This window comes from Pelobates fuscus, chromosome 5 (assembly GCF_036172605.1).
Source record: "Pelobates fuscus isolate aPelFus1 chromosome 5, aPelFus1.pri, whole genome shotgun sequence".
NCBI classification, from domain to species: Eukaryota; Metazoa; Chordata; class Amphibia; order Anura; family Pelobatidae; genus Pelobates; species Pelobates fuscus.
In genome coordinates, this window is record NC_086321.1 from 87298809 (window position 1) to 87420704 (window position 121896).

The 121896-nt window shown below is 42.0% G+C and overlaps 1 protein-coding gene across 1 annotated transcript; it reads right to left on the reverse strand.

Moving 5' to 3' along the window:
* Nucleotides 1–56447: 56447 nt before the first annotated feature.
* On the reverse strand, nt 56448–121600 carry IL6ST (interleukin 6 cytokine family signal transducer). The gene is made up of 16 exons (XM_063454039.1): nt 121404–121600; nt 91083–91145; nt 84579–84881; nt 83059–83179; nt 80511–80680; nt 79091–79248; nt 77404–77563; nt 76962–77044; nt 75677–75893; nt 75040–75228; nt 65281–65382; nt 64470–64616; nt 63991–64131; nt 62453–62549; nt 59184–59265; nt 56448–58407 (listed from the first exon to the last, which is right to left on the reverse strand). The coding sequence occupies exons 2-16, from the start codon at nt 91129–91131 to the stop codon at nt 57787–57789; spliced, it is 2640 nt and encodes an 879-aa protein (XP_063310109.1). The 5' UTR covers nt 91132–91145; nt 121404–121600; the 3' UTR covers nt 56448–57786.
* Between the last annotated feature and the right edge of the window lie 296 nt (nt 121601–121896).

Here is a 121896-nt window from a genome sequence, read left to right on the forward strand (position 1 = left end):
CAACTAAGGGCATACTATGCAGCACCATGAGCTTGACATAAATGCGTCTAATGATGCGCTCACTCAATGCTTTCTAAGGACTGTCTCCTAGCACTCACTGGTCCACTTGTCTCCTTACCTTCTTACTAGCAGGCAGAAGTTCCTGGTATATAGTCTGAGACAGATAAAGGGTTTATGTAGTGAGTGTAGATGAATGGGGACATGCCACAGTGTTAGAGAGACCAACGTCTGCATTACCTAAACTAATTTTATTGTCAGCCAGTCCACACAAGTTTTGTTCCCATACATCCCTCTTAAGCTTCCAAACTTAAAGGGACACTATAGTCAGCAGAACAACTACAGCTTATTGTATTTGTTCTGGTTAGTAGAATAATTCCATTCAGGCCTTTTGCAGTAAACACTGTCTTTTCAGAGAAAATAACTCCACTGGCCACTCCTTAGATGGCTGCTAGAGGTGCTTCCTGGGGCAGTACTGCCTAGTGTGCAGCACTGCTATTCAGTGTCTCCACCCTCGGCATGCAGACACTGAACTTTCCTCATAGAGATGCATTGATTCAATTTATCTTTATGTGGAGATGCTGATTGGCCAGGGCTATGACTTTTGCTGGCTCTGCCCCGATCTGCCTAGTTGACAGTCTCAGACAATCCTATGGGGAAGTATTGTAATTTGCTCAGACCACCACTTCTGATGATGTCAGCAGACAGTCAGTTCAGAGGCAGAGCCAGCAGCTGCAGACTTGAATACAAGTTATATTTTACTATACTTAGGGAGGTAAGAAGGGGGCAGGGTGGTGGTTTTAACATAATAGGGTCAGAAATACATGATTGTGTTCCTGACCCTATAGTGCTACTTTAAGCAAGAGTATGTGAAGAATAGTTAAGGTTGCCACCTTTCTTGGAACAAAATACTAGCCTTAATCCTTTGTATAATCACAAGGAGTGACATCAGAGTGACATCTGTAAAATCACCAACAAACTACTCACAGTTTGATTCTGCTGTATAGATGGATTGCTCCCAGTGTCTCAGTCTCGCAAGTCACCCAGTGTCTCAGTGTCCCTATGTATCACAGTGTCAGTGTCCCCATGTTGCCCAGTCCCGTAGTCTCCCAGTGTCTCAGTGTCCCCATTTCTCCCAGTGTCTCAGTGTGTCCCCATGTCACTAGGACACTGAGCGACATGGGGACACTGAGACCTGGGGACACAGAGACCCGGGGACACTGGGAGACATGGGGACACAGACATTTAGGGAAACTGGGAGAAATGGGGACACAGACACTAGGGACACAGACACTGGGAGACATTGAAACATTTGGGGACACTAAGACACTAGGGACACAGAGACATGGGAACACAGACACTGGGAGACTATGGGACACTGGGAGACTAGGGGACACTGGGAGACTAGGGGACACTGGCTGGGAGACAGACACTTGGGGACACTGGGAGACATGGGGACAGTTGTGGACATAGACATGGTGACACTAGGCACACAGAGACATGGGACACAGACACTGGGAGACTTGGGGACACTGAGACACTAGCGACACTGGATGGGGGACACTGGGAGAAACAGCGTCCCCATGTGTCTCAGCATCCCCATGTGTCTCAGTGTCCCCAAGTGTCTCAGTGTCTGTGTCCCCATGTGTCCTAGTGTCTGTGTCCCCATGTGTCTCAGTGTCCCCATATGTTCCCTAGTGTCTCAGTGTCCACATGTGTCCCCTAGTGTCTCAGTGTCCACATGTGTCCCCTAGTGTCTCAGTGTCCACATGTGTCCCCTAGTGTCCCCATGTGTCCCTGCTGCCTTTCCCCCCCATCCCTCACTCATCTGAGCTGTCGAGCTGATGTCTGGACTCTGTGCTGTGTTGCTGGTCCCTACGGGTCAGTGAGTAGTACAGAGAAGCAGGGATATGCATAGACATAAAATACTAGACGCCGCATTGACTTGGATCGGTCACAGTGTGATCTGCAGCATAGACATGTCTATGATCTGCAGAGCAAGGTCCTCAAAGTAAACATGGTTAGTCTTAAAATCCACCTGGAGGGTGTATAGATCCAGTAGCATGATGTTTAATCCTGGGATATTAAATAAAATTAACTGACATTTGCTGCTTTAAGACCTCTGTGGTATTTACGTTATCGACTAAGTTTACTCAATACATTGAAATTATTTGAATTTCCTGATTGAAACTATGCGTTGCATTCGGATTTAGTTTTGCTAAAATTATAAGTTTAGTGAACTAACCCCACAATCTATCATCTTAATATACATGTTTTAAACTGGGACTGGATCTTTGTCTGATTTGTAATGTATTTACTTTTCACCTATTTTTAACTAATATGGATTTTGGAACTGTGCAAAATAAAATGTAGATATTTATTTATTTATTTATTTATTTATTATTGCCATTTATATAGCGCCAACAGATTCCGTAGCGCTTTACAATATTATGAGAGGGGGATTTAACTATAAATAGGACAGTTACAAATAAACTTACAGGAACAATAGGTTGAAGAGGACCCTGCTCAAACGAGCTTACATTCTATAGGAGGTGGGGTGTAAAACACATTAGGACAGGAATTTACAATCAAATAAGGTGGGCTGCCCTTTTGGAGAGGGCAAGAGACAGGTATGTGAGGTAAGGGTTAGTCTTGGAGGCCATAAGCTTTCCTAAAGAGATGGGTTTTAAGGCACTTCTTAAAAGATGCAAGACTAGGGGAGAGTCTGATGGCGGTAGGCAGGCTATTCCATAGGAAGGGAGCCGCCCGCGAGAAGTCCTGCAAGCGCGAGTTGGCCGTACGAGTGCGGACAACGGACAGGAGGTGGTCACGGGCAGAACGGAGAGACCGAGAAGGGACATACCTATGGATCTGTGAGGAGATATAAGAGGGGCTAGAGTTGTTCAGTGCTTTATAGGTGTGAGTTAGTACCTTGAATTGACTCCTATAGCATACAGGAAGCCAATGTAAGGACTGGCAGAGGGGTGAGGTGTGAGAGAAACGACTAGAGAGGAAAATCAATCTAGCAGCAGCATTCATTACGGACTGTAAGGGTGCAGTACGGCTATTGGGGAGACCAATCAGGAGAGGGTTACAATAATCCATGCGGGAAATTACTAGAGCATGGACAAGCTCCTTGGTAGTATCTGGTGCAAGAAAGGGGCGGATGCGGGCTATGTTTTTAAGATGGAATCTACAGGATTTGGCAACATGCTGGATGTGAGGCTCAAAGGTGAGACCAGAGTCAAGTATGACGCCAAGACAGCGCGCTTGCAAGGATGGACTGATGTTGGTACCACAAACTTGGAGGGAGAGCGAAAGAGGAGGATCAGTATTAGGAGGAGGAAAGACAAGGAGCTCAGTTTTTGAGAGATTGAGTTTCAGAAAGCGGGAGGACATCCAGTCAGAGATGGAAGAAAGGCAAGCAGTGACACGTTGCAGGACGGCAGGGGAGAGGTCCGGGGAGGAGAGATATAGCTGGGTGTCATCAGCGTACAGGTGGTAGTGAAATCCAAAAGAGGTAATAAGTTTGCCAAGAGAGGCAGTATAAAGAGAAAATAGAAGGGGACCAAGGACGGAGCCTTGGGGACCTCCAACTGAGACAGGGCAAGGGGAGGAGGTATCATTAGAAAAGGAGACACTGAATGAGCGTTGGGAGAGATAAGAGGAAAACCATGAGAGGACAGAGTCACAGAGACCAAGCGATTGAAGAGTTTGAAGAAGGAGAGCATGATCAACGGTGTCAAAGGCCGCTGAGAGGTCAAGAAGAATTAGTATGGAGTAGTGGCCTTTGGATTTAGCTGCGATTAGGTCGTTAGTAACTTTGATAAGGGCAGTCTCTGTAGAGTGGAGAGGGCGGAAGCCAGATTGAAGAGGGTCAAGGAGAGAGTTGGAATTGAGGAAATGAGACACACGGGTGAAGACAAGTCTTTCCAGAAGCTTTGAGGAAAAAGGGAGCAGGGATATGGGACGGTAGTTAGAGGGGGTGGATGGGTCGAGGGATGGTTTTTTTAGTATAGGTACTACAGTGGCATGTTTAAGGTCAGCAGGGACGATGCCAGAGGAGAGCGAGCAGTTGAAGATGTGTGTTAGAGAAGGCACGAGACAAGTGGAGAGAGATCTAATAAGGTGAGATGGGACAGGATCGAGCGGGCAAGTGGTGGGGCGAGAGGAGCAAAGAAGAGCAGCCACCTCTTGGTCAGTAGCTGGGGAGAATGTCTGAAGGGTAGGAAAGGCATGATCTATGTGTGATTGAGAAACAGAAAGGCAAGGAGGGGAGAATTCTTTCCTTAGCTGTTCAATCTTGTCAGTGAAGTAACATGCGAAGTTATCAGCAGTAAGGTTAGTTTTGGGGGTGGCCACAGCAGGGCGAAGAAGAGAATTAAAGGTGTGAAAGAGACGCCTGGGGTTGCGGGAACATGAACTAATGAGAGTGGAAAAATAGGACTGTTTGGCAAGGGCAAGGGCTGCACTGTATGAACACAATATGAATCTATAATGGAGAAAGTCTGATTGTGTACGAGACTTCCTCCAGGAGCGTTCAGCACAACGGGAGCATCTTTGCAGGTAGCGCGTTGATTTAGTATGCCATGGTTGGGGGCGGGTCCTCCTCGAGGTGCTTGTTTGGAGTGGCGCTGCAGTGTTCAAGGCAGATGTAAGAGTAGAGTTATATATGGAGATGGCCTGTGAAGGACAGGAGAGGGAAGGGATGGACAGCAGTTGTGAATCAATGTCAGCTGACAACTGTTGGAGATCAAGAGAATTAAGGTCCCTCCTGAGTTGAGGGGGGTTAGGCTGAGGTTTTTGGGTGAGGGGGTATGTGAGAGCAAATGATAAGAGGTGGTGATCAGAGAGTGGATATGGAGTGTTGCAGATATTAGATACTGTACATGCATAAGTGAAGATTAGGTCAAGGGTATTGCCAGCTACATGGGTGGGAGAATCTGCCCACTGCGATAGCCCGAGGGAGGAAGTCATGGAAAGTAGTTTGGTGGCTGCAGAGGTCAAAGGTGGGTTTATAGGAATATTGAAGTCCCCGAGAATTAGGGATGGAATGTTAGAAGAGAGGAAATAGGGTAGCCAGGCAGCAAAGTGGTCAAGGAAGAGAAGAGGGGAACCAGGGGGGCGGTAAATAACAGCAATGTTAGCAGAGAAGGGTTTGAAAAGGCGAATTGAGTGTATTTCAAATGATGGGAAAGAGAGAGAAGGGGGGGTGGGAAGAGGTTTAAAAGAGCAGTGAGGGGAGAGGAGAAACCCAACACCACCACCTTTACATTCAGAGTTTCTTGGGTTGTGGGTAAGTTGGAGACCACCGAAGGACAAAGATGCAGGGGTGGCAGTGTCAGAGGGGGAGAGCCAGGTTTCTGTTATGGCTAGTAAATCTATAGAACGAGAGATGAAGAAGTCATGGACAGCAGTGGATTTAGTTATATTGCAAACAGAGCGTGCGTTCCAGAGGGCAGTATTGAAGGAGGATTTAGAGGAACATGAGATGGGTATGAGATTAGTGTGGATCCTTGGGTTAGTATGTGTAATATTTACAACTCTTTATTATTGTCAGCTCTGTCTTTTGCCCTTTGAAGTCCGCATGGAGATAGCATAAAGAGAATAGGAGAACAAACAATCACATCACTATTTACTAAAGTGAGATTTGTCACTAAGGCAAAGTAAATAAAAAAAAATTAGGGACAGAAGTCCTAATATATAGACATATAATACCACACCGGGTGACCGTCCCAAAATGGCGCCCGCATTTCATGGCCCCCCGAGGTCAATGCGGCGTCTAGGTATTATATGTCTATGGGGATATGCTGTAACTTCCTATCCCTGCCTCCCTCCACACACAGTGACCCCTACTGGCCGGTGCTGGTATTGCAGAGTAATCTCTACTTATTCTGAGAAAAATACCTGCATTTGTATTGCCAGTATTACTGCAATACCGGCACGGCCAGGCAGTCTCAAATACCGTCTGTGCCAGTAAAATACCAGGCAGGTGGCAAACCTAAGAGTAGTGTGTGTGTAAAAAAAAAAAAAATGTAAAAAAAAAAATTTTTTTTTTTTTTTTTCAATGGGCCTATTCCATGGGCCTGGGCCTGGAGCTGCAGCTCCATCAGCCCCTATGTTAATCCGGCCCTGGATGTGTTGATCTAAAAAGAGCCCTACTTTAACTGTGGGAGTCATGTACTCAACAGAGAAGAAAAAAAAAAAAGGGTGAGGGAGTTTACCAACCAAACAATTTGTTCAGATGTCTGTCCCCAGAAAAGGACATTAAAACATTTAAAAAAAAAAAAAAACATCTTTAAGTTGTTTGAGGTAGATATAGCTGTAGTGAAAGAAGAGATTAATTACATTACAAAACAGGTTTATAAGGACACATTTGAGATTTGCCAATATGGTCTAATGTATTCGGCATCCATTTTTTTTAGTTTCATTTTTATTCAGCTCCTGTGGTCCTTTTTGCTGTTATGAAATGGATTATGATTCAGTGGATTTATGTACGGTTTCCAAGTTGCAATGTTTGTTTCACTTTTTTATTTTACATTTGTTTCACAACACAAGTGCTATATGTGCAAGTGCAATATTATTCACGGCCTATATTTGCTGTATTGAGGTTGTTAAAACACAAGTAAAAAATTAAGACGGGATGATCAAGATTGCATTTTTTTTTCACAAGTAGTATTATTTTTATCAGTTATATTGTCAACATAATTAACATCTCACATTGATTAAGCAATGATTTAAAATATGCAGAAAAGCCCATTTCTCCCCCAATTATCTTCTTCAGCAACATCAAGAAGGAATATTCCTATTCATGTATTTTACTTCTGAAGATATTAGCAATAATGTGTTTGGGTGGCAACTGTGATGTATGATTGATTTGATGTCCTGGTTATTATCCATGGCACCATATACTAATATACTATACTAATGGGTTAGCTCCTTCCATTATAGTCAACAGGTCAGGGAAATACAGGCTTCAGGATTTTAGCCACATTGAGCAGAAAGTTAAGATAAAAAAAAAAAAAAAAAAAATTGTAATGGGAAAGATGGGTCAAAGTATGATGGAGACAGTGACTGCACTGAGACCAGCACGCTCAGGTGACCCATTGGGTGGTCCATGCACTTAGGGCCACCCAATAGTGTTTTCAGGTACCCGGTCATTAACTGCCCCTGTGATATATCGGCTGTGCACATAGGAAGGGAGCACAGACTTCCAAATAATTTCAGAGATCACTATAGGAGTCCTACCTCTTCTAGCTGAACTCTTGTAGTTTGCCAGTTCATTCCTCTCTGGGATGTGGGGCCACCATCCTCCTTTTTAAATCCTACTTCAAATCTTGTTCCATCCTATTTTTTTTTTCTCTCCAACACTTTCTTAACTCCCATACCTCTATCCTCCTCAAATTATGTCTCTCTCTTACACAATTTTCCACTTTCCCTTTTTTGTTACAGCAAAGGTAGCCAAAAGTTACACCTGACAGTTAGCAAACCATTTTGGCAGGCTTTACATACATTATAGGATGTAACATTTATAGGTGTATTTACCTCATAGTGATGTAACATTTATATGTCTATATACATTATAGGCTGTAACATTATGACAGACTTCCATTTTCTATTGCTGTTTTGCCTTTTTTCCCCAGGAATGTTTGAACCGTATAAATGTTATAAAATATCAGTTTATCCATTACTGAGAGACAGAGTGGAAGCTTCCTCTTCTTTATATTTCTATTTCAAAGAAGGAGGTAAGATATTTCACTTTCTAATCTTGTATTCTTTGTAAGTGCTTTTAAGATAACACGCTCTGTGGGGTGGACGGTGGCAGACACTGTGACTTTGTTTTGTTCAATGTATATCGTCTTTTCATATTTCATCATTGTATATTCTTTCTTTAATAATTTCAGCACCTCAGCATGGCCCCATTGTAATTCCACAGAGTCCTTCTAAAACAGAAATTACATTGAAATGGGCGAGCATCCCAGTAGACGATAGGAATGGATTTATAAGAAACTTTACTATAGTTTATCAACCTTTGAATGGAATGGAATCTGGTAAGCTAGAGTTTCACAGCTGATAGCACCAACATATTGAGCACAAGTTTTAAAAGGGTAAGAAGGCCCTGCCCTTATATATCTGCCATCTCAAATCCTCATAGATTGTAAGCTCATATTGTTAGGTGTCTTCCCAGATGCACTTACTGCTGAGGTGATCTGATTAAGAATCTGGATTTCCCATTTTTAAGGCAGTGTTACCATTGCTAACCATCCAATAAATAGAAATCGTCACCTTCTTTAAGTTTAGCTTCATTAACAATGTTTCAGATGGGTTTAATACATTTTACCCTATGTTATTAACAAGTTTAACATGTTTTTTCACACATCAGATAAGCTCCCAATGGTCCCGATTATTGGCAGGAAAGTCACGATTTTCAGGTCCTGTACTCACTTAGTTCCATGGTGTCCTTTTTAGAAAAACGAGGGACCTGTACCCTACAAGTAAATATTATGGGCACTAGGACCCTGCACTAAAACTTAAGTGATTGGCAGGCAGCCTGACATGCCAGTAATTTGGGTGGACTTGATCCTTTATGGGTAGGTTTGGCCCCTCACTAGCTGCCCCCTTTGCAACTGAATCAGATACTGTGTACTGCTATTTTGAATAAGTAATGTTAATTTTTTTTGTTGGTCTTTGCAAATAAACAAAGTATAATGGAATAGATCTACAGCATTTGCTAACAAGTTCATGAAGACCTGAAATAGACAATTCGTTCAGAGCAGGAAAGAGGAAAATAAAAATAAAACACAGGCTTACTTCCTGGTTTTATAGCTACATGTTAAAAAAAATGGCTTTATAAAAACATGTCACCTCGAGGAGTTAAGTTGCCATTGGTATTGCCATCAATTCTTTTCTGGAGTTTGTTTAGGCTTTAAGTCAATTTCATCTGTGATGATCTTAAATTTACATCAGCAGAGACTATTTTCTAAAATATCAACCAGCACTAAAACATACAATTTCCCCACCAATATCACACTTAAAGGGACACTGTAGGCACCCAGACCACTTCAGCTAATTGAATTGGTCTGGGTGCTGTGACACTTTTGCACTTAGTGCTGCAATGTTAAACATTGCAGCTCCAGAGAACTGCAATGTTTACATTGCAGCTCTAAGTCTTCCCCCAGTGGCTGTCTACCAGACAGCCACTGGGGCGCTTCCGGAATCCAAAAGGACTTTTGGTCCATTATCTCCCAATATCCCCACGGACCTCCAGTGTCAGGTTTTCCCCATAGGAAAGCATTGAATAATGCTTTCCTATGGGAATGTCTAATGGGCGCTGCGCATTAGGTGTTCCCCACCGGCTGACATCGGCTTGGGAGGAGTGTGGGCGGAGCCTGACCCAGCGGCGAGGGACATCGGCGCTGGATTCAGGTAAGTGGCTGAAGGGGTTTTAACCCTTTCAGCCCCACAGGAGGGGGGGGACCTATTAAACCTATAGAGCCAGGAAAACCTCTTTGATTTCCTGGCACTATATTAAGGGATATTATAAGCCCCTCTGCATCCCTCTCCCCAGCGAATAAAGGGTTATTAACCACTTATTTACTTAACTTTTCCCAGTGCCAATGACCCCCGTTTACTCATTAGTTGTTATGTCAAGAGTAAATTGAGATGAAAAATGTAATAGCAAGTTTACTCTACTAGATAAAAAAAAGATGTTTCTCTCAACTGTGACACATCACCATTAACTCTTTAATGTTATTCCACAAGCCAATAACTGATACACATAAGTAGCCTGTTATCTCTAATAGACAGACAATTATCTCTGTTAATCAAATAGTGATTTTTACTTTCCTTTCTAGTGAAAAATCACTGTTCATTTAACAGAGAGAACTTAGGTTTATATACCTTTTACAGTTCATGATCTTGAGTCCTGGAGGGTATGTGGTAACAGAGACCTACATCTAACCTGACCTCCATGCTAACATAAACAATGATATCCGTCAGATATATGCCACATCACTTACATATGTTCCTTTCCTAGCTGTGACCGTGGACTGCAATATTCAGGAATATACTCTTCGGTCTTTGGAGCCAGGCACTCAGTATTCTGCATATGTTGTAGCAAGCACCCAGGTTGGAAGCACCAGTGGAAATCTTGTTCACTTTAGCACACTGAAATACAGTAAGTTCCACAAGACCTTGAACCATGAAATCACTATGCATTCGTTAACAATAATTCTTTACACAGATGTGTATTCTTAGATAAAGCGGCACTGTCACGCTGAACTTACCTTTCTTCTATTGTTTCCTCTCTCAGGATTTGTTCTTCTTTTCTTCCTGTTTGATCTAGTTTTCTTTAAAACATAACACAAAGTAGGGAATACTTTGTCTTATGCTTTACCTTCTTTGACCAAAGGAGCAGCTCCATTTCCTGTGTTCAAATACATTTTCCCACAATACTCACCCTTCCTCCATGTTCTCGCGAGGTCCCCTTTCACTATTCCCAAACGTCCTGTCATATAGATAGAGCTTTGACGAATTCACAGAATTGCATGCAAAATTAATGCATGTAATTTGTCCATTCATGTTCGAGTGAAATTCGGTAATTTAGTTTGGTTCTGAATTGAATTAGGAGAATCAAATTCAATTCTTGCTGCTGTATCTTTCAGCAGTTTAGTAGATTTCTCCCTAATTCCCACACAAATTTTGTCACTTAGGGCCCCCACCCATGAGAGGTAGGTTTCCCCTTTTTGTCACTTAATACACCCACCTGCAGCTCATGGGTGGGGGCCAGGGGTGTGATGCAACAGGTCCCCCCCATTTTGTCAATTTGGGCCACCACCCGCTGCTCATGGGTGGAGGGAGATAAAAGGTGCCTGCCCCCTTTTGTCACGTAGGGCCCCCACCCACTGCTCATGGGTGGGAGCCGGGAGGAGGCAATAGGTTCCCCCCCTTTTGTCACTTAGGGCCTCACTCACCACTTTAGGGTGAGGGGTGGGGGGCGGGCGGGGACCCTAGGTCCTGAGTTAAGTTGAATAATCCACGGTTTAGTAGACATATCTCTACTCACAGCATAGCGAGTAGGGCAAGAGGACGATTTTAATCTCCCTTATGTTAATATGGAGGTCATATTGGAGGTGGGGGGTTGTGAAGTGGCGGGGAGCTTCTATTTTTACATATTACAAAGAGGAAGCCGCGAGCCTGTAGCGCCCTCCTTGTAATACGCAAACGAACGGAAATTAAATTGAACTTCGGTTTTCATTCATTCTTTGTAATTTCCCGTACACATTTTGGACAATAGTGAATGTTCAAGTGTACAACTGGGCATGTGCAGGAATTTTACAGCGCTATCTGGTGTGGCCATATGATGTGTCCCACAGGGCCTTCATCTGAGATGGCAGTGCCTAGGACCAAGATATGGGCATGAAATAAAGAGTTTAAAATAAATAAAAGGCATTTGGGGGTGTCTACTGGGAAATCAAGAATGTGTCCTTGTATAAAACAAAAGCACCACAATGTGAGTACAAAGTAATGACCTCCCTCATGTCTAAATACAAGCCCACTAGCAAAAACAACAATAAAAAGACCTTCATAATAAACACACCTCACCCACGCTTTATTGTGAAGGTGACTACGGGATCAATGTTACAATTAAACTACAGAGCTAGTGACAATAGAAAGGCTGATAATAAGAGAAAGGGGATTCCAACTAAACTACAACACTAAAACATAGACAGAGGTGACCATCTTACCATTGTTCTTTTTAGAAGTGTGACGGCTCACATGATCCCCAATATAAGTAATAGGCAGTACACAGAGAACAGACAATTGGCAATAAAGTGTGAAACAAATCAATAAGTTATTACGTCTCCAAAAGTCTAAATATCCATCTTTAGAGAAACAAAGTAACAGCTAAACAACAGACAACATTCTCATTGAATAACCCTGGCACAATGAATCAAACTAGCTGGTATGAGGTGTCTGAAAGCCAATAATACTGAATTACCATGAGAATACAGGCAAGGAGAATGAGAAACAAACACATTTACTTTGGTTAGCAGGAGTAACACCCTGATAGCCTACTGCACCACCGTAACTCCCTCTGCAGCTAGCTAGTAAAGAGACCGGGTAAAAGGAAGCAATAAGCCAGATTGCTACATTGCTATATGTGAAAAATGTGAGAAACAAGTGACAAAACTGAGAAGGGAGTAAAATAACAAACAGCCGAACGTGTGTTTCGACATATTGATGACGTACTATTAAAATGGACTAGAACAAAGAACAGATTCTATGAATTTGTCCAAATACTGAAAGTCAACAGCAGCAATTAAAGACTGACTGCTTAAGTGGGGTCACTACAATCACCATCAATCAGGATGGTACAATCATGACCAGCCTATATGGGAAACTAACAGCAACCAATAATCTCCTAAACTGGAGTCACCATCCTCATTCCCTTAAAAAGGGCATTTCTGTTGGCCAGTACTTGAGACTGCAGCGTGATTGTTCTTAAATTGCAGACTTCAAGAGAGAAGACTAAAAGTGCACAGCAGTTTCAAGGAAAAAGGCTATTCAAACAGATGCTTAAAAAGGGCATATAAGAGAGGGGGTACTTACCCAAATACCGACCCTCATTCAGGATCAGGTGGCAGATACTTCAGACACCAAGTCACAGATTAGGTGTATAGGAAATATCTTACATGGGTTGGTTTGCAGTCAAATATATTCTTGAACGCTATTGGCTGCTTTTGAGTCAAGATGAACATTTGAGGATGCTTTGACCCCACAAATATCTATTACAGCTAGACAATGGCAATCTGCAGGACACCCTTGTTCCAAGCCACTTCCAACTAAAAGCCCCACCATCTACATGGCTTGGCTCCATGGTTTGCAACATTGCTGTACATATCAGTGCAGGAAGTACATACTTATATACTAGAAATTTAAAACCTTTTCAACCATTGGTCACTAACAGACATTTTGTACAAGGTTTTTCTTTAATTCCAACACATCTAGAGTTGTATACCTCCTAACCTGCAGCTGTGGGATGAAATATATGGTATACCTCCTAACCTGCAGCTATGGGATGAAATATATGGTATACCTCCTAACCTGCAGCTACGGGATGAAATATATGCTATACCTCTTAACCAGCAGCTACGGGATGAAATATATGGTATACCTCCTAACCTGCAGCTGTCGGATGAAATATATGGTATACCTCTTAACCTGCAGCTATGGGATGAAATATATGGTATACCTCCTAACCTGCAGCTATGGGATGAAATATATGGTATACCCTCTAACCTGCAGCTATGGGATGAAATATATGGTATACCTCCTAACCTGCAGCTATGGGATGAAATATATGGTATACCTCCTAACCTGCAGCTGTGGGATGAAATATATGGTATACCTCCTAACCTGCAGCTGTGGGATGAAATATATGGTATACCTCCTAACCTGCAGCTGTGGGATGAAATATATGGTATACCTCCTAACCTGCAGCTATGGGATGAAATATATGGTATACCTCCTAACCTGCAGCTATGGGATGAAATATATGGTATACCCTCTAACCTGCAGCTGTGGGATGAAATATATGGTATACCTCCTAACCTGCAGCTGTGGGATGAAATATATGGTATACCCTCTAACCTTCAGCTATGGGATGAAATATATGGTATACCTCCTAACCTGCAGCTGTGGGATGAAATATATGGTATACCTCCTAACCTGCAGCTGTGGGATGAAATATATGGTATACCTCCTAACCTGCAGCTGTGGGATGAAATATATGGTATACCTCCTAACCTGCAGCCGTGGGATGAAATATATGGTATACCTCCTAACCTGCAGCTGTGGGATGAAATATATGGTATACCTCCTAACCTGCAGCTGTGGGATGAAATATATGGTATACCTCCTAACCTGCAGCTGTGGGATGAAATATATGGTATACCTCCTAACCTGCAGCTGTGGGATGAAATATATGGTATACCTCCTAACCTGCAGCTGTGGGATGAAATATATGGTATACCTCCTAACCTGCAGCTGTGGGATGAAATATATGGTATACCTCCTAACCTGCAGCTGTGGGATGAAATATATGGTATACCTCCTAACCTGCAGCTGTGGGATGAAATATATGGTATACCTCCTAACCTGCAGCTGTGGGATGAAATATATGGTATACCTCCTAACCTGCAGCTGTGGGATGAAATATATGGTATACCTCCTAACCTGCAGCTGTGGGATGAAATATATGGTATACCTCCTAACCTGCAGCTATGGGATGAAATATATGGTATACCTCTTAACCTGCAGCTACGGGATGAAATATATGGTATACCTCCTAACCTGCAGCTGTGGGATGAAATATATGGTATACCTCTTAACCTGCAGCTATGGGATGAAATATATGGTATACCTCCTAACCTGCAGCTATGGGATGAAATATATGGTATACCCTCTAACCTGTAGCTGTGGGATGAAATATATGGTATACCTCCTAACCTGTAGCTGTGGGATGAAATATATGGCATACATCCTAACCTGCAGCTGTGGGATGAAATATATGGTATACCTCCTAACCTGCAGCTGTGGGATGAAATATATGGTATACCTCCTAACCTGCAGCTATGGGATGAAATATATGGTATACCTCCTAACCTGCAGCTATGGGATGAAATATATGGTATACCCTCTAACCTGCAGCTGTGGGATGAAATATATGGTATACCTCCTAACCTGCAGCTGTGGGATGAAATATATGGTATACCTCCTAACCTTCAGCTGTGGGATGAAATATATGGTATACCTCCTAACCTGCAGCTATGGGATGAAATATATGGTATACCTCCTAACCTGCAGCTGTGGGATGAAATATATGGTATACCTCCTAACCTGCAGCTATGGGATGAAATATATGGTATACCTCCTAACCTGCAGCTATGGGATGAAATATATGGTATACCCTCTAACCTGCAGCTGTGGGATGAAATATATGCTATACCTCCTAACCTGCAGCTGTGGGATGAAATATATGGTATACCTCCTAACCTGCAGCTGTGGGATGAAATATATGGTATACCTCCTAACCTGCAGCTGTAGGATGAAATATATGGTATACCTCCTAACCTGCAGCTGTGTGATGAAATATATGGTATACCTCCTAACCTGCAGCTATGGGATGAAATATATGGTATACCTCCTAACCTGCAGCTATGGGATGAAATATATGCTATACCTCCTAACCTGCAGCTATGGGTTGAAATATATGGTATACCACCTACCCTGCAGCTATGGGATGAAATATATGCTATACCTCCTAACCTGCAGCTATGGGATGAACTATATGGTATACCTCCTAACCTGCAGCTATGGGATGAAATATATGGTATACCTCCTAACCTGCAGCTATGGGATGAAATATATGCTATACCTCCTAACCTGCAGCTATGGGATGAAATATATGGTATACCTCCTAACCTGCAGCTGTGGGATGAAATATATGGTATACCTCCTAACCTGCAGCTGTGGGATGAAATATATGCTATACCTCCTAACCTGCAGCTATGGGATGAACTATATGGTATACCTCCTAACCTGCAGCTATGGGATGAAATATATGGTATATCTCCTAACATGCAGCTATGGGATGAAATATATGCTATACCTCCTAACCTGCAGCTATGGGATGAACTATATGGTATACCTCCTAACCTGCAGCTATGGGATGAAATATATGGTATACCTCCTAACCTGCAGCTATGGGATGAAATATATGCTATACTTCCTAACCTGCAGCTATGGGATGAACTATATGGTATACCTCCTAACCTGCAGCTATGGGATGAAATATATGGTATACCTCCTAACCTGCAGCTATGGGATGAACTATATGGTATACCTCCTAACCTGCAGCTATGGGATGAAATATATGGTATACCTCCTAACCTGCAGCTATGGGATGAAATATATGCTATACCTCCTAACCTGCAGCTATGGGATGAAATATATGGTATACCTCCTAACCTGCAGCTGTGGGATGAAATATATGGTATACCTCCTAACCTGCAGCTATGGGATGAAATATATGCTATACCTCCTAACCTGCAGCTATGGGATGAACTATATGGTATACCTCCTAACCTGCAGCTATGGGATGAAATATATGGTATATCTCCTAACATGCAGCTATGGGATGAAATATATGCTATACCTCCTAACCTGCAGCTATGGGATGAACTATATGGTATACCTCCTAACCTGCAGCTATGGGATGAAATATATGGTATATCTCCTAACATGCAGCTATGGGATGAAATATATGCTATACCTCCTAACCTGCAGCTATGGGATGAAATATATGGTATACCTCCTAACCTGCAGCTGTTGGATGAAATATATGGTATACCTCCTAACCTGCAGCTGTGGAATGAAATATATGGTATACCTCCTAACCTGCAGCTATGGGATGAAATATATGGTATACCTCCTAACCTGCAGCTATGGAATGAAATATATGGTATACCTCCTAACCTGCAGCTGTGGGATGAAATATATGGTATACCTCCTAACCTGCAGCTGTGGGATGAAATATATGGTATACCCATAGGCGTGCGCAGCCTATTGCATTAGGGTGTGCACCCTAAAGCACAAGCACACGCCGCATGTATGTGTATATATATATATATATATATATACATACACACACACATACATACACTGCTGTGTGTGTGTGTGTGTGTGTGTGCTGTTAGTGTGCTGTGTGAAGGTGGTGTGTGTAAGGGTGCTGCTGTGTGTGTGTATGTGTGAGGGTGCTGGTAGTGTGCTATGTGGGTGAGGGTGTTTGTGTGTGTGTGTTTGTGAGGGTGCTGTTTGTGTGTGAGGGTGTTTGTGTGTGTGTTTGTTAGGGTCCTGTTAGTGTGCTGTGTGTGTGAGGGTGCTGTTTGTGTGATGACTGTGTGAAGGTGCTGTGTGTGTGAGGGTGCTGTTTGTGTGATGTGTGTGGGTGTCGTGTATTTCTGAGGGTGTTGTTAGTGTGCTGTGTGTGAGGGTGTTGTGTGTTTGTAAAGGTGCTGTGTGTGTTTGTGAGGGTGCGGTTAGTGTACTGTGTGTGTGAGGGTGCTGTATGTGTGTGGGTGCTGTTTTGGTGCTGTGTGTGTGAGGGTGCTGTGTTTGTGCTTTTTGTGTGAGAGTGCTGTATGTCTGTAGGTGCTTTTTGTGTGTGGGTGCTGTATGTGTGTGTGTGTGCTGTATGTTTGGACAGATTGTGGAGGTGGGGGCAGATTAGTAAATACCCCCCCTCCCTTCTTATCTTATGTAGGGAGGGGGGATCCTTGCTGCCATGTGCCATCCCTGGTGGTCCAGTGGAGAGTGAACTCTAGCCTGCGGGGCTAGACTTAACTCTCGTGAGATCTGAGCGTTGCCGCGGCAATGCTCAGATCTCGCGAGAGGAACCTGGCGGAGCTGCTGTCTAGAGCTCCCCAGGTCCTCTCCTGCCTCCCTTCATGCTGCTGTGGGCCGGTGAGGTAGATCTTTGATCTCCCCGCCGGCCCATGGTGGCTTAGAGCACAGCCGACACTCAGCGCCGGTTCTGCGTGAGCCGAAAGGGGAGAATAAAGTCCTGGGGAATAAAGTGTGGGAACCAAGATTCCCACCCCCCCAAAAAAATAATATACACTCCAGTGTGTGTATGTATATGTGTGTGTGTGTGTATATATAATATATATATATTATATATACACACACACACACACACACACACTGACACGCATACTCAAACACACACACATACACTCACAGACACACGCACACTCATACATTCATAGACACACACACATTCACAGACACACATATTCACATACACACACACACACTCACACATACACACATTCACACACACACACTCACAGACACACACACACACACACATTCACACACACATTCACAGACACACACATTATTATTTTTTTTAATTAAAAAATGTCCACCCAGCCTCCCTACCTGGAGTGCTGGCGTGGACTTGTCCCTGGGGTCCAGTGGGTCGGGCGGCTCTCTCCATATCAGCCGCGGTGAGGGAGCTGTGTGCTCTCTGCTCCCTCTCGCCGCGCGGGCTGTCTGCTGTAGCTGGGAGCCGGAATATGACTGTGGCGAAACCAGCTTCGCCACTGTGAACTGGAGAGGCCTGGCTGCTAGCCTCCTGCCCTGCGACTACGGCCCATGGACATATTGCTCTATAAACACTATATTTGGGCATGTAATAATTTATATTGCTGCTACTGGCCCTTTAAAATCAGCGATGGACATATTGGGACTTTTGGGACTAATGTCCCTTTAAGACTTTGTAACATATCACAGTAATACTGTCTTAAATATTATGTAGGTATTTATGTGTTCAGTTAAACTGGGGATATGTAGAAATGTGTGTTTTATGTGTTAAATGTATCAGTATGTAATTTTATGTCTTTTACTGTCTTTTTGCAACCATGTGGTTAATGGAGTCTGACTCTAGTCCTAGATAATTGGATTACTTCTCCAATTATCTCCAGGGCAGAAGGGAGGAAGCCGGGATGCATTGTGGGGGATGTTTTACTTCTGTTTGAGCCAGATTGTGCCATGCTGCAAGCCAGGGCCCAAAATATACTTTTAGTAACTTTTAAACCCCTGTTCGGATTCATGCCATTTTTTAATATGTTGTTCCCCTGAATGGATTGATTGTGGATATGTATTTTTATTTGAATGTGATGTATGGTTTTAAAGTTATGAAAGTTGTGTAAAAGTATATTTTACTCTGTATGCATAATGGGATTATGTGTCACACTAAGGGGAGGGGATGTGTGGGAGGTAACATCTATGTCATTGGTTCTTTTATGCCTCCCCCTGGGTGTGGCCTGTATGTGTGAGTTGGAAATAAAAGCCAGACTGGGTGTCCCAGTCTAGAGTTCTTGCTTAACCCTCAAAGCGATGTGTCGTCTCGGTCTTTGGGGGAATGGGATTGTATGCTGACTGCCAAGAGTGTAAGCCGATGTCTGCTTTTCTTGTTCAGCTGTTCCAGTGTTCGTGTGGTTCCAGTCGGGAGAATGGTGTTTGCAGTAGCTGCCTGTGCATCTGGAAAGGGGATTATCGCCTGAACTGGGTTTTATCCTCTTGTAAGTGAAACGGTCCGTTACAATTGGTGGCAAGCGGCGGGATCGTTCCTACAACCAGAGGGACAGCTACAGACAACACTATTTCTGGATTACAAATTGAGGGCAACGCTAGTATCCGTACAGCGACCCTATCTACAAAGGAACTCAGAAAATGGAGAAGAAGCTTCAGGATGAAATGTCCAGTTACGTAGGCCTGTGGTCTGGAGTAGTCCCAGAGGAGCTCAGGTTGATGTACAGACAGAGGGCCAGAGCCGAATTGTGGGACAAAGCCATGGAAGAAGTACTGTATTCACGAGGGGAGCGGCGCCGCAGCAGAAGGCAGCAAATCCTGGCTAGAATGGCAGAGCGGATGCCCCTCCTGAGAAACCAGACCACAGGAAAGTGGGTGACTAGACTCGAGATTCTAGTATACGCAGAACTGGCGCTCGACAACGCGTACCAGGCGCTACAGTGGTACGCGGCTCAGTGTGTCCCCAGGATGGCAGAGTATGAGTTCCCAGAAGGCGGAGAATACACTGGCCCCGGTCTATTTTGGGATAATAGTGGTGACGAGGACTTTGGGGAAGATACCGACTATCGTTTTTGGGACCTGTACGGCATCCGAGAGAACATGCTGGGTCTCTTTGGCGCTATGGACCTCGAGGCAGACCTACGATATTTGGTCACCAAGGAATGGAACCTGGAGGGGGATTACCTGCGACTCATCAATGAGGCCTGGGAAGAGACAACCGGTCCTCCCGCCCAACAGCAACCAGCAGTACCCGAGGTAGCAGAGTTCCTAGACTGGTCCTGTGAGCAACCCCAGGGAGATGAAGGTGTCGTCCTTCCTCCCCAGCGGCAGTGTGTACCCCAGGGAAATGAAGGTGTCGTCCTTCCTCCCCAGCGGCAGGCTGAGTTACAGGGGGCAGAGGTTGTTGTTCCTGCCCCCCAGCAGAAAAGTGATGTGCCAGGAAGGCAGTGTGAAGTAAAGGGAGAGGAGAGCAGCGTCCTCCCTCCCCAGCGGCAGTGTGTGCCCCAGGGAGCCGAAGGTGCAGTCCTTCCTCCCCAGCGGCAGGCTGTGTTACAGGGGGCAGAGGTTGTTGTTCCTGCCCCCCAGCAGCAAAGTGATATGCCAAGAAGGCAGTGTGAAGTGAAGGGAGAGGAGAGCAGCGTCCTCCCTCCCCAGCGGCAGTGTGTGCCCCAGGGAGCAGAAGGTGCAGTCCTTCCTCCCCAGCGGCAGTGTGTGTCTCCGGGAGCTGATGGTGTCGTCCATCCTCCCCAGCGGCAGGCTGAGTTACAGGGGGCAGAGGTTGTTGTTCCTGCCCCCCAGCAACAAAGTGATGTGCCAGGAAGGCAGTGTGAAGTGAAGGGAGAGGAGAGCAGCGTCCTCCCTCCCCAGCGGCAGTGTGGACCCCAGGGAGATGAAGGTGTCGTCCTTCCTCCCCAGCGGCAGTGTGTACCTCAGGGAGCAGAAGGTGCAATCCTTCCTCCCCAGCGGCAGTGTGTACCCCAGGGAGCTGATGGTGTCGTCCTTCCTCCCCAGCGGCAGTGTGTACCCCAGGGAGCAGAAGGTGCCATCCTTTCTCCCCAGCGGCAGTTTGCCATCCAGAGAGAGGAACTTGTTACACCCTCTCTCCCACGGCAACCTAACCCACCAAGGGGAGATGTTAAGCCCCACAACTGTGCAGATGGGACCGTAGTCTCTGCACTTACAGCACAAGGGATAGGGACGGTCGGTCCTGTTCCCCAGCCTCAGTGTGATGGATCCAAAGGGGAGACAGTCGGTCTCCCCCTCCGGCAGTCGAGCTGTGCACCTAAAGGGGAGACAGCCAGTCTCCAGCAACCAGGCGCCCACCAGACTACTCCCGTGGTAGTGCTGGCAACAGGACAGAGTACCGCTGGTCTCTGCCCCCTCAGCAACCCACCAAGGCAGCCTACCCGTCTCCCACCCAGCAGTGGTGAAACACCAGAACTTGGACAAAATCCTTCCTCACCCAGATGTAGTAACCGGTTAGTGTGGGTGGGCTGCTCTGTTATTTCTGTTTTGTGGGTGGGTTGCTGGACTAACCAGGGCACTGACCGGCAGAAAGTCAGGTACCCTGTTAGTCTAATTGGCAAAGGGGAGAAATGTGGCGAAACCAGCTTCGCCACTGTGAACTGGAGAGGCCTGGCTGCTAGCCTCCTGCCCTGCGACTACGGCCCATGGACATATTGCTCTATAAACACTATATTTGGGCATGTAATAATTTATATTGCTGCTACTGGCCCTTTAAAATCAGCGATGGACATATTGGGACTTTTGGGACTAATGTCCCTTTAAGACTTTGTAACATATCACAGTAATACTGTCTTAAATATTATGTAGGTATTTATGTGTTCAGTTAAACTGGGGATATGTAGAAATGTGTGTTTTATGTGTTAAATGTATCAGTATGTAATTTTATGTCTTTTACTGTCTTTTTGCAACCATGTGGTTAATGGAGTCTGACTCTAGTCCTAGATAATTGGATTACTTCTCCAATTATCTCCAGGGCAGAAGGGAGGAAGCCGGGATGCATTGTGGGGGATGTTTTACTTCTGTTTGAGCCAGATTGTGCCATGCTGCAAGCCAGGGCCCAAAATATACTTTTAGTAACTTTTAAACCCCTGTTCGGATTCATGCCATTTTTTAATATGTTGTTCCCCTGAATGGATTGATTGTGGATATGTATTTTTATGTGAATGTGATGTATGGTTTTAAAGTTATGAAAGTTGTGTAAAAGTATATTTTACTCTGTATGCATAATGGGATTATGTGTCACACTAAGGGGAGGGGATGTGTGGGAGGTAACATCTATGTCATTGGTTCTTTTATGCCTCCCCCTGGGTGTGGCCTGTATGTGTGAGTTGGAAATAAAAGCCAGACTGGGTGTCCCAGTCTAGAGTTCTTGCTTAACCCTCAAAGCGATGTGTCGTCTCGGTCTTTGGGGGAATGGGATTGTATGCTGACTGCCAAGAGTGTAAGCCGATGTCTGCTTTTCTTGTTCAGCTGTTCCAGTGTTCGTGTGGTTCCAGTCGGGAGAATGGTGTTTGCAGTAGCTGCCTGTGCATCTGGAAAGGGGATTATCGCCTGAACTGGGTTTTATCCTCTTGTAAGTGAAACGGTCCGTTACAATGATGTCATATTCTGGCTCCCAGCTACTGCAGACAGCCCGCGCGGCGAGAGGGAGCAGAGAGCACACAGCTCCCTCGCCGCGGCTGATATGGAGAGAGCTGCCCGACCGGGGGGGTATTGGGGTCCATCACCTCTTGCCCCCCCTCCCCTCCATGACAGGGGGAGGAAGGGGGGCATTTGGGGCGCTGAGTGCCTGCAGGAACGGCGTTCCTGCTCAAAAAAAGTGCAGGAACTCCGTTCCTGCAGGACTCAATCCATAGGCGTGCCACGGGGATTAGGGTGTGCCCAGGCACACCCGGCACACCCCGTGCGCACGCCTATGGGTATACCCTCTAACCTGCAGCTGTGGGATGAAATATATGGTATACCTCCTAACATGCAGCTGTGGGATGAAATATATGGTATACCTCCTAACATGCAGTTGTGGAATGAAATATATGGGGCAGACATTTTGCCCTTTCAAAATAAAAATCCTGGAACATATGGATACTGTCAGTGGCTAGACACCTGAAGTCACAGCTCAGGGGTTCATCGGATGGAATATGGTTCTCTGGTATTGAATTGATCAAAATGGGACAAAGCCTGGTAGTTGGGTGGTCTAGGATTGTCTCCTGGTTGGCCTACCTAGAGATGGATTTCCTGCAATCATCTCCAGAGTAAAATTTCAATATGGAAATATCCAAGATAGGTTTATGGCACTATGACACAAAGTGTGAATGAATAAAAAAAAAATTAAATTTTTTTAAATCATGCTTTATGGGTTTAACACCTATGGTGCTTACAAGCAAGACGATTACATCATCCATGCAATCTATTTTTTTTTTTCCTGTTCCCACTTATTGTCTCAATATTACTAAAGCGCTGGGACTTTATTTAGCGTGCTGCAATAAAAGTGCATTTTTAATTTGGATTTGACTGCTAGCACATCATTTACAGCAATCTTGATGTGGCTTGTACTCACGTCTCCGGTTGCAGCACCAATAGTTTTGGGATACAAAATAGGCAATCTAAAAACAACTGACTTGCAGGTTATTTTACAGTTTGGCTAGAATTTGAAATTAACATTTTATGGTGATATTTACAATTTATTATTATTTAACAGATAAAGATGATATTGGCAGATATGGAGGAATGGGGCTAATCCTACTGCTCTTCCTGGTGTCTGGAATTATTTATGCACACAAAAAACACAAGTAAGTAAATGTTTTATGCCAATGTGTGATGTGCATAATGTCAGAGATATATGGGTATTCAGTAAACAGGAACAGGAAAAATGTTAAGTTATATTTCCAACCCAGGCATTTTAGCCTAGAATTTAGAATTCTTTGGTCAAAACACCTAGGGCTATCTGTAGAAAACAAGGTTGCAAGGCATTCTAAAGCTACACGTATCCCGTCCCTCCTTTCTGACTTCTTGCCTGTATTTTGAGTTGCTTTCTGTCTCCTAAAATTCCTACTAATAACAGAATGCCACATTATTTAAAAGGCACACTATAGTCAACATATAAAAGCAAGAAAGACAGGTCCCCTAGCCTTCTTTCTTGCTTTTATATTAGTTTGACATAAAAAATAAATAAATAAAAATTCGAGCCCTTTTTATCATCAAAACTTACCTCCGTACCAGCGCCGAGCTCCTCGTCAGGCACCACCCCCTTTTTCATCAAAATGACGAAATAGCAGGGCCCAATCAGATGCTTCTTTGAGAAGCATCATCGCTCTGTGGTGCGCATGCACGGCTTCGCGCTGCACTAATCAGGATGAACAATTATGAATGAGCTGAGTGCTCTACCGCACAGGTGAACGGTATGTGTGTTCGAGAGCTGACTGACAGCTCAGCTCGCTGTCTATGCCCGCCTACCTCCTAGGGCAACACTCCCAAGCCAAAAGTTTGTATGTAAACACTATATAGAGAGAGATGTCTATATATAGTATTTGTATACAAACACACACATTTTAAATAAATAGTGTTAAACATATATACACACACATCCTCTCTCTCTATTTCTCTCAAACTCACTCTCAATTCTTAATTCTTAAAATAAGTTTACCAACGGTTTGAAGTCAGTAGATCCTCCTGCCTTCTGCCGGTAAGCCAGAGCCCACGCTGTGCAGGAGATAGTTATCTCAAACACTGTCGGGGCTGATTACTGACAGGCACAGGAGGCACTGTAAACGCGCCTCCTGTGACTGTCAGCAATCAGTGCCGACAGTGCATTTACCCAAGCGTGAAGACGTCAAATGTGATGAATGCAAGTTAGGCAGCCTTGAACTCGGAAATTCCTCTGGTGGCCATCTGAGTGACGGCCACTGGAGGTATTCCTAGCTTCCAAGGTAAATACTGTATTTTCTCAGAAAATACAGTGTTTACATGAGAAAGGCTGCAGGGAGCTATAGTTCTCACCTGAACAACCTCATTAAGTTGAAGCTGTTCAGGTGACTATAGTGTCCCTTTAAAATAGGAAAAATGTAGGAAAACCGAATACAATCTAGAAGCAGTCCAAACGTGATCTGAACAGGTTACATTTCTACTTTCCTGCAGGAGCTATATATATTTTCATTATATAAAAAATAATTTTGCTGTCATGTTTAGATTACAGGTTCAAGGGTATTTCGACATTGAAAATAGCAAAATATTTTATAACGATGTTTCTATTGTTCTTTTACTGTAATGCAGGTTTGGGAACTTTTGTTGGCCAGATGTCCCAACTCCAGCAGAGAGCAGCATGGCTGATTGGCCTTCAGACTGCGCTCAGGTAACATGTACTGCATCCGCCGAAAGAGATAAAAAGAATAAATCACATTAGAAGTAATGTGATCGCAACAATAATACTGTTGATCTACAAAGCCGCTTAATTCCAGACCCTATAGTGCTAAACCCACCATTTAGGTGGCTTGGCCCCCCTTATCCACCCTATAAAAGTTTAAAACGCAACTTATTTCCAGCGCTGCGCGGGTCTGCCACTGCTGGCTCCACCCCCTTTGTGACATCATCAAAATGGCTGATTTTTAGCCAATCCAATGCTTTCCAATAGGGAAAGCATTGGATTGGCTAAAATCGGCACAGGAGCGGGGCTAAATGCCGTTTTGGCCAATCAGGACCTCCTCATAGAGATGCATTGAGCCAGGAAGCACCTCCAGTGGCCATCTAAGGAAGTCCACTTGGAGGTGTCCCTAGGGGCAATGTAAACACTGCCTTTTCTCTGAAAAAGGCAGTGTTTACATGAAAATGCCTGAAGGTAGCTATTATACTCACCAGAACAACTACCGTATATACTCGAGTATAAGTCCACCTGAATATAAGCTGAGGCCCCTAATTTTACCACAAAAAAATGGAAAAACTTATTGACTCGAGTATAAGCCTAGGGTGGGATATGCAGCAGCTACTGGTAAATTTCTGAATAAAATTAGATCCCAATAAAATTACATTAATTGAATATTTATTTACAGTGTATGTGTATAATGAATGCAGTGTGTGTGTGTGTTTGTGTAGTGTGTGTATATAATGAATGCAGTGTGTGTGTGTGTTTGTGTAGTGTGTGTATATAATGAATGCAGTGTGTTTGTGTGTAGTGTGTGTATAAAATGAATGAAGTGTGTATGTTTGTGTGTAGTGTGTGTATATAATGAATGCAGAGTGTGTGTTTGTATGAATGCAGTGTGTATATGATGCAGAGTGTGTAGTGTGTGTAAACTGGGTGGGGGGAGGGCCTTTTTGTTTTATTATTCTTTATTTTTGTTGTGCATATGTTAACAGATCTTCCTGCACTGTCGCAGTGAGCAGATGCAGGAATGCATAAAAGACATAATGAAACATGTTACATGTTATATAAAACTCTTTAAACTATTGATTTGTTCCATTTCAATGAATTGGCACATTTTTTAGTAAGGTTTGAATATGAGTGAGTTAGTTGCACACATGGTTAGTGAAGTAGCTTGAACATCGATTAATCATGTTTGACCTATGGGTACAATTATACATGATGGTCATTGTGTGCTATTACTATGTGTGTGGCTATGCGATAACGTTTGTGTGATGTATGCTTGTAAGTCTCGAGTGTCTATGAGGAAAAATAATCATGACGCTTGCCAGGCAGGCAGGCAGGCTTGTCATTTTAAGGTTAATAGGCAACAGGTGAACAGTGGGGATGTCTGATGCGTGTAGTGAGGCACTATACATATCTGATAAGCTTATTAACAGGATGTTAAACAGGTGAAAGCGATCAAACAGAATAAAATAAAACTTTTGGGAGCTATGTCGTTGGTTAGTCTCTGTTGGGGAGGCTGTAGTGTGGTATGGATAGCGTCCATTATAACAGAGGCTTTGGGCATGTATCCCCGCTGTTTCCCATGAGTTCTCTTTCATCCTATGCCCAGCGCATAGAAGGGTGTCTGGACAGGGGAGGATCCAGGGCATGCCACGGGACATGGCTGACGCCATACGGACCTACTATGCTGACCTATACACACTAGAACCACACAAGACAGACAGAGCGCTAGCAGATAAGAAAACACGAATAACACGATATTTAGAATCACGTATAGGCACACGCCTCACGCAAGAGGCAAGCGCGGAACTAGATGAACCAATCACAACACAGGAAGTAGCATGGGCCCTCAAAAAAGCCAAACAGGGCAAGAGCCCGGGACCAGATGGCCTCCCAATTAGATACTACAAAACTTACTCAGAGCTTCTCATCCCACACCTCCTGGCAGCCCTCAACGCGATTCGCGACGGGACGCAAATCCCAGCACAATCCCTGGAAGCAAACATCACCTTAATCCCTAAAGGGAAGGACCCTGAAATATGCGCCAATTACCGGCCAATATCCCTGCTCAACTGCGACCTGAAACTCTTCACCAAGATTCTCTCGCAGAGACTACAGACCTATCTCCCGGATTTGATACATGGGACCAAGTGGGGTTCACCCCGCAACGTGAAGCAAGGGATAACACGACCAGGGCACTTGCCTTGATCCACAACGCAATACAACCAGCAATACAGGCCTTCTCCTGCTCTCAACAGATGCGGAGAAGGCCTTCGACAGGATGGCCTGGGACTTCATGTTCCATGTGCTGGAAGAGCTGGGGTTGGGACCATTTATGATGGCTTGGATCAGAGCGCTATACTCCAGACCGATGGCGCGAGTCTGCATAAACGGAGCCTTCACCGACCCCTTCCCAATAAAAAATGGGATCAGACAGGGTTGCCCCCTCTCACCCCTCCTATTCGTACTAGCCCTGGAACCATTTTTGAACTCAATCCGAAGCAACCCACTCATACCGGGGCTGGAGATAGGGAAGAGGAAGCACTCCGTAGCAGCATATGCGGACGATTTACTATTCTTTGTCACCAAACCGGAAACCGCTATGCCGGCAATACTGAAGGAATTTGATGCATATGGAGAACTATCGAACTTCAAGATAAACTTCGCCAAATCCACAATACTCAACGTATCAATCCCGAAGCGCAAGGCAACGACACTGAGGCGGGAACTTCCATTCCAATGGTCAGACACCTCCTTGCGGTATCTGGGGGCGATGATCACGAAAGATCTCACCCAGCTATATGCAGCCAACTTTCAACCGCTGCTGAACACCATCCAGAAAGACCTAAAAGAATGGGAGCAGGTGTGGCTCTCGTGGTTCGGAAGGGTGGGGGTTCTTAAGATGAATATCTTGCCGCGGGTGTTGTACCTGTTCCAGGCCATCCCCAGTGCCGTCCCAGAGGCCTTCTTTGCCTCACTCAGAGGACCATGGCCCTCAGGTTCGCCTGGCAGAAATTAAAAGCGAGAATAAAACACGACGTACTCACACTACCAAAAGAAAAGGGAGGGCTAGCCCTCCCAGACTTTAAAGGGTACTATAATGCCTCGCACATTCAACGGATAGTAGAATGGACTAAACCAGGAGTGGCCAAACCGTGGAAGGACATAGAGGCAGCACAGGTGGGCAGACCCATCTCGATCCTCCCCTGGCTAGACCACCAACAGGGCAGACAACTGGCGGCCCCACATCCCCTTATCAAGGCTACTATGCAAGTGTGGCATAAGCTGGCCACACCACTGTCACTCACCACCACACCATCCCCATTACTCCCGCTGACTCACAACGAGACCTTCCCTCCAGGGAAGGAACTGAAGACGCTAACCCGCCTCCTGGGACATGGGGTCCCGAGACTTTACCACGCGACCACCAACGGCCAACTCAAGACCCTTGAGGAAATGGCAGGGAACTCAAACAACCCATTCATGCTACAGTCCAGATACCGTCAATTGCAAATGTTCACACAAACACTACTCCAAACACAAAACGCCACCAGACCACTGACGACATTTGAGGGAATCTGTATGGACCCCGACCCCCTAGCAAAAGGTCTCTCCACACTCTATGGCATGCTCATGCGGATGAGGAGACGGCCACCTCCGAGCTTCATGGGGAAATGGGAAGCAGCGTTAAACACAACCTTCACACCTGTCCAATGGGACAAGATGTGCACTCTCACCTCACCACCAAAGAACCCTGCAACATTCCTTATCCACCACACCACGACAAAGGCATCAATATATAAGAATCTCTCACGATTAGAATACTTAATGTGGCTAAAAGCCTCATCCCCATCTACTGGAAAAAACAGTCCGCACCATCAATGGGAACATGGTACCAACATGGTACCAACGCATGGAGGAACTCAGAGCACTAGAGGAGCTTTCCCTACGGGCAGAAGGGAAAGCACAGACATACCAGACGATATGGACACACTGGATCTTGACGACCGGACACCCGGACTTCCAAGACTTGCTACACTAACCTTACAAGCACGGACCTGACTGCTGACGGACTGGAAGAGACACGGCACTCTCCCCCCCTCTCCCCCCCTTCTCCCCTCCGGCCAGGTGTGGTGGGTGTTTGTAGGCCACTTCGAGCTGGCTTTACTGTGTGGCGCTTTCCCGCCTGTTTGTGTGCCAGCAGGGGACGTCTTCGCTTTCAGCACCATCTTTTAGGTCCCTTTGGGTGGAGGCCCGTGCGTCTGTGGTGGGGAGATGCTGGATTTTCATCCGGTGAGTGCACTGGGGCTTTGGTATGCCGCTCTTTATTAGCCAGGTGCGCCCAGAAGGCGTTGGATATGGCATCCAGCTTGGTCAGAGTGGGGTGCCATTCGAGGCAATAGTCGTTTCTGCATGCGGCATCCTCCATTGTATGGACCCGCTTGGCTGTATGGGCTGCCTGTGAGGTTGCGCTGCCTGGAGAGGTTGGACCGGGATCAACCCCACCGGTCCTAAGGGGGGGGGAGCAGGTAGTCCGTGGTTTGGTGCCTCCGGTGTAGGGGCGAGGGGAGCGGCCGCCCTCCCCCAGCTCTGTCCACCGCAGGCCGCGGCCTGCCACCATGGGTTCTCAATTGCGGGAAACACTCAAGTTTGGCATCGAGTGATTCACCAGGGTGCCCCCATCATGGGTAGCGTATTGTTTTAGGCATGAAGTCTGCGAGCATTTAAACTATAAACAGTCTGTGTGGCAGGAGCTTTTCCACCATGCGACTGTTCAGCTTGCAGGTCAAGCCCCGCCCCCCGGGGGGAGGGCATTTTTATTAAATATTTTTATTATATTATTTTAATATTTGTATTATTTTGTATTGAATTGTTTAATTTTATTTTTTAGTCCCCCCTCTATGCTTGTTACCTGGCCAGGGAGGGGGGCTATGTGAATCCCTGGTGGTCCAAATTAGGATATATTCCAAAACCAAAGAGCAACATATGATGCCCTATTGCTAAACAAATTGAGAGCTCAACTCACCTCGCAACTCTGTGTATCAAAGATGTATAGTGAGCCATCACTAGTGCCTACCATGGCCATTCTACCCTCTAAGCCCAACACAGCACAACTGGGAGAAAAAGGGACTTCCAATGATTTGCTGTGGGTATAAAATAATTCATGGGTATGGGCTGTGCAGGGGGGGGCGGAGCAAGCTCTTACTTACCTTTGTAGCAGCTCCGGTCAGCTCTGTTCAGCTCACAGTGTAAGTCTCGCGGACTGCGTGCCGCGCAGAGACTGCTGCGGGTGTCGCAAGATTTACACTGTGAGTTGAACGGGGGAGCTGAACAGAGTTGACCAGAGCTGCTACAAAGGTAAGAGCTTGCTCCGGCCCCCAACAGGACCACCGGGCTTGTAATGAGCCTGGCGGTCCTGGTCTGTATTATGGTAATGTAAGTTGCCATAATACAGACCTTGACTCGAGTATAAGCCGAGTGGGGCTTTTTCAGCACAAAAAATGTGCCGAAAAACTCTGCTTATACTCGAGTATATACGGTACATTAAGCTGTAGTTGTTCTGGTGACTATAGTGTCCCTTTAATTCAATATATTAAAAAAAAGAGCAGCAGATGGCTCAGAGAAGTGTTCTAATTATACACAGTAATATCGTTTTGCTCATTACCAGCTTTCCAGTAACCAGAAAGGTAAGTGGTTGCAAAGACAAAATATCTTATTTATTGCATATTGAAACAAACTAGGAAAACAATTATTCTTGACCCAGAATGGTAGTCTCCTTGGATCAAGAAGCTATTACCTCACCAATTAAAAATGATGTCCCTGTATATTATGTTTTTGCATGTATTTATCCGATTGTTTAACCCCTTAAGGACCAACCTTCTGTTATAAAATGGAATCATGACATGTCACACATGTCATGTGTCCTTAAGGGGTTAAACACTTGTATACACTCTGATAAAAGTGTTGCTACCCCCGTTTCTGTTTCTCTCCATGTTAATGGTGCTACCATCAGCTTCACCACGCAGGCTCGCTGCCTAGGTGTTTCTCTTTGACTCGGACCTCTCCTTGACCCCTCACGTCCAGTCGATCGCGAAATCCTGCCGCTTCCATCTTAAAAACATTGTGCGCATCTGCCCCTACTTAACGCCAGATGCGGTTAAGGTGCTGGTCCATGCCACTGTCCTCTCTCACCTTGTCTACTGTAATCCACTTCTCAGTGGTCTTATATGTTTCCAACTTGCCCCACTGCAGTCTATAATGAATGCAGCAGCTAGGCCCTGCATTGGCTTCCTGTAAGATATAGGGTCAATATAAAATTCTGGTTCTTGCTGTCAAATCTCTACATAGTGCTACTCCCACCTATCTATCCTCCCTAATACGCAAATATCTAGGCCCCTAAGCTCTGCCGAAGACCTGCATCTATCCTCTGTACGTACTTCCACCTCTGATTAGACATGTGCAATTCGTTTCGGTCCGAAGATGAATTCGGACAATTCCGACATTCGGGTACTTCCGAATTGCCGAATTGCCGAATTGCCGAGGTCCCGAAGTTCAGAAATTACCGAATTTCCGAAGTGTCGAAGTTCTGAAGTGTCAAAGTGCCGAAGTTCCGAAGCACAGTATTGCCTAAGTACTTATATACATACCCAGTGAAAGAAGAAGAATGTTACATTGTAAACAATTTTAAATAAAAAGTATACAAATATAGCCAGGATTCAGCTGTAAGCATTTGCAATACTTACAACAATCAAGTAACACACATTCATATAAAATGTAAGTTACTTGGCCAGTCAATGTAATGACAGGAATGAATAAGTAGATAACTTCCTAAGTCTTGAAGTGCCGAATTCCCGAAGTCCCGAATTGCGAAAATCACGAATTTCGGAATGCAGAGCCGAACCGAACCGAAAATTTTCCCCATGCACATGCCTACCTCTGATGCTTGCCTTCAAGACTGTTGGAGGGCTGCACCGTTCCTGTGGAACTCTTCCCTTTTCCGTTAGATGCTCACCTAATCTCCACTCCTTCAAAAAAAATCATTACAAACTCACTTTTTCACAAAAGCATATCAGTTAAACTGTTAATGGCTCCAAAACCCCACACTAAGTCTTCATTGAATACTATTCTACCAATCTACATCCCTTACCTTTTGTGTTACTTTACCCCACTCCCTCTAGCATGTAAGCTCATTGATCTGGGCCCTCAGCCACTCTGTTTCTGTGCGTCAGACTTGTCTGGTTTGTTAGTCCACCCATTGTAAAGTACTACGGAATTTGTTGGCGCTATATAAATATAATAAACTCACCCCTTGAGGCAGATAATTCCACATCCTTATTGTTCCTACGGTAAAAATTAAAATAATCTTTCTTCCAGTCTAAATGTATGACCTTGTGTCCTATGTATAGTCCTATTTATGAAACTATTTCCACAGAATGGTTTGTATTGGCCCCCGGATATATTTGTATAATGTTATAATATCCTCTGAGGCGCGTTTTTTTTTTTTTTTTTTAACACCAGAGGGGTTTACATTTGTTAAAGGGACACTATAGTCACCCAGACCACTTCAGCTCAATGATTACATAGAAGGGTTAATCCTACCTCTGGTGGCTGTCTTCCTCACAGCTGCTAGAGGCGCTTGTGCGACGTTGGATGCAAAATTCGCATCCAACGTGCAGAACGTCCATAGAAAAGCATAGAGAAATGCTTTCCTATGGACTGTTTTAATGCGCGTGCGGCTCTTGCCGCACATGTGCATTCCGCTCCACTCGGGAGCAGACGTCGGCGGGGAAGGAGAGGTCACCACCGCTGAGGGAGCTGGCGCTGGATTAAGGTAAGCTGCTGAAGGGGTTTTTAACCCCTTCAGTGCCAATGGAGAGGGGACCTGAGGGTGAGGGTCCCCCAAGGATGCTATACTATACTATAGTGATACTTTAACCTTTTTTCATTACTAGAATGCTCAATTTTGTTGCCCGTCTCTGCACTTTTTCTATTGCCATATAATCCTTCTTTAGAACAGGTGCCCAGAATTGCACAGCATATTCAAAGTGTGGTCTTATCAGTGTTTTATAAAGAGGCAAAATTACAAAACTAAAACAGCGACTTGGTCTTACCTTAAGGGCTGCAAAGATCTTTTATGGCCAAAGTTATTCTAGATCTTAATTCTGACCACAGTTCATTTCAAAGTGTGAGCTTGCAACTTACGCTCACTCCATACAAATATGCTATCTAGATTTAAAGGCAATAAACTTTTCCATTATGACGTGCTTAGCACAGAATCTATAAGCTGTAGGGGTTATGTTGCTTAAAGTTGACTTAAATTTTTTGTTTACAGACTAGCCCATTTTTGCTGAATATGACACACTCAGATGGTATCATCTATTCTGGAGAGATTTATGTTTTCGATACAACGTACTTCAATGAAAAAAACCTCAAAGCCATCTAGGCACCGAAAAGAAAACATTTCCATCTTATACCTGCAAGAGCAATGAACGGTAATATAGAACAGTTGTTTCACTTCAACAGCAGCAGCAGGAAGAGGATCTCAAAATACAGGTGTCATCTGCATTATTAAACATATTCAATCCTACCCCTGTACTTGGCTCACTGAAAACCAGTGTCCATGAGAACTTGGCTGCCACTGAGAAAGGATAACCCAGTGCCGACATTGCAATACTTCTTGGTTATTAATTATTTAAACTCAGATACGCACAAAACAAATCAATCAGTGAAAAATCATAGGATCATAGTGAGGTCTACTACAAATAACACTTCTTCAAAACGCACAAAACAATAGGAAAACTTCACAATGCATCTTGCAAACCATGTAGATAAAGTAGTTGTGGTTAAGAAAGTCTTCACTCCCTTTGCTGTCATATTATGACAGCCCTGATTGTCTCTGCTACTTTTTGAAACCCCACATGTTTTAGTTAGATTGCATCCACCTGTGTGTAATAAAGGTCACACGATATACCCTTGTTTCATAAAACCTCAGACACCTTAGCCAGTCAAAACAGTATTACCAAGTAATCATAGACTAAGTAAGGAGTGGTAAAACAAAATAAACTACATTTTTAAAAAATTCTGCATAATCTTACAAAACATCCTCTTCTATACAGTTCCCCCCATCTTTCACATGGATTTTAAGTACTGAAGATTGTTGCCAATTTCCAACAGTTCTCGGGTCCTTTTGACAAAGCAGGATAGTTTCTTACAGCAATCTTTTAACATGCCTGGTCAATTACCTTTAATTTGTCCCCAGGTGGATTTCAGTATATATTCTACAGTTGGTAACGTGTATTGAGAAGATGATGCAACGTGCATGATTTAAAGACAGAATTTAAAAAAAAAAAAAAAAAAAGTTTAGAACCACAAAAATATTTTTCTATTAGTTGAATGGCTCAATGGAGAAGTTTTCATCCTGAAAGAGAATCTAGTTATCGAATGAAAATAAAATAGATATTGTGCTAGTGCTTTCACACAGGCTCATATGTTCAGTGAGTTGTTAAGAAAATTACCACAGCATCAGTAGAAAGAGGGAAGTGCTCATGCCATTGTACAGGACACTGGTGAGACCTCACTTGGAGTATTGTACGCAGTACTGGAGACCGTATCTCCAGAAGGATATTGAAACTTAGGAGAGAGTTCAGAGAAGGGCTACTAAACTGGTTCATGGATTGCAGGATAAAACTTACCAGGAAAGGTTAAAGGAACTTAACATTATAGCTTGGAGGAAAGACGAGACAGGGGGGATATGATAGAAACATTTAAATACATAAAGGGAATCAACACAGTAAAGGAGGAGACTATATTTAAAAGAAGAAAGACTACCACAACAAGAGGACATAGTCTCATGTTAGAATGGCAAAGGTTTAAAAATAATATCAGGAAGTATTACTTTACTGAGAGGGTAGTGGATGTGATGTAGATTAATTTAGAAATAAACAAATATGTTTAAATGTCTATCTGTTCCTGTCCAAATCTGAGATGATTAAATTGCGTATACGCAGAAATTTAATGGCATCTGGTTAGAAAACGGGTATGCAGACCCTTTTAAAGGCAAAATGACATCATCATTGAATATCAGATAATAACAAATAAACATCATTAATTGGATTAAATGTTAAGTGACTATATCAGTGTCCACCCATCAATATTATTAATTGGCTCAGGGATTTGAGTGACTAGCTAGGTGTCCTCCCACCGGGAGGTGGTATTGTTCTGGACACGGGTGTGGACAGATGGCTCAAGCGCCATCTCTCCCAGCATGAGGCTTACTCGGTGGGAAGGGGGGCTTGAGCGTCATTTTGGGCAGTTAGTGATGTCAGACTCGTGGTCAGGTGCAAGGTTCTTTTTATGAATAGAACATTTCATTAGTACAGTGTTCTCATGGCCTTGGCTCTGGCCTTGGTTATACTTTGTTGCATGTTACAGGAGATTCAATAATTCCGGAGTCAGCTATGTCTTTTTAGAAAATACAGTCTCTATTCATTATACTAAATGCTGTTAGGAAATTCTGTCATGTAATGTAGATAAAATGGAGGGTCTGTCATAATGTGAGGTTATGTGAGATTAAAATGGAGTTAGTACAATAATTCAATACAGGTGCAATAAAGATTTTTAAATAATTCTACATCAGATGCATGGAATAGCCTTCCAGCTGAAGTGGTAGAGGTTAATACAGTGAAGGAGTTTAAGCATGCGTGGGATAGGCATAAGGCTATCTTAGACTTAAGATAAGGCCAGGGACTAATTTAAGTGTTTAGAAAATTGGGCAGACTAGATGGGCTGAATGGTTCTTATCTGCCGTCACATTATCTATCTATCTCTCTCTCTCTCTCTCTCTCTCTATATATATATATATATATATATAACGTTTATGTCATTTTACATAGCAATGTGGTGGGGGGGCGGGGCCTGACAGCCGAGCTAACCAGACATGCATGCAGAGAGCTCTGGCAAGAAGCAGCATTATATTGGCAAATATCTGCCCAAAACCTTGACTAAGCATTCTAACTTGGTATCACAGCGGTGCTGAACCAAGTGGAGATCCGTGGTCACACAGCTGATGCAAATCTGGAGAAAATAACCCACACTCCACGAATGAGGCCTACCATTGAAAGCGGCCTAGTGGCAGAGAGAGGCAGCCGATCTCCTACCATTGGGACCACAAACGGCAGAAGCTCTCCTGGTGACCCGCATCCCCCCCCTCTGGACCGGTGGGGGTTATCCCGGTCCCCGCTGGGGAAACTAATAGTCCTACACCCTGTAACTGCACATCCGGAAAGCCGACTGCATGTCGGGCCCAAGATGGCTGCCAAACACCATCCCCTGCAATCCCAGGAAAGTCTAGAGATAAGGGCATGGAGGGAACACTTCGAAGCCCAGTTTCATCACATATGCCGGGACTTTTGGAGGCGCATAGCGCATAAACACCACCAACCCCGTTATACACACCGCACGAGGAAAGGGAGCTGAAGTGGCGGCTCCTCAGCCCAAAGCACACACTGTAAAGCGACATTCTCGCCGATGGAACCCCAAAGCTCTGAACCGGGCAGAGGCACGACGCCACCCAACGCACAAGCTACCACCATCCAGGCACGTCTCTGCACGGCACTCACGGAGAAGCAGACTTCAAGCTGACATACCGCTGGGTCGGAAAACTTCTTCAGGGCACACTCGCTTACGGGCACCGAGATGGCCGGGAGGCCTGGCCCCAGCAACTGCACTCTGTGGCAAAAGGGTCGGGGAAGCACACGACCACACAAGCACCAAGGGCTGGCGGTGCTCCCTCCTTCGGGAAGATAGACTCAGGTTTCTCAGGTCTGGCGGGTTGCCATTAGTGGGCATCGGTTAAGCCGCCTCAGGCTATGGCTGCACGCCCTTTACTTTACAGCTTATCCTTAACGACCTGTTTGCCCGACACATGGCCTAGAGTTACCCATTGAAACCGGCAATTAGCCTCCAAGTCAGCCGACCTGCACAAATGTATTGTATAACGTGTTATTTAGCACCATTTGTCCCTAGCATCATGAGGGCTATCCCCGGTCACCGTAAATTTAAGTACCCAGCGGCAACCAAGCATCAGACCTCACCTAGCTAGCTTATTTTGTTACTTACCTATTCTAATTAATTAACAATCTTCATGTCTGTCGCTCTTACACTTGAACCTCCAGCCTTATTTTGCAGGCAGATGTGTATACTCCAGCATTCAATATACTGCAGTAGTCTCCTGCAAAGTAAACCTAACCCACACACATACTAAACTACTGTGCAGTTACTCTCCGCTAATGTTAAATGTTTTATTGAGCTTGTTAATACTTAAAAAAATGTGCACACACTCATGCCACTGTTAAGCCTGTATGACTATATGTGTATGCTGTTGTGTACCTACCTGCACAGCAAAAAATAATAATAAAAAAAAAAAAATGTGGTGGGGCATTACAAAAGGATTCTGCGCATTAAACAATTACAATTTGATAGCTGCTCTAATAACGCCTCAAGGCTCACCCAGAAAGCCTCCACAGACCGGAGAAACACTCACGGTGGACACAGAGAGCAATGGGGAAGCACTCCAGAAAACCCCGAGGGCAAACCACGGGTCACACCCACGATATCGGGCAGCTCTTGTCCCAAGCTGGCAGGCCCAAAATGGCGGGCGCGTACCACGACATGGGCCTGGAGTCACTCTCAGCATCAGACGACGAATATCTGGGAGACATACCGACCCAGATACCCCAGCGGAGGCAGCAGAATGCACCTCCGCAGCAACCAGACCACCAACTAGCCACTAAAGTCGACTTGTCCGGTATGGTGACAGACCTAAAGGCCTTTTTCGTGACTGAACTAGCGGGCCTCAAATCTGAGCTGAATACGCTCACGGGCCGCATACAAACGGCGGAGGACGGGGTCCAAGACCTGAAAGCCCAGCAAGAAGCTACGGCCACGCAAACGCTGAAACTAACAGCCATGTGTACACAGCTGAATACCCGAATGGGGCAGCTGGAGGATACAGCACGGCAAAGAAACCTCAAGGTGAGGGGGATCCCAAACTCCGTAACAGCGGAGGAACTACCGCACCTCATTAAGAGACTGCTTCAGGCCGCCCTACCACCTAAACAGGCCAAAAGCATAACCCTAGACAGCCTTTTTCGCATTCCGGGACATCCCAGAAACACACCTGATTTAGCAAGGGATGTTGTACTAAACTTCAAATCCCGCTCAGACAAGGACAGCTTTCTCGGAGCCGTCAGGGGCCGGACCCCGTTTGCATTTGAGGATATTTCCTTGAAATTTTATCAAGACCTCAGCCGCCAGACGTTACAATGGCGGGCATCCCTGAAGGACACCACGGCGCAACTGAGAGCAGCGGATATATCTTACAAATGGGGCTACCCACGGCTTCTCATAGCCACGCGTGATGGACACAACCACAGATTGACATCAACGGAGGAGGCTCCACAGTTTCTGCAGGCACTGGGCATCCGACAGAAAGCAGGAGCCGAGACAAGACCCCTACACAATATCGGAGGGAAGGGGGCCAGCGCAGCCCCAAGACACTTGAACCGACAGAGCAGCCGTCGGATAGTGAGATACCGCAGCCGAATCCACCAACCTGACGCTGATACATGTGGGGCAGTGATGGGCTTGGCTCCCGCATCTACGCATTGTTTCTTTTTCTTGCTTTGTTTGCCTTGGTTTATTTACTGTTTTTATAATTATTGCCTTATCGTGATAATCAGACGTAGTTACGTCACCATGCCACAATACTTGTGATGTCACTAGGTCCATGACGCTAAGGTCACACACTCCACACATCTACCTTGCGGAAGGTAAAACCCCCCCCCTCCAGACTCCGGGGTCAAGGAGCTATAAGACCATGCCACAAACCAATATTGCTTCTAGCCGCAATAGCACACACGTCCCTAGAGCTTGCCCCAAACCCTACTTCCAAGCAAAGGTGGACATGGACAGTTAACACAACCTTATAGGTTTTACCGGCCACCAAAAGCGGCACAGGCAAAGTTACACTACCTATCATACCATACCATGTTATATATTTTCTTCTAGCTCTTGTATTCATTAAGATAAATTTAAAAATTGTGCTACCGCCTACTACAGTTTGTTAAACTACTGTCATATTGTATTTTCATTTACGGTGCAAGCAGCTGTTGTTGTGACACTGCTTTTGTGTTTGAACTTGCACGTCAAAAATAAAGGATTTAAAAAAAACAAAAACAATTACAATTTGTGAACACAAATTTTATTTAGTAGTGAAAAAACATGGTCTGTAAAGTAATTAAAACAGATCTAACAAAAAGAATGAAGGCCACAGGGACACACAGATATACTCATCTGTACCAAGACAAACAGGTAATCGCCTTTGACCAACTAAAGACTCTAGCACCCCTGACAAACCATGACTTCTTCAGATACATTCAAATCCGAGATTTCGCACAAACCACAGAGGTCAGAACAGCAATAAACAAACGCAAAACCTTTTTCGAGCGCATGTGCCTTAAGGAACACATGCCAACGAAAATGATAACAACACTGTATAACCATATAGGGGAGGAGTCAGGAGAATGGGGTACATTAACCTACACAGACAGGTGGGAAACGGATCTGGGAGAGAAGCTAGAGGGGGAGGAGTGGCGAGACATATGGGAAGCAAGCTCCAAGATTTCCATATGCACCACCTTGCAGGAACAAATGTACAAAATCCTATTCCGGTGGTACACCACCCCGACAAAACAATGCCATATGGGATTGAGCCCATCAGACACATGCTGGAGACTATGTGGGGAAAAAGGCACTTACATCCACATGTGGTGGCAGTGCCCCAAGGTTAGACAATACTGGAAGGAGGTGACAGACCAAAACTCACGCATATTACAGAAACAACTGACCGCAGACCCATGGGCTTGCCTCCTGTCCAGACCGACCGAAGGGTTAGACAAACACAACCAAAAATTACTAAACTCACTGAACCTGGCAGCACGCAGGGCTTTGGCGCAACACTGGAATAAAATAGATACCCCACCTATCACACTTGTACAGATGAAAATCAGAGACAACTGTCTGATGGACAGGATGACAGCCCAAGTGCGAAACACCACCTCCACCTACCGAAAAGTTTGGGAACCATGGGAACAGTTTGACACATGATTCAGGGGAATTTACACACAATTGAGTGATATCAATGGAAAAGATAACAATGACGAGTCAAACAACCCTGTAATACACAAATATGTGACAAATGTTAACAAAGTTTATATTGTTTGTTAAATTCATGTTTTCACTAAATACAAAAAGGAAAATATGACGGTTACCATGACATAAACAATGGGCTTCTGCGTAAGCCAAACAAAGCATATGTACTATTGTGTAACTGTCTTCACCAAAATAAAGAATTGAAAGAAAAAAAAAAAAACAGATCTAACAAATTACTTTCAAACTTACTTAACTTTTGTGTTGAATCACTTGCTTAATCATTGTTAAAACCTATTTTCAGGGCATAAAGATATTTATGGTAATTCCGAGATTAGTAGCTTTTTATACCTCAAAGATAAAATTGTAACAGCAAACTCAGAGTATTTTACATACCTAAGAATACGTGACTTTCTCCTTAAGACATCTAAAGTTAGAGACTCATCTTTCGACAAAATACTCTTTTGGGCAGGCCCGGACTGGCCATCGGGCACACCGGGCAAATGCCCGGTGGGCCGCGGTGGCCATGGGCCGAGGCCAACAGGGAGATCACAGGATCTCCCCTGCCGGTCTATGCAGGGCCGGCACTATCCGAGCGCCGGCCCCGCTGTTTTCAATGATGGGCCTCACCGGCCCACATAGAGAATATTCCGGCCGCCAGCGGGGAGAGAGGGAGGGAGCCAGGAGAGGACCCGGCGGAGCTCTATCTTGCAGCTCCGCCGGGTTCCTCTCGCGAGATCTCGCGAGAGTGAATGAGAGTGAACTCTAGCCCGCAGGCAGGCTAGAGTTCACTCACCCACTGGACCACCAGGATAGTGCCTGAACCCCCCTACCAGATACCACAATGACGGTCCCCCCCTCCCAGGCTAAAAGGTAAGAAGGGAGGGGGGGGACATAATGCTTCCTTTTTTTATTTTTATCTACCCCCCAAACTCTCACACCCATCATCCATAGTACTTTGCACTCGGCAATCTCCAACACACATCACACACACCCATCACACACAGCACTCTCACACCCATCACACACAGCACTCTCACACCCATCATCCACAGCACTCTCACACCCATCATCCACAGCACTCTCACACACAGCACTCTCACACCCATCATCCACAGCTCTCACACTCAGCACTCTCACACTCAGCACTCTCACACTCATACACATACACATCACACTCAGCACTCTCACACACACACATCACACTCACACACGGCACTCTCACACACACATCACACTCAGCACTCTCACACACACATCACACTCAGCACTCTCACACACAGCACTCTCATACACACATCACACACACACATCACACACAGCACTCTCACACACATCATACACAGCACACACACAAATCACACACAGCACCCTCACACAAATCAATCACACACAGCACCCACCGCACCCTCACACACATCACACCTCACACACACATACTGCACCCCACACAGAACCCCCACGACACACTGCACCACACACATACACAATACTTCCAAACATATTTATATAATATATATACATATATATATATATATATATATATATATATAATATTCACACACACACACACTATAGCCTGTATGCACACTTTTGCTACATCCCCTATACACACATTCTCTACAGCCCCTAGCCACATATGCATTACATTACACCACAAACACAACACGACTAAAACCGACCTTATAACACAATACCACACCACAATCAGCTCACTCTGCACACACATAATGGCAGGCTCCAAACACATGCACAATACTCTTTCCTGGCATTTTTGTCTCCTGGTATCCATTTATAGAGACACCAGAGACAAGTTGCAAGGAAACACAGTGCAAGCATGTTATTAAATTTGCTTGCACTGTGCAGAACAAATACAGGGTTTTTTTCTCATACTAGAGCTCTTCAGCAGAGCTCTGCGCATGGTCTGCCCTGACCTGCACTTTGAGAGGGGGCGTGTTTGTCATTAATGATGACAAAACACACTCTTTCTGCCCCGCCCCCTTCTTAGTGGGCCGCTGTGATAAAAAAATGCCCGGGCCGAATTTTGTTCCCAGTCCGGCCCTGCTTTTGGGAGAATGATCGTAAAACCTCAACCTTTAGAAGAGCCTTGGATGTATTAAATCTGGGTATAAAACTTAACCCCTTAAAGGGAAACTCCAGTGCCAGGAAAACAATCCGTTTTCCTGGCACTGGAGGGTCCCTCTCCCTCCCACCCCCCAATACCCGGTTACTGAAGGGGTGAAAACCCCTTCAGTCACTTACCTCAGGCAGCGACATGTCCCACGTCGCTGCCTGCTCCTCCCCCGCCGCTCCACCTTCTGCCTACGTCGGCCGGTGGGCACGACTGATCCCGCCCACCGGCCGAGCAGTCCCAATGCGCCTGCGCATTGGCGCACCCCATAGGAAAGCATTGAAAATGAATTTCAATGCTTCCCTATGGGGAATAGAGCGACGCTGGAGGTCCTCACACAGTGTGAGGACGTCCAGCGACGCTCTAGCACAGATAATCTGTGCTAGGGACCAGGAAGTTCCCTCTAGTGGCTGTCTAGTAGACAGCCACTAGGGGAGGACTTAACCCTGCAAGGTAATTATTGCAGTTTATAAAAAACTGCAATAATTATACTTGCAGGGTTAAGGGTAGTGGGAGTTGGCACCCAGACCACTCCAATGAGCAGAAGTGGTCTGGGTGCCTGGAGTGTCCATTTAAGGACACATGACGGAAACATTCTGTCATGATTTCCTTTTATTCCAGAAGTTGTGTCCTTAAGGGGTTAACACTTATCAACCTCTTAAGGACTGGACTGTTTTTGCGATGTTGTACATTTGCGACCAGGCCTCTTTTTACACTTTTGTGGTGTTTGTGTTTAGCTGTAATTTTCCGCTCTCTCATTGACTGTTCCTATACAAATTATATATTGGTTTTTTTTAGTACAAAAAAGGCTTTCTTTACATACCATTATTTATATAATCTCATGTAATTTAATTAAAAAAAATAAATAAAAAATATGATGAAAAATTGAAAAAAAATGTTTTTTTACTTTTACTTGACAAATCATTTACTCATCTACAAAAGCGAATGAAAAAAACTGCTAAATAGATTCAAAATGTTGTCCTGAGTTTAAAAATACCCAGTGTTTACATGCTTTTTTGCAAGTTATAGGGCTATAAGTACAAGTAGGATATTGCGGTTTCAAAACACCATTTTTAAAATGTATCAATAATGTCATTGTAATACTATTATCTGTCAAATCTCTGAATAACACCCCACATGTACATTTTTTTTTTTAAGTAGACAACCCAGGGTATTCAATATGGGTTATGTCCAGTCTTTTTTAGTAGCCACTTAGTTGCAAACACTGGCCAAAATTAGCATTCATATTTGTTTGTGTGTGAAAAAAGTAAAAAACTAAATGGAACGCTAATTTTGGCCAGTGTTTGTGACTAAGTGGCTACTAAAAAGGACTGGACATACCCCATTTGCAATACCTTGGGTTGTCTTCTTTTGCAAATGGTATGCCATCATGGGGGTAATTCTCATTCCTGGGCTACCATACGCTCTCAAAGGCAACGTAACCAAACTGGCCATTTTCAATGTAAAAATATTTGACCCTGTAACTTTCAAAAATGCTATAAAACCTGCACATGAGGGGTACTGTTATACTTAGGAGACTTTGCTGAACACAAATATTAGTGTTTCAAAACAGGAAACTTATCACAACAATCATATCATCAGTAAAAGTGATGTTTGTGTGTGAAAAATACAAAAAAAGTCACTTTCACTGACAATATCATCGCTGTGATAGGTTTTACTATTGTGAATCACTAATATTTGTGTTCAGCGAAGTCTCCCGAGTAAAACAGTACCCCCCATGTACAGGTTTTAGGGTGTCATAGAAAGTTACAGGGTAAAATACAGTGCTAGCAAATTAAATTCTCTGGACTTTCGGCCTGGGTTGGCAGGCAGGTCCCTCAACTTGCAATCAATCAAATTACTTAATTATGTAAAAATATTGCATAAATACGCACATAGAATTTAAATATATAAGCAGATTTATATAATTATGTAATTTTGTATATGGACATATGTATATTTCATATTATTTATATATACATAGATATATATACAATTTCATTCGAAGTGTATTTTGATATATATTAATATCAAAATAAATTTAGAATAAAATTTCATAGATATATAATTTAAAAAAATATTTTGACATGTTTTTATTTAATTTAAATTACTTATTTGTATTTTATAATATATATACACACAATATATAATTATATATATACACACACGTGTGTAATTTATTTAGAAGTGTATTTTTATATTAATATATGTACATATTAATATAAAAAAATACACTTAGTATGACATACATACATACATACATATACACACACACATAATTTTTATTTATTTATTAACAGGCAGCACAGGCAGCCCTAATCCGCCATGGGGAGACTGTCTGGGCTGCAGGCAGTCTCCCCACACCGGGAGCACTGCCAATCGCCGCCGGGGGAACAACGGCGATCGGGTAAGTACATTACACCGTTAGGACAGTTTAGGACCGTCAGCGGTCGGCAACGCAAAAATGCTGATGACTGTCCTGAATCGTCCTCGGTCGTTAGGGGTTCAGTGGGAAATCGATCCGGGTAAATCTTTTTCATGCCAGGATTGGTTAAACTCATTTGTAGCACTGAGGAAATCAATACATTGTATAAATATACAAGAAACTTTCCTTAAACTAATACATTTGTAAATGTCAAACAAATACCACCGTCTCATTGCGTTGTAATAAAGATCCGGGCTCACTTAAAGGGACACTATAGTCACCTGAACAACTTTAGCTTAATGAAACAGTTTTGGTGTATAGAACATGCCCCTGCAGCCTCACTGCTCATTCCTCTGCCATTTAGGAGTTAAATCCCTTTGTTTATGAACCCTAGTCACACCTCCCTGCATGTGACTTGCACAGCCTTCTATAAACATTTCCTGTAAAGAGAGCCCTATTTAGGCTTTCTTTATTGCAAGTTCTGTTTAATTAAGATTTTCGTATCCCTTGCTATGTTAATAGCTTGCTAGACCCTGCAAGAGCCTCCTGTATGTGATTAAAGTTCAATTTAGAGATTGAGATACAATTATTTAAGGTAAATTACATCTGTTTGAAAGTGAAACCAGTTTTTTTTTTTCATGCAGGCTCTGTCAATCATAGTCAGGGGAGGTGTGGCTAGGGCTGCATAAACAGAAACAAATTGATTTAACTCCTAAATTACAGTGAATTAACCCCTTCAGGACGGAGTCAATAGTGCACGTTCTGATCAAAACAAAACGTAAACAAAAACTGGAATTTGCGCTATATGTCTGTTCACCCGTAGTTCCCCTCTTTCAAATTATATGCACCCACACTACTTATATATAATTTTGTTCAGGAAAAACAGGGCTTTAATTTATCATTAACTATTCATATATGGAACATAATTTATTATGAATAAAATTTTAAAAAAATGTGAGAAAATAAGATTTTTTTAAAATTTGCATTTCCGTCTGACATTTTAACTGTGAATGTCATAATACTGTTAAGTTTTACTGCAAAAAAATGAACATATTTGTAATCAGCGATGTGTCACGAGTACAACAGTACCCCCCATTAACAGGTTTTATGTTGTTTTGGAAAGTTACAGGGTCAAATATAGAACATTCCATTTTCAAATTGAAATTTTCCAGATTAGTAATGTTACCTTTGAGACGGTGTGGTAGCCAGGAATGAGAATTACCCCCATAATGGCATAGCATTTGAAAAAGTAGACAAGCCAAGGTATTGAAAGTGGGGTATGTTTAGTCTTTTTTTAGTAGCCACTTAGTCACAAACACTGGCCAAAGTTAGCGTTCATATTTGTTTTTGTGTGAAAAAAGCAAAAAACGAATATTTGGCCAGTGTTTGTGACTAAATGGCTACTAAGAAAGACTGGACATACCCCACTTGCAATACCTCGGGTTGTCTACTTTTGCAAATGGTATGCCATCATGGGGGTAATTCTCATTCCTGGGCTACCATACGCTCTCAAAGGCAACATAACCAATCTGGCAAATTTCAATGTAAAAAAAATTAAATGCATGCCTTATATGTGACTCTCTAACTTTCCAAAACACCATAAAACCTGTACATGGGGGGGTACTGTTATTCTCGGAAGACTTCATTAAACACAAATATTAGTGTTTTAACCCCTTCAGGACCGGCCTGTTTTTGCGATGTTTGTACGTTAAGGACCAGAGCTATTTTAACACTTTTGTGGTGTTTGTGTTTAGCTGTAATTTTCCGCTCTCTCATTTACTGTTCCCATACAAGTTATATATTGTTTTTTTCAGGACAAGAAGGGCTTTCTTTACATACCATTATTTGTATCATTTCATATCATTTACTTTAAAAAAAATAGTAAAATATGGTGAAAAAAAAACCAAAAAAACGTGTTTTTTGACTTCTACTTAAAAAATATTTTACTGATCTACAAAATCGAATGAAACAAACTGCTAAATAGATTAAACATTTTGTCCTTAGTTTAAAAACACCCAATGTTTACGTGTTTTTTTGCTTTTATTTGCAAGTTATAGGGCTATAAGTACAAGTAGGAAATTGCGGTTTCAAAATTTACATTTTTCAAATGTATCAATAGTGACATTGTAACACTGTTATGTCATAAATCTCCAAAAAACACCCCACATGTATATATTTTTCTTAAACTAGATAACCCAGGGTATTCATCTAAGAATATTTTGATACTTTCTATGCAGCCATTTTACCATAAACCTTTGTCAAACTTTGCATAGGTAGTTTATTTTTTTTATTTTTTTCACATAAATTGCAATTCAGGTATAAATTCACAGATTTTGTTAGGTGTCACTACCAAACAACACCCCAATATGTGTTCAGCAACATCTCCCGAGTACAGGGATACCCCCCATGTATAGGTGTATTGGGTTGCTTGGGGGCTAAAAGGCCACATTTTGCAGGTGCGCTTATCAGTTTCCCAGCTCGGAATTTTGACATGTAGTCAACCTGCATGCATGTCCTATTTGGGACATTTTTGAAGCCGGCCAATGTATTTTACCCCCATCAAACCATATATTTTTGAAAAGTAGACACCCTAGGGTATTTCACATGGTGGAATTTTTACACTTTCCATGCACTAATTCTACCACCAGGCTTTGTCAAACATTGAGTTAGTAATTTTTTTTCTGTTTTTTTCACACACATTGTACTTTAGGCATGAATTAACAGATCCTGTTATGTGTCACTGCCAAACAACACCCCAATATGTGTTCAGCAACATCTCCCGAGTACAGGGATACCCCCCATGTATAGGTGTTTTGGGTTGTTTGGGGGCTAAAAGGCCACATTTTGCAGGTGCGCATATCAGTTTCCCAGCTCGGAATTTTGACATGTAGTCAACCTGCATGCATGTCCTATTTGGGACATTTTTGAAGCCGGCCAATGTATTTTACCCCCATCAAACCATATATTTTTGAAAAGTAGACACCCTAGGGTATTTCACATGGTGGAATTTTTACACTTTCCATGCACTAATTCTACCACCAGGCTTTGTCAAACATTGAGTTAGTAATTTTTTTTCTGTTTTTTTCACACACATTGTACTTTAGGCATGAATTAACAGATCCTGTTATGTGTCACTACCAAACAACACCCTAATATGTGTTCAGCAACATCTCCCGAGTACAGGGATACCCCCCATGTATAGATGTATTGGGTTGCTTGGGGGCTAAAAGGCCACATTTTGCAGGTGCGCTTATCAGTTTCCCAGCTCGGAATTTTGACATGTAGTCAACCTGCATGCATGTCCTATTTGGGACATTTTTGAAGCCGGCCAATGTATTTTACCCCCATCAAACCATATATTTTTGAAAAGTAGACACCCTAGGGTATTTCACATGGTGGAATTTTTACACTTTCCATGCACTAATTCTACCACCAGGCTTTGTCAAACATTGAGTTAGTAATTTTTTTTCTGTTTTTTTCACACACATTGTACTTTAGGCATGAATTAACAGATCCTGTTATGTGTCACTGCCAAACAACACCCCAATATGTGTTCAGCAACATCTCCCGAGTACAGGGATACCCCCCATGTATAGATGTATTGGGTTGCTTGGGGGCTAAAAGGCCACATTTTGCAGGTGCGCTTATCAGTTTCCCAGCTCGGAATTTTGACATGTAGTCAACCTGCATGCATGTCCTATTTGGGACATTTTTGAAGCCGGCCAATGTATTTTACCCCCATCAAACCATATATTTTTGAAAAGTAGACACCCTAGGGTATTTCACATGGTGGAATTTTTACACTTTCCATGCACTAATTCTACCACCAGGCTTTGTCAAACATTGAGTTAGTAATTTTTTTTCTGTTTTTTTCACACACATTGTACTTTAGACATGAATTAACAGATCCTGTTATGTGTCACTGCCAAACAACACCCCAATATGTGTTCAGTAACATCTCCCGAGTACAGGGATACCCCCCATGTATAGGTGTTTTGGGTTGTTTGGGGGCTAAAAGGCCACATTTTGCAGGTGCGCATATCAGTTTCCCAGCTCGGAATTTTGACATGTAGTCAACCTGTCCCCTATTTGGGACATTTTTGAAGCCGGCCAATGTATTTTACCCCCATCAAACCATATATTTTTGAAAAGTAGACACCCTAGGGTATTTCACATGGTGGAATTTTTACACTTTCCATGCACTAATTCTACCACCAGGCTTTGTCAAACATTGAGTTAGTAAATTTTTTTCAGTTTTTTTCACACACTTTGTACTTTAGGCATGAATTATCAGATCCTGTTATGTGTCACTGCCAAACAACACCCCAATATGTGTTCAGCAAGATCTCCTGAATACAGTGATACCACCCATGCATAGGCTTGTCGGGTTCTTTGGGGGCTAAAAGGCCACGTTTGGCAGGTGCGCTTATCAGTTTCCCAACTTGGAATTTTGACATGTAATCAACCTGCGCCCATGTCCCATTTGAGCCAATGTATTTTACCCCCATCAAACCATATATTTTTGAAAAGTAGACAACCCAGGGCATTTTAAATTGTGGTATTTTAACACTTTTCATGCACTGAATTCTACCACCAGCCTTTGTCAAACTTTTGGATAGTAATCTTTTTTTGTTTCTTTGTCACACACATTGTACTTTAGGCATGAATTAACAGATCCTGTTATGTGTCACTGCCAAACACTGCCCAATATGTTCAGCAACATCTCTTGAGTACAGTGATACCCCCCATGTATATGGTTGCCGGGTTGTTTGGGGGCCAAAAGGCAACAATCAGAACTTGTACATGTCAGTTTTTCAACTTGATATATAGGTATGCTTGGTCTATCTTCAGTTTGACATATTTTTGTACCCCCCAGTTAATGTTACCATCATGCCAATATGTATAGTATATATTTTTATAAAGTAGACATCAAATGTTATAGAGGATGGGGTGTTTTGACTTCTTTCCCCCAACCATTTTGCCCCCCAAAGAAAGTGTAGTGGTATTTTCTTTATTCTGGTTTTTATGCACACGTCATCTGGTTTTGGACAGCTGGTTATGTGTTACTGCCAGAAAACTTGTTAGGCCAAATGTGCAGGTAGCAAATGTACATTTAGCAGCAATCTTTAAACTGACTCCTGCAAATAGAATCTAAATGGAGATTTGGGGGAAGGAAACTGACTAACAAAAAAATGGCTGCTTTCCAAAGAAACAGAAAATAAAATAAAAATTCAGGAACACTTCTTACAACTGTTCTGTGTGGTACAGCTTGAAACATGTTCCTACACAGAGTCCTGGTTTCGAAGGACAATCAGGACAGTGAAAAGGGGTGTCTGTCCTTTTCCCGTTTTTAAAACAGACCCGGCAACGTTTCTGGGGTTTTTTTTTTCTAGCAGTTGGCGGTAACTTAAAAATAAAATGTCTGGACTCAGCTTGCACCGTTGTTGGAACTTGTCCATCTCCATAAATTGTTAAAGAAATTATTTTCAATTGAAATTGGAGAAAGGTGATTTTCCCTGGATTATTTTTTTTAAAAAGTAAAAATGAGTTGTGGGTTGCTATTTGCATCAGATATATAGCCACCTTTTTATACCATGCTTTGGTTTTTCGTAAAATAAGATACGGCTGCATCAGCTGATCAGCCAAATCAACACCACCCATGTACTTATTATACGCCCTGATGCAAACCGGTTTGGACTCTACTCTGCCCCGGACAGAGACGTCGGACATGCGTTCGTCATGGATGGTGGTGAGCATGTGGACATCCTTCCTGTCCCTAAATTTTAGTGCAAGCACCTCAGCTTTCCGAAGTGCTTTACATTCGCCTTTTTTTAATTTTGCATCTATGAGAGATCGTGGAAAGTCTTTGGAATTTTTTCTGGCAGTGCCGCAGGCCAGTGTCTGTAAAGCATAAAGTGTTTTAAATAGACGGACACTACTATAAAAATTATCCACATAAAGGTGGTAACCTTTATTAAACAAGGGGTTTAGTAGGTCCCATACAAGTTTCCCACTTGTCCCCAGGGAGTCAGGACAGTCAGGAGGGTCCAGTTGACTATCTTTCCCCTCATATACACGAAAGGCAAATGTGTATCCGCTTTCGCTCTCACACAGTTTGTATAGTTTAATGCCATACCTAGAGCGCTTTGAGGGGATGTATTGTCTGAACCCTAATCTCCCTTTGTATTTCATTAGAGATTCATCTATGGATAAATTTTGTTGGGGGGTATAAACATCCGAAAATTTGTCCTGAAAATGGTCTAGCAGTGGGCGTATTTTATAAAGCCTATCGTATTGGGGGTGATCTCTAGGGTGACAGAGGGTATTGTCACTGAAATGTAAAAATCTCAGCAGTAACTCGTATCTGGCTCTAGGCATGGTTTGGGAGAATACTGAACTCGACATTATTGGGTTGGTGCTCCAGTATGAGCGAATCGATGGCTTTTTTATAATCCCCATGAGCATTGTAAGAGCCCAGAATTTTTTAAGCTCTGGGACATCTGTGGGATGCCAGTCATGCTCCATGGCTGTATAGCTACCTGGATTGTTGTCAATAAATTGGGTAGCATACAAGTTAGTCTGGGAAGCAATCTCCTCCCAGATGGTATCCCCTAAAAATAGTTCTACATACTGCATTGGGGAGAAGCCATCCACATTAAGATTAATGCCTGTGTTGGCACTAAAAGGGGGGACGTTGGGCTCGGCTAACTGTGGAGGTACCCAGTCCTCCTCCACATTTGGCATAGCAGAGGAAACACAGCTTCTTTCTTCAGCCGGCTCACACACAGATGACATGTCGTCTTGACTAGACATGTCAGAAAACTGACCTGGGTCAAAATCTGACGCAGTGTCAGTGGCGTCAGAGTCTGACGCCAAGAAGGCATATGCCTCCTGCAAGTTATACATACGCTGCATGTTTTACACACGACTAAAACAAATTACAAACACACAAAAAAATTTTTATACTTTTTTTTTTACTAAAACAGACTAAACAGCAATCCCTAAACTAACTCCTGTCACAAAAATCTAATGGAGATTTGGGGGAAGGAAACTGACAGACTAAGACAGACTAAGACAGACTAAGACAGACTAAGACAGACTAAGACAGACTAAGACAGACTAAGACAGACTAAGACAGACTAAGACAGACTAAGACAGACTAAGACAGACTAAGACAGACTAAGACAGACTAAGACAGACTAAGACAGACTAAGACAGACTAAGACAGACTAAGACAGACTAAGACAGACTAAGACAGACTAAGACAGACTAAGACAGACTAAGACAGACTAAGACAGATATTTTTAAAACAAATTTAACCCTTTAAGGGCAAAAAAAAAAAAAGAGACTACAAATGCACTGCTGAAACAGATCTGGCAGGGAAGGGGTTAAAATTGATTTTTAATTCACTGCTGATACTTTTTCCAACTCTCTGGAACACTCTGCTGCAACAAACTATCACGATCTCTGTCTCTCTCGCCTCACAAAACGCTACAGAGGAGAGAGGGGCAGAGATCACTGTCAAAGTGAGTGTTTGTAACACCCACTTTGACAGCAGCCAATTGTGAGCGATCGCGGATCGCTCACACACCGTAATTGGCTGTTACTATCTGCCTGGGATGTCTGGCAGATAGTAACATCATTGTACTGGCAAGAGCGATCTTTGATCGCTTCCTGCAGCCCGTTTTCCGCTATGACGGTTCAGGACCGTCAGCGGTCCAAACGCACGTTTTACCGCTGACGGTCCTGAACCGTCCGCGGTCCTGAAAGGGTTAAAACAGTAAAACATATTACAACAATAATATAGACCATAAAAGTGCAGTTCGCTTGTAAAAAATGCGAAAAACGTCACTTTTACTTAAAATATCATCGTTGTAATACAATTTACCAGTTTGAAACACTAATATTTGAGTTCAGCGAAGTCTCCCGAATAAAACAGTACCCCCTATGTACAGGTTTTATGGTGTCTTGGAGAGTTACAGGGTCAAATATAGTGCTTGCGAATTAAATTCTCTGCACTTTCTCCCTGTGTTGTCAGGCATGTCAATCAAATTTTAATTAATAAAATCACACAATTACGTTAAAAAATTATTTAAATATACACGTAGAATTTTAATATATATGCATTTATAGGTATTTAAATTCTACGTGTATACTAATGTAATCTTTTATGTAATTATATGTATTTATCTATATATATATTTGCAGTTATTTGTATTTTATATATAGATAGATATATATAGAACGTCATTCTAAGTGTATTTTGTTACCGATATATATATATATATTAATAACAAAATACAGTTAGAATGAAATTACATATGCATATATAATTTATATAAAATTTTGTTTCAACATTTTATTTATTTATTTTAAATATACGTATTTATATAAATCTATTATATATATATATATATACATATTATATATGCAACATCATTCTAAGTGTATTTTAATATTAATATATATACTTATATTAATATTAAAATACACTTTGTATGACGTTACATATATATATATAATATGTACCGTATATACTCGAGTATAAGCAGAGTTTTTCAGCACATTTTTTGCATTGCCATAATACAGACAGGGGCTGTGGGGGCTGTCAGAGCTGTAACTTACCTCTCCTGCAGCTCCTGTCAGCTCTCTCCTCCTCCGTTCAGCACCTCGGTCAGCTCCCAGTGTAAATCTCGCGAGAGCCGCAGTGGGAGCTGACAGAAGAGCTGACCGGACGGCGCGGAGGAGGAGAGAGCTGACAGGAGCTGCAGGAGAGGTAAGTTACAGCTCTGACAGGCTCCCTCTCCCCCCACTGAACTTCCAATGCCACTGGACCACCAGGGAAGGAGAGCCCCCCTCCCTGCCATATATCAAGCAGGGAGGGGGGACGAAAAAAAAATATAATAAAAAAAAAATAATTCAATTAAAAATAATAATAACAAATATAAAAAAATTAAAATAGTTAAAAAAAATAAAATTGCCCACCCCCCACCACACACACACTGCATTCTCATACAAACACGCTGCACTCATACGCACACACTGCATTCATTATACACACACTGTAAATAAATATTCAATTAATATATTTTTTTTAGGATCTAATTTTATTTAGAAATTTACCAGTAGCTGCTGCATTTCCCACCCTAGTCTTATACTCGAGTCAATAAGTTTTCCCAGTTTTGTGGGGTAAAATTAGGGGTCTCGGCTTATACTCGATTATATACGGTATATACGGTATATATATATATATATATATATATATATATAAATATATTTAATTTATTTTTACACATGTTTTATTTTATTTTTACTTTCCCACCAGCAGGGGGACTGTCTGATATTTCAGACAGTCCCCCTGCTGGCAGATCCATAGCCAGCTATAGGGGGCCATGTGATCGCTCTTTGAGAGCGATCACATGGCACCTGGGGGCCTCATTTGCCGGAGGGGGGCTGCCTGGGCTCTCAGGCAGCCCCCCAGAAGAGGATCGCGGCAGAGGTGAGTACACCTCACCTCCTGGGGCTGCAAGCCGTTACGACGTACCATGCCGTCGCAACGGCTTTAAAAGCCCATTTAATGCGGGACGGCATGGTACGTCGTAACGCCGTTAAGGGGTTAAGCAGTGAAATTGCAGAGAATGATCTATACACTAAAACCGCTTTATTTAGCTAAAGTAATTTAGGTGACTATAGTGTTCCTTTAAACATATTTGGTGGGACTGTACAGGTTTGGACACTCAAACTTGAAATTGTAAACTTTTTGCGGATTTAAAATTGAATATTAATTTATCCCCAGAAAGATTTTTATTCCATTTAGATATACAAAGATAATTTATCCATTTTGGCTTTTGTCCATACATGTTTTGATGGCTGTTAAACTTTTTATCGCCAGAAGTGGAGACAGGAGGAACCTCCCTACTTAACAGAGATTAAGGCCCAAATCCACCCTCAAGACCTAATGGAAACGGTGGTATACTTTAAAGATAATAATATTGCTATCTATAATAAGATATGAGGAAATTGGTTAGATTATTGCAAAGAATAAAAGCCCAACTTACAGTATACCAAACCCCAGCATAGTTGCACCTTTTTCCTAAACCATTAACAATCTTTAGTCGAAAGTGGTTCTGAGTTAAATTAATTTAGTAAAAGAAATATCGGTCTATGTTTTTTGTGCTAGGTATGTTGTATAGAGTATGTATTATTTACTTCTATAGATTTAACCTTGTATAAGCAACTCATTTGGGAATATATGGATATCATAGCTAGCAATATTTAAAGATTTCCATTTTGAGGAATATTAGTTGGGAATTAAATTACAATGTCTCAATAAGCTTTGTGACTTGTTGTAATGTGAATGTTGTTGTTGAATCCAAATGTTTAACTCTTGTAAAAAAATAAAAAATAAAACATTTTTTTTAAAATATATCATTGTTAAAATCTATTTGGTGGGCAAGTTGTCTGGATAAAAAAAAAACAAAAAAAAAAAAACCCACGTTGAATGATCTTTATATTTCCTTATTTCACCCAATGGCTCCTCTCTTAGCAGCGACATACTTTTTGTAGAAGCCACAAAATATTTAGATTTCAAAGAATGGCAATCAGATTGTGATTCCTTATTTGCCATTTTAGTAGAACTCCCACCAGCCAATGGTTAACTGAATGAAGGGAATTATTTCTACGCCCATTGAGTTAACTATAGCATAAACATTAAGATAAAATTAAAATAGCCCATTCATTTGAAATGACCTGATTAGATGTAATTAAAGAGGAAACTCAGTGTTTGCTGTTAATTATCATGATTAGCAGTGCAGAACCCAGACAACCCACAAAATGCCTCAATGACTTACAAAAGGGAATTCTTGAGTTTTTCATATGTTCACCATTTTGAACTGCTATCTTTAAAAAAAAAATATTTTTTTTTATAATAATAATCAAACCTTACTTTATGTGTGTACCATAATACAAATAACAGTTTTTGAAGGATGTATTAAAAAACACAACACGTTTCTAGTTCCAGGTCTGTTATTAATTACAACCCCAAAATTACAACCCCAAAATGAAACAAGTGGAATCATCCATTTATACCCAGCCTCTGCTGTTCCTTGCCCTTCTGACACATTCTAGAATGTTTAATTTACCCTTCCTATGGTGTTACTACACATCTCTCATACCAGCTTTTCCTTACAGCCCATTTATTGCTTTTGCCAACACTCAAGACACCAAAACCACTACAGATTGTTATAGTGGTTATGGTGCCAAAAGCTCTCTGGGGTCCACCAGTCTTCTCAACTGCCTTCGCCCAAGAGCCAGAATTTTCTCAGCAGGAACTGGCTACTTCTCCTGAACTAAGCCCAGCATTGTTGGGCTTAGCGCATTGGCCGATAGAGTTTAATGTAGTGGTTATGGCAGTTGGATTGTTCTTTTATGACCAGGACCATCTCCTTTATAAAAAAAAAAAAAAAAAGGACATTTTTGGTGGGAGCATTGGCAGGTGCCGAGCAGCCAGTCATTCATGCATCCATTAATGGGACCATGCAAATCTATGCTGTTTCCATCTTGTGCTTTCCACTTCTTGATATTAGCAGTTGATAATCACAATCAATATGTATATAAAAAAAGTGTAAAAAGTGTGAAAGAAATGCAAATTTAAATATTTATTAAATATATACAATTGTAATGCTTTGGAAAACTAATAAACATACTATATATAGTAAAAATGTGCAATTAAAATTGGCTGAAGATAAAATAAAGGATCTCTTGGCATACAATACTGATAATTTAGACGGGAACATTCCATTTTTATGGAACACTAGAATGCAGAGATGTCCAGCTTTGGCTAGAATTCCCATTTTATGATGCTTGGCTACAAATAATTACTTCATCTCATGGTTGCCTGGCAGGAAACGATGGGAAATATAGACCAACAGCTGGAGGGCAGAGTTCAGACACCCCTGCTATAATGCAGGGCACACAAGGCAGATACAGAACACCAGCCCATCCTAGTACAATATGAAGATAGAAAGCCTGAGATGTTTTTGAAAGTTCCAATAATGCCTTCAACAGACTGTGTGAATTTTTTTTTACATTTTAATAATTCTATTTAAAAAAACAAAAAACATACATAAAAAAAAAAAAATCAGTGCTTTTTTCTTTTTACATCTATCAATACTTAACAGATTGCGAGCACTGTATATTGTAATATGTCACAGACATGCTAGGTGTATGCACAATATTGTTTGCCCAGACGGTGCACACTTAATTGCATATTATGTTCTTTGTGCCAATAGATTCCATGCACTGTTTGTCTTACACAATTATACATCCATATCTGAAAACTGGGTTTGTATTAAGAATTGCTAAAACCACTTAAATCAGAAGATCTGAGTATGAGCACCCCCCGATTACCAAAATGTTGCTGTTGTTTTTCCTGTTACAGATGGGAATCTTTGACAAGACTAAATTTATTTTGGCATGTTTATCAGTCTGATCTATGTTGCATCTAGTTCAAGCAATCTGTAAGTCGCACATGCTGAAACATCGTGCATATTAAACTGACAGTTACAATGCCAAAGCAGATATATTTCACAGATATTTGTTTAAAACTATCATTAGCACTGGATAAGCCACCTTATTTTAAAATTTTATGAAATAATTACAGAGAGGTTATTTTGGTAATTTTGGCTACTTAACTATATTCAATTATATGTACACAATTCAAATGTTTAATGAATGCTTCTTGTATACAGTAAAATATATTTAATGAATTTGATGGACCAAATGGAGGATATTTGAAGCTTGCTGCTAATCTTCTCTATTTTTGTTTAAAAAAAATCTTTGGTTTCTGACAGCATAATACAAACAATACGGATTAGCAGCTCTTAAAATGGGGGACAGAAATGATACTGGATGTGTTCTGCCTAAAGCCACACAAACATGGCTTCAACAATATGCCAAAACGCAGCCTCAAATGTCAGTCTATTGGGGCATGTAGCCACCACGCCTCACAATTTGTGGCAAATAGCTTTTTAATCCTCCAATAACATGATCCACTTGTGAATCTGCTGACTGTTCTTCAGGACATTTAATGACTTCTTGAAGACCATTTTCTAGGCGACCCCCATCTATAGTCGAGGTCTCTAGTCTGCCTGTGACTTCTTCTGGACTGCAGTTCTGTTTAAAATATTGACTGGCAACCACTGGATGGTCTTCTCCCTCTACAGGCTGTTGGTCATCAGGTCTTTCTTCAGACTCCAAAAGTGGTTGCGTTGATTCGGATCTTGAAAATACATGTGGAATCACTGTTGTTGGCTGCTGGTCTCTATATCCACTAATGATAACAGAGGAATACTGCACAGTGCTGGATGTGGTTTGAGCAGATTCAACCCCATCACCATCAGATACACTCAGCTGAGGAGATGACATACACGAAGAACCCCCAATACCACTACTTAAGCCTTCAGATGTGTTCTTCTTCAGTGGATCCATGGGTTTTATATCCTGTTCATTGTATGAATTCTTTTCCTCCGATACTTCCACCACACTGACATCAGTAAAACTACCATCTTGGAACAGGCTATTTTTGGGGTTGAATTCATGCTGTAAAGAAGAGAAAAGGATTGCATGTTATGTTATAATGTAACTTAACATTCAGCACACTATGCCTGGGCTAATTAATATGGTGCACATTCTAAGCCCACATTAGGAGAATTCACTAAACAAGTTATAATAGACACCCACCTATGTCCATATATTTAGATGCATTTGGTGGAAGGCAGTGACACTGTGATAGTGCCAGGGGAACTGGACATTTACTGACATGATGACGATGTGGGAGGGGCAAGAATTGTTTCAGGTGACTGAATTGCCTCAGAAAAACAGGTCATCCCTCAGCATGGTATGGGCGTCAGGATCGTGTATGCACGCCTGTAACCATATTTCAACTCTTTGATCACCACATATAGGTGAGATAAAGGGGAAGGCCACAAAACCAACAACCACGTTCTATTATCAAGAAAATGGGCATCCTCATCTGCCCACCCATTCTATAATTAAAACAAGATTATTTTACCATCTTAAGTAAAGAGTAAGTGGCTGGGTACGCAGAATAATCATGGAATGCACGAACTGGAGGTCCTTGCAAAGGCTGCCAGAATAGCATTTATGTGATCGTTCAACGACATTCAGAAATAGCCCAGTGATTAGTATGTTAAAAAACACTTCTGGCAGGTGACATACAATGTATGTCACTATGGGGTAAAACATAGAGTTGATGCTACAAGGTAACATTGCCACATCAAAACAGGATTCTCCTGCAAGCTGTAGTCCTGGTTCATAGGGGAAAGAAAATTGTACATGTAAAGTTAATTTCTTACCCTACTTGGAGTTTGAGGAGACCACTTTGCAATGTTACTCTTTGAAGGATCTGGAACATTTGGCCAAATGTGTTTTTTAATCCTAGAATGCAAAATGAATAAGGGGGGAAAAAAAAGTGAAAATTGAAAATATATTTTACACAGCATATCTTAGAAGTGAAAAACGTTTTTTTAATACAAAAATAGGAAATGAATATCTATCTATCTATCTATCTATCTATCTTGCACTCAGGCTTCAGAAGTTTCCAAACCGGGTGCAATACCAGGGCTTAAACATCCAAATAGTAAAAGTAGTTGGCTGCACTCTCGGATTCCAATAACATAACTTTTACTCCAGCTTCCTAAAACAGATCAACGTTTCAGTCCACAAGACGGACTGAAACATTGATCTATTTTAGGAAGCTGGAATAAAAAAAGTTATAGATTATTGGAATCAGAGAGTGCAGCCAACTACTTTTACTATTTGGATGTTTAAGCCCTGGTATTGCACCTGGTTTGGCAACTTTTGAAGCCTGAGTGCAAGGCAGACACAGACACACACACTTAAAAGGTCTATGGAATGAAAATTCATCTCTTTCGAGTAGAACTTCATCCCTGGTTAGTGTGTCTTGGACTGTCCAGGTGTGTATGCAGTTGAGAGTACATGTTAGGCTTGGCAGGAAGCATAGTACTTGAACTTTTGAGCCCTGCAGTTCAATACAGCATTGCAGAGATAGGCAACCTTCGACATTCCAGATGTTGTCGACCACATCTCCCTTAATGCTTTGTCAGTATTATAATGGCTGTAACATCATTATGGGAGATGTAGTCCACAACATTTGGTGTGCTGAGGTTTACCTACCGCATGCTGTAAGGAATAGAAAAGTGCCACTGTGTGGTTACAACATTTGGAACAAGATATAAAAGTCAGGTATAGCTAGGATAAATTTGTGTGACTAATTTTAAAGGGCTGTAAATCTGAAGATAAAATGTGTGTTGCTTAGCAGAAAGCAGCTTGCTTGCACATAACGCAAAGTCTTGTAGCGGACCATAACCTCCCAAAATGACTGTAAATCGAAAATAATCACTCAATGTATCAGTGTTAGCCAGTATCTGTATTTTTTTATTTTTGGATGTTATAAATTAAGAGTGGTTTAGTAAAGCTAAAGAAGTTGGGACAATGGTTTACAATAAGCACTAGCGTCAAAGCATTTGAGTCCTCCATTGAATCTAGTTTCAGAATGTGTGGTGAATATGGTAAACTTTATAAAAACTCGGCCAGTGAAAGCAAGGTTTTTCAAACAATTGTGTGAAGACATGGGATCTGAATACACATCTGTTGTACTATTGCCACTCACGATGGCTCTCTCGTGGCAATGTTTTGTTCCGTACATATTGAATTACGGCAAGAAATCAACATTTTTCTTAAAGAAGAAAAACACAAGCATGCCAACCAGTTTGTGAAACTCGATTATTTGGTGAAACTAACATAAGTTAAATGCATTGAATCTCTCCCTGTCGGAAGGTAACATGCACATTTTTAAATTATCCAAGAAGATTTCAGCTTTCAAAAAAAGAAAAATTACAACTATGGAGAAGAAAAATGAAGACGGTGGCAAAGATTGCTTCCCATTGTTACAGCAGTTAGCATAATCTAAAATCTGTTGTTGAAGATCATCTATCACATATTATCCAGTTTTTCAAAAATACTTTCAAGAAGAGGAGATCGACAAATTTGCATGGATTCAAGACCCATTCAGAGCCAAAGCTCCATCTGAATTTTCTTCTGCGGAAGAAGAAAAGCTTATTGAGCTGTCTTGTGACAATAAGCTCAAGGTAAAATTTGGCAGCATGGCGCTTACTGACTTTTGGCATTCAGTAAAAGATGAATATCCACTGCTTAGTGGTAAAGCTCAGCAAATCTTAATTCCTTTTGCAACATCATATTTATGCGAAGCTGGGTTTTCGGCGGTCGCTGTGATAAAAAGCAAATACCGTGCAAAAATCAACGTGGAACAGGAAATGAGAGTGGTTGTATCCACTTTAACACCAAGAGTTGGAAAGATATGTAGTGAGCAACAGGCTCATCCGTCTCACTGATTATTTCCATCAAAAAATAGTTTGTGCTTACTTACAAATTAACTTATTGCTACATCTGGACATGTCTCCAATATGTTCTGGTTTCTCATTAGCGAGGAGCACGTTTTTCATCTTTATTATTTTCCTTTAACTCCACAACACCATGCTCAAGATCTACGCCATGCATGTGTTTTGTTTAAACGTTGTTTTTCTTTGATTTGCTTCCACGCATGTATTATCTCATTACTTTTATCTTTAGTGTTGTCAAGTCATGAAAATATAATCGTTACTAAAGCAATATTAGCTTGGATCATGTATCTGAAATTACCTTAGTTACTTGACCGTATTTTATTTTAAAATGTGGCTTGCATTATCTGTGACCTATTGTTTTAAATTAGTTGGTTTCTGGTCTACTGTACATTGTCATTTCTATACAAAAATCACTGTTTTAAAAGTGAGTTGCATGTCATTTTTTTTGCCTCACTAAAAAACTTTATTGACAAAAAAAAAAAGTTAGATTTTTGTGATGTTTTCTGTTGAAGCTTTCAAAATAAAAGATTTTTGCTGGTTCCTTACGATTTTATACATTTAAGTGTAAAAGGTATAATAACAGATAATGGTCGTGTTTGCAATCATCATACACCTTCCAGCATTTCACACTACTAAGGTGTCTTTAAAACTACAATAAATGTGTGCAGACATCCCGCTGTGTGAATAGGATACATGTTCTTGTTCCAATTTACATTTTACTTTTAAAATGTAATAAAAAGTCACTAAAATGTACTCAAAACAAGCTTGTCCTTGGCTATACCCCCACTCACACCCACAAAACTAAATGTTTCCTTCTTTACCCGTTTGAAAGTGGAGGTATGATAATACTTTAGTATTATTGATAGGCAGTGGGGCCTGTTAGTTATCGGGGCCCATGAGGCAGCAGGGCTACAAGAAGATGGGGGTCAGCAAGTAGGTAAGTAAACAAGAATGGAGCAGTTCGCATGTGGCATGCACAACTTTATCCCCCAGATTATCTGTATAGTGCCAGTATATACCGCACGACTGTACATACACAACCTAGCACTTTAGTTTTGACTTGGGGTGCCTTGGAAAACTATTGACACTAAAAAGTTTGGGAACCACTGGTCTAGTGAATAACCCTGATTATGGTTAAACAAAAACAAAACAATTCAGCTGTGGGATTAATGTATGCTTACAGGTCTCGTTTGCTGAAGCATGTAATGGCTCCAGCCAGCACGAATACTAGAAAGATGATACAAGAAGTCACCACAATGGCTTCGATTTCTCCATTGGCTAGTGAAAGGAAAAACAAAACGTGAAGACATTATATCCAGTTATCATACTTACATCAATAATTTGTTTTAACTTTTGTGTTAAACACATCCTTCAGAAAGGTCAATCATTTTAGACAGATATTAGAAATTACTATCCACATATTACTAGTTTATTTTGTACATATTTTCTTATTATTCTACTTTAACACAATGAGCCATTAAAACTAACCGAGGGCAACCGTAGCAAAATAACAAGGACCACACAATGTATTTATATAGTAAATTAGAATACCTCCAGTATCACCAAGCAGAGCACCATAAAACATGACCAATGTAGACGTGTGTTCCGTTAGGGTAAAGCCCAGAGAAAATAGAATTTCTCTCTGATAATACCGTATATACTCGAGTATAAGCCGAGTTTTTCAGCACATTTTTTGTGCTGAAAAACCCCAACTCGGCTTATACTCGAGTCAGAGTCTGTATTATGGCAATTTGCATTGCCATAATACAGACTGGGGGAGAGGGGGGCTGACAGAGCTGTAACTTACCTCTCCTGCAGCTCCTGTCAGCTCTCTCCTCCTCCGCGCCGTCCGTTCAGCACCTCGGTCAGCTCCCAGTGTAAATCTCGCGAGAGCCGCGGCTCTCGCGAGACTTACAGTGTGAGCTGATAGAGGAGCTGACCGGACGGCGCGGAGGAGAAGAGAGCTGACAGGAGCTGCAAGAAAGGTAAGTAACGCTCTCTGCAGCCCCCCCTCCCCCCCACTGAACTGCCAATGACACTGGACCACCAGGGAGTAAGAGCCCCCCTCCCTGGCCAGCTAGCAAGCAGGGAGGGGGGACGAAAAAATAAATAAAAAAATAATAATTAAATAAAAAATAAGAAGAAATAATGAAAAAAAAATATTAAAATAATTAAAAAAAATAATAATAAATAAAATAATAAAATTGCCCACCCCCCACCACTGCAACACACACACACACTACACTCATACACACACACACACACTGCACTCATACACACACACACACACTGCACTCATACACACACACACGCTGCACTCATACACACGCTGCACTCATACACACGCTGCACTCATACACACGCTGCACTCATTATACACACACTGTAAATAAATATTCAATTAATATATTTTTTTTAGGATCTAATTTTATTTAGAAATTTACCAGTAGCTTCTGCATTTCCCACCCTAGTCTTATACTCGAGTCAATAAGTTTTCCCAGTTTTTTGGGGTAAAATTAGGGGCCTCGGCTTATATTCGGGTCGGCTTATACTCGAGTATATACGGGTATATTGATTGCCTGTGGGGGATTTCAGTTATGATGGGTTTACTTTAAAGGTGATATGAATAGAACTAAAAATTTAAAATAAATCACGTTTATAGTACACCAAAGCAGATGAGAAACACACAGACACTTTCAACCTCCCACATGGAGCTCACCAAATCTGAGTGTTGTGAATGTAAATACAGCACCATCCCTTTGTCCACCTTCCGTATACGCAGTCATGCGGACAGAGTAAAGTGTATCACCCTCTAATTGCGAAAGGGTAAATTCTGAGTCAGACTGGTTTATTTTCAATGCTGAAAAAAAAAAAGAGGGAACATTGCAGATGTTATGTCACCTGGTCGAATTGTGCAATTCATTGCTTTTCACATTGTTCCTAAAAATGCACAGATATTCAAAATTTGGTTAAAATTTGGTTAATCAATGAAAGGCTTCATATCTACTCCACTTGCCATGAGTTGGAAGACATGAATGTTGCAGTTTTCACTCACAATAATGAATATTAAACAAAAGTCATCTGGAAATTGTGCTGCTGGGTCAGCACCAGGCAACTTAAGTCACACAACTTTCAAATATCCGATCTTTAAAACGGGGTTTTAAATAATATGTTGTAAAACCCCAGCACAATACTTACTAGTTTCATTCCCTTGGCTGGAGGCGTACGTCAGAGTGTAGTATTTTATGAACCCATTTCGTTTATCCAGAGGCACTGGACTCCACACCAAGATTGCGCTGTGTTTTTCTACATCCTTGGTCCGAACACTGGGACCTTCAGAAGGAGCTGCAAGCAATTGGTTACATTGTATAAATACAGCAAACCGATAAAAGTAAACAGTGCACAATAAGTGCACTATTATAGATTTAATTTAAGGATTTACTTCTAAATGTATATGTTACTGCACAATAAACCATCTTAAATGAGATCACTCTAAAAACGGATCTTGATATAAGGCTTAAAACCAACACTACAAGCAATGCCTCCGATATTAAAACACAAACTCCTTGGGGTCGTGCAGCTTATATTATCCAAGGACAATGTGATTTTTGGGAAATAGACTAGCACTCCTTCCTTCTTTCAATAGGTGGAAACTTCGTGCCTAAGTTCACTTTTACTTTTAATTCATGAAGCTGCACTTTACTCCCAATACATGGGATAATCTAAGGGGGGAGGGGAGAAATATATACATTTGGTAGTGCAATCTTTGCAGCCCATTTGCGATATTGCCTCTTTTTTTATTTTTGAACGTGTTTAAACTGTGAGCATGCAAAACTTTAAGAATAATGTAAAGGATAAGGAGAAAGCAGGTAATGTTAAAGGACATGGAATGCCTAAGGCAATTAAGGTTTTACCAAGGAAGGAAAGTAACAGACATCATGTGCATCACTTGCATTAAGCCAATAGGAACGTCTGATATATGAAGCATGAGACAATTACATTTACATACCTCCCTCCTTAAGATACGCCTCCGCGGATACATAACTGACACGGCCATCATTGTACAATGGGAAAACTTTGATCAAATAGCATTTAAAAGGTTCAAAGTCGCCTAACAAGAAAACAAAGATAATAGTTAGATAGGGGATTAACAGCAGGATGTACAGAATGAGATAAAAGATAAATATCAGTCAGCGGGAACTCCATAAAACTACAGCATCAGTCACTATACAGGAGATACTTTATGCTTTTATTTTTGTGTTTTCAATTGTATTTTTATTTGTAATCTGCCACCCTGCATGTTTATTTCCAGCGCTTCCTGTTATTCACTGAAGTCTGGTTACCACGCTGGCTATGGAGATACGCTTATGTTTATCTACTATCTTGTAAATGCAATGTTGTGCAATAAATTTGTAATTTTTTTTTTTTTTTTTTTTTTTAAATACCATCTGCACTTTACGCTTTCCTTTTTTCCCCACAATCCTGAGCCATCAAGAAGACTCCTCTGAAGACTATTCATCTACACTTCCTGAGCCTATTTGAAAGGGAGACATGCCTAATTATACATGTATCTAGTGAGTTCTCTACCACCCTCACCCTGCCACTTATATTAAAGATACTGCATCATATATATTTTTATTTATTTTGCAGAATATCTTGTATATATTTATCAGTAGGTTGTATATAACCTTTATTATTCACCTATTTAATCTCTCTCTATGTATATCTATCTAGAATTATATATATATATATATATAGAAGGCGTATGCCTGAAGTTGTGGGAGGGATTTTAAGCCTATTTAAACCCAGCAAACCCCTTACTTACCTGTCCTCGACGATTTCGGAAATTCCTCTTCCGGGTAGCGCAGACCTCTGACGTCATTTCCGCCTCGACACGAGTACACGTTCAGCATGTTCCAATCGTGAGTACTTTTCGGCAAACGCAAACTTTTTGGACGAAGCCACCAGACGTGATGGCAGATATTTCAATAGGACCAATCTATTCTTAGAAACTAGGCTCGCAGAATCAAATCATACCATGTGTTTAATTTCAGTCTGTTGCCGTGTCAGATCCGCCCTGTCGACAGGATGCTCATGTGGCTTAAAGACTTAGCAATTTGCCTCATCTATAGAATCTTTCACCTGACAGTCAAGTAATTTGTAGCTAAAGTAGGTAATCAAGTTCATATTTTCCTTAACCAAAGTAAAGCCTATGATTATATGGAGACTTCCACTTAGACAGAGTCTGGTAGTGAATGGTAGGTGTCAATGTTTGTTGAAGCATTCAAGTAGTTTCACGTTGTAAGCTAAATTACTGATTCACGGAGCTTTGTCTAGTCAATTAAAGTCACAGGTCTGGGTGCAATTGGGCAATACATTTGCAAATATCCCTAAGCACGCAACCTTCTTCTGACTCATTAGAAATTATCAACGTCAGCTTTTGTCTGCTTGAGCCATACGTATAATTTTCGTACATTCCGTCTCGGACTGCTTTCTTATGGATTTCGGCTTTTTACTGAAGCCCAGTCTATCCAATGCTAGTGTCAACTACAGCCATTGCATAATTAATCTTGTTTCATGGGTATGAACTTTAAGTTTTTTTTTTTTTTTTTTTTTTTTTTCATTTAAAATTATGTTTATTTACTTTGCGTGCAATTTTCTTATAAAACAATTAAAGAAACAATACAAAATGATGTCATGTTTAGGCATATGATAAGCTGCACTGAAGTATGTGATAATTTTATTGTTAAATGTAATTAAATTATTGGATTAACTAAAGTAGCACTAGAGAATTAGGAATGCAAACCTGTATTCCTATCACTATAGCGTTCCTTTTCTAATAATTCACCCCTATTGACATCTATCCTCCTTTCACATGGAGGAGATATGGCTTCCTGTGCTGATGGCCAATCCAATGCCCCCCACATCAAGTGCTGTGTGCATTCAAGGCTTTTAATAGGAAAGGATGTATTCCAGTGTTTTACTGGCCAAAGGATGTGTTTAACGCTTCAAAGTAAACATTGCTCTTTTTGCAGAACGGTTAAACATACAGGACCACTTCACTGAGCTGGGTAACCTGAGTACGCCTTTTACATAAGACATTTGTATAGATTTTTTTTTTTTTTTAATTCTTTATTTTTGCGTGCATATGATTCACAGACATTCTGTCAATGCCCCAACAGCAGTGACAAACAAGTGATTATTAGACATAGCGTAACATTTAGAAGGCATTTAAGTATGTAGCACACATTTTTTTTTGTGTAATGTAGATTTCAGGTGAGATCTAACTTGCACATTTGTTTATGTAGTGGTTCAGGATCTCCATAGGATTACTTAAGCGAGTATTGGGATGTATGTTTAACTGTTTGTACAAACCATCAGTAGAGTAGTGTAGTCTAGAGTTAATCGTATGTGTCAGGTTAGCATTGTGGTACATGAGGTGTAACTGCAGATTTACTTACTGACATTTTGTGGAGCGATAGGGTAGCAAGCTTAGCTAAGGTAAGTGTGCAGGTAAGGTACAACCAGGCAGAGTGGAGCGTACTAGGTTGTCAGCATTAGGCATAAAAAGAAAACTAATTTAATTCAAGCAGTCCGCAGCAGATGATATGTTCAGCGGTGACAGCAGCTGTGAAGTGGCGTAAGTCCTCGTGGAAAGTGGGCTACGGGCCCCTGGTATCGTGAGTCAGCCCATGCCCTGTGTCGGTGCAGTCGGGGTTGCCAGATCAGAATGCTAAGGGAGTCTCTGGGGACTTAGAGTTGGTACAGCAGACACCGAGGTGGGAAGTTGATGTGAGCCCTCTGCCGCCATTTCAGGGGTGCCTCTGTGTGGCTGCTGCAGGGCTGTTAGTCGACAGGCCTTGCTTTGCTCGTGCCGCTTGTTTATTTTCTTCCTAAATCTGCTGCTCCCATCACGCTGATGTCTTCCCCGCGTGGTTGTTCGTTTCGGTGAGCGGCTTGATTGCTCTTCTCTGGAGCCCCGTCGCGTAGGAGCTGGTGGAGCCGGTCTCAGCGGGGCCGCCATCTTAAGGGGTAGGCCTCTGGTGCGCTCCGTTGTCCATCCTCCATACCTCTCAGGCCCCTTGTAGTGGGGACCGGGATGACCCCCCCGGTCCAAGGGGGGGGGAAACGGGGCCGGCAGGCGTCTCAAGATGTCGGCTTGCGGTGTCCGGGAAGGGAGACAGGGCAGCGGCCGTCTACCCCGCATCCCACCCGAGTAGGCCGCGGCCCCCAAAGCCTCTTACCCCCTTCTGGGGTCCTGAAGCTCCCGATCTCGGGGTCCGCCACCCCGTCCACAGCCGTGGGCAGGTCTCCTGGGCTCTTTGCGAGTGTCCGGGCTGTGTTAGTAGCCTGAGAGGCCAGATTGCTCCAGAGCCTCTCCTGCATGCGACCGGTCAGCATGGCGGGCCGCCCCGCCCCCCCGAACTTTAAGTTTTTAAGGTTTTGTGCTTAAAAAAAAAAAAAAAAAAAAAAAAAAAACTCGTAATAGCACAGGTCTCTTTTCCAGGCTGCAAGTGGTGAATGCTCTGCCACCTGACGGCTAATTGGTGTGAGAGCTACTTCACTGTGGCGCTCATACACATAGGTTTGCACCAAAATATAAATCCCGGGGATGATACCCCGCTCCCCCTGCCCAAAGGTGACATCATGTATTTTGCATGACGGTTGCATTTTATATACAGTTTAATAGATTTTGAAACCTTATTCAATGGAACGGGAGACAGAATGAGACCGAGAAACCTGACATTGATTTACCAGTGTGGACAACAGAGTCCCATAAATACAGACATTTCTTCACGCACATGTCACCTGGATTACCCAAACTGTGCTCGGTAGTTTATTTGGCTAATGCAAACAATTGTTCACTATGAAATCCACATGCCTGAGCATATTTGACAGCTTTTGCATCAGGAAGGTTCCCTATTATAGGAGAGCTCAACAGTCATTTGTCACTGTCGTAACTTAACATGTTACACTGGATAACAAATAAACATTCTTCCTCTGAAACCAGCTTGATCATTGCATCCACTCTGCTACATGACTGTTTAGTGTTAGTCAGTCTATTTCGGTTTTTTTCAGACTTAAGGAAATAAATGGTCATTGACATACCTTGCTACAGTACGTAGGGTTCCCGTCTCAGTCTGGTTAGTAAGATTCCTTTCTAAGAAGGACGTGGATATAGATATTTCAGGCTAGCTCTCATTCATTACCGCTGCTCTAGTACCTGGTTTTATGCATTACATGATGGGTACAACAAGCACTCGTACATGGTTATTCGTCAGGTACACTTTTCATTATTTCTTGAAGCTTCATTAACCAGTTGATGTTCAGTCTATTTCATGGTATGCTTGTTTACGATATTTCCGTCCTAAATAAATAAACGGCTAGTATATAGGTATACTGCATAATGAATACCCAATGGCTACATGGCTAGGGATTTCACTCGATACGTGTATCTGTTCCCCTCTCTCTCTCTCGTTATGACAAGGTTCGCTTCATCCGTAAGTACGGCATTTTTATGTTAGTTGTGCGTTTCCTCTACCTAAGCTGCATTACAGACACATCATGTCATTACTATTCGCGTAAAAAAAAAAACTCGTATTACATAAGGCCACGATACGGCACCACGAGCCCCGAGGGCCATACATACAATCATACACACATTCTAGTTCATACGTCCTGACCATCTGGACCCCGACATGCTCACAGGGCACTCCAGTTTCGGTCAAGCGGTACGATCCTAACTCATTACCACCCACATTTCGTTCCACGGTATGTCCTCTTTCACTAACTGACCTTCCCTCTTAGTTAGCGACAGCTGGCTGTCAGGTACCTAGGTGTCCACTAGTTATTATTCCCAATGGCTTCTTTGCCATAGGTTAGTGGTCCCGCGAGGCCAACACCCATCCTCATGCTTTGAGGTACTACGCCCCTCGGGCCAATTCATAGCTAGCCGCCTCGCATCGTGGCATAGAGAGGGCCTCATCTGTCACTCCCATTCTATCTTATGTTTAACTTTCACCGAGAGGCCGACACCCCGCCACAACGTTCAGTGGCCACGCTACCCCCTCGCGCCAACGCATAGATAGAGCCTCTCAAGCCGCTTGGCAAATAGCAGGGCCTCACCTGTCACCAACCTAGAGTAATCGTTTCGCCGCATTGCGGCACTAGCTAGTCAGCCAGCACACACACACACACACTCACACTCGCTCTCCTAGTAAGCTGGGGGAGGGGCGGCATACTACAGACCCATCACGCATAATCACTATGTTTTATATCCAATAACCAAATCAGGTATCCTAGCGCTTTATTTCCCGCTTTAGTTTCGATTGTGGATTAAATACTCTCACAGTTCAAACAGTATGGCAGAACTATCATACAAGGCTAATCCTAAGCTTACGATACGTCATCACTTACGGGCTGAGGGTCTGCTAGATACTTAGATATTGCAGTACAAGATACCCAAACGTATATATTACCCCGACTTGTCTCTCGCTGGCGATCCTATCATACCACGTGCCCAGGTCAAGCTAGTAGAAACCGAGGCCAGCGGTTCATCCAACATTTTGTTTCAGGCATTTGTCTTACATATATTCAGTTAAAAACGTATGTTGGGTCTCACGTTACCTTTTACGTTTCGTGTTGTGCAGGTCAGGCCTTGTATTGGACCATCGTCAGCTCCGCAAGACACTTGCGTACATACAGCGACTACTTCCAGATTCATGTATTACAGATATACTATTTATTACATTGCAACCCATTGAGGGACGTTTTGTACGTTGAGTTCTAAATTACCACATGTTGACTCATACTATCACTTATTATCACGTCAACGTCAGATATACAAGCGATGCAGGATAAGCATTAGCAATTTATCTAAGTCCGGGTAAACAGAATTCCCACTGGTTTCATATCTGACATCGAGGCATCACTCTGCCTTCATTACGACCAAACGAATACCATTCAAATCCTTAAACAACTAATAGGGACTTGTCTGCACGCTTGAAATTCACAGGGTCCTCCATGCGCATTCGATTCATTCATCGCGCATTTAACGTTGCACTCGTTTCACTTTATTTAAGTTCAAGAAGTCCATCAGGACGTACTTTCAGTCATGCTACATATTTCGGTTAAGAAGTATCACCATAAGCATCATATAATACAAACATTTACGATCCCAAGCCTACCAAGCTACTATTATAGGGTACTTACTATTCAAACACATATCATCTTTAAATTCAAACTACAATCAAAGCTCCTTTCAGGTTCCTCTCTTGTGCCCACATTTCCCTACGGTGACTCACGGCTTGCGTTCTATTATTCGGTTCGCATCAACAGTTAACAGTTAGTTTAATTCAGTGCCTGTTACAGTCCTTTTTTGCTGTGGTTCATTGCAGTTAATCACAAGTGTAGGGTTAACGCCCATCCACTAGAGATTAACACCCTGCTGCGCATAGTTAGTACAAGTCCACATGGCCCAAATCATAGGTAGGGCCTCTCTCAAACACAGGGCTAATGGCACAACCTCAATTCTTATGGGATAGTCCTTATCTTCGCCTATTAGTTCCCGTTGGCTAGCAGCTCTACCACACGAGATATTAAATGGGCATATGAGTTTGCATAATTAAAACATATTACGTTTCCTCCCTCCTCACAGCATGCTACAAGAAATGGCTCCAGGTAACGTACTATCTTTATTTAACACTAACCCTGTCATCTCGAGTCTCCTGCAGTACCCCCCGCCTTAGCCACTTCCGGAGTCCTGAAGTCGGACCTTGCTTAAACGTAACGGTTAAGCTAAAAGAACACGCAGTCCAGAAATCCTCTACAGGTCTAAGAAGGTCTAATTCAAGCCTTAAGTATGAGTTTCCGCAGGTAAGTTTTGTCTACTAATACTAAGCAAACGTACTCTACCGCTTGCAATATGGGTAAGTATTGTATATGGTTCAAGATAATATGTGCGTTCCAATGTAAATGGTTGCTTGTACAATTTTTTGCCACATCTCTCAAACTATTCATGCTATACATTCGCTCATTGTTAATTAGTCTTGGCCTCAATCCAATTCCTTCTCGGGACATTCATTCCGTATTGGGGCCGCCACTGCAGCCTCAAGTTGTCAAGTTCCAACTCATGTTATGGACGGGATGGGACGCTAGAAATCCTCGGCAAGGCAATCGGTACATTCCAAATCCAGAGAAGGAAATCAGGCTCGCTTTCTATAATATGTCTAAATGATGTTGTTATGGTAAATAAATGTTACATACTTTTTGGCCCTCTTTTGCAGGCCTAACCTCGCGTCGGTTTCGGCACACCTCAACCGACTCTTATTTATAAAAACTATACACACTTTAATGTGCGCCCCTTCCATAATCCCGTACACAAATAGAAGGCGTATGCCTGAAGTTGTGGGAGGGATTTTAAGCCTATTTAAACCCAGCAAACCCCTTACTTACCTGTCCTCGACGATTTCGGAAATTCCCTCCCACCACACCCTCTTTATATATCATTATATCTGGGTGGGCCCTCTTTTGCAGGCCTAACCTCGCGTCGGTTTCGGCACACCTCAACCGACTCTTATTTATAAAAACTATACACACTTTAATGTGCGCCCCTTCCATAATCCCGTACACAAATAAAATTTAGCCCCTTTTTGTTTTTCTTTTCCTTCTTTTGGATTATACTTGAGAAAGTGGCAAAAATCTTTTGGCCAACACAGGGTAACTTAAAAGGACACCATAGGCACCCAGACAACTTTAGCTAATTGAAGTGGTCTTGGTGCAGTGTATCTATTGCCCTTAGTGCTGCAATGTTGAACATTGCAGTTCCAGAGAAACTGCAATGTTTACATTTCAACACTAAGTCTGCCTCCAGTGGCTGTCTAGCAGACAGCCACTGGAGACACTTCCTGCATCCAAATGGACCGCCTTTGGTTCGGTATCTGACACTAGATGTCCTCATGTTCTGCACAAGGAAATCCAGTGTCCAATGTTTCTAATGGTCTAATGCGCACGCAGCATTTGGTGCGCATGTGCATTAGCGCCCATTAGACACGGGACAGAGGAAGCGGCGGAGCCGCGAACCAGCGATTGTGCCAGGAATACAGCACTGTACTCCTGGCACTATAGTATCCGTTTCAGACAAGCATGTCAAACTTGCGGCCCACAATTAATATCTTTGCTTTGTGATGTGGCTGTCTGCCCTGCCAAGGCTAATCATGTGCTCCAGCGGCAGCAAGAATGGCAAGAAATATTTTCTACCGGCCGCCGGATATGTACATATGCGGTGGCTGCGCGACGACATCGGTGCTACCATGCGCAGGGAGGCTGTCTGCAGAGCAGGTCAGCCACTCCCCCTTCCCTCCTATTCGCAGTGCCAGAGGAGCATCTGGCCTGGTTGAGAAGAGCAGAGCTGGAACTGGAGGATGGGCGGCTCATCTTAAGGTAAGGAAAGATGTGCTTAGGGGACCTTCCCGTGTAGTTTGTTAAATTGAGGTGGGGGGCAGCGTATTAGAGTGGAGGGAGGTGGGTCAGTGGATTAGAGTGGGGGGGCGCAATAGGCTGTGTTTTATTTTGGAGGGACAGTGTATTATATTAGAGGGCAGTGTATTAGAGTGGGGGGACAGGGGCAGTGTATTAGATTGGGTCTGCATGGAGGTGCTGAACACTCCCCATGGAGATGCTGATTGGCTGACAGCGTTTTGCCAAACATGCACAATAGCCTCCCAATGCTTTCCTATGTGAATGAGATCATCAAGTTTGATGATTTCAGCCAAAGTGAATAACAAGATAACCATTTGTTTTTAACAGCTGTGCAACAGCATGCATTTACCATTTCAGTCCCATTACCAAACTTTTCTTAATATGTCAAGGTAATTGCACTGAAACTTCGGTTACATGCAAATGCAGGTCTCCTTAAAATAAATTCACTCTTTTGTTTACTTTGAAGCCCTACGAGCACGAGCAGTGTCAGTTAGGCAACGTTTTAAATACCACTTGATGAAGCCCTGTGTTAGTGACACGCGTTGCGGTTTATTTTAATTCACATTATATTAAAGATTTATTGGCTATTTTATTTCTCTGAGCCATGTTCTATTTTTCCTCCATTTATTTTATTCACTTTTTAACTTGGTCACCAATCTACATCTGCAAAGAAGATCTCACCAAAAAAACAAAACAAAGGTGGGGACTATACCACCTACTCCTCTATCATTGAGAAGTAGTTCCTGTTCAATCATTTGTGAGTATAAGACCTTTAAACTAGCGTCTATCTAACTAGTTTATAATTATTATTCTCCTCTCCAGGGATTGTGAGGGAGCCCCACACATTATGTTTGCTACCCATTTTTCAAGTAAATATATCCTCTGATCGGTCACTCAATGCTGATCCACTTGTCCTTTACAACTTTTTTTATACTGTACTTCGAAACAAACCTACGTTTCTATGAAATCTGAAGATTTGGGGGGGGAGGAGTTTGCGGTCCACATGAACTTAAGCATGGTTTATTTGGCCTGTGATAGTATGAGTTTGACATGAAAAAGGAGATTTTTGAAAGTCTGGGATTATGGGAGGTTTTGATGTCCATTCTTTTTATGCATTATAGCAAGTGACCTTTCTCGAAGCTACTGTGTTAAAATGGTTTTATACATCTAAAATAAAGTTATATAATGCAATAAAAACAACATTCTATTCTAGATCACTGCTTGTGGAGTAAACCAGTCTTTGGGTAAACCAAACTAGACATTAAAGCAAATGGCAAAAAGTCCTCACCTCTCAGATATGCTTTACTTGATGTGCTTGGCTCTCGCTGCCATTCCATATCGCAGGTTGTGGATTCTGAGTTAACACACCATTCAATTACATAACCATCAACAGCTTTAATCTGGGATTTCCATTCTACCAAAAGCGTTTTATTGCTGGGGTCTGGTTTGACTTCAATTTTAATCTCTGCAGTCTGGGCTACAATATAAAGAAAGTGATAGGGGAGGGGATGTTGAGACACCAATAACCTACAGAACAATATTAACTGAACAAGAGGATTCTTATAGATTAGGATTTGATCAGCAATCAATGGAGCATAGATCTCATACACAGTGTCTATTAAAGGTGGGTATGTGTAGCAGCACAGTAAATGTTCTTACTTAAAAGGTTACTTCAAAACCCATGACCACTTTGTTGATTTCAAGTGGTCATGTTGCCTCAAGTCTGATTGTGCAACGTTTCAAAGCAAGATTAACCCCTTAGCTGGGGAGGTGTAATTCCACCTCCAACAATGTTCAGGGCTGGCCAACGTCAATTCTGTGCAAAATTAATGTCTGACGCCTGCACATACTGCATGCTGGTGCAAGACAGCCAATAGTGGCATGCTCCCATCCCCATATATAAAAAATATGATCTAAATACATACCTTTGGAATTTTTTGCTGATGGAATAGCCAGATGTGACGGTGGAGATGCCCCCATGCTGTTGTTAGCAATAACAGTGGCAACAAAGAAGTCTTTTGAAATTGCTACTTCATAATGTGTGACATTTACAATATCGATTATAAAGGGCTCAGATGGTCTTTTCAGGATGGTAACTGTGTAATTCAATATTTTCCCATTGGCGTTCTGTGGCTCTAGAACCTGAAACAAAAATAGTGTTAATATGTTGAAAAACCAGTAGCAGCACACTCATCATCCTCAAAATATGTACATTTTATTTTACAGAAACCTTTTTTGGGGGGCATTTACTAGTCAGCAGAAAATGGAAAAAATCATCATGAAAATAAATTGTATGTGGAGAAAAGGAAGGATGCAATTTATGCGTGCTCACTTAAAACACCACTGTGACAAACCGTGAATAAAAGTTGCTTCCACGTATTTATAACTAAATAGTTCTCATTTCTGAATATATATCTGTAATGTTAGAACATCTGCTAACAGCTCATTGGAAACATGGTCAATGCAAAGAGGAGTGGAGGAATCGGACCATGAAGCTTCCCGCTGCAGGTGCTCTGCCTGCAAGGGAGAAGCTCATTACAACGGTCACCATCACACAGTTTGCACCGACGCCAGACGTTTTTCACCGAATTGACATTGGGTAGCCCAGAATAGGGTACCAGGCTGCCTAATTCATATGTGCTGGGGTGTAACTAGCCACCAGTACAAAAATGCAGATCTCTATTTCAAGCAAAAACACTGCACATACAGGCTTCTACCACCACGACCACTTCTAAAAGTAGAAGTAGTCATGGTGGTTGGATAAGTCCTTTAGGGAAGAATCAGAGGTGTTCCAATATTCTTATTCTGAATTTCTGACCACTACTGAAGCGTGAAACCACTCTGTTAAGAGGTGTAAAGTAAAAACAGTATGGGCGGCCACCTATCCGCAGAGTATATTCTATACTCTGCAGTAAAATACTTAGAGGACAGGAACACAAAAGTACAGAATTCAATCATGTATGCTTAATAATGTGCAGAATAATTTTATACATTCCCCTTCCAAAATATAAATGCGGTGACAATGTGGGGGAGAGCTGGAGAATCGAAAAAAAAAAAAAAAATGTTTGCAGGATGCTCCAGTACATGGTCATGTTACAATTTCTACCCATTCCAACATACCCTTTCAAAATATGAGATAGAAAATTACTTTTCACTTTATTATTGCGTAGTCATCTAGTAATTCACGCATTTTAACTCTTGAACTTTTACCTTCCATATGAGAGTAACACTCCGGTTTCCAAATTCATTAGGGTCACCAAGCTTTCTCCATAAGGATAGACGTTTGTTGGGTTCTATAGAAGAATAATAAATCCATAGTAAAAAAGACTCTAGACAGCAGATACATTTTTATAAAATAAAATACACGACAAACTCTTGTACAGTATAATAAATCCTAAGAACCTCTTAGGCAAATTGATTATTGTACAAAACACCTTGCTTTTCAAATTGTAATATTTTCGACATAAATTATAATGCGGTTTAATCAAACATTCATAGTAAGTACATAAAAGCATGCTACTATCAGTTAATGCCATTAAATTACACAGCCAAAGCTATACTTCAGTTGCTAGTATAATTACATTTTTGGAAACATTAGTACTTTTTTTCTTTTTGATTGGGTTTGATTTATTGCCATTTGTCGTTTACTTACTATCTTCCGGGGTAGTTGTATATTTCCCTTTGCTCCACTCACTCCAGAAACCTTGTCCGCTCCTTTGCATGCAACGCATTGTAACCACATACACAGTGTATGGCAGGAGATCTTGTAGAGTGAAAGATGATCTGTGGGAGGCAGTATCACTCTGGGGCACCTGTAAATATTAATAAAATGGGGTGGGGGGGAAATCCACATACTTAAGATATGAACTCAAGAAAGCATGTGTGAGTTGCAGGATTTAGGTCTAGGATGACAATGTAGTCTTATTTTCCTGTGGGATATTTTCAGAATTAATGCTGCAAACCTCCCATTCCACTTCGCTCAAAGTGCACAATTGGTTTGAGATCTGAGGACTATACAGGCCGTTTTAAAATCTATTATGGTAATCACTCAAGGTGCAGTGATGCGAGACCTTGCTCCAGTCTCAAAATTCTTGCTAGTATTCGAAAATCATTATTCCACCACTGCACCACAAGCCCGACTTACTGAGAAAAACTCTGCTGGTGGAGTTGTCTCAGGTTCACTTGTACTTTGATGGTGAATAATTTAAGAGGGTAGAATAACGAATTCCCTAGAATAATGTTACACCACAAGACTATACACTTGAAACAATGCAGGAGGGACTACTGTATAATACAGTCATGCCAAGTCCTGCCCCAACTATTTTCATGTTACAAGAGAAAAAGAGATGGGCAGACGTGATTGAGTTCACAATGGGTGCATGATAATAAAAACTCCAAATTCCTTTTTGTTCAGCATATAGAATGGGAACTTGTACTGGTGTGCCAATGTAGCCCATTTGGTTTAGGATTTCATAGAAGCCTCTCAGCATACCATATGCATAAGAGGTTATAGAGTGGCTTTATGAATATGTGCCATATTTTGCCCTCATGAGTTAATCTGGCCATTCTCCTCTAACCACTTTCCATTACAAGTTTCTTATCGTATAAAAATGTGTTTTTTTGTTTTGTTTTTTTAATTGCATGGATCTCTATAACATTTTAGACATAGTAAGATCAGTTTCTTAACAATTAACATGCCAAGTCACAAACAACTAAAATCCTTGATCTAATCCGTATGTATCATAAGGAGTTGCAATTACAAAATTTGACACATACACCTTGTGTATTATTAATCCTAATAATGTAATTTAAATACTTTGCAGCTGGACATATACAGTGTTAAAGCGATACAAGTGCCAGGAATACAAGCTGTATTCCTGACACTATAGCTCCCTCTGCCTCCCTCCGCTTGCACCCTCATTATTGTAAATATAGGGTTAAAAACTTTTATTTACCTACCTGATGCCAGTGCTGATGTTCCTGAGCGCTGGTTCGAGGCTTTGTTGCCTCCTCTGTCCTGCAACAAGTGGGTGCTCATGCACATATTAGACCTCCCCACAGGAAAGCATTGAATCAATGATTTCCCATGGGGATAAATCTGACGCTGGATGCCCTCCCTCCTTTTTAAGATTTAACAAGTAGACAAATCTAATAATGGTCTGTGAGAGTTTATATAGAAATATATTTTAACAGAACTGTGAGCAGCTAATTGTTATACCCTCTTCCAAGCATTACAATGATGAATTGTATATTGTATATATTTAGCAGAATGCTTACTCAGAAGTGGTAAAGGAGGATAATAAAAACAAAACACAAATACACCCAATCCCCTCCAATACCTCTTCCCATTCTTGGCTGCTATTGGTCCGATATCGAATAATGTACTTCATTTGCATATTTGGATTATCTTCCATTGGATTTTTCCACTCTATTTTAATGGCTTTGGGTAACCCCACAGTAGTAACCAACTGCTTAATTTCAGGAGGATTAGGCTTAACTAAAAAAAAAAAAAAAAAAAAGTTGAATTCATTCAAATGTTTATTAAAATCAAATAAATGTACACTTTATTATTATTATTTATAGAAACCATTTTATAATAAATACTCATGTACTGCATCAATGCAAAAAAAGTAAATTAAAAAAAATATATATTAATTTTAACAAGATGGGAAAATGACCAAAGAGTCCAGGAATGCTGTTAAGAAGGGAACTGCAGTAGTGTAAATGTAAGTCTTTTGATGAAAATACAGAAAAATCACAAGTACACATATGTAAAGGTTTTCCTTAACCATGTAAAACAATTCTGGTGTTCTAGTGTCTATGAATGTGTTGATTTAGACACGTTTATAAGTATATTAACATAGCAGCAAGTGTTAAAAAGGTGTACTTTATGTCTGATGTATATTACATGCTGCAAAACAAAAACTACCCTAATTAATGTATTAGAAAAAGATTAAAGGACCACTATAGGCATCCAGACCACTTTAGCTCAATGAAGTGGTCTGGGTGCCAGGTCCCTCTGTTAACCCTGCCTGCTGTAAACATAGCAGTTTCACAGAAACTGCTATGTTTACCTATGGGTTAATCCAGCCTCTAGTGGCTGTCTCATTGACAGCCGCTTGAGGCGCTTCCGCTCTTCTCACTGTGATTTTCTATGGACTGACTGAATGCGCGTGCGGCTCTTGCCGCGCATGCAGCCAATTAAGTACAAAGGAGGAGGAGAGTCCCCAGCGCCAAAGGAGGAGAAGAGTCCCCAGCGCCAAAGGAGCCCGGCGCTGGAGAAAGGTAAGGGATTTACAAAATATATACACAAAACACATGTATAAAAAAAACAAAAAACAAAAACTGCTTATACCAAATATAGGGTTCTTGCTGGGGTTCTACGCGTTTCGTCGATCCGTCTTCCTCACAAGAAGCTCCTGAGGAAGTCGGATTTTTTCTATTTGCACTGTAGCACATGCACTTTATACCATAATCATGTTTTATTAAGCTGCTATTCCCAAGGGTTCTTGTCTTTGCTATTTTTGCACATATATTGTGCTATTGCTTATACCTTGTTTTTATTTCAATAAATTGGATGTTACATTTTTTGACCGTTTCCTCTTTTTGGAAATCTCGCTGGCAACTAAAGTGATTGTGGCGCCCTGTTATTTGATTATGTTCAGATTCATTTTTGTTTCTGTAGTCCTTCTGATAGGTGTCAAAAACAAAACACTTGTGTATATTTTGCAGTAAGAAAGTACAAAGGATAATATTTACCTATGTTCGCAATATCCCACTCCAGAATATCGGATGTTACGGTCTCCAGATCGTTTGCAGCTTCAACCCAGAATAGTGTGTCAACATAGAGTTGAAAATTTGGCCAGTCCACTGTGCAGGAATTATTTACATCTTTGGGTATGCAGTCCTTTATCTCGGGTGAATAACGCCTGTAAAAGCAATTAAACAAAAGTCAAAAACCATTGCAAACTAAATGCACATTAAGTATGCGTGATAGATATAGAGAAAGCATAGATCATCAAATAAAAAGAAAATGCAGAATGCTTTGTTAGTTTCCTCTATTTCAAAGCAACAGAATCTAAGTAGAAAGTGTTTTCTCTGTCAATGCTGGCATAAAGGCCCACTCTAAGCATATCCAATGCAGCTCATTTTAGTGGGTGGGCTGCCTTTACGTAAAGGGTGAAGTCTGACATAAATGGGGCATGTTCGAAAACCCAATTCCTTGGTTCACGTCCCCTTAATCCATCCAAATCACTTTTATCTGAGATTGCCATGATAGGCGGAGAATGCTAGGAGGCAGAATAATAAAGCACCCATTGCATTAATGGTTTGAGAGTCCCTTTCGAAAACATTAAAATCACCATAACCACTATGACTTATTGTACTAATTACTAGAAGAAGGAAAAAGAAAAAAAAAATACATGCATGTTTATTTCCCCCCCCAGGAAACAATTTTCAATTGAGTGTTCCTTTAGCCACTTCCCACATTAGATCATGTCATTACATCTTAACTATACTGGGATTACATTTAACACAGTTTGGATATATTGACAATGGCTAACATTTTAGTGTGAGCAGGGTTAAAATCCTACTCACCCAAGGGAGCCACCATTTATTTCCGCTTGGGCCACATTTAGTGGCCCCTGGCTGACCAGTTAGCTGTACACAGCACTTGAAGTGAGCGCTGCATAAAACCTTTAAAAAAACACTGAAATGGACTCTGGTCATGCAGGTGCTCAATGGAGATTTCCAGGATCTGAACAGACCAACCCTGATATGGACTCCCACCATTGCCCTATGCAGATTGTTATTGGAACTGGACTTTGCCAGCTGCCCAGTACAAATCACAATGTAGCCGGCATACTGGAGTCTCAGCATTACAGGAATATCCCTGTAATGCTGAACACAGCCAGTAGATGGCACTATGTAGAGTTTTAAATAGGACGGTCAGTACTAATATTAGAGTGTTTCCTTAGAGTTAGTGTAGGTTTAATACTAAAGCAAGGGTTATGGCTGTTTTAGAGACAGATATAGTTTAGGGTTAATTTAGCCTACGGTTAGAAGTAGAATTGGTAAAGGGTCAGCTCTAAAACAGCACTGTAATGGCCAAATTCAGTTTTGTTTTTTTAATCTCCGTCCCGACTCCACTACATCTAGTTAGTGGAGTTACCCCCCAAATGCCCCTATTACCTATTTTTTAATCTTTATTTTCTGCCCAGACCTAGGTCCTGGGCGCCTCCATCTTTGTGTGGGTAGATGAAGTCCCTGTGGGACACGTCATCTGCCCACACTATATAGCGCTGTGAAATTCCAGTGCATGCCCAGTTAAACACTTGGGCATGTGAACGGGAATTTCATCTATTTATTCATTTGCTAGAAAGACGAATAAATGAATAGAAAATGTAAACGAATAGAAAATGTAAACGAATAGAAAATGTAAACGAATAGAAAATGTAAACGAATAGCTCTTCGTTCGTTTGGTTTATTACAAGGAGGGAGTTACCGGCGGGGGCTGACAATATGTCCTACTTCCCCATTTTCATTTAGGGCCCCACCTGCCGCTCATGCCCAAAGGGGACCCTATATCCCCAGTTTACTTGAATTACCCCCACTTCTCTAGAAGTATTTGGATAAATTAGCTGCCAAGTGGCACATGGTATTTAAAAGGGATACTATAGGCACCAAAACAACTTTTGCTTAATGAAGCAGTTTTGGTGAATAAATCATGCCCCTGAAGTCTTCCTGCTTAATTCTCCGCCATTAAGGAGTTAAATAACTTTTGTTTCTCTTTATGCAGCCCTTGTCACACCTCCCCTAGCTGTAACTGACACAGCCTGAATGAACAATAAAGGTTACAGACCTTACTTTAAGTTTTATCTTGGTTAATTGAACTTTAATCACACACAGGAGGATGGTTATAGAAGCCAATTAAAGCAGGAGATAAGAACGTCTAAATTAAACAGAATGTACAATACAGGAAGTGTAAACATTAGATCTCTCTTCACAGGAAATGTGTAGGGAGACTAAACAAGTCACACGCAGGGAGGTGTGACTAGCGCTGTATAAAAGTGCTTTAACCCCTAAATGGCAGAAAATTGAGCACACCACAACTACTTCATTAAGCTAAAGTTGTTTTGGTGCCTATGTTGTGCACCATCACAAGTGTGTTAAATTATTTTTCTATGTTTAAACTGTACATTAGTCATGCAATGGAACTAGATTTTGATAGTACCAGGAAGCACCATTTCTAAGACTTAAAGAGTTGGTAGCCATTTCATGCACACTAACGAATTAGCATATTTCTTACCACTTTCTCTTTAAAGTATAGTTTGTGGGCAAGAGAGTTGGTCTTCCAGGATCCCAGGAACAAGTCAGATTTTCTGCATTATATGAAATGCAAGTTAAGTTGTCAGGCTTGTCTGGAGGGTCTGCAAGGGACAAAGAACATAAGCTTGGAACTCCATTTATAAGGCAATTAATATCAAACAAATTATTGTTATTTTCTCCAAGGTTTAGATCACTGTAAAGTTCAGCAAATATGTGACATTATTGTGGTTAGTCAGCCTAACTGAATCCTCAAAATACTTCTGTTCGCAAAGCATATCAATTGTTCATTAAGTATCAGAGTAAATATTCCTAACTTCTCAAATACAATCCCTTAAATAGAAATAATACAAAAGGAACATAGTGTGTAAAATTCCATTTAAAAATACCAAAGAGAAGCACTCTTGTAAACTACCCTCATAACACAATTCTACTGTCAAGTAGACAACAGACCAGTATGCTTACCTTCCTCTATCTTTGAGTGCTTTCTCAAAATGAAAAGCATTGAAGGTAGAGGTGATGCCCACACATGTGCTCAGTGTCTCCCATTGTTTCTCTTATAACCCATCACACAAGTTATGATCATCTTGTGTGAAGGCATCGGCTGACCTTTACTACAAACACTGAAGAGCCAGAAGTTCCATTAGCTCTCCTGAAGTAAAACCTGTCGGAGCTTCTGGTTCTCCGGCGTTCGTAGAGAAGGTGGTGGGTAGGGTGCTTGGAGGACCGCAGTCGAACTGTTCAAAAACAGTTCAACTCCTTGGAAGTGCCAGGGCACTTCTTGAACCATAACCGCTGAAATGAGCAGTAGTGGTTATGGTACTTGAAGTGTTTATTTAAGTCACTAAAAGAGTAAATTATGGTGAACTGAACATTGAATTTCAGAAATTTAGGTCAACAAGCACATTTAGAAAATGTCTTCAAGTCTGCTACAGTCAAAGGTTGGCTATTTTGGACAGAAGTTTTAAAATGTGTTTCCGTTCACTACGATTAAATAACCCCCTCAGCCTCCTGTTTTTTTACAGTAATATATACGCTTATCCACCATAACCTCCATCAACTCTTAGAATTTATGTTCCGTCTCCCAGTCTCTTTAATACAGTGCCTTTCACTACTACCTACAAAACCTCTAAGGCCTCTTAATTGTGTGCCTTCCTTCACATATCTGTGCCCCAAGTCTCCAGACACCTCTCACCTGGCTTTGCTCTCATTAATGACTAGTTTAGTTCATTTACATCTGTACCTTTACTACTTCCTACTCCCCATATTTAATTTCATTAGCCTGTACCACAATCTTGCCCTTTGTGTCCCCTGCAGATTCCCTCCTCACTGAGCTTAATCTTCTGATCTTTCTACTCCATCTGTGCTCTTGACTCATCCCTCCTCATCCACTAGTGACCCTTGCTCGCCATCGCCTGTAAACCATGTTCATGGTAACATAGCACAATCCCCGATCCCAGTTCTGTAAACATAGCCAGTCCTGTATTCAGAATAAAAACTTACAAGCCAATTTCAAAAAGATTCCATGAAGAGTAGTTTTAATGTCTTCATGTACTAAAGCGTTGCATGTGAGCTGATCATCTGATGTAGACGTGGGAATGATAGTTACACTGGAAACTGTTGCATTGATGATGGTGTACTGGTTTTCTGGGACAGTCTTATTGCGAATTTTCCAGATCAATTTTCTGGAATCCAGAGGCATGCATTTCTCATCCAGGACACAGTATGCGGTAAAGTTGGAATTGAGCCTCACAAGAGGAGATTCTGGAATTACACGTCCACATGGCTTTAAAATGTCACCTAAAACTGAAGATAAAAAAATAAAACGTGATTAGTGCCAGATACGTGGGATCTGCAATTGTCACTGCTGAAGTGCAAAATCCTGAAAAGTTACAGTAAGCTAGGGACATATAAAAATTAATAAATCTTGTATAAGAATATAAACAAGTATATCAAAAGTTTGAAAGAATGAAAAAAAAAACAAAAAAAAACAAAACACCCACTGAGCTCTAACATGGAATACAAATTTAACAAGATGTTTTTAATGTAATCTTTTAAATCACACAATTTCTGTAAACTGGAGACCATTAATAGCAAGTGCTCAGCTGTTTCAGAGATGTTCCGACCACTATGTCTTGCACAACCATTACACTGCATATCATGAGACTTCTAAATTGTTTAAAAGAATACTACAGCGTCAGGAATACAAACATGTATTGCTACCACTACAGTGTACATCTAACTGTTCAGGTTACCTGCCACCCTACCCCTGATCTAAAAATAAATAAATTAATACATTTTTACTCACTTTGTAGCCCTCACCAGAGTAGTCTTCATGAAGCTGGCCCCACCTCCATGGCTGAGAGCATCTTGATGATCTCAGCCAATCCAATGCTTCCCCACAGTAAAGCAATGAGAGGTTAGTGTCCATTCTATATTAGTCATTTAACTAAATAATTAACTGACTGTTACTCAGTGGTTGCGCCACTAGTGGCTGCCAGGAAGACTTTCACTAGTGCAATCATAACATTGTCGACCTTGTATGTACCCATTTTATGCGTTTCTCATAGTCCAGTTACCAATAAGGTGGCAGAAGAATCTGCATGTTTCTCTATAAAGTCTCTGTTTGGAACTATGAACACCATGCTGTGTGAGTGGCCAGAGAGGAAGGACAAGATACCTTCATTCTTCACTCACTGCACATCGCATACAGTTTCAATAGCAGACAAGGACAAGGTCCCACACAGCTATGGTACAGTCCACTAATAGCACATCCCCTTGTATTACATTAGTCCCTCGTAGCTGCCTTCGGATTTATTTTCTTCATCTCATTGTGCTCCATCTGCCAGGAACCACGAGAGAACAATGAGGTCCATGGAGAATCCTAGGCAACCCTTCCCAGACCCCATCTTGCTAACAAAGACAGTACCAAATTCCCACACTCTGCGCTTGTGATGACTGCTGCGATTTGAGATCAGGTCAGCAGCGCTCCGATGTTTTCTTGTTCAACTTCAGGATTGCCTAGTTTGTCTAATGGCATCTATGGACTGACTTGAAATGTCAATGATATTCCAACGCAGTCTGTATCTCGGAACGTTTATATCTTTATGTAATACTCTCCAGTGACAAAGCTACTTTTACGGGACTTATGGCACATCAGTTTAGCAAGGAAAACGGTTTGAAAAAAACTGGCCTAATGTACTGTGCTACACAGGCCTATGCACAGCAGAACCCTTGCACTTCCCGGTCTCATCTCCCTTCCCCTTCAGTATTTTCTAGGTCTACATTTTTCACTAAATGGCATTGGGTCTTTAATGCAGTTGTCACAAACTACTCCCCAAGCATCATTGGGGTCATAATTCCGGTTTTATGTATATTTTGAGTGTGCTGCAAACCCAGTGAAATTTAATTGCAACAGCTATTTAACTTTAAAGGCATGAAATGCTGTGCATTTTGTTTTAATCATGCTCCATTTTACAAAGATGTTTTCTCAACTTTTGAAATAACGGTGTCGTAAATGAAAGAAGAGGTTTGCAAAGATAGACTGTCAACTTCCTTCGAATAGAGAACTTCGTGGAGCAGAGGAGGGTATGCAGCTGATAGGGCTCGTGACAGTGAGAATGTAAATGTTCGATGTAGTTTGGATGTGTTGTCACTTGCTAGGTTGAACATTGGTTTTCTTTTCTGTTCAAACAAATACATGTGTGGATCTTCAGGTTTGATTTGTGGCTTAGCAAAAGTGGAAATAAGTTAAAAGTAGTAGCCATCATTTAATGCTCTTTGGTCAGAATCACGACATGTTTAAGAAACCTGCAACTTGGTCAAATGAAACTGTGAGATTAGGCCACTCGCGACATGATATTAACTGCATTGTTAAAAAGGCATGTTTCTCTTTCGCAGATTGCCCCAGGATTAATCCAATGCCCACGTGCTCCTCTGTAGACCATCTTAAACAGGAAAATGCAAGCTTAGCACAGCTAATTACCACTAAACAAATACTCTGAAGTTCTTCATTGGAACAATGTTTAACTTGCACACATTCAGCCGCTTGTGGCAGTCCAGTTACTGAAATTAAATGCTTCAAACTATTGGCAGCTTCCATTCAATTACTGAATTAATTTTTTAGCAAACAACATGATGCCCAGTACATTAGGGTACTTGTGCTTATGAACATGCATAAACAGAAAGAACAGGAGAGATCTATGTTGAGTTCCCAAAGCCTTTTCCATTTCCCCACCTTGTATCTGGTAGAACCAGAAACAAATTCTGTTTATTTTTTGCATAATTGCATTGAAGATGGCAGAAGGATCATATAACTTGAAAAGGTTTATCATCATACTTTTATGTATAGACCAGCATTTCCCAATTGGTGTTCCGCGAGAACAAAACTGGGGTACCGCCACAAGAGGACAGAGTCACAGAGACCGAGTGATTGAAGAGTTTGAAGAAGGAGAGCATGATCAACGGTGTCAAAGGCAGCAGAGAGGTCAAGGAGAATTAATATGGAGTTGTGACCTTTGGATTTAGCTGCGATTAGGTCATTAGTAACTTTGATAAGAGCAGTCTCAGTAGAGTGGAGGGGACAGAAGCCAGATTGAAGAGGGTCAAGGAGAGTGTTGGAATTGAGGAAGTGAGACATACGAGTAAAGACAAGTCTTTCCAAAAGCTTTGAGGAAAAAGGGAGCAGGGATATGGGACAAAAGCTGGGGGATGAGGGGAGGAGGGGGTCGATGGATGTTTTCAGGATAGGTAAAACCGTAGTATGTTTAAGGTCAGCAGGGACAATGCCAGAAGAGAGAGAGCAGTTGAAGATGTGTGTTAAGGAAGGCACAAGACAAGGGGAGAGAGATCTGATAATGTGAGATGGGACAGGATCAAGCAGGCAAGTGGTGGGGAGAGAGGAAAGAAGAAGCGCAGGTACCTCTTGTTCAGTAGCCTGGGAGAAATTCTGAAGGGTAGGAAAGGCATGATCCAGGTGTGGTTGAGAAAGAGAAAGGCAAGGAGGGGAGAATGCTTTCCTTAGCTGTTCAATCTTGCTAGTAAAGTAGCATGCAAAGCCATCAGCTGTAAGGTTAGTTTGTGGGGGTGGCACAGCAGGGCAAAGAAGAGAGTTAAAGGTGTTAAAGAGACGTCTGGGATTGCAGGAGCATGGACTAATGAGAGCGGAAAAGAATGACTGTTTGGTGAGGGCAAGGGCTGCGCTGTATGAACACAATATAAATCTATAATGGAGAAAGTCTGACTGGGTGCAAGATTTCCTCCAGGAGCATTCAGCACAACGGGAGCATCTTTGCAGGTAGCGAGTTGATTTAGTATGCCACAGTTGAGGTCGTGTCCTCTTCGAGGTGCATGTTTGGAGCGGGGCTGCAGCGTTCAAGGCAGAGGTGAGGGTAGTGTTATATGTGGGCATGGCCAGTGAGGGACCACTATTTGTCCTAGATGTGACACAGTTCTACGTGTTGGATCAACTAGTAAGCCTGACAAAGCCCTGCAATTTTGATGATGTCGGCATGAGCGCCGGCAGATCCGCGGAGAGCTGGAATTAAAGTGAGTTTTAACCCATTCTGAGGGGGCTAAGCGTCAGGAATACATGTTTGTGTTCCTGACCCTCTAGTGATCCTTTAAGTAGTTTTTGGTTATAGATGAGGAAATTATAAAGGAAGCTAAGACCATTGGAGAGTGTGGAGGGGTGAAGGGTTAACTGCTTTGTGTCGTTGGAATGGAGGTATTACATGTGAGGAGAAGATAATAGACATGATTGGTGTGTTTGGAAAACCAGGTGATTTGAACCATCTATAAATGTAGTGAGTACCATAGGGAGGGTGGGGTGTGGGGCAGGGAGGATGGGGAAAAATGATCCAGAAATGCTAACTCAGCATAAGGCTTTAGTGCTGGCTGTGAGTCCTGGGCAACCATTTAATGTGTCTGTTGGGCTCTGACTGAAATAGAAATTCTGGGTTTAGATAAAAAAAAAACACCAATTATGAGTGGAGAGAGATTTGCAGGTATATAGAAGTGAAAGAGGGCAATTAGGGGAAGAAAGCGGAGGAGAGGAAATTTGAGATTTATTTAGAGATAGGAGGGCATGGTAGAGTTCAAATATGTGAAAGTAACAAATGTTGTACATAAGTTAACAGGACAATAAGTTCAAAAACCAAACACTAACAAAAAAGAAATACATTTTAAGTTATCAGTTAAACAGATAGACTGTAGGGGAGGGAGGCAAATAGAACAGCAAAAATAAATTAAACAGAACTAAAAAAGCAGATATTCTTGTGAAAATTATCCAGACATGCTACCTCAGCATAAGGCTAATATAACGGTTAAAAACAGATAGTTTTGTTTGTGACAGTCGAAGCACCATAACCACTGTTTATCAGTATCCTTTGCAGTGACGTAGTAAAATTTGTAGTACAGTGTTCTTTTTGCCCCAAGACGGACTCCAAATCCTGCTTACATTATGTTCTTTTTAAGAGTTTTATAAGAAACAGCATCCATTGCAGTCGGGTAGTGAGATCTGTATTTTTTCAGGTTACAGAAGAGTTTGTTTGTTTTTTTACAAACCAACAACCATGAGTTTGGATATTTGGTTAAAACAAGGAACTATCAAGATAAAAAAAAAAAAATTCTCAAGAAACCAGGTCCGAAATAGTTGAATCTACTTTTCCTCAAATAGCAGAGACAAGTGACAATTCAAAGAAAAATAGAAAAGCACACAATGCTACCCAATCTTCTTCTCATGTGAAGAAAAGAAAATATGATGACAGCTACTTATCATTTGGATTCACAAGTGCCACAAATAAAAATGTTCCTCAAGCACAATTTACTTTACGAGAAAATATTGCCAAACAGTTCGTTAGCACCTGCTAAATTACTTCATCATTTTGAGCAAAACCACCCAGAGCACAAAGAGTACATTGCCTTTTTTTTTTTTTTTTTTTTTAAATGAAAGCTTCAGGAGTATCAGAAGACTAAACAGTTTATGAGCAAAATCTTTAAAAATGATAATGAAAAAGCCACTCAATAAAAGGTTTGTGCTACGTCGCAAATTTTTTTGTGGGGTTCCATGATGTTGGTATACTGTGTCAAAGGGTTCCACGGGAAAAATTTATTGGGAACCCCTGGTATAGACTAGAAGATTTGAGAGGATGTCCCTAAAAATAAAATACAAACTCATTACTGAAACCTTTCTATCAGGGATGTCAAAACACAGATCCAAACTGCAACTCCCTATATCTTAGTCAGTTTACAGGATGCAGATGTAGTTCAACAGTTGTGTAACATCTAGCAACCCATGACTCAGTTATGGTTTAATCCATAACAAGCATTCCTGGGAATTTCTTAAAAGAAGAGTTACTATGTCTAAGAACCATGCCGTCCTTATTCAAGAAGGGATTTAGTAAAGAAAGGCACCAGTGGGAAAATATTGCCAAATCAACGTAGAACATAAATACATCCGCTCTAACGGGAGTTACAGAAAACCCAACCCCCACCATTATGAGATAAAATCCTGGAAATTCTATGTAACAAAATAAATAAAGTTCAGTTTAAAAGAAACTTTGAACTTTAACATGGGGTTTTACTTAGCAAGTTAAACGCAGTATATTACAACAAAGATAAGCAAAGCATGTTAATATCAGCAAAAAACAACCCTCACCAAAATGACATTTCTAAAATTCATACCCTGCATACCTCAAACTCAATAAGTAAGCCATGTAAAATTACTTGCAGGGGATTAAAATAAAAAAATGGAAAACTCACAGGGCGCTCTATACAGGTACACACGGACGCATTATGCAATATGCAAGTGAGATGTATTACATTTCAATGTCTGAGGCTGTGATCAATAAACTGATGGCAGTCGATGGAGAAAGAACATTGATACTGGTTAGCATGCAAACGAGTCAGGCAGCTGCACTAAGCAAATAGGGAAGAATATAGATTATCACACATACATATATATACACGTAGCAACAATTAATGTTCAGAGTAAACACAATGATTTACCTGCATTCAAATGGAAGGCAAACTGAGCCAGAAGGTAATAGATCAACATCTTCCCTTCAGCACCTGATTAACAGAAGACAAGAAGGTCAATAAATATGAATCCCGTTGGTCACCTTGCATTGCTTGATTAATTGCACTTACACGCCATTGGCTTGATTTTTAGAACAAATACTATTATTTCGGATACTAACTAGAATCATAATTTCCCTTTACAATTCAATGGAAACATTGTATTAAGAGTTTCCAGAGTTCAAGCCATCTATGGCCATATCAATTTGTTTCAGTGAAAAAATAATGTGAGGTATGAAGAGCAACACATTCATCAAAATGCTATAAAGCACAGGGAGACAACCAGACACAATGAAAATTAATGAATTTGTCAATGTCCCGTTTATATAAGAGATTTTAGTACAAAACATTGGGTAGCCAATCTCTTTCCACACTGCTACAGTTACCATGGATTTTGTGATCAATATATTATTTTAGCAGCTGGTACCATTACCCCCAACCAAATATACACTGTCAAACTATAGCCACACTCCAGCAGTAAGCATCCATGACCTCTGCCAAATGGACAGAGATTAGCGGTCTACCTTTGTACTTAAAGGACCACTCTAGTGCCAGGAAAGCATACTCGTTTTCCTGGCACTAGAGTGCCCTGAGGGTGCCCCCACCCTCAGGGACCCCCTCCCGCCCGGCTCTGGAAAGGGGAAAGGGGTTAAATCTTACCTTTTTCCAGCGCTGGGCGGAGAGCTCTCCTCCTGCTCTCCTCCTCCGATCCTCCTCTTCTCCTCCCCGTCGGCTGAATGCGCACACGCGGCAAGAGCTGCGCGCGCATTCAGCCGGTCACATAGGAAAGCATTCATAATGCTTTCCTATGGACGCTTGCGTGCTCTCACTGTGATTTTCACAGTGAGAAGCACGCAAGCGCCTCTAGCGGCTGTCAATGAGACAGCCACTAGAGGAAATAGGGGAAGGCTTAACCCATTCACAAACATAGCAGTTTCTCTGAAACTGCTATGTTTATGAAAAAATGGGTTAACCCTAGAAGGACCTGGCACCCAGACCACCTCATTAAGCTGAAGTGGTCTGGGTGCCTAGAGTGGTCCTTTAATTACACAAAACCAGCCAAATACTATAGTGTATACAGTTTAAAAAGTAATATGCATCGCCCTTTTACCATAAATATCAATTTCTTCACCCTAAACATTTCAAAGCAACTGATGACCAAACTGCTCAATTAGATCTCCTCTGCTGAATCCAAGGTTCCACTTTAAAAAAAAAAAGCCTGGGGCCCACAGAGGTTCCAATAGGAATGTTTAGTTTGTCAAGCTCACTGACTGGGGATTCATACTTGTATAAGGAGATTGTGGTGATGCTTGGGAAGCATCATGAAGCAGGTTTGTGTCACACAACATGTATATCCTCTTCTGCGTCTTTGCGAACCACTAGACGTATAAAAGGTTGGAGAGATACCAGGCTGAATCGGTAAAACATGGATATTCACAGCAAGGGCTCGTTAAAAGCAATGGGTGTGGAACTTTTGAGAATTTATTGAGATTAAAGTTTCTGAGGTTTCCTGAGTCTTCTCTGTTCTGCTTCCCTTCTCAGAAGTGCATATTCCACAATGAAAGAGAAGTCCACTAAATCCTGCACTCTATTTATATATTGACAACAATTAGCACCTGTGGTTTTACACACAGATTGGCACGGATTCCATTTTGTGCATTGCACTTTTTATGATGGTGTTTAACCTCTTAACACAGGGCACTAACACAACTGAATTTGATAGGATTTAGCACAATATTCATGCAACTTCTCCCCTTAACCATGCCTCCTGTTCTCACAAATCATATATGCATACTCAAAGTAAGCACTCCGCTTAGTGAATAAGAGATCAGTGCAAACCAAGCTGATCACAGGAATCTGCCACACAGAAAATAAGCTTTTCCCTGCATCCATAAAAAACTACAGAGATTTGAGTGTAGAAGAAAAACACAGCATTAATAAGATGCAAACTTAAAGGGACACTATAGTCACCACAATAACTTTAGCTTAATGAAGCAGCTGTTGTGTATATATCATCACAAATGCGTATTTCCAACACTGCAGTGTTCTAGTCACCGTTTAGGTTATTGGACCCCTGGTACCAGGGTTAAAAAAGGATGAGTTTACTGACATTTTCTCGCTTGCAGTTCTCTGGCGCTGCTTCTTTGGCTGGGATCACTGATCTCAGCCAATCCAAAGCTTTCCCATAGGGAAACAATTGAATGTAGGGTTGTGTTTGTATACAATGTTGGCATTTTAATACAGAGGTGTGTTTGTACGTAATGTTGGCATTTGATTGCAACAGTGGGTTTGTATGCAATGCCGACGTTGGAATTTGAAAGCTGGGATATATGTCCACATTCACGACTGCACACTAACATACCTACCCAACACACATAGATACACAAGTTGCTGTTTTTAGCCACTCCTCTGCCTCCATACCTTTTGGATGCAGGAGCGTGGCTTACTTGGCTGGCTGATGATGATGTTGGGGGTAGCAGAATGAACGCTTGTCATACACTTTTCGTTCTCTTTGTTCGGCTGTCCGTTACACCCCCCCTCCCCCCCCAATCGTTTACCGAACCCCCATCTGTGTGGTCCATGTGCAAACAAACAGTGGTCATTTTGGCTCTCGAACATGGGCAGTGGTACATAGTCGTCGATGACCAAGAACTAATTTCAGCCCCTTTACCCCGCGAACACCCGGTAAACTGATACTGATGCCCATACAACTTCCCGAAACCAGTAGGAGAACGGCGTTCAGAAGACCTAAACTACAGAACAGGGGGAACAATTATATGCTAGCAGCCAGGGGGAGCCTTCATCGGTATTTGTGTGAGAACCCCCGAAAGAAGACCGCTTAAGCCTAAATTTCACTGGAACTGTTTTGGGCTTTCACCTCATGGTCGACCGGTCAAAACTTCACTCGAATGGCGTTCCCGAACCAGCGAATGGATATGAGTGATATTTTGACAAAGTGTGCGCTCAGATACCAGCTATTCGGTGATGTGACTTCTGTGGGGTTCTGAAATATTAAAATGTGTTTTATGATGTTTTCAAACTTTGTATATTTTCTGTACCTGAGAGATAATTGAATTAAAGAGTTGTTCTTACTCTTAGTTAAAGTTTGTTCTGTAATTATCTCTCAGGCACAGATGAGGAGTTTGAACTTGTCCCCTCTCAGGTCCTTTCTTTTTGCCTTGGATATTTTATTGCTTCCTCAGCTTCAAGGATTACCCAGCGGAGATACCTAAGCTAGGTATTGGAGCTCCGCTACAATGGGAGACGGAGGCTGTCTGCAGTGCGCTCTCTCTTCCCTCTCTGTGTCTCCTCCATCCTCTGCGGGTTCCATAAGCTGGGAGGAAGTGACATGAAATCACTTCTTCCCAACACTGGTTGCCGACATTAAAGAGGCCCATTTGCACTACTAAAGGGACAATGCACCCCACTGGGCCGCTGATCAGTACAGCCTGCCTATTGGGCAGGCTCTGGTGCAGGTGCACCGGTTGTAGTTTGACCACCAAGTGGCACACCTAGCACAGTGCTGCGGCACACTGGTTGCAGAGCACTGGAAATCCAGACCAGAGAAAAAGTAGCAGAAAATACAGAAGCAGTGGCATTTAATCTCCATAGCTCCTCTCCCAGTATCTCGAGAGGGCTAGAATTAGAAGTGGCAGCTTCGAAGTGGGGCCTGACTGTCATGGTGGAAGGAAGCATCTCGAGCAAGCTCCTCTACTATTCTACTAAAGTAAAGAATTCTACAACCTCAGTCAAACAAAGTCTTAGCACCTACATCTACCTGCTCCTCTAAGCAGCAGTCGGTGATCCTTCCAAGGCTTTCTTGATCTACCGTGACAAATGGTGTAGGTGATCCTGGGCTATCCTAGCCCGGCTGAACTGTGTGTTATGGCCATCAAGCCTGACAGAACCGACAACCCCAACAGGGCAAGGACCGCATGTTCCACCACCCTCAGCAACGACCACCCAGATATTCTGTCCCGGCTCAACAGATTCTTTCAGATTTTTTGGCTGAAGCTAGAAAAAAAGATGCGCATAACGGCCCCGCTACCATCTTAGGCCCACTCCCCTCGACACCTGCCTCTAAAAGCTATTCAGGAGTCCTTGGCCCCGCCTGTGAAGCGTACACCAAAATGGTGGTGGTGTGTGCGGAGCAGTTCACACAGACACAAAAATGTGCAGAAGACAGCCCAGATGCTGGCTGCAACTGGGTTCTACATACAGAGAGCCGGAAAAGCTGCAAGAAACCCTATTCCTGACCTTGGTGGCATGCTTCCATCTGACCTGAAGCATATCCCCCAAGCGCAGGACTGTTCTTTGCCTGTGGAAGGCATAGGTTAAACAGCGACTGAGCTCCCTAGAGACCCTGGTTGCTCACCTTGATTCACAAAATGTTGTAGGGGAACTGCAGCGTTTATTCCAGCCACATTATCATGCTCAATTTGGGGCACTGTAGTATTTTGTGGTATATCGTCCCTCCAGCTCTGTTTGTCCATTTCTAATTTTTTTTTTTTTTACATTTTCTTCCTCGTATCTCACAAAGGGGCCTCCATGGGGTATTATTGTTGCAACTCATGTCTTACTAGTTATGATATGTAAACCTAGAACCATTGTTTTTCCTTCACAGGTTTAAAAGGGATCCTATAGTGCCAAAAAAAAAAAAAATGTTCCTGGCACTATAGGCTCCTAGAGTGCCCCCCTCGCGCGGCCACTTACCTGAATTCAGTGCTGATGTCCCTCGGCGCTTGGTCAGGCTCTGCCCACGCTCCACCCTGCGCGTGCATTGGACCTCCCCATAGCAAAGCATTATTCAATGCTTTCCTACGGGGAAAATAAGACGCTGGAGGTCCGTGTGGACCAGCGTCAGATAACGGACCAAAAGTCCGTTTGGATTCCGGAAGTGCTACCCGTGGCTGTCTGGTAGACAGCCACAGAGGGCAGACTTAGAGTTGCAATGTAAAGATTGCAGTTCTCTGGAAAGGCAATGTTTTACATTGCAGCACTAAGTGCAAAAGGGACACAACACCCAGACTTTAATTAGCTGAAGTGATCTGGGTGCCTACAGTGTCCCTTTAACACGGCTCCTGCATACTCATTCTCCACCCTCTGACACAGCAACTCAATTAATCTACTTTACATATGCCATGAAGCAGGGTCTGCATGTGTGTTCGCAATAGGTCTGTTAATGTGTGGCATCACAAGCCTGTATGTTATCCTTTGCACTATAAAAATAAAGAATTAAAAAAAATATAAAGAAATAAAACAATTGGCTTTTTCAAGTAGCTTACTAGTAAGACTGACACATGTATGTTCTGGTGTTGTCCTAACATTAAAGGAGCCCTAATTCATTTTAAGAAAACTTGTAATCTAAAAAAAAGATACATAATGCTGAAGCACGTATTAGGGGATCTCAGGGTTCTGGAATAGTACACACCGATTAACCAGCAGCATTTGTAACAAACATAAACAATATTTGATCTATTATCGCTGTAAGCAATGCCGACAACAGATAAAAAAATAAAAAAACAAAACACTATTAGAGAGAGTATCAGCATATGAATATCATTGGGATGCATACATTATAGGCTTTGGTGAGCCATTTCATGTTGCAATATGCATTTACCGTAAGAGAAGGGGAACAGAACAGATTTCAGAAAACCCCAGCAAACAGCAATGTTCTTCATTAGGATTAAAGCAGGTTAAATCAAACAAATGTGTTTTGCAACATCAAACCTTAGACATGCTTCAACGTGGTTTCATAGTAACAACTAAACTATGAATGGGAGTGGAAATACCAGAAAAGAAAGCCAATTTACTATTGCTCAGGAAATGAAGAGCAGATTCATTTTAATGCACACACAGCAGTAGCTTAACGGTTATGGAATAAATCTTTGTTAAGGACTTGGCATTACAGCAAACACAGGCTGGTTGAGCATCACGAATAATATAGTTTAAATATCTGTAGTGCCAAGGCACCTACCTAGACCTAGTCAGGCATCACATAGGAATCATAGGAGCCCTATTGTATAGCTATGTAGTATAGCGATAACTACTGTAATGGCACTTTCAAATAGAAGAAACACATGTGGTAGGTGTTTTTAAACCGTTCCAGCAGTAAATGCCCAACTTAAAGGCAAACGCTTCTGCCCATATACAAAATAAATACGAGTCACCGTTTAGTAGATATCCTACATTAAAACTTACATTAAATTTTATTATGCAATTTTTTCATTACGAGTATATCTTAAAAAAAAAAAAAACTGCATAGAAAAGTTTAAGATTTCTTGCCTTCTGCCTTTGCAAGCCCTCCCATTTTTCCCCAGCCCAGACTTTGTGGCAAAGTTTTGTGAGGTTGGCTAAAAACAGAGCCAGTGCAAACTTTTTTCCTACTCAGTAGGGATGCACTGAAATTGCGGCCAGAAATGGACCTATCCCGTTTCGGCCTGAAAACAGGTCAAATTTGCCGGATAAAAAAAATTAATTATTTTTACACATTTTTTTTTTGTAGTGCATAGTTTAACAGACATGCTGGCATTAACAATTCAGATGATTATATATCACTATGAAAGATAGTAATGAGAACATGAAAAGTCAAGAATACTGCACTATGGGACAGGCGAAGGGGGGGGGGAGAAAAGAACACCATGGGACAGGGGAGAAAAGAACACCATGGGACAGGGGAGAAAAGAACACCATGGGACAGGGGAGAAAAGAACACCATGGGACAGGGGAGAAAAGAACACCATGGGACAGGGGAGAAAAGAACACCATGGGACAGGGGAGAAAAGAACACCATGGGACAGGGGAGAAAAGAACACCATGGGACAGGGGAGAAAAGAACACCATGGGACAGGGGAGAAAAGAACACCATGGGACAGGGGAGAAAAGAACACCATGGGACAGGGGAGAAAAGAACACCATGGGACAGGGGAGAAAAGAACACCATGGGACAGGGGAGAAAAGAACACCATGGGACAGGGGAGAAAAGAACACCATGGGACAGGGGAGAAAAGAACACTATGGGACAGGGGAGAAAAGAACACTATGGGACAGGGGAGAAAAGAACACTATGGGACAGGGGAGAAAAGAACACTATGGGACAGGGGAGAAAAGAACACTATGGGACAGGGGAGAAAAGAACACCATGGGACAGGGGAGAAAAGAACACCATGGGACAGGGGAGAAAAGAACACCATGGGACAGGGGAGAAAAGAACACCATGGGACAGGGGAGAAAAGAACACCATGGGACAGGGGAGAAAAGAACACCATGGGACAGGGGAGAAAAGAACACCATGGGACAGGGGAGAAAAGAACACTATGGGACAGGGGAGAAAAGAACACTATGGGACAGGGGAGAAAAGAACACTATGGGACAGGGGAGAAAAGAACACTATGGGACAGGGGAGAAAAGAACACTATGGGACAGGGGAGAAAAGAACACCATGGGACAGGGGAGAAAAGAACACTATGGGACAGGGGAGGGAGGGGGACACTATGGGACTCGGGAGGAGGGGGGGGAAACACTATGAGACTGGGAAGGAGGGAGGAAAGAACACTAAAAAAGAAGGAGGGGAGAGGAACATTAAGCAGGGGGGACTACTAAAAGAGAAGGAAAAAGGGAAGTTTTTCATATTAGATTAATTAAGTCTAATATTAATTATAGGAGGAAAAACATTTTTTTTTTTTTTTAACCCCTTAAGGACCAAACTTCTGGAATAAAAGGGAATTATGACGTGTCAGACATGTCATGTGTCCTTAAGGGGTTAAATCATTTGGGGGGGAAGTGTCATTTTCTTTTTCGACCAAGGGCATCCTGAATGTTCAGTTTCGGCCCAGAACTTTCATTTCGGTGCATCCCTACATGTATTTTTCATATAGGGAATTACCTTTTGTTAACATTGCACAAAGCGAGAGGTTGGTGTTCATAGTAGAAAGTGTGCGGCAGCGTTCTTAGCTGCTTAGAAGCCATGAGAAAAATACAAAATTTAGAAAAAGATTAAATCAAGAAAGGTGAATTTCTTTACTGCTTCCACTACAAGGCCTTCACGGGAGTTTAGACTGCTATCCATTATTGCAAAGCAATTCCCTTTCAAACAATTACTTTCCTTAAAATAAATAAATAAAAATGAAAGGGATACTATATATATAGTCACCAGAACAGCTATAGCTTCATATAATTGTTCTGGTGTATACAGTATGTCTCTGCAAGCATCTCAAGGTTTCCTTTTAAGGAAAAGGGCTGCATTTACATTGCTGCCTAGTGACACCTCCAGTGCTGCACATTCCTATTAGAGATGCATTGATTCAATGCATCTATATGAGGAAATGCGGATTGGTCAGCGCGGCATTTGGCTCCGCACCTCCCAAGTCTCCTTGGCCGAGATTAGAGTTGACAATCACAGCCAATCCAATGCTTTTCCATAGGAAAACCTTGGATTCGCGGAGATTGTCAATTCTTATGACCTCAGCCAAGGAGTGTCAGAGCCAAACGTCGGACGACCAGCGCAGCGCTTACATACAAATAAGTTAACTAACTTTTTAAGATGAGATGCCCCCTAAATAATGTTTTTAAACACTATAGGGTCAGGAATATACGTTTGTGTTCCAGTTCCTATAATGTTCCTTTACATTTTTACTGAACACACAGCTAGCATTGGAACAATTCCTTTACAGACCATTTCTATCAGTACACTTTTGATCCCATGTTCCACAACACCAGAAAGACTATAATCTGGCCACTGTCAACGGCTGTGCGCAGGTATGCATGCAATATAGAACAGCTGGTGAATCATTTGGAACAGAAACTGGTGAGCGGCACAGTTCATAAATGCATATACCTATCTAAAGCCTTTTTTTTTTTAATGTTTTGTAAAAAAAAAAAGATCAAGTTGGTTTAAAAAGAACAGTTTAGGCACCATAACAACTTCATCTAAATTGATTTCTTATGGTGTACGGAGGCCTCCAGGCAAGTGCTTACCTTAGGTGTTAACCATTTGGGATGAAACTGTTCCGAGGTTTGCCTCCAGTGCTGATCTTAAGGACCCCCAGGGGACATCCTGCTTCTGAATCTGTTACAGGAAGCATGGAGTGTCATTGGGCAGAGGTGCAGCTGATTGGCTAGAGCTGTTAGTAGATTCCCATTCATAAAAAAAAGGTATGCTAAATAGTGATGCCCAAACAACTGGGTCAGAGCATCTCCAAAACAACAAGTCTTGTGGGGTATTTACATTAGGCAATGGTTAGTACCTACCAAAAGTGGTGCAAGGAAGGCCAACCAGTAAGCCGGCATCTGGGTCAGAACTGCAGAGTGGTGCCATGGTGATTGTTATTGGGCAGATAATCAACCTTACTTCAAGGTCAGTCTACAGCAGGGGTGTTCAAAAGGTAAATCCCCAGATACTTTAAAACTACAGCTTCCATGCTGCTTTGCCATTCTAAAAGGTTTTCTAAAGGCATGCAAAGCGTCATGGGAGTTGTAGTTTTGCAACAGCTGGGGATCTACTTTTTGGGCACCCCTGGTCTACAGTGTGTTGTATTCATGTAGATGTCTTAATGTAAAAAGTGGTCATGAAGCCACTGGTTTAAAAACAATTCAGAAAACAAAAAAAAACAACAACCATTTTCAGAAGCAAGCAAATGCCATCACACCACAAATATTAGTCAGAACCTCTTTTTGTGCAACCACCTTAGGTTGAGCATAAAAACCACAAGGTTTTTTTTGTAAACGGAATAGTGCATCTCTGAAGCTTATCAAGGTGTGAAACGTTTCAGAACTAGGTTATATTACATAGAGAACTACTTGTTTTGAAAGTATTTTTTTTCTATCCATATAGTATTTTAAAGGTTTATTCATTAAATAATGCATTGCTTTGAATTTTGATTGAAATCCATAATGAAAAATAGTTTTAAAATTCTCATCTTGCCCATATGTTGCCATCAGGTTTTCTATAGTCTGCACGCTAAGCTAACAACTGATAGCTTCCAAGTACCCAGAAAGTTATATTTTCAATGTGTATTAAAAAAAAATGTTTAAATTGACGTTATAATTCAGTGTAGTCCAGGCATGGCCACAACACACATACTACATAGTATTGGATAGCCAACTGAAACACTGCCTCCAACTCTACATTCTGATGCAGATTTCTTAAGGAAAATCATTAGCTATTCAGGAGCAAAGTGCTAAATGGTGCAAGACATGTTATTTGTTTCCATGGGGATTGCATCTTTTCTAGTACATTGCACCAGAATAACACTTTATTTGTTTTGATAATTACCTACCGCTATAAACAATGATAGAAAAGCCCAGATCTTATAACAATGATCAATTTAACACCGCAGATGCCCTATTAGAATTTTTTATTTTTTACTGTTGGAAGGTGGCAGACCAATATAAGGCTATAAGTTTTAAAGGGCGTGGACAATGGCAAGTCATTAATAGCAACTTGCAACCCCTGGTCATTAATAGCAACACCCACTTGAAGCCTCTAGCATGTCCACCCCATCACTTGAAGCCCATGGTTGGGCAGGTGGGGGAATAAATAGCATGTCCACCGCTTCTACATTTTTACATAAACCCCACACACCACTGTCCATTGTTTTGTTTGTTGTCTAAAACTATTACAAAAATTCTCATTTACCATTTCCTTAATAATATTACATTTAGGGTGTAAATTGCTTGTGCATTTCTCATGCCAAAATTCATAACTGTATTAATCAACATTAAACGTTATCTGCTATTTGGCTGCCCAGTACTCTAAATGTTTCAAATTCCTCTGCTCACAATGTAGAATTGTGCTTTCTACAAACAGTTTGACACATGATTTTCAATGCCTGTTGCAAGATAATAAAAAAAACTTCAAGAGAAGTGGACTCGGGAAATACTCTCGAGGAACTCCACTTAACACCTCAGTCCAACCCAAAAATTTTGCATTCACATCTACTCTCTGTACATTTCAGCCAATTCATAATCTAAGAACACGGATTGCCATCAAATTAATTTATGCAATACATTTTTTTCATTGAGGAACTGTATCAAATGCTTTAGCAAAATCCAAACCGATCACATCCAGTGCAACACTCTGATCTATTAGTCTTAACTGCATTCTGCAAAATAGTCAGTAGGAATGCTCAGTGACACCCACTACGAGGCTTCCTAATAAAAGGAGCACTATAGGCACCCAGACCACTTCAGCTTAATGAAGTGGTCTGGGTGCCTGGTCCAGCTAGGATTAACCCTTTTTTCTATAAACATAGCAATTTATATTAGGGTTAATCCAGCCTCTAGTGGCTGTCTCATGGACAGTCGCTAGAGGCGCTTGCGTGCTTCTCACTGTGAAAATCACAGTGAGAAGACGCCAGCGTCCATAGGAAAGCATTGCAAATGCTTTCCTATGAGACTGGCTGAATGCGCGCGTGGCTCTTTCAATCAGCCGAGGAGGAGAGGAGGCGGTGAGCTCCGCGCACGGCGCTGGAGAAAGAGGTAAGTTTAACCCCTTCCTCTCCATCCAGCCCGGCGGGAGGGGGACCCTCAGGGTGGCAGAGCTGGGTTAAAACATCTGTTAACTGTTAAACCCCTTGAGGTAAGCTGGTGCCTGGGACCCCCCCACATCATAACTTAATTTTGATTAAATTGCTATGGTGTGGTTCGTTCAAGAAACACCTGTTATTCGCCTCATACATACAGAGACAGAAATTTGCAATGATCTAGGTCTTGGCATGACTAACATTTTTTTTTTTTTTTTTTTTTGTCAATCTCTTTTTATTGAAATTTTTTTTTTTTTTTTCACACCCTTGCGGGTCAAGAGTATTTGAACTGTACATCAAACATAATCATGAAAACATAGTACGGCATGAACAATAGCAGTTAAACAAAATTATGTACTAGAGAGTGTGGGTCCGCAATGGTGTGTTATCGTGAGTGTGTGTATTGCCTCGGGAGAATGGGTGAGTAACCATAGTATGTGTGTAGTGACCCTATCGGGTTCTGAGTTATGGCCTTCTTCTATGTATACCAGAGCCCAGGGGGGTCTGGGGGGGGGTACGTATGTTTGGAGCGGTCGCTCCCTCTTGTCAGTGGGGGGGGATGAGGTGAGCTAGGAGTAGTTCAAGGTCAGCAGAATATGGGTAGTCATAACTGAGCAACGTAAAACATGTGTGGTAAAGTCTCTGTTGTTGGAGTCAGGCCTCAGGAGTAGGTCACTTGTCAGTGGCCTGGTTAGGTGCGGGTATGCCCAAAGCGTGACAGAATGTCGGGAACTCTTCAAGAGTGGAGAGTTTGTGGACAGTTCCGTGTCTAGTGACCACCAGGAATCTGGGCGACCTCCAGTGGTATTCTATCCCCGCTTCTCTGAGGGTGCTGGTGACTTGGTTCAGCGATCTGCGCCATTGTAGCGTGGCTCTGGTGAGGTCTTGGTAGATGTTAAGCTGTGCGCCTTCAAATGTGAGTGGCGTCTTGCCCCGGAGAGCGGTCATCAGGATTCTTTTGTCTTGGGAGGCGGCACAGCGGACAATCACGTCTCGGGCCAATCTTGGGGCTGTCCTACCCGAAGGTGGCAGGCGGTATATCCCATCCGTGTTGAATTTCTTGGCCTGTGTGGGTGGCAGGATGGCGGCCACGAGGCGTCTCAGGTAGTGAGGTAATTCGTCTGAGGAGACGTCGTCTGGTACTCCTCTTATTTTTATGTGGTTTCGCCTTGTCCTGTCATCGAGGGCGATATAGTGTAGGGAGAGTGCTTGCTGTTGAGTCTGGAGTGCCAGTACTGTGTCCTGCATGGTTGTCAGTCCCTGTTTGATGTTAGCAACATCGTTCTCTGTGGCCTGCACCCTGACATCTATAGCCTGCACATCAGATTTAATGGCTGCTATGCTGGTCGCCAGGAGGTTTTTTATTTCCCCAATTAGGTGCTGGAAGTCCCGCTGGGTGACTGGGGCAGACCCATCAGTGGTTCCCCCTGGTGTAGGTACCTGTTCTGGGGGTTGGGCATGTGGGCTGGGACCCCTGAGTACCTTCATGGTGTCCTGCTCCGCCGCTCCCGCCATTTTGGCTGGCGGCCTGTGTTGCTGCAGCATGGTGCTGATGTCTCTGGACCCTGAGGCCGTCTCCGGTGGGGGTTTCTGGGACCGGCGGCCCATTTCTGCCCGAGTGGGTGAGGGTGCTATGTAGGGATCGTCCCCTGTTGAATCCTCTGGCTGATCGAGGCCGTCGAGGAATGCCGTCCAATCGAGGGCTGCAGCCGGCTTGTAGGCCGCGGGTCTGCGCTTCCGGCGGTTAACCCGTGCCGGACACACAAACGGCATGGGAGGCTGTAGGGGAGAGTGTCGATGGTGCCCCTGGTCAGGAGTGGGTAAGTTGGGGGTTTAATTCCCCACTTGTCAGGCTTTTATTCGGGTTGCGGTCGGGAGCCTCGCTGAGGTGCGACCGCTCCGGCTCGTGGTCAGGCTCCGCCCCCGGCATGACTAACATTTTAGTCATAAGTGAAACTGTAGCTCTGGGCACGTTTTTTTTTTTTTTAGATAACCGGAACACATGCTGAACACTATTGACACTGTCATTTGCATAGTGCCCAATTAGATATTCCTTTGTAACCTAACAATGCTCTTTCAGCCCAAGTTTTGGCCTCCACATAGAAAAACGTGCATCTAAACTTTATCCAAAACTAGGTTCCCTGTACAGAAACAAATCCTGCCTAAGCCCTACAGTAAAGGAAAGATTGTACAGCAAATGCTAATGCCAATCATTGATTATGGGGATGTAGTATATGCACCTGCACCGCAATCCCACATGAATAAACTCAATACATTGTATAACTCGTTTTACCGATTTGTGCTACAATGTAATTACAGGACCCACCATTGTGACATGCTAAAAGAACTAAACTGGCTGTCGCTGGAATACAGACGCACCCTTCATCTTTCCAGCCTTGTGTTTAAGAACTTTTCTGGGAAGCTCCCTCCCTACCTGAACAAAATGCTCTCCTCGGCTGTTCCCACCTCCTATTACCTCCGATCCAGTACCAGCACTTTTTATAGTCTACCTCAATACAAAAAGAAAGTGGCCCGATCCTCCTCCTCCTCCTCCTCCTACAGAGCACCGCAATTGTGAAACGACCTCCCGCACAATTTAAAATCTTCCCCAAGCCTTAAGTCCTTTAAGAGATCCCTCTCTACATACCTCAAAACAGAATGCACCTGTCATAGTTGATTATATATTTCCTACCTGTTCTATGTTAAATTTTGTATATATGGTGTATGAATATTGTTTTTGTATTTTATTGTACATGTAACAATGCAATGTTTTGTGGACCCAGGACATACTTGAAAACGAGAGAAATGTATCTTTCCTGGTAAATTATTTTCTAAATAAAATAAGTTTGAATCTGTTCTAGATAAGGGCATTATTAAAGAAATGGAAAATACATATAAAGCATATTTCTGTATTGCAGGCTGCATACAGGGCATTATAGAATCTCAACAAATAAAAAGTGATAACGTTCTGTACTATATTATGGTTAGATTTATGATTAAATGAAACCATATGTCCAACAATAGGGATAACACACCCTCAACAGGACTTTAATACCATGGTTATAATAATGCGACTATGACCTTGAGGTAGATGCCCACCAAATTACAGGGCTGGCGCCAGTGGGTCTGGGCTTCTCTTGCCTCCCCTGCACAATACTTTGGGGGTGGAGTTCTGGCAACTTGGCGACCACCAATCCTTCGAATCAGATGACAAGTTCTCTCTTTTAGTTCGACTTGGTTACCCCTATGCTTTACACTTATTCTTTATTGTTAATGCCACGCGTATAGGCATTAGTCCCCACTGCGGCTGATCAGACAAATGATAGTTTTTTTTTCCTCTCGATAATCAATTCTACGGCACTGCCAAATAATTAAATTGCTAAAAGAGAACAGAAGAGAGCACCCACAGGCATTCCTACTGCTCTTCACGTATAGCATCCACAGCGCATGCACAGTTGTTGCTATGGTAAATATATATATATATATATATATATATATATATGTATTAAGGCCTTTTGGCCTGTAATTGTGGGAGGGGCGTATGACACACCTCTTCCCTACTTAAGGGACACCCCTTACCTGGCTCCATATCGTTCGAGGTCAGCGCTGCATCATTTCCACTTCCGGGTCATCCAGACGCCATTTTACCTGATTACTCCATGAGGTTTTTTAAGCAGAGCTGTGTCAGGAATCCAGCCACAGGCTTTTCCGGCCTACCACCTTCTTTCTTCAATCCATCGCCATGGATGGTGTCCAAGTGACTCACAAACTGTAAGTCAACCTACCCGTTATGCCAGGCATCAGTCCCACGGCACCATGCACGGGTCAGGTCCTCACTTTACGGCTGCATTTTGTCTAAGTCTGTTCTAAAACCATTGCATGTTCATGCATATCATTCGTTTAAACCCCCTACCGGTCTTTGGGTGTACTACAGGCTTTTTAGACATTATTGCATTTCATGTACAAACCAACGAACCACTGCATTTTCGCCTACACACTGACCCCTACCGGTCATTCGGTGTACTACAGGCTTCTCAGACATTATTGCATTTCATGTACAAACCATCGAACCACTGCATTTTCGCCTACACACTGACCCCTACCGGTCATTCAGTGTACTACAGGCTTCTCAGACATTATTGCATTTCATGTAAAAACCAACCTTGCTTCATTTAAACGATTGTCATTTTGGTTTGTGTTTTCTGGTCGGCACTTATTCATAGTATATTCTATGCACGATTGCTGTTCGCATTAAAATGCATACGGTTAAGCTATTCATGCTAACTTCTGTTTCCCTTCATACTAAGATTCGGTTATTCTGCTATGTATTCACATAGATCTTTTTCGTGAGTTACATTTCATCATTTCATGTATTTACATTTGGTTAAAAAGTTGCTTGGTTAAATAGACAGACCATTTTCATGCTATTGTTAAGGTATCACTTATTACATCAAGGGTATGAAACCAGCTAACATTTCTGTATAGACATTGGACTCCCACGCCTACTGGAGTTTTTTTTTATATAATTATCCATTTCATTACAATTAAATCAGCCTACGTTACAGGCCTCATTTCTTTGTTGTTAACCATGACACAAGGATTTAATTCCTTTTCATGCATACTCGGGTTGAATCACACGTACTGATCCAACCAATCATACGTTTCCTGCACAGTAATCGGTTAAACTTTCAAATACTTATTTTACACGATCTTAGGTTGTCTATTTTGTTTCAGTTTGCTTATTATATATATATATATATATATATATATGGTTTTAATAATAATAGTTATTTTATTTTACAATGCAGTAAGACATACCGCGAGTTCAAGGACACGGTCCTATTTTCAAAGAGTATAATGGAGATATGATGTTATTACAACCATGTACATTACGATTACATGGCACTAACTATTCAGGCCATTTCTTATCATGCTCATACGATATACCACGAGTATATAAGAACACGGTCCTACCTTCCACAGAGGGTTTCGAGTTGAATCACACGCATTGGTTCAACCACTCATACGTCACGTTACAACATTTTCTGCATAGATTGTCATTTCACATAATTTCATGGCATTTACAAACTCAGGCCTTTTCTTGACACACTCAGACGACGTAACACGAGTATTCAAGAACACGGCATATACTTCTCACAAGACTCTCACGTTCTGGTTCATACATTCATACGTCACTTTACAGCAACATTTATGATTCTGCATATTGTCACTTCACATTAAAAAGTCCCTTGCATTCCCAGATCAGTTTAGTGACATGCATATCATCTGATCACCTTCCATATATACACATTACACGGCCAATCCCCTGCTGCCAGGTATCGGACTCAGCGTAACGCTTGTCACCAAGCATGGGCAGTCATGTCACTATCATACTCATAGATTTTACACCTCCCACACATACTGCTAGAAGCCCTAATCCCAGCCTATACAGATTACACAGGTCTCACAGGATCCATTCTCACTCTATCCCTTTTTAGGTTTATCCAGGTTTTCATACCTGTCGAATCTCAAAACTTCATACATACTACCAGGTACGTAAGCCTGCTCACGTTGTAGTTCACATACGTTTCATTCTTCTAGGCCATAGAGTACTGGCAAGTTAGGGGTATAGGCCCAAATAGGTACCTCCCTTCTTGGCATTTCTGCCTATCGTTTAGTGGTCCGCGAGGCCAACACCCCGCCTCAACGTTTCGGAGGCAAACGCCATCGGGCCACACGTGAGTTAGCCGCCTCGCAATATTATAGAGAGGGCCTCACCTGTCACTCCCTCCCCCTGTTTTCTTTTACTATCACCGAGAGGCCTACGATTCCTGCCACTACGACGGGTGGCCTCAATAACCCCTCGCGCCAACTCAGACAGAGCCTCTCATAGCCACTTGGCAACTAGCAGGGCCTCACCTGTCACAAAACAAGATTAATTTTTCGCCTTTCAGGCCTAGTTAGCCTGCCAGTATCACCCCTGGGGAATCGGTCACTACACCCCTTACCATGGCTGGGTCGGCCGCTGCGACCCCTCCAGCACTGGTTGAGTTGCAATCACTTTCTCCAGCCATCTGTTTCAGGGCACATGCTAAATCTGTGTCCAAATAAAATGTATCCCAAAACTATACTTAACATCAATAAACATTTCTGTACTTATGACATTACTGTCACATCATCCATCTAGACATTTGGTGGAATTCATTATCTCGGGTCTATCAGAAGGATTCACACAGGCCTCATACACATGCCTTCTGGAATCCTGGAATGTCCTAATTTACAATCCGCACAACAAACCCTACAGCGGTGGAGACACTCATAGCCAGGAAGTGGCAGAGGACTTCCTATGGGGGCCCTTCCAGTCCCCTCCGTTCACCACATAGCGGACAAACCCCATCGGTATTGTCACGGGGAAATCTTCTCACAAACGTAGACTTATCATTGATCTATCAACACCTCACACCTCTGCCACTCCTAGTCTGAACTCCCTCATACCCTCTGAGGATTTTTCACTGCAATATTCCACCATAGATCACGCCATTACGGCTATCATGCAGGCAGGGGCCGGAGCATGGCTCAGTAAGACTGATATCACAATGCTTTCAAGTTACTGCCTATCCACCCTACACTGTGTCACCTGCATGGTATCAAATGGGCAGGGAACTACTATTTTGCTCACGTTTAACATTTAGGTTCCAAAGTAGTCCGGCCATTTTCAACGTATTCGCCGAAACCCTATGCTGGTTTTATTAAATATAGCCAGATGCCCTACAGTTATACATTATCTGGATGATTTCTTACTGGTCAAGGAGAATATTTCCCCTCCCAGTAGCCTAAAAGAAACCATCAGTCTATTCGAACAGGTGGGTGTCCCAGTCTCCTCCACCAAGACTGAAGGACCAGATACCTTCATCACATTCCTGGGTATCATACTAGACTCAGCTACCATGCAAGCTAGCCTGCCACGCCCAAGGTAGAAAACATTCTGATCAACATAATCTCTACATACAACTCGGTACTTGCAACCGCAAGAATTACAGTCTCTGCTTGGGTCACTGAATTTTGCCATTCGCATCATACCTCAAGACCGGGCTTTCATCTCACAACTCCTTTACATGTTTCCCACTTTTAGACATGATGGACACAGGTCACCCCTGGATACCCAAGCCACGGCAGGCGTAATTATGTGGAGAAAATTTGTAACCACCTTGAATGGTAAAAGCATGTTCCTTCCAAAATTGTCTGACTCCTCACCTACCATTTGGTCAGACGCGGCGTCTACCACAGGTTTTGCAGCAATTTTTCAGGAACGAATGGCTTTGGGGCAGCTGGCCTTCAGAAGTTCAGGACCTGGAGGGTTTTTCCACTACCTCAGCTCTGTTTGAGATATATCGCATCGTGACGGTTGCCGTGGCATGGGTGCATTTATGGGCAGGTTCGTCTGTACGTTGCTACTCAGACAACCAAGTAACTTGTCACATTATAAACAAGGCCGATCCAAATCACTGACTATTATGAGATTCTTGAGGAAACTCACTTGGCTGGCTGCATGTCATAATTTTCTCTTGTTTTGTATTCATGTTCCAGGTGTATGTAACACTGCTGCTGACAATTTGTCTCGCTTTAATTTCCAGGCTTTTCGTCAAATACTCCCGTCAGCCGCACTCACAGCCACGAACACCCCACTATTCCACCATCTAGTAATGGACTAGATGCTATTATGCAACATAGCAGAACATTGTCCCAATTAGCACTGTCTACTAATACCCGGGAAACTTACGATAGAGCTTTCATTTGATTTAAAGATTCCTTTCTGAACACAACATCTTACAACCTTTCATCGTGACATCCTGGTTGGGCTTTGCTTCTTTTTGCCACCTCAAACTCAAACTATCATACAACACAATCAAACCATATCTGACAGGCATCCAACATCACATGCTAACTTTACAACCAGACAAATCAAGTGTCCTCCTACCATTAAGAACATCCTTAGGGGTATTCAGAGATCCGAACCCCCACGTACGGCCCAGAGGCTACCCATAGATTTCCATATTTTTAAAGACTTATACAATTCACTAGATTTAAACCCTTTGCCAACAACACAAACCTCATCGTTAAAACCGCCATATACGTAGCCTTGTTTATGGTATCCTACTTCATTCACACTTAACAAAACACATGGACTATTATATCTTGACTCTGCCTCACTCCAAAACCAGTCAACATGCACTTTCAGTAAAGGTTAAGTACTATCCTACTCACAACAGGTGGAGCCCCGTCAAACTACTGGACTCATATACCCAGCATAACAACGAACCACCATCTCAACCACTTTCAGTCTACAAGGTTCGGTACTCACTACCACCACCTTTATGACACACGTCAGGTCTTTACTTACACAGCTGGGCCTCAAATCAGCTAACTATTCGGGCCACTCCTTCCGCATAGGAGCGGCCTCCACAGCATCCAGTGCAAACATTCCAGTTCATGTTATCAAGTCACTAGGACGCTGGAAATCATCGGCTTACTCTAGATACATACCTAACCCGGTACAAGAAGTAAGAAATGCCTTTCAAGACATGTCTGGTTAAAGTATGTATATTGCTGGTATGTAATAAATTTGATTTTCTACTTTTGCCCTCTTTATTTACAGGCCTACCTCATCGTCGGTTCCGGCACACCACAACCGACTTGCTCTTTTAATACCATCCTACACTTATCAGTGTTTGTATCTTCTGTACTATCATGAGCCCTTAACACAAGTATTAAGGCCTTTTGGCCTGTAATTGTGGGAGGGGCGTATGACACACCTCTTCCCTACTTAAGGGACACCCCTTACCTGGCTCCATATCGTTCGAGGTCAGCGCTGCATCACCCTCCCACCCACTCCTCATTATTAACTAATTTTCTCTTTACATTTCTTCTTGGTGGGCCCTCTTTATTTACAGGCCTACCTCATCGTCGGTTCCGGCACACCACAACCGACTTGCTCTTTTAATACCATCCTACACTTATCAGTGTTTGTATCTTCTGTACTATCATGAGCCCTTAACACAAATATATATATATATATATATATATATATATATATATCTCAAAATGACACTGATGAAATAAAAAGAGAGAAATAAACGGTCCTTATGAAATAAATATTTTTTATTTTCCAGGAGAGCTTATGGTGAAGGGAGTGATAATCCAATGCAACTTAGTTGGTTCTCAAAAAAAATTATAAAGTTTCTACGTTACATTAGATATTCATCTTCACCACTAGGCCAGCCTTCCCTGGGAGTGGCAAGGGGTGTAGAAATATGGTGGGAGGAAACCGGTGTCTCGTACAGGATGCTTTTGTTGATTTAACAACAATTTGGTTTGCATTGAACCCATTTTTCATTTACAGTAATGTTTTTGTAAGAGCCAAGTAACAAAAGTGAATAAGTGAAGCCACTGTATTGAGAGATAAACGGTTAACAGGTCAACAAATCTGCAACAGGATTAATATTTTATCATAAAGTTCATTCTGTGAGTTGATGTGACTTTAAAATAAATTTGCATAAATAGGTAAGATGGAAAATCAAATAAATTGGAATGTTTTGTCCCACCAATCCAACAACTTTGGCCTTGAATTTAATTCTCCGAAATTCACCATTTAGTGAATAAACCCCACTGCATCTCAAGGCTTCTCCATTGCGGGCATATGCATGTAGATCTATACTGCACCCACTGGCATTGAGTCCAACTGTGACATAGTGGAAAATATAACAAACTCCAACATTGTTGAAGAGTACTTCGATTGTTTTAGTTATTAAAGCTGCACTGCTGAGAAATGATTGTAATTTGAAGTTAATTTACATTTTTATAAACCGTTTATCAGAACTTCTCAAAACTCAGGAACACAATGAGGAAGATATATACAATGGCATTAGTCATATATTAGTCCAGTAGACAAGAAGTCAAAATAACTAGTATTGTGGCATGCCCTTTTTATTGGAGAAATAAATCTCTTATCCCACATACATTAGAAGCTTAAGCAACTACATGTAGTACAGCTAAATTAATATGACAAATTTACAGTTGGAGTGTGAGGGGTTGCCAGGTCACTTGCTGTAACTGGCGCAGGACTCTAATCACCTTCCAGAGAAGAGCTATTTTCACTATGCTATCCTCATGCTATGTTGGGACCCTGTAGGACATAAGGCAGCCCAGCACTGAGCCAAACTATCCCGACGAACTTTAAGGACACTCCCGGGACCGGAATGGAACACTAAGTGCTCGAACAAAAGATACCCAGTATATGTTGACGGAGCTCTCATGTCATTTGGGGTCTGAACATGGCATGGATGATGGAGGTTAGCATACCTAGTTAGAGGCCAGTACCACTTACGGTACGGCAATCGATCACAAAGGATATCAGCTCTCAAAGGTAAAAGACTCTAAAAAGACTACAAAGACATGCTTTAATGGCACATGGTGTCCTCTGGCTGGTGTGACTCCCTCCTTTTTGTACATGCCTCCCCACCTCCCATTATTAGAGGGAATAAAGTACCTTTTAGATCACGAGTACTGAGCATGGCCTTCATCTTTTCCCTTTCAGAAAAATGAGAATGTGACCATCTTGAACTTTAAGAAGGATCATGATAAAAGGCGTGACATTTGTTAAAAGTGATAAAAGAGTAAGCATACACCCATGAACACAAACGCACAAAACACAGTGAGTGTTGAATGGCACAAAACTATTTTTCTTTAAAAAGGGGCACCATAACCACTACAGATTAATGAAGACGTTCTGTGGCAAAGAGACTACACCTACAGGCTTAGCAGTATAAACACTATTTTCTGAGAGAAAGCAGTGTTTAGCCATCTCTACTGATTGTCCATTTGAAAGCTACTAGAGGGACTTCAAAGATTGAGCCAATGCATCTCTATGAGGTGATGTTGATGGGCACATCGCTGTGGTTGATGCATATGTGCACTAACCTCCCAATGCTTTCCTGTGGATTGTAGGAGGATTGGGGTTATATAGGCTGAAATGGTTAATATGGAAAACCTCAGACAGCAGAGGCGGGAGGGCTGCATCAGGATTACATATTTAACAGCCTGTGTGTATTTTGTAATGCATGGATTACAAAACTATACATTCAAGGTTATTCACACAGGAAAGAAAGCATTGAAACTGCAATGATTTACATTGCAGGACTAAGGCCGACACGGACAGTGCACCCAGACCACTTCAATGAGATGAAGTGGTCTGGGTGCAAATAGTGTCCTTTTAACTTTACACCAACCCTCAAAATAACAACACATGAACCCGTCTTCAAAATAACACACCAGGATTATGAGTAATAGAAATCACTACCCTGTTAAACCAGTTTACTACTAAACAGTTTAAAATGACCAAGGGGGCTCCATTAATTATTAGATTCAACTGCAAGCTTCCCTCTGCGCCCCCATTCCTCCTAGTGCCCCAATCAATGCCCTGTTGACATAAATACACATTTAAACTTTATCAATAAATTGAACAGCAATTAAAGAGAGACCCACGTCTCTCCTACAGCAATTCTTACACATGAAAAGGCTTGGGCTAATATAGCTACTGACCTAATCCTTCTTAACCAACTCCCTTCTTTAATAATGCTTACCCCCTTACAGTCATTCTCTACAAGTGTGAGAAAAAGAGTGATTTATGGGTAGGTTTGGAAATGCTCCAAGTATTTCCTGTAAAGTGTACGTGTCACGGAACACACTATTTGTTTTAATTTACAGAGAGAAAACCAAAATGAAACAAAAAACACAAAAACAAAAAACCTTTATACATCAGGCTAGCAAGTGTAGATTGTGAGACCTGCTAGAGCCATCATGTTGATAAAGTACCAGGTAGGCGTCCAGGATACTTACATCACATGTCTTTCGGGTAGTGGTGTGGGTGGTCTACCCTTGTCTGGCAGTAGCAGGTATTGCGACAATTTGTTATTCCTTTCATTTACCAGTCAGATTTTGGCAATTTTTTTCTTTTGCCTCGATATCTATGCTGCTTTTGGAGACATGTCATTTGTACAATATACTAGGCCAGCTTAAACCCTCAAGTACCTATGAGGGCTGCCATGACAATCTAATGCCATTTGTCAATGGTTTTTTCTCCTATATCAATAAATGTGCACTTTTTCAAACTTTCCATATCTTCCATTTAATTTTTTTCTATGGACTATAGGGGCCCAACCCTGTGTGCGGACTACTGTACTTATATTGTGAGATACTTCTGACACTTTGCCTTGCGAACCCAGAAAAAATTAAATTTAAAAAATAAATAAAGTCACACTGCTGCCTGCTCCGTCTCCAGACAAGCCATTCGCTCCCTACGAGCCAGGGGAAGCCTTGGGTTACAAGCGAATAGGAACTCCCGAAAATTGACCGGCCGCAACCCCTTTTTCTGATGGAACTATTTTGGGCAGCTGCCACGTGTGCAGTTGGTCAAAATTTTACCCCGGTGGCGATACGGCTATACTACATGGATCTGAGCACTATGTGGAAAACATGGGCGCTCAGATCCAGGCCATCATACTTGTGGGGGTTCCTAATTGTTTTATATGTATTTTGGGGTGTTTTGGTGTAAAACACTGTACCTCTAGTGCCTGAGAGATAATTAGTTTAAGCAAAAGTACACGCACTTATCTCCCAAACACAGAGACGCCCGGGTGTGGTTACGGTTATATTGTATGGAGACCCCATGCTGGGGGTCAGTATATAAGCAGGCAACTTAGCCTTAATACGTTCACCTTCTACCGAATATGACTGGTTGCGTCCATTATATTGGGGAAACACTGCACAGATCAATAGAAACGTACCAAACAAATTATGTCTGAAGTATTGGTAAAAAACATTTGATAAAACGGCCACTTGAAAAAAATGTAAAGATATTTGCTCCATTCTCTCACTATTTAGAATTGGGAAAAATCAACTCAAAAAAGAAATCCTGGTACATCTATGAAAAAATAAATCTGGATCTATAGACCCATTTCATCTATTTTGGGCGGACAGGAGAATTTTTAAAGAATTGAAAATAGAACATCCTCTAATTCATCAAGTTTTCAAATCTATTGATCCAATTAAAAAAAACAATTCTTTACAAAAAATCAGATTTCCCCTCAGGTTTGAAGATGTTTATACAAGTTTATACAAGTTTAATTCAACTGCTTGGATTACAGCAGGTATAACCACAGTTGCAAATATGACCTCAAACTCAGAGTTAGATAGTTTTCAAAGGCTACAAAAAGTGTACGGACTGCAGGGTAAAGAAATTCTCATATTTAAAAAAATTTTACGCAAGGTACAACTAATTGATGATTCGCCTATAGATCAGTTTTTATATGCCCAATTTTTAAAAAAAAAAAATAAAAATAAAAAGAATCAGCGATTAAGAATACAATACTTGGGGAAAAACCAGGAAGAGAAAATTAAAACAATACTTAGATGGGAGGAAGATCTGGGTAGCCTTTTCTCTCCCCCACAGGTATCTCCAACCCGAAACTTTTGTGTTTTATATGTTTTTACACTGTAAGTAACAGTGTACACTGTACAGCAAGCATGTCAAACTGTCGTGCCGCTGGCCGCATGCGACCCACATTGGACAGCTTTGCTGCCTGGCAAGCACATGCCTAATTGCCTAGTGTTGCAAGCAGAGTAGGCACCTGCTTTCCCCACATTGCAGGTGCTTACTCTGCTATAATTTACCCGGTCGGGGAGGGGGGATTCCTGGCGGCAGCGAGGGAGCTCCGTGTTCCTGCTCCCCACTGCTCCCTTGAGCGCGCCCTCTTTAGTGATGCCGGGCGCCGGGATATGACGTCATATTCCGGCGCCCGGCATCACTAATCTGCGCACGAGGTAGCAGTGAGTAGCAGGAAGGAGATCTCCAGACAGAAGATCCCCACTGGACCCCATGAATAATTACAATAATGTGAGTGTGTGTCTGTGTTTCTGTGAGTGTGTGTCTGTGTCCGTGTTGCAATGGGCGCAGCTGGACAGTGGAGGAGCATGGAGGTACATAACTCCACGTCACATTCCAACTTGATGTCGACGTGCTCCACCTTCACAGGGTTTCAAGAAGTAGCTGGAGGATCTGCTTTGGCACAGGGTGCGGATGGCGCCATTTTGGTATATACCGAGGTCGGGCTCCGGAGTCGCATACTGGCAGCAGCAATGTGAGTGGAGTCTACTTGTTGGCTACAGGGGGGTGCTGGGATATAGTAGAGGGGGTGACTGGAATTTAGTATATGGAGGGTGCTGTGGTTTAGTAGAGGGGGATGCAGTTTTTTTTTTCTTTACTGTACTTTTCTAAATCTACGTTTCTATGAAAATGTAAGTTTTGTTGGGTTTTTTTTTGTGGCCCACAAACTTAAACCTTGTTTAGTTGACCCTTGCTAGACTGAGTTTGACATGCTTGCTGTACAGTATTTGTATAACACTCTGTAAGCTCTGTAATTATGCACTACTTATTTGTAACAATCTCCTAGAAGAGAATATTAGAAGACTTAGCTCTGTAATTATGCACTACTTATTTGTAACAATCTCCTAGAAGAGAATATTAGAAGACTTAGAGGATCACTATAGTGTCAGGAAAACAAACACATTTTTCCTGACACTACGCTGGGCTTAAGGAGGTTAAAACCCCTTCAGCCACTTACCTTTACCCACCCCTCCGATGTCAGCTCCCAAGTGGAGCCGAATGCGCATGCATTAAAAACGCCCATAGGAAAGCATTTCTCAATGCTTTCCTATGGACGTTCTGCGTGCTCAATGCGATTTTCGCATTCAGCGTCGCAGAAGCGCCTCTAGCAGCTGTCAGGAAGACAGCCACTAGAGGCTGGATTAACCCTGCAATGTAAACATAGACGTTTCTCTGAAACTATGTTTACAGCTACAGGGTTAAAATTAGGGGGGGACCTGGCACCCAGACCACTTCATTGAGCTGAAGTGGTCTGGGTGACTACAGTGGTCCTTTAATACTACTTTTACAGTTATCTGAAGGAGAAATATTGTATCTGGAGAAAGGGCATTTTTAGACTAATCTTAAACTTTATCTACTCAATCTTAGAAATAATTGTACAGTTAATCTTTTGAAATTGACTGTAGCAACTCAATGCATGAATCATGGGTTTTTATAACATTTACTTATTGTAAGAAATAATAAATAGATTTAAAAAAATAAAATTAGAAAAACTGTAAAGATAAATACAGTGTGTGTCTATTGTTCAAAAATAGATATGTTGTGTAAATTCAGATAGTTTTAAAATTTTGGGTTGGGTGACAACATTCTAAAGTACAGTTTTACTGCTGAATGAGATACTGATTAGATAGATAGATAAAACATGGGCGTTCCAGTCTGCCTGTGTTCATTTTGTCCCTATTGTACATCACAGCAGCAGACCAAGCATTTTGTCCTGCATCGCTAGCCAATAAAAGCTTCAGCCAGTGCACTTAACAATACCCCAGGCTGTGTATAAACTGACTGAAGTCACTGTATGGATACTTTCAGTTTATTGAGCAATTCTAATCAAATTGTGTGATACTGCATAATCCATAAACTCTCAAAACATTAAAAATATTTCTTTAGCTTGCAGCAGTTACCTACAAATTGCAAAATGATACATTTTATTTTTAAGTTGTCTTTAAAAAAAAAAAAAAAAAAAAAAAAGGTGTGTATAATGCATGTTGGCGAATTAAAATCAATAAGAAGGAAATGTTAAAAGACAGAAAATAAAGTGAAAGAAAAAAATAAATGCATGCCCTCAAGCTACAAAATAACCCATAGCACAAAGGTGTTAAAGAATGTCAAAGCAGTTAACATTTACAAAAAGGACAACATGCAGGTGCAAAACAAATATGTATGGCTCATCTGTATCCAGGGATTTTAAACTTTCTGTTGATCAATAGGTAGATCCCTCGTGGTTGTATAATTCAAACCCTTAAGGTAATTTGACAGCCTGGGGATCTCTAATATGGCTCCTATATGTTAATCAAGAAAACTGTATTTATTTTATATTAAAGGACCACTCTAGGCACCCAGACCACTTCAGCTTAATTAAGTGGTCTGGGTGCCAGGTCCAGCTAGGGTTAACTAATTGTTTTATAAACATAGCAGTTTCAGAGAAACTGCTATGTTTATCAATTAGTTAAGCCTTCCCCCTAATTCTCTAGTGGCTGTCTCACTGACAGCCGCTAGAGGCGCTTGCGTGATTCTCACTGTGAAAATCACAGTGAGAGCACGCAAGCGTCCATAGGAAAGCATTATGAATGCTTTCCTATGTGACCGGCTGAATGCGCGCGCAGCTCTTGCCGCGCGTGCGCATTCAGCCGACGGGGAGGAACGGAGGCGGAGAGGAGAGTTCCCCGCCCAGCGCTGGAAAAAGGTACGTTTTTACCCCTTTCCCCTTTCCAGAGCCGGGCGGGAGTGGGTCCCTGAGGGTGGGGGCACCCTCAGGGCACTCTAGTGCCAGGAAAACGAGTATGCTTTCCTGGCACTAGAGTGGTCCTTTAATACACAGGAATTGTGTTTATGGTACAGTCAATGCAAGAGATTACATTGGGATCCACACAAAAATTAATGATCATAACTGGAAGTAAAAAAGGAACCAAACATTTGAAGGAGGATATTATTATAGGTTCCAGATATGATTTTAATATCATTTTTTTTTTTTTTTTTAAATAAGAAAACATTCAAATCAGAATTATATCTGATGTAAACCGGCCAACTATGTAGTATAATGGATGCTATGACAATATCATGTTTTATGAATTCTGTATTTTTCTTAATGTTTTAAGATCTTCCATAAATTAAATCTGTAGTTTTGCTGAGTCTCTTGTCTGTTGGATTTAGGTTTAATAACTGGATAAGTATTTCTTCACCCTGACTTGAAACATATTAAATGAGTTCTTTGTAAAGTACATATATTATAAATTTATTCGCATCTACAGTGAGTGGTACAATGCACGTGTTTACCCAATACACAAATATGTGGACAAATATATTTAAAAAAAAAAAAAAAAAAAAAAAAATTTGAATCCCTGGCTCCCGTTAACAAGAGAGACAGCCTACATACAACTAACCAAGAAGGTTAAAAGGAGAGAGAACCCGATGGCACACAAAACCCAAGTTTACCTATAAGGGACTGTGACAGAGTCTGCTCCAATCACACTGACAACTGGTGTAGGATTCTACACAACTCCCCCCAGAATAGCTACTTCAAACCCTTGCCTCCACCTCCATATGTCCATCTACCCTCCAGGCAGAAAAGGGCAGTTTATGTTGGCTGAGAAAGACAGAATTGCACACTGTCTGGAACTCCCACCTGGCCAGAGGTCTGGCGGCTTCCCAGTACACCTTTCAGCAACCACCACACCTAGTAGAACGCTAATTGGAGGAAAACCAAAGGAGGTGGAGGGCTAACGAAAACAGCTCTAAGTTAGGGGGAGCCCCCTGCCACTGAGCAGGAACAACCTCTTAACGATGACCGGCACTTGGTTGACAACAGCCTGGAATTCTGCGTTGGATGTTATTTTTTTTTAAATTGTATTATTATATAGCGCCAGCAAATTCCGTACAATGGGTGGACTAACAGACATGTAATTGTAACCAGACAAGTTGGATGCACAGGAACAGAAGGGTTAAGGGCCCTGATCAATGAGCTTATATGCTAGGATGTTAGCCACGTTCCATTGAAACTTTACTTGACATTTTCTCAGGCTACATACCTCCGATCCGAGAGCTGTTTGAATAGTTTACTATTGGTAGAGGCCTGTTTGGGAATGTAGCACGTGGGGAAAAGTTATATTTTGGGGTTCATATAGGCGCCCTGTTGTCTGGTAGTTAATAAAATAATATCAGAGTTAATATAATTTTGTCCCAGACATAGAGCAGCATGGAGAGGACCCATTGTTTACTATGATAGTAATTGTCCCTATAAATATTCTACCCTTGTCACAGTAAAGTGCTTTACTTCTCCAAGTCTGGACTGGTGTTTGGAGAAAGGCTATAGTCACTTTAGCGTTTCTTTGGCAGAAGTAGTCAGTCGAAGTACTGCAGCTCTGTCACAAGGACAAATATACCATTGTACACACCCAAAAAAAAAACACCACAACAACAACACCACACAACTGTAGTCAGTAAGGGGCACAATATAAAAATGCACACACAAAAAGGCTTCAATAAGTACTGCCAATAAGGGTAACATATCAGCAATACTTAACAACAACAACAACAACAACAACAACAACAACAACAACAACAACAACAACAACAACAAAAGTCGGCAGTAAAGAAGACACAACTTTAAGATACAAAAACCATTAGAGGATAGTGGATACACCAACACTGCTATATTTAGCAGCTATTAAACACAGCAATCCCAGCTAGTAAGATGGACACACAAAACGCCTATTATAGAAGGGGTGGGGAGTCATACGTCATATAATATTCACAAAGATTGCACTCCAGATGCTTCAGAACTACATTTACCGTGATGCTCAGCCACAGTAACTCAGCACAACTCAAGCAACGACAACAACACACAAAATCAGCCGGACAATAAAACAACACCATGACCCAGGCTGAAGTGAAAACATGACGATGTGATGAATTCAGCGATCCCTCCACACACCATCACCAGATGGAACACAATGTAACAAGTGGCATGGAACACACAGAACAGAAAGTTCCATGTGGAATCCCAGCGCTTACCTCGGCCGCCCAGCGAGGTGTGCACACAGAAGGAGTCACCGAGGTCACACAGCTCCTAGTATCCCCCGAGAGCCGCAGCATCCCGAGGCCTGCCCGTTACAAAGCTCCCTCGCCAAACACCATACAAATGGCTGATGTCGCCCAGGATCGCGGAGCCTCCGCTCAGATTGGAGAGGATGAGCACGTGACTTCCAAAAACAGACTCCTCTCTCTCCACCCAGCCCCCTTCTCCTTCACCCGCTGTGTACACTGTGTATGTGAACGCGGCCCCGATTGGCTCCCTCTGTGTGCACGCAGTGTGCTTCCCATTTAGGTCATCCAGCCATTTACGGTAAGCACTGCCTCCCTGTCCCTTAGAGGGAATGACTGGCTGCAGGATGCTCCTTGTTACTCAATGTGCTCAGAGCCTGAATAAGAATTAAAATTTAGGGGGAAATGACCAGGAGAAGTGGGTACACGATGTGTAGTTTTATATTCAGGTCTAATTTTTTTT

Coding starts and splice junctions, on each gene's coding strand:
- IL6ST (XM_063454039.1), bottom strand. CDS start 91,131: ATGTTGATCTATTACCTTCTGGCTCAGTTTGCCTTCCATTTGAATGCA. Junction 79,249..80,510: donor GTGGGATATTGCGAACATAG/GTAAATATTATC, acceptor TTTTTTTTTTAG/TTAAGCCTAATCCTCCTGAA. Junction 62,550..63,990: donor ATTCACAACACTCAGATTTG/GTGAGCTCCATG, acceptor TCCTTTCACTAG/CCAATGGAGAAATCGAAGCC.